At 44.5% G+C, this 144,179-nt stretch overlaps 2 protein-coding genes across 4 annotated transcripts; both read left to right on the top strand.

The window, feature by feature from the left end:
- Nucleotides 1-32,483: 32,483 nt before the first annotated feature.
- On the top strand, nucleotides 32,484-83,650 carry S1PR2 (sphingosine-1-phosphate receptor 2). 3 transcript variants are annotated; one of them, XM_066593566.1, is made up of 3 exons: nucleotides 32,484-32,996; nucleotides 65,184-65,293; nucleotides 76,222-83,650. In XM_066593566.1, exon 3 carries the CDS (start codon nucleotides 76,344-76,346, stop codon nucleotides 77,385-77,387), a length of 1,044 nt encoding a protein of 347 aa, XP_066449663.1. In that variant the 5' UTR covers nucleotides 32,484-32,996; nucleotides 65,184-65,293; nucleotides 76,222-76,343; the 3' UTR covers nucleotides 77,388-83,650. The 3 variants fall into 3 exon arrangements, with proteins under 3 accessions (XP_066449663.1, XP_066449661.1, XP_066449662.1); XM_066593564.1 differs by lacking the exon at nucleotides 65,184-65,293; XM_066593565.1 differs by lacking the exons at nucleotides 32,484-32,996; nucleotides 65,184-65,293 and adding an exon at nucleotides 34,591-35,056.
- A 40,457-nt stretch (nucleotides 83,651-124,107) lies between these two features.
- Nucleotides 124,108-143,562, top strand: DNMT1 (DNA methyltransferase 1). The gene is made up of 34 exons (XM_066593563.1): nucleotides 124,108-124,443; nucleotides 126,743-126,785; nucleotides 128,515-128,622; nucleotides 129,651-129,852; nucleotides 130,498-130,567; nucleotides 130,891-130,972; nucleotides 131,713-131,759; nucleotides 131,862-131,904; nucleotides 131,988-132,071; nucleotides 132,341-132,450; nucleotides 132,537-132,655; nucleotides 133,173-133,265; nucleotides 133,727-133,878; nucleotides 133,954-134,141; nucleotides 134,376-134,553; nucleotides 134,647-134,744; nucleotides 134,815-134,965; nucleotides 135,421-135,536; nucleotides 135,705-135,906; nucleotides 136,000-136,133; nucleotides 136,218-136,391; nucleotides 137,694-137,918; nucleotides 138,038-138,230; nucleotides 139,106-139,196; nucleotides 139,277-139,402; nucleotides 139,487-139,769; nucleotides 140,150-140,291; nucleotides 141,020-141,186; nucleotides 141,269-141,446; nucleotides 141,827-142,022; nucleotides 142,095-142,258; nucleotides 142,474-142,590; nucleotides 142,670-142,760; nucleotides 143,254-143,562. Exons 1-34 carry the CDS (start codon nucleotides 124,394-124,396, stop codon nucleotides 143,286-143,288), a joined length of 4,452 nt encoding a protein of 1,483 aa, XP_066449660.1. The 5' UTR covers nucleotides 124,108-124,393; the 3' UTR covers nucleotides 143,289-143,562.
- The last annotated feature ends 617 nt before the right edge of the window (nucleotides 143,563-144,179 follow it).

Raw genomic sequence — 144,179 nt, 5'->3', positions numbered from 1 at the left:
TTTTCCACGCCCAAGGCCAGAAGTAGGGAAGGCAAGCGAGAGCAGACGGCCTCTAAAATTAAATTTATCAGTCCCCTAGTGTCTCCCCTTCATAAACCCCACCTGATCATTGTGAATTAAATCGGGTAGTACCACTAGAAGTTTTTGTGCCAACAGTCTAGAATAGATTTTAGTATCATAGTTGAGCAGGGATATTGGTCTGAAGTTAGCTGGGGAGTCTAATGATTTACCTGGCTTGGGATTGTAACTACGGTTCAGGGAGCATTTCTTACAGTAGACGACCCCCAGAAATTGCTTTATTAAAGGGGTTCTGACATGAATAATGTTTTTATGCTTTACCAGCCATTGTTCCCTGGTCTGCCTAATGGACACAGGGAACCCACGATTTAATGGCTGTTAAAGCATAAAAACATGATACTTACCTTGTCTCCTGTTGTTGTTGACATCGGGGGGGGGGGGGGGGGTCATCTCCCGGCAGGCGCTGTTCTTCTGCTTCTTCCTCCACGAGCCGCGCCGTTCCGGGATCGCGCGCATGCGCAGTGGAGAGGTGCCCTCTGACAGGAGTCAGGACGGGCCGCGTCTCCACTGCGCACACGCAGAATCTCGGAGTTCAGCCAGGACGGACGGGCCGCCCACAGCAAGCACTGCTTGTGACATGCTTGCTGTGGGCAGCCCGTCCGTTCACCTCGGAAGTGGCTAACGGATGGAGCAGAGCAGGAAGCGGTCATTTTGACTGCTCCTGCTCTGCCTCTACAAGCCACAGAAGAAGATGCCGGCTGGAAGGGACATGCCTGGCGATCGGTACTGGCCAGGCAAGGTGAGTACAATTTTTTTTGTGTGTGTCAGAACCCCTTTAAGAGTTTTAGCTAGATGTGGGGAAATGATAGGATCAAATGATTTAGAATAGTTGTTAGTGAATCCATCTGGACGGGGGGGGGGGGGGGGGGTGAAATTTCAAAGAACTAATTATCTTTGAAACTTCTGAGGTGAGGATCAGCTGTGTCAGGCAATCTGAGGAGATAGTAGGGAGACAGAATTTTTGGAAGAATTTGTTAATCAGAGAATGTTGGGGAGTAGCAAGGTCATCAAGTTACACAGTTTGGAGGAGAAGTCGCTAAATTCATCTGCAATATGTTGGGGATGAGTAATCTTAATACTTGAACTCTCGCCTTTGTAATGAAATTGAACTTTTGCTTTAGGTTGTCTATGTTTGACTGTGATCACCATTCATTTTGAGGGTACAAGGCCCGGAAGAATTTTAAACCTTTCTCATAGTCTTCTAAAAGTAACTTTCTAAGTTCGTTACTAGAGATAAGCGAGTATACTCGCTAAGGCACATTACTCGAGCGAGTAGTGCCTTAACCGAGTATCTCCCCACTCGTCTCTAAAGATTCGGGGGCCGGCGCGGGTGACAGGTGAGTTGCGGCGGGGAGCGGGGGGGAGAGAGGGAGAAATCTCCCCTCCGTTCCTCCCTGCCCCCCGCTGGCCCCCGAATATTTAGAAACGAGCGGGGAGATACTCGGCGAAGGCACTACTCGCTCGAGTAATGTGCCTTAGCGAGTATACTCGCTCATCTCTAGTTATCAATAGCGGATCAGCTGAGGTCCGTCACTTGGGAGTAGCTGAGCGGACGCATGCTGTCAGCGCCGCAAATACACACAGGCCAGAGCTGAAGCAGCGGAAGTCCCCACGCCAACCTCTGTGTAGTGGCCGATGCTTGTAACTGCAGGCACAGCTCTCATTGAAATCAACCCGAGCTGTGCCTGCAGTTACAAGCGCCGGTCACTACACGGAGGTCGGCGCGGAGGCTCCCGCTCTGACCTCTGTGTACTTGCAGCGCGCTACCAACATGTGCCCGCTCAGCTGATAGGTTGGAGTACCAAGCAACGGACCCCAGATGATCAGCTATTGATGAACTATCCTAAAGATTGATCATCAATAGTATTCTCCCTGGAAAATCCCTGTAAGCCCTTTCATATTAAGTGAAAGAATTTCATGTGACATTTAACAAAAATATCAAGAAGCCCATGAGAAGGGACCGTGGAAGCATATAAGTTGCTAGGCATGAAATGAACCAACAAAAATAACCATAAACAGACTCATAGAACCCTAACTCAAGCATCATCTCTAAAATGAGGGTAACTAGAACAAATAAAAACACAACAATAGAAATATTGCTTTTTGGGGGGGCGTGGGGGAAAAGTTCGCCTGGAAGGAAAATTCTCTTCTTTGAGTGGATGAGAGTCCTAACCTCAGCGGCAGAGGCTTTCTGAGACCATTCTTGTGGTGCTTTGACGTGTCTTCTGGGTGGATTGTTGATCTGTAAGATGTATACCTCATGAGGATAGGACTCTGTTGCTATCTTCAGGTTTGTTCATGACGTGTGTAGAGCCGTCCTTTTGAATCACAAGCTTTGTGAGGAAACCCCATCTGTAGGGAATCTTAGATTTCTGGAAAAGGATCTCCTGGTCTGGATCATTGCAGCAGAAAGATCAGAGAAAAGGAGAATGTCTGTGAAGGGAGTAGGAAGACTGGAGGCTGATTGCGCCGCCATCATTAAAACTTCTCTTATGTGAAAGAAATGTATTCGGGTAATAATATCACGAGGTACATTGTCTGAAAGATGTCTAGGCTTCGGCAGTCTGTGAGTCCTAACAATCGTAAAGTCATGGAGTGAACTTGCAAGCAGTAAAACCTTCATCAGTTGAAGCAGGACGTGCTTAAGTTCCCCTAAATTTCAGGTTGTTCCTCTTGCTATGATCCTCAAGGTCTGCAAGTTGACGCTTGAGCAGCTCAACCTCGTCATTTAAGGAGTAATGAGACTGGGTCAATTCACTCATTTTGTTCTCGAAGTGACTAACTCTTTCCCAAAACAGTCATGGAGGTGCTAAGAGAGGTGGAAAGCTTATGCAACTGACTTTGGATCGACCCTTTCGATGCCAGGATCATTTCCCTTTATAAAAGATTCTGATGTGGGCTGATTAAGTGAAGGCATATTAACTTGAGGTTCAGTAGCTTCAAGAGCTAGGCTTTGAGCTGGTATAGAATCCTCCAGTCTAGGTCTCTGCTTTACAGGGCTATCTGGGGGTTCAGGAACTGAAGTCCCCTGTGAGGCCTGTGCCATGTGCTTGGGTGCCATCTTAGCCAGCCCCGTAGGACTACAAAAAGAGGAGAGACCCTTGGTTCACTCACCAGGTCTGGAGTAGCTGGAGAGCTGTATTATTGAGCAGGCTTTGAAGGAGAGCTTCGAGAGCTTCAAGCTCTCCATCTTGTGAGTTGCTGGGTGAGGAGGCCTCAGCTTCAGAGTTCCAACAGGAACTTTGAGTGGTGAAAAATTTGGTGAGGCGCTTGGCTTGCGTCTTGGAAGTTTTGTGGTGAATCACCTCGAAGTTCCCTGGGTGATGGTTCAGGCAAGTAAAAAGTTTGTAGGTAAGCTTAGATATCGCTAAGAAAGGAGAGAGCCCAGACGAAAGCCGCCATCTTGGTCTGCATCCAGGCCACGTCTCCGTCATCAGGATGATTCTTAACATACTCCTCTGACCCCTTTTTGTTGACAAGTTGTTACACAGAATCCCCTTTTCACTGGATGTTTTGCATTGATCACGCCATTCTTAGAATACTCTTCACACTGCTACATGAAAACCCCCCATGAAATTGGCAGTGAAATCCCGGCCCTGGCTAGTCCATTACTGGTGACCGGACCTCATTGGAATCACTCAGATCGCTGGATTTTCCCATCTAAAGTGGATTCCCATTGAAACTGATCTACGGAAAGCTTGTTGCGTGCTTTCATGCTGTACTTTGGGGTCACGGTGAGAATTCCCATTTAGGGAAGCTCTAATAGTAAGAGGGCTGGTGCCTCTAATATAGTAGTCAATCAGTGTATTACAACTCTGACAACCTGAACATTATAAAGAGCCATAAAGTGGCCCATCCCCATTACCATGTAGGTAAAACTTTAGCGGTGGACGTCTCCACACCAGATAAAAAGTGTATTTTTGGCTCTGTCCAATAAAACATGCCAGAATGAATATAAAACCACACAGCATGCCTTCAGAAGTCTATGGGCCTTTGTATTAGGGACTAGTTGTACAGAGCCGTAATACACCTTTGTGCATGAAACCTCAGATTTGATCTCACAGTGACGAGTGTGCCAACACAAATAAAGCTCTATCACATCGTCCAACACTTAATACCACCTCCTTTCACTTTAATTCCAGGCTATCAGCTAATTCCAGACTGAAATCTCTTTTTTAGCCTGTTGCTTTCCAAAGTCATTGTACAAAATCTGATTTCTATTAAAGGATAATTCAGTATTTTATAATGTAGTATCTGCCAAGGATGTGTGTGTGTGATTTTTACTACGACCCCGGTATGAACCATTGGGAGTCCCAGAAGCCGCGCTCCCACTGTGTATTGCAATGAAATAAAGTCCTACAAGACAATGAAGTAGTATTAATATCAAGTAGTCCCAAAGGTTGTTCCTAAAATAACCTAAGATGTGGAAGCATAGAAAGCACAGGGACTTGCGGCCAACAGAAGAAGAACATTTAAGGGGGTGTCTGGTCTGCAAAACCCATTTTCTAACCCGCTATTATGACATTATAAGTTAATAAAGGGGGTTCAGTATTTTGGGTTATTCATCTATTAGGGTGTATTTGCACAGGCAATGTAAGTTGTGTCCAAGATTCTCGAGACACTCCGTCCATGTGGTGTTCAATGTGTAGGACATCGTTTATAACATGCCCTTAGCCAGAGAGAGAGAGAGGAGAGTGACTCAGGAGGACCTAAGGATGCATTCACATGGGCGAGCGCGATATTGGTCTAAAAAACTCACATTCCAAGTTTAGTCATATAAGTAGACAAATATTAGTATGGCTGGTTAGTAAACACCGACTCTTTCAGTCAAATGTGACCTTTATGGGGTGTAGTTAAAGGCTCATGGGCTTGGGTGCAAAAGTTTATCTTGGGGCCTCCCAACTTCTCTTAACCCCTTAACACAAAGACATAACTTGAAGCTCCTGGGACCCAATGCAAAACCTGTAACAGGGCCCCCAACTATAATGCTTTATTCATAGTACTGGGCTCTCTATATGAAGAAGAAAGACCTTGTGGGCACCCTAAAGCTCATGGGCCCGGGTGCAATTGCATCCTCTGCATCCCCTATAGTTACGCCAGTGCTTTATCAACAATATATCTAGTCAGTCATTGGATATGCTTGAAGTGAGCCAAAGCCATAACTGATTGAGATGTCTTCCTGCTGCACCTCAACAGTACCAAATGGTGTGCAGAACATATCTTCTGTTCCCTTAAATATACCGCAAGACTGCAGGGGGCAAAGAAACGCAAAAAGTGTATCACTGAGCAGTGGAAAAACATTGCCTGGTCAGGTGGATCCAGATTTCTGTTGTACCATGCTGATGGGAGGATAAGAATTTCACACAAGCACCATGCATCGATGACCCTTCCTGCCAGATATCAGCAGTTCAAGCCCGTGGAGGTAGAGTAATGGTATGGGAAATGTGTGTATTTTGGAACACCCTGGGTCCTCTGATACCTGTGGATGGACTCCATGACAAACAGCTGCAGTTCTGAAGATCAAAGAAGGTCCAACGTCCTACTAGATGGGTGCTCTAATAAAGGGCCCATTCAGTGTACATGTAGCTTGTGGTAATTAATGTACCAATGAGCTGGTGTTTAAAGGACAACTTCCCAGTGATGGGTATCTACAGATGTTGAGCTGGGAGTTTGGTTCCTAGAATTAACCAATTAAGAAGATGTTTCAGAAGCTTCTCAGGTAGGCACTGTCCTTTCCAAGAAACTATTTTCCACAGGTGGATATCTAGAACTAGAAATCCAGTTTCCAAGTGGGAAGATTTGCTGTCCAAGAAAAAACTGTCCATCGAGGGTGTTCATAGAAGTAGAACTAGGAGTTGGATTCCTTGGTGAGATAATCAAGAGGGGTGGATGAGACAACAAAGTGGGAAAGTCTGTTTCCCAATCTAGCCATGTAGATATCATATTGTCTAGAGGACAGCTTAGAATAGTCCATAGAACTAGAGCTGGGAGTTCGGTTCCTAGATGAAATATACAAAGTGGGGAAAATACATCTGAAATACCAAGACAGTCTTCGTGTACCTTATGTAGATGTCTTACCACACAAACAGATAGGCGCCACTCATCAGAAGATCCCCCTAAAAGTGATCTGCTCAGTGTCAGTCAGCTGAGCATAAAGCACCTTCGCATCCAATACTAGTGAGCAACTTGTAACAAATACAAATAGTAATGAGTAAGTAGATTTGCCGGTTATAAATCCACATAGTATGGTGCATATATGGTGAAGCACAAAAACTAAATCCCATCTAAAATGCAAAACTACCGGAAAAAAGAATTTAACAAACTTATACCCAAAAAGAAAAAAATATAAAAAGGAATTGTGTGCAAAAGAAAATGTGTTCTCCTTCCCTAGAAATCCAATAGGCATAATTATGGGAACTGGGGCATTGTCAGGACATGTTACTTCCACATGATGAACCTCAACCATAAGGGAGGGAGGGGGGATATCACACAGGATGGAGGTAAGTAACTGGGCTGCTTTCCGATAATCTCTTAAGTGCTGCATTTACCATATGCCATACTGCAATATAAAGAGGAAGGTGGGGTAATTATACACGACACCGAGACACATATCAGATCACTCAAACAAAATATTACATCGCGCTAATGGAGCTATAGTAACATGTTATTAGGAAAAAGTTATATGCAGTAATACAAGGAGATATAGGGGAGGCTATATAGAGTAATAGGAGGAGATATAGGGAGAGGATATATGGAGTAATAGGAGGAGGATATATGGAGTAATAGGAGGAGATATAGGGGAGGTTATATGGAGTAATAGGAGAAGATGTAGGGGAGGTTATGTGGAGTAATAGGAGGAGATATAGGAGGAGGATATATGGAGTAATAGGAGGAGATATAGGGAGAGGATATATGGAGTAATAGGAGGAGGATATATGGAGTAATAGGAGGAGATATAGGGGAGGTTATATGCAGTAATAGAAGGAGATATAGAGAAGGTTATATGTAGTAATAGGAGGAGATATAGGGGAGGTTATATGGAGTAATAGGAGGAGATATAGGGGAGGTTATATGGAGTAATAGGAGGAGATATAGGGGAGGTTATATGGAGTAATAGGAGAAGATATAGGGGAGGTTATATGTAGTAATAGGAGGAGATATAGGGGGTTATATGAAGATATAGGAGAGGTTATATGGAGTAATAGGAGGAGATATAGGGGAGGTCATATGGAGTAATAGGAGGAGATATAGGGGAGGTTATATGGAGTAATAGGAGGAGATATAGGGAGAGGATATATGGAGTAATAGGAGGAGATATAGGGGGAGAAAATATGGAGTAATAGGATGAGATATAGGAAGAGGATATATGGATTAATAGGAGGAGATATAGGGGAGGTTATATGGAGTAATAGGAGGAGATATAGGGAGAGGTTATATAGAGTAATAGGAGGAGATATAGGGGAGGTTATATGGAGTAATAGGAGGAGATATAGGGAGAGGTTATATAGAGTAATAGGAGGAGATATAGGGTGTTATATGGGGTAATTGGAGGAGATATAGGGGGAGGTTATATGGAGTAATAGGAGGAGATATAGGGAGAGGTTATATGGAGTAATAGGAGGAGATATAGGGGGAGGTTATATGGAGTAATAGGAGGAGATATAGGGGAGGTTATATGGAGTAATAGGAGGAGATATAGGGTAGGTTATATGGAGTAATAGGAGGAGATATAGGGAGAGGATATATGGAGTAATAGGAGGAGATATAGGGGAGGTTATATGGATTAATAGGAGGAGATATAGGGGAGGTTATATGGAGTAATAGGCTGAGATATAGGGGAGGTTATATGGCGTAATAGGAGGAAATGTAGGGGAGGTCATATGGAGTAATAGGAGGAGATATAGGGGAGGTTATCTGGAGTAATAGGAGGAGATATAGGGAAGGTCATATGGAGTAATAGGAAGTGATACAGGGGAGGTTATATGGAATAATAGGAGGAGATATAGGAGGGGTTATATGCAGTAATAGGAGGAGCATGATGACGGACAGCTTTCTGCCTTTTATAGGGGAGAGAGCTGTCTGTCAATATGTTGCAGGTGGGGGTAGTCTGGCACAAAGCTCCATTCCAACTCAAATCTAAAAGTAATAATTCTGAAATGTTGCAGCGTTTCATTGTAACATATACATGTGGACTAACATGTTTTATGTTTGTCTCGTGCGATTGTATTGTCAGTGTCTTCTATGTAGTATGCATTTGTGATGTGTATTGCACCTTTGCAGCACTGAATGAATTAATGTCTGGGTTATGTCTGGGTTATATCTAAGAAATGTATCTTGTTGTATGTCATGTGACTGTGTAATCTATATGTGTTTGCAAGGTGGAGGCAAGTGTGTGTAGTCTAGTCTGTAGCAGTCTGCAGTCAATGGAGTTTGCAAGAGTGAGTCTGAAAAATACAAGCAAGAGAGAAATCTGCAACTGAGCCACACAGGCACTTCAGAGATTGGCCTGTGTGTGGAGAGAATAGAAGAAGCTGAGCGATTCCCTTCAGGCCTGAGCCTACTCTACCCAGGATGTGCCGGTGGTACCACTAAAGCACCAAGAGAGAGAGAAGGAAAGCACCTAAAGTTTGAGTGTTGACCGGTAGAGAGTAAGAGAGAGAGAGAGTCGCAGAGAGCAGGATCACACAGATAACTGAGACTGTGGATTGTCCGGATTACCCCGAGAATCCTCCCTGTCACACCACTTTCTAGAAGTGTACTTTGTGCTGAGCTACTGTTATCCTGTTGAAGTTAAGTAAATGGACATTACCGACCATTCCTGGTTTTGTTCAGAAAGTTATCTCTGTGTGTGGACCATTTATTACACCTTCAGAATTCACCGAAGAGAATGGAACAGTGGCGTCATGTGTGACAACGAACTTTAAAGGGGTTGTCCCGCGCCGAAACGGGTTTTTTTTTTTTTCAACCCCCCCCCACCCCCCCGGTCGGCGCGAGACAACCCCGATGCAGGGAGGTAAAGGAAGCTTACCGGAGCGCTTACCTTAATCCCCGCGCTCCGGTGACTTCAATACTTACCGCTGAAGATGGCCGCCGGGATCCTCTGTCTTCGTGGACCGCAGCTCTTCTGTGCGGTCCATTGCCGATTCCAGCCTCCTGATTGGCTGGAATCGGCACGTGACGGGGCGGAGCTACACGGAGCCTGCATTCTGCACGAGCGGCTCCATAGAAGATTGCAGAAGACCCGGACTGCGCAAGCGCGGCTAATTTGGCCATCGGAGGGCGAAAATTAGTCGGCACCATGGAGACGAGGACGCCAGCAACGGAGCAGGTAAGTAAAAAACTTTTTATAACTTCTGTATGGCTCATAATTAATGCACAATGTATATTACAAAGTGCATTAATATGGCCATACAGAAGTGTATAGACCCACTTGCTGCCGCGGGACAACCCCTTTAAGGTAACCGCTTGTTACCCTTTTCCTGTGACCTCCCCCAGCAGTAACTTGGATGGGTCTTGAGCTACCCCCAGGGGAGGAGATGGTAGAGCCACCGTGACAGAAATCCTTATCCACTCCGCCATCTCATTGGGTGTAGGCCTGCTCCTCGGACACTGCAGTGCTATGCCTCTCTTGGGTTGATTCTGATCATGCTTGGAGCAGCATGAACCCAGTCAGGGGCGTAGCTAAAGGCTCAGGGGCCCTGATGCAAAACCTATATGGAGAAGAGAAGCCTTATGGGCCCCCTAAGGCTCCTGGGCCCGGGTGCAACTGTATCCTCTGCACCCTCTATAGTTACGCCCCTGAGCCCAGTGACAGGTTCCCTTTAGGAGTGCAGAGGGTCAAATTGAAGATTTCATGCAGTGTTCATCTGACAGCTGCAATAGCCGACATAAGAATACATATGTTAATAAGTAATAAGCCTATAATAAAGACCATTTGAAGAACAGCTGTGGAAGCATCATATTATGTCAGCCTTATCCTCAAGGCCAGGCAGGCGCAAGAACAGAAGCTCCAGAAAGGATATGGTTTATTTTCTTTAAAGTACCTGTCAAACATTAAGACATACCTGTCATTTCAGACTTTTCAGAATAAGCTGCTGTGTGTGTACATGAGGAATCACACTATTTATGGCCATTATTTGACTTATATTTATTACCAGATTTTCCCTCTGCAGGCTCCATAACTAATTGTCATTTTTCCTTGAGCTGGTGGGTGTGGACGAGCTGCTATGATGTTTCCCATACACTGCAAACATAGGGAGGAGGAATTCTTTCTCCCCTTCTCCTAACTAATCTCATACATGGATAAATAGCAGTGACAGCAAGGACATTATACTGCAGTGCTGAACAGTGTAGATTTGATCTCAGTAGCTATAAGACAGTAAAACGCTTACTATTAACTGCAGCATTTTCTCAGTATAGGTCTATCAGCTTCTCTTTCATTCGGCTCCTCCCAGCTCTCCTCTCCATAAGCTGCTATGGGCTGCATGTAATCTGTTCTGTCAGTGAGCTGTTAATCCTTGTCTACTGCGTATAGCAGTTTTTCAGACTGACTGAACAGTAAGGGCTCGGTCACACGAACGTTTTTTTGTCCAATCTGCAGACGAGCTTGCGATCTGCAGATATATAGACCCAATGCATCCCAATAGGAGCAGGCACATGTCCGTTTTTTATGCGGATGTGCGATAAATTATAGGACACAACGATTCGCAGAACGCGCCTATCTGCGTTCTGCGAATTGTTGTATTCTATATATGCGCTCAATGGGGCTATTGAATGACAGCTGAGAGCTGCCTCTGATTGGTCCCTGCGCTCAGCCAATCAGAGGCAGCACTCACTCACCCATTCATGAATTCATGAATGGGTGAGTGAGAGCTGCCTCTGATTGGCTGAGGGCTGTGACCACTCGGAGGCAGCCCATTCAGCAGGCGGGGATTTTAAATCCCCGCCTGCTGAATACTACAGAGAGCAGTTCAGGAGAACTGCCGGCCGGACGCAGCTGAACTCAGGCTGCAGAAAAAAGGTGAGTATACTTTTTTTTTTACACATTTGCAGGATGGTTTTCAGGGAAGGGCTTATATTTTAAGCCCTTCCCCGAAAATTCATACAGTGCTTGCCGGCAGCCCATTGCTTTCAATGGAGCCGGCTGTATTGCCGGCTCCATTGAATTCAATGGGCGAACATCGTTCTCCTCTGCCACAGCTGTAACAGCTGTGGCAGAGGATAGCTGGCAGCACTCCTTTGATCGGGCCCTTTTGCTGAAAACGCTGCTAGGTGCAGATTTTTCAGCAAATCGTCGGCCCCGGTCACGCGATTTGCGGATGCGCATCCGTTATGCGATCCGCAAATCGCAGGAAAAAACGTCCGTGTGACCGAGGCCTAAAGAAGCAATTTTCTCTAATGAGATACAATACAAATTTATTTTTTCTGTACTTTTGATTTATGCAAAATTATTGAAACCACCCCACAAATCCATCATTATGCATTGTATTATAGTAATTCTGGAATCCATACGTGGCGGGACGGGCAGTTCTATCTGTTAATCCACTAATAATGGAGCATTCAAAGCATCTTTAGCCCTCCTCTTGTTTTTTTATATAAACACCTTGAGCGTCACTAGGCATTCATGATGTGATCCAGCGTTAAAGGACAGATGTGGCGATGTTTACGGGAAACAGTAGTCCTGGTTTTCTAATCTTATACAACTAGAACCACTTTAAAAACTTAAAACAAACCTTTGCTGAGGGCCAAAGGCCTTTTAATGTGACATCATGCACTGTGATCTCATGACAAGGAGGTCACTTTGTTCTGCAAGTGACCCATAGTCATAAGATTTTACTAGGGGAAGTCTTGAAATATTAAGTTGCCCAATTTGCATACAAGTGCACGTTTCTTCCTAAATTAAATAAAAACCATGCACACAACCAGTCATTGGCGCTCTATATGAACCTGCTCATCCCTTCATTCCATGCCATAAACATAAATGTGAACATGGGAAAGTGCCAAATGGATACTGTCCTGTCCTAGAAGACTCTTAGAAATGGATATGACTCACCTGGCACCGAGCGGGGACCCGCCAATGAGGAGGGACTGACTGCTTGGCACCTGAAGTCCACGTCTGCTTATCAAATATCGAATTTATCTCCCAGGTCCTCTTTGTCCAGTGGTCCAGGGCAGCAGCAGAGAACAATCCCCAATACCCCAAGGTAAAGGGTGTAAGTCCAAAGGAAGAAAAAATTCTCTTGCGCTCCAAGAAAGTTTTAATATTCTCAATATTTAATATCCCCATGTCAGGGAACTGGGGTCCGGGTACTGGAAGTCCCTAAAAGCTACCCGCAACCCCTGTCCCTATCTACTTGCCCCCCTGGGCTAGGCCCCAGGGCGACAACTGGGCGATGGTCCCTATACTCACTAGGGAAGCGGGGCAGGGGGTCAGACTTACAAACAAATACAGAAACAAACAGACACAGAGGCATGTCAGGAAGTCCGGGTCGGCAACAGGAGAATACGCGGTACAAGGGATCAGGCGAAATCAAAGTCAGGTTCCGAAGCAGAGGGTGACAACGGGAAATCAGATGAGAACAATGCGGGTGTAGCCTGGAGACAAACATACACTGGCAATGCTGGAGAGAAACAGGCATGTTTAAATGCTGTCAGAACTCCCGCCCCAGCAACTGATTGGGGCGGGGAGCCTGCCAGCAGCCAGACCCAGGCAAAAGGCAGCGAGTGCAGATCCCAGACATCCCGCAGCAAGTGCAGATGCTGCTAGTCAGGATGTCATGGCAACGGGGACGGCATCGCCGCATCTCCAGCAACTGACCACCCAGGTGCCACCCCCTGAGCACAGGAGCACGCGCCCGGAGCCAGTGTTCGGGACCCCGATGGCCAGGGGAGGTCACCAAGATCGGAACTCCCCTGCGCCGCACCCGATCAGCTAAGGCAATAGGACCGGTGGTGCGGACGCGGAGACCCCGAGAGCTGCCGGTCCTAACACCCCACAATGGGGGTTTCAAAAAAGAAAAAAACAACAATGAATAAATGGCAACCAGCAGTTGCAGATATGTAACCTGCAACGCGTTTCTGCGCCTAAAGCGCCTTTTTCAAGCCATTGTGGGGATATTATATATTGAGAATATTCAAACTTTCTTATTTCTTCCTTTGGACCTTCATTCCATGCCAGTTATTGTGGAGTCTCCAAGTGTGACGTCTACATTCTGGTCTCTTTTCTGATAGCCTGAACCTATTTGGGTTCTTATTCTCTGTACATTTATTCTGTCTTTGTACCTGAATTCTGACCTCCGCTCACCTGCCTGACTTCCTGTTATCCTGCCATCTTTTAGTCATCCAGGTTCTGATCCTGCTTTTTACCTGACTCTCATTCTTGTAAAACTTTTAGCTCTGATGTTTCTCTCTGACTTCCCAGAACTTCCCCTGGTTTGTTTAATTTCTGTTGCCTGTTCGCTCTACAAACCAGCTGCTAAGTTGGGGATGCATCCTGTAGCAGCAAAGGCTATATCCCTAAAAAAGTGGTTAAAGGGTGAAAACCTGTGGTCCCTAGAAGCTTCTAACCAGAGTAGCCAGTTATGGACATGTGCTTACTGGACAAGATACGTCTTTAACTGACACAATACAGTAATGTGCATGATTATGTGAAGAAGGATAAAACTGCTGTATGAGTTCCCCAGAATTGTTAACTGTGCCATGCATCATAATTATCAGACATCATCATCCAAATGTTGTCTTTTGTAAAAAGTGTAATTGGGCATTACTTGTGTTGGAGTACTCCTTTAAATCTAGAATCGGCAATAAGGCTACTGAGATCTGAGTTATCTAATGCATCATAACTAGTTAATGATCACTAGAGAAAGAACAAGAGACATCAACTATGTGAAGTCACCACTGTGCTCTTTCTGAGGGGCCAGCCCAGTGTTAACTTTATTGATAGCACAAAGTAGAACAAAGAAAGGTATAGTGTCCAATCATGGTGGACAACTCCCTAGAAATAACAAATCATTACAAAGTCTTAGCGCTGATGAATGCATTAATAATGCAGAGACAATGACTAAATATGGTCTCCAGAAAATGCTCAAAACCCCACCACCACCACCCTTACCAAGGACAGCTCAGTCAGGGTTTACGCTGCTTTAAGACCTTCAGACTAAATTGTATTAACCCTGTATAACAAGTGTAACTGAGATCATCGTAATACTTGCACATCTTCCCCCCTTTTGATTACACTTTTAACCCCAAACTAGGTATATCCTATGGGCTAGTCCCACAGGGAAAACTTCAGTGCTTCACCTTCCTTGGGCTAGCCTCTAGGGGGTACTTGTCTTCTTTCTATTCCCCTATTTGAGAACTCCTCTGGGGTAAAGAAAGCTTGAGCGCTGGATGAGGCAGATTATAGTTATCACAGGTAAGCATCTTCACACGGGCGTTCCCTAGGGCGTACAAGTTTGGTAACTGATTTAATTAGTTTCTTACACATTGTAAGCAAATCAGGTATACAAAGCATTAGGCGCTTTCACACTTGTTATTTAAGAAAGTAGGTAGAGAATATTGTCCTACAAAAATAATGCATGTGTGACAGCTAAGGCCCAATGTCCACGTGCGGATTTGATTTGCGGTACCTGAGCGGGAGATCCGCAAAGCAAGCCGCCTAAAGGGATGCATTAGCATCTGCAAAAGAATTTAAAGCATGTCAATTCTTTCCCGGGGTGCAGATCGCATGCGCGGGAGAAAATCGCAGCATGCTCCATTTTTCTGCGGATCCCATACGTCCGAATTCCATTGAAGTCAATGGAGGCCATACGATCCGCGGCACACCTACAGCTGACACTGCAGATGTGCCGCAGACCCCGCGGCAAAACAGGAGATCTGTGCTGGATCCGGAGAGGTGAGAAAATATCCCATAACTGCGGTTGCGCACGGATTCTGTGTGGGATTCCGCACTTAGAATCCGCACATGCCATGGACATGAGGCCTTAGGACTGTGCCTGGTATATGACCAGAGCCATACGGCTATTTGTTAATATTAGACAATTCTTTTTGTAACTTTAGCCTACATAATGCCACAATATAGTGCTACCGGTAGGTTAATACCGCCATATATAGCCCTCATGATATCATTACAGTGCCCAAATATGTAGTATCCAAATAATACTCCCTTAAAGGAACTTCTAAAGCCCCATAAGCAAAGTAATGAGCTCATAGGAGACACAGTGCTGAGCCCGGGGATGCCTCACCTATACTTACCTTCCTCATCGTTCCCTCACTGTCTGCCTACAAAGTCGCTGCCCGGACCCCTTAGGCAAAGAATGAGAGAACCTGTGCTCTTATTATGAGGGTGCACCTAAGTAGTCCATGGCATGGATAAAGCATCGGCTTTGTAGGCGGATAGCAATGGGATGGCCAGATATGAGAGTGACATCCGCGGACTCAGTGCTGTAGTACGGGCTCATAGGAGATGACCGAGTCTCTTCAAACACCCACATAATACTGCCATATAGTTCCCACATAATGCTACAATTACATTCCCCATAATGCCAACACATAATACAAAATAACACGGTATGACTTTAATTTGCTCCCGTTCTCTGGTAAACAGGGTCTAGTTTTCCACCACAGCCGTCATGTATTAGAGACATTTGTGATACATCTTGGGACATTTTAACGGAAATGCCGCAGACACTGCTCCCATTAATGAGTTTTCTTATAGTGCCAAGACTCCTTCCACTAACATCCTCGATACAGAAGCCTCCATGCAGAAAACAGACTTGAAAGGATGTTTGGAAAGGTCAATTAGGAAACTGAATGTGACAATTTGGCATGGCACTATCGTCGCACTCCATCTTTGTACAAGATGAGCGCTGTGAGCGAGATTCCTAATCCAGTCCTTGCAATGCTAATATTTAGACATAGCGTCATCTACCTACTGACCGGCTGTCATCTGCTGCTCGCTTGTACGCAGGACACTTACTCATTGTCTTATGCAACTAAAAATCCCCAAATTTCCGTTCCTGTGAAATCCTAAGTCTACAGAGTATCAGATCGGGTGCTTTCCATCAGACACACACGCTTTGGTCTCATGTGTAGGTGGGATTTATCGTTGCGCTCAAGTTTCTTTCCCTCCTGTAAACACATGCTAGGGTCTGCTCCAGTCCTATAAAGTGAGTCTAAGAGCCCTTCTAAATAAATAAAATCTTGTTATTTTTATAGCGCCAACTTATTCTGCAGCCCTTTTGAGCAATTTAATATTACCCCCCATAAAGCTGAGTACTTATTTTACTGACCTCGGAAGGATGGAAGGCTGAGTTAACCTTGAGCCAGCTACCTGAACCATGCAGGGATTGAACCCACAACCTTCAGGTCGTGAGCGACAGCTTAGGACTGCATTTTTGATGCCTTAGCACAGTGTTCCCCAACTCCAGACCTCAGGGCCCCCAACAGGTCATGTTTTCAGGATCTCCTCAGTGTTGCACAGGTGATGTAATTATTGTCGGTGCCTCAGACATTGCCACAGGTGTTCTTACCATAGGAGATCCTGAAAACATGACCTGTTGGTGGTCCTTGAGGACTGGAGTTGGGGACCCTTGCCTTAGCAGATACCCAACAGTCGTCCCAGTGACATCATTTCTGTGCTGTTACACAGCAACAATCATCGCTCAATGAGTGGATGCGGAGCAGACAGGGATCGTTTCGGCCCGCCTCGATTCACAGTAAACAGGCAGTTGTACATAAGTGATAACTGCCTGTTCACACATGCCGATCTGTCAATCAGTTTTCTGCCTGCAGAAACTGAATGGCGAACAAGAAGCTTTTACACAAATGGTTTTGGCTCGTTCTGCAGCCATCAAAATCACGGACGCAAAGCGGGACGAAATGAAACTATTGATTTCAATGGTTTCGTTTTCACTAGCGGTATTCTCACCGGTTAAAACTCTGTGTGGGAAAGATTGGACAGGACTAGAGATGAGCGAGCGTACTCGGTTCGGGTGTTTTTGCACTTGAGCACCACTTTTTCTGAGTAACTGACTACTCGGACGAAAAGATTCGGGGTGAGTGGGGGGTTGCAGAGGGGAGTGGGAGGGAGGAGAGAGCTCCCCCTGTTCCCCACTGCTACCCCCTGCTCCACCACGCCGCCCCCCGGCGCCCCCCCGAATCTTTTCGTCCGAGTAGTCAGTTACTCGGAAAAAGTGGTGCTCGAGTGCAAAAACACCCGAACCGAGTCCGCTCGCTCATCTCTAGACAGGACCTATCTTCCCGCTTTGCTTTTCAAACTCGCACGCTATAGCTCGGAGTTTGAATGGCCCGGGGGGAAAAAAGCCAGTTTATGTGCAACTACCCTCCATAGCGGCAAGCGTAGTTGCGCATACACCCATCTGTTAAAGCCCTTACACTGAATGATAGTTCAGATTCCCACGGCATACAGGACTCCGGACTTTACCGGCCAGTGTAAAAGGGGGCAAAAACACATGGGCGCATGTGCAACTACAGTTTGTTCTTGTTTTTTTTCAAGGGCTGTTCAAACTCTGTGCCATAGCATGAGTTTAAAAAAACCTGCGGGAAGATATGGCTGATTTAATGGAGGGAGGCAACAAGGTAAAAATTCCTGTGGTCCTTACATAAAACTCACTTGGTCCTCAAAGGGTTAATTCGCTTAGGATAGCATTACACACGCAAGCATATTCCCTAAGGCAAGAGATCATAGTGATAGCTGGAAGTGGAAAATGGATCAGATCTGCATGACCTTTTCTTCTATAGATGGCATTCATAAGATGCTGGTTTATATTAAGCCAAAGCTGGGGATACTTCCAAAAAGAGGAGAAAGCAGAAACTTTTAGTCAAAGCAGTATTCCCATTTCAGCTTTTCATAGTTGCGAGGGAATACCTCTGCTATGGGCTACCCGGCAGGAACCTACCGATTCTTTCTGACTGGAGCTTCTGGGTTTTCCCATCTTGGCCATGAAAAGCTGATATGAGAATAATCCTTTAACCTTCTTCACTCTGTAACCTGTTCTCACATAGAAGGAGTGAGTTTCCATGTAGCAATCCTATTCTTATGGAGATGTCATCGATCGCTCGCGATCAAGAGCAGAAGGGCAGTTTCAAACTAAAGCCATGCTGCTGTTTAATGGCAAAGATCAGAGAAAGCTCCCATCTCCGGTCTGCTCCTTAGTGGCATACTGGAAGGAATCGTCATTGAGTCCAGGATCCATATAAGGACGCTATATCTGCCTCTTAGCATATCCGTTACTAAAGGGAAGCTGCCTTCCAATAGATGGCGCTGAAGAGGCATTAAACCATCTCCCATTTACATACCAAATTTCCCAGAGGAGCATTGTATGGCTTATGAGGATGAGTTCACATACAGGGGAATTGCTGCGGAATGTGTGCTGGAATTCTGCAACAATGTACAGCACAATGTAAGCGGATGGGGTTTCTCTGACCGCTAGAAATGCACAACAGCAAATATTGCAGCAAAAAGACATCTAACTGATAAAGGTACTACTCCTCAAGTACTGACAATTAAAAGTCAGAGTTGGTTCCTTTTTATTAAAGGAATCAAATAAAACTACGAGTTTCAACCCCAGCCTGAGGAACCTGAAGAAGATCCCATTCTGGGGTTGAAACGTGTAGTTTTATGGGATTTTCTTGTTTATGCTAATATTTTTTTTTAAATTGGAAACAACTCTGATATTTTAATTGTCACTACTTGTACTTTAATTGTCTCTAGTTTCCTAACTGAGACTTGCAACTTCCCTTTCTGTCAGACCATCACATTTGTGGCTTTGAGATGTTCGTATGTAGTTGTGAAACGAAAAAAAAAAAAAAGGTTTAGTATGGTGTTAGCCAGTAGAGCCATGTGTGATTGTTCTCAGGGAGAGAAAGCAAGTAATCTTGGATGTATGATACCTCTTAATGGCTAACAAAAATACATGATGTTACAGCAAGCTTTCGGGGATATCTCGCCCCTCCGTCAGACTGTGAATAAAGCTGGTTTGGATGGCACATAATTATAACATACAGATGCAGAGGGGAGGAGAACACATTCCTCTTGATCTAAATAAATGTTCACACACAGAAATTTGAGACTGTTTTGCACTCAAAACTTAAAACAACAGACAAACTAAGCTGCGACATACATCGTAAATCAGTCCACTGAGCTCAGGACAGTTTTATAATGTGTCTTATCTCTCCTTCAACCTGCACATGGAAGGAGATGCAACACTACCTTGTGGATGGTAACATTATTACAAGTCAAGTTCAGAATTTTTATGAAGTTTTAAAGAAAGAAAGAAAAAGAATTATGATTGGGAAGAGGACATCCCTCTTGACCTGCTTCAGACCTTTCATATTTTCCACTTATGCAAGAAGCCTGGGCTGAGGTTCATTCCATTCCTGAGGGTATCAAACATGACCATAAATTTGTACTCCCAAATTCTTCTGTGACACTGCAACTTGAAATTGCCCTTCAGTATAATAACTCTCATCTGCTCTATACTGTGTCCCTGACCACAAAAATGTTTTGCCACAGGTAGTTATGCACATTCTGGCACAACTTTGTCATCTGAGTGCATTGACTATTACACTTTACACCGTTTTGTTTCTGAACTTGCTGCTCCAGGGCACGCTTGTTCCTCCCTTCCCTTTTTGTAGTGCTTTTTGCCAAGTTTCTTTGATAGGGGAAAATAATCCAAATCTGTAGCATACTCTACATACACTGGACCCCCTATCAGTAGAATTTATCATTTCTTCTTAGCATATCGTAAGGCATGCCACCTTGAGGTCGCAGCCATAGTATGTGACAGGAACTGCACCCTAGTGGATATAAGGTGTCAACAATCGAACTCGGGGCCTCCTGTACTCCTGCCATTTGGTCTCCCTGTAGAGCTATCTAGTCCTCTGCATGACTCCTTGATCCCAGTTATCCAGATCCTGACTCCTAGTCCTGACTCTGCCCCTGTCTCTGATTAGGCTTGCTATATAAACCTGGCCCTGACACTCCTTGCTTGCATGATTATTCTGCTCCACAGCATTTAGTCAGGCTCCACTTCTGCCTGCTCCTCTACTATTGTTACAAGACCTCACATTAATGACTTCTGTCTTCCCTTCTGACTACACTACCTGCCTCATCCATTTGTGCTGCAAACCGAGACTTCATGTTGCTGACTCCTGGCTCTTCCCTGACTACTCTCCAGACCTGCGGCTGCTACACCTGAGGCTCCATCCTATTGCCTGAACCACTACATATAGGTTATGCTGCTGCACACAAGCCATCCATCATGAAGCACAATGTATGGTCCGGCTACAGTGGTGGAAGGAACATCGTTATTGGATAGTTGAGCAATGGAAGAAAATTTTATGGAGTGACGAATCACGCTCCATCTTCAAATCAGATGAGGTACCTGGGTATGGAGGACACCCAGGAACTTCTTCAGCTTGAGTGTGTTGTGCCAACAAGTTAAATACGGCGGTGGGTCTGTTAATGGTCTGGGGAAGTTTTATGTGGCATGGTCTCAGTCCGTTGGTTGTAGTGACAAGAACTATTAACACTGAGGTGTACCCTGACCTTCTAGACAATAATGTGCATCCGACAATGTGGCAATACTCTGGGAATGGTCAGCTATCTGTAGATGGGTACCTTTAACTTATGGAGAAGATTCTGGTTTGGATTATATCCTTAGTCATGTTGTAAGGCCTGTTAAAATGTTGGCTATTGACTTGTAAGGAAGCCATCTTCCAATAGGTGGCACTGCAGAGACATTACACCATCTCCTATTTGCATACCTTATTTCCCAGAGGAGCCTTGCATGGCCTAGAAGTCTCATAAAACCAACTTGGTGCTCTCCACAATGAGCTACAGTACCCCTCCTGATAAAGTATATTTTCTTTTTATACAAATATGATTTATTAAATATTATCTGGAAGACAACACTGATGGCAGTCGGTGAACGAAAAGAAAAAAAATTTTCAGGGCCTGAAGGACAAAACTAGTTTGGTCGTGTAGGGGTTAAGATTTAATGGAAAAACTGCAGCAAGCAAACTGTAGCCCAGTACTGGTAAAGGTTTTATACACGAAACCATTTAGTTTTGTGATTTACTGACACTATGACAGCGCTCCGGGGGCTTCTTTGTGAATTGTTCCCATTCTGGCACACTGCTGGCAGCACCGATGAAGCCAACGCTGACAAATGAATAGAATTCCTCTGTTGCATAGCGTAATGTAAAGCTTTTAAGCAGCCGCCTGGCTCTGGGGGTATTCATTCAGGGAGGCCGAAGGCACGGAATTGTCTTGTTGGTATTCAGCTGTGAGTGGTCTATGTTTACAGATGGAGCCGGCTAGGTCATGACTGGCAAACACGCCGTGGACTGGTAATGGTCATGTGGCATTCCTTGTGCCGGTGATGTGCTCGGAGGAGATTCATCACACTTCTGTATTGTTGTTGTGAGCTTTATGACACATGTTGTTGTTCACTTCCTTCTGTGAGTTTTGTTTTTAGGATTTCTCAGTAGGGGCGGGATTTTAGTTTTTTTGATTATTTCTGGGGCAAATCTACCGCTGAACATGTAACAGGGCCGCGTATTACGGTAGGTTGTTACCGTGTTTCCCCGAAAATAAGACAGTGTCTTATATTAATTTTTGTTCAAAAAGGTTTAACTTTTTCACATGTATAGCTGCCCGGACACTATTTAAATTGACTTTTTTAATTAACTGTTAGCAGGGCTTAATTTTGGAGTAGGGCTTATATTTCAAGCATCCTCAAAAAGCCTGAACAATCATTTTGCATCCTCAAAAATTCTGGAAAATCATGCTATGTCTTATTTTCAGGGTATGTCTTATTTTCAGGGAAACAGGGTATTAGTGTAGCAATAGAGGGAGGGGACTTTTTCTTCTCCTTCACACGGGCGTATTTGTGCGCGCAATACGCAGAGAATAGAGCCCATTGGTATTGATGGGTCCACTCTCATTTCCATTTTTTGCACACATGCAAACAAAATAGGTCCTACTCTATTTTGTGTGCACTTGCGCACCAAAGGTCCCCATAGAAGTCTATAGGAGGTGCACAAATGCACACGCGATGCAAACATAAATGCGCAATACACTGTGCATTTTCTTGAAAAATGAACACATCTGGACCTCATTATGCTAAATAGTAATTTAAATCAGGCCCTGCATGTGCACAAAGTACAGTACAAAGCACAGACGCCTGCATATCAATCGCATTCATAGCGCAATATATGTATAGTATATGCGCCTACGCTCATGTGAAGGAACCCTATAGATGACGCTTTACAGAAATCACTAGAACAAGCTTTATGCAGACACTGAAAATGCAGGGAGTGCTGAGAGATTGTACCTCTGCAGAATTATGGATGCAGCTCTGAAGCATTATGCAAGCTGTAACTCGGGATCAGTACAAGATAAGTGATGTAACGTGTGTACAAAGTCCCTCGACGTTCATGTAGATTAATTCTCTATGTAAAGTGTTAATTTTGGCATCTGCAGAGTGTAAGGTGGGGCAAATATTTAATTTCAAGTGACAGCTTTATTGCTGTGTTCTTTTGCCCTGCACACAGGGGCAGATATACTGCCTGAGCAGCTGATTTGGCTACACAGGGTGGAAGGGAGCACCGGGTTGCCAGATTCAGCATGGCAGCTGGGCCCCACCTCCATGTGCAGTGGTCCCCGCTGACTTCTGGGTAGCACAGTTCAAGCACACATGATCGATGCAGCCAGTCCACTATCGCACCAATGCGGAGTCTGGGTATTGCCTGCAGTAATCACGCACACTTGTCCGTGATGGCAGTAGCCGGAAGTCAGCGGGGGACTGCAGCAGTGAGGTGGTGAGTATAGGTGTTTTTTATATAAGGGGCATTACTACTGAAGAGGAACATAAAGGGCATTATTACAGACTGATAGTAGTACTGTAGTAGTATGTTAGGCTGAAGGAAGACAATGTCCATCTAGTTCAGCCTGTTTCCAACCCCCCTTGTTGATCCAGAGGAAGGCAAAAAATCCCAATGAGGCTGAAGCCAATTAGTCGATTTGGCAGTCAGAATAATCCCTCGATCAACTCCAAGACCGGATGACATTAGTCACTGAGTGGGGGCAAAAGGGGGCATTATTACTGAGTGGGGGCACTAAAGGTAGCACTTACAGGGAGCATAAAAAGGGGATACAATTACTGTGTGGGCTTCCTCAGATGGCATCATTACTATCTGGGGCACTATGGATAAGGGGGGCCTGTGTAGAGATATGGGAAGGAGAGGTATCTTGCTGAGGAGTCAAAGATGTCTGTGTGTAAAATTCTACAGCGACAGTTCTCCTACAGGACATTTAGATTCACAAAACCCTGTAAGGATCAAGAGTACATGGGAGGCAAATAGAGGCCCTTTTGAGGAATCACAATTTTGCAGATGACTCCCAAACCATCTTTTGGGTGAGTCACAGATTGTCACAGTTATATTTACTGCTTAGAGTAAGGAACACTTCTCTTTGTATGTGTTGTAAAACTTAAACCGCAGGGGCTAATACATGGGAAGTGGTGTTGCCCAAAGTTAAATAGATACTGGACCAAGGATCACTCTTTAACCCCTTAACGCCACAGAACACAAGTTTATGTCCTAGCTGAGAGGCACTTAACGCAACAGGACATAAACTTACATCCAAACGTGAGCCCGCGCCATCCTGCAGCTGGAGCCAGCTATCAGTCAGCATTGATCCCCACTCTTGATTCCTTACATGCTGCAGTCAATGAACATCATGGCATGTAAAGAGTTCACACAGGGAGTGCTCTCCCTCTGTGATGTCATCAGCACTCCATGATGTAATCACAGAAGGCCAATGGGTTGTCATTGCCTGTGATCGCTATTGGGAGAGATAATACATTGTAGTCCAGAAGTACTACAATACATTATCATAGTGATCATAGCTTTTCTGGTTCAAGCCCCCTACACGGACATTAAACATGTAAAGAAAAAATAAAAATAGTGTAAAAAAATCCATTCTTTGTGCACTTTCCCCTGTTTTTATAAAAAAAATGTAAAGATTTTTTAAAATCCCACATATATCATATTGGTATAATTGTATCCATAGCAACCTGTATAGTTAATTGAACACACGTCAAAAAATGTAAAAAAAACACCTATAAAACTGGATGCAAAATGCTTATTTTGTTCATTTTGCCTCCCAAAAAACCGCAATAAAAGTGATCAAAAAAGGCTTATGTACCCAAAAAAACTACAGCTCGTTATGCAAAAAACAAGCCCTCACAGAGCTCCGTCAATGGAAAAAAAGTAATAATTTTGGTATTGTCGTAATTGTACCGGCCCGCAGAAAAAAATGATCATGTGATTTATGTAAAAAAAAAGAATGGCAGAATTACAGAGTTTATTTTTTTCTTGTTTAAAAATGATAAAAATCTTAATAAAAATCATGTAATCTAAAAATAAAATTCTACAGAGACAAGTTGTGTCCTGGAGAAGTTGTCATAATGGTCTGGGCTGGATGGAAAAGACAGGAAAGCTGAAAGACTCTAGACAAAAGGGACGTCACCTGTTATCACTGGAAGTAGCAGTACTGCAATCACTTATACAGTCTGCAGAGTGCCTATATATAATTGAGATCTACTGTTATATGGGCACTATATGAGGGTAATACTGGTCTTTGAATAGTGGGTTTTTCAGTAACATTATGGTGATATTATGTGTTTACCGTCTGGGGATATTATATGGCCCCCATGAAGCAGGTGGGTGGTATGTGGGATGGTGTAGTGGTGAGAGACGGAGGCGGGAATGAACTATAGCGAAAGAAGGTTATCTGATTTCACTCCATAGGAGGGCACTGGCACTGGCACTACTTAAAAGTTCCATCAAACTTCACACAGTGTTACAGTCTTATCTTGTTGGTGGGAGGTACGACCTTGACTGACTAGCTGCCAGGGCCAGAAAGCATCACCGTTGACCACTTGTGCTGCTTCTCGTCACAGGTTCAATTCAGCTTTCTACTCTAGACATCTCCACTGCACTCTGAGTCCCTCTGGTTGGTATTCCATCTTCGGGCCCTGGGCATAAAGGCCCTTTTGATCCTCCTGGCTGCTCATGGGGACACAGACACTCACGCTGCCCTCTGACCACCGGCCTGCACCACTTCACCAGCTCTGCTTTCTGGGTCTCTTGTCTGCTGTTGCTGTTTCACTGGCTGATGCATCCCTCTCCAGTCGGTGCTGCGTCACACACAGTTGTGACGCAGCTCACGCTTCTTTATAAGCTGTTTGAGGCACCTTGAACATACTTGGAGGTTTGGGAGGAGGAGGAGGCTTAGTCCTGTCCACTATGCCTATCATGAAGCAGGATCTTTCCATAGGTGACATATTAGCCGCATTATCGCTAACATTAGGGGGAGACGAAGCCTCCTTTATAGCACTTCACAGCGCTTATAATATTCAGCACAGTGCTGTAAGCACTTTATTACCCTTCTGCTCCCTTCTGCCTCACTACCAGGGAAGCGGGGGCTCTTCATTGTTCTCCCTGTCCCTCTCCCGTCCTCATCTGGGACTGGAGTGGGCGGGGCTTAAGTCTGGCAACGCATGGAGTACCCTGACAAAGCGGCACAGCTGGTGCAAACTGTAAGGGGGACTATGGGGCAGCGCTTCCCCCTTACACTCATATAGTGTTATTATAGGTAATTTTGATCTTTATAGTGGTTTTTATCCAGCAACAGTATGGCAATATTATTCCATCACTTTATGGTGGTCATATGTGATCATGGTGTGATGGTACAGTATTATATGGCCCTTATATAGTGTTATCTTTGCTAGTATTAGTCTTGGTATAGTGGTTTTTGTTCAGTGATGTATGGAGGTAATATGAGTGGTGATAATATTTGTACCTTTGTATACATCATGTGATGTAATTTTGGGGTCAGTTCCTGTCTAATAGGATGAAGTACCAGCATAGACCCAGGAAGATTCTGATGCAGGTATGTGCATCGTGATGCTAGAACGCTGAGCCAAAACTCTGATAGAACGGACATAAAGGTTGTGATTTAGAGCCGAGGGGCTGCAGGCGGATACTTTGTATGAGCTCCCTGACAAACTTGTGGTTTGACTATGTAGCGTAATTGTTAAGCCTGGGCTTACTCATCGGGGGACTGTCAATGAGCTGGAGGGGCTTGTCCATCATGGAGAGTGTTGGTGGGCTGGGAAAAGTATGATGAGAAGCCTATGGAAACGCGGTATGGGGGTCACCTAGTATGCTGTTAAGAGATCCATAGGTGAGAGGTGACATCATGGAGTCATCTAGTAAGCATGGATGACATCACTGAGGAGCAGACAGTGAACTGATGGAGAGAATTGTTGCGGCTGTAGAATAGTTGGCTAAATTTGTCCTCGGCCGTGGGAAGGGACAGCTTGTGACATTCTGAGCGTGCTGCCAGCCTTGGGAGGAATCAGGTCGGGGGAGAGACGTGGAGAGGTGGCCAAGCATGTCTGCAGCTCTGTCTGTTATAGTCTATGGGAGTTGGGAAATGCTGAAGAGCGGAGAAGGGAAACCCAATTTTCTTAATAAGTGGTAGTCCTGGAAGAGAAGCCCGCGCCTATCAGATATTTATAGTATCTACTTTGGGAGCAATATATCTAATCTGACAATGTGGTGCTTGGAGCAGGAAAAGTTGTGCACCCCCACTGTAGGCCAATATACTTCAACCTCTGGCTTTCGAGCTGTGGTGAAACTCCAACTGTTGTCTCCAGCCAGTGGTTCATTATCTGCAGTGAAACCAGCAACACAGGTAACCTTTCCTTCACCTGGGAACAAGGGTGTATGTACCATAGAGGCAGATCCTGCAGCTGCTATTAGGCGTTTGGAGGGGGGAGGTCTGATTGCACCTTCTTTTTGCCTCTCAGGTACCCTGGCTAAGGTGTGAGGCTTGTTTGCGCCCCCAAAACTCTTACTACTGGAGAAAACTACAAGAGATCATCCTCCACGTCTAGATGAAAGAAAGTTTCTACACCAACATAGAAGGGGTTCTTTACTGTAAAAGCAATGAGACTATGGAACTGCAGCTACTACATGCAGAGTCCAGAAGTTGTAGTAGCCCTTGTTTCTTGGTCTTTGAAGGGACTCTTAAAGGACTGTCACATAAAAGCAGGTGAGATTTAAGGGACCCTTGTGCAGGCTTTGCATAGAAGGGAGGGCAGGAACTGATGAAAATACACTACCACAGTTAAGGCCCTTTTACACAGGACAACCCATTGGGCAAAGATACCCAACAAGTCATCCCAGAGATAATTGTTCCTGTACTTTTACTGGAGGTGCAGCGGGTTGGGGATCGTTCCAGCCCACCCCCTTCCATTCACAGTAAACAGGCAGTGGTCCAGTGATAAATGACTGCCTGTATACGTGGGCCGATCCATCGCTCAGTTTTTTGCATGCAGAAACTGAATGACGAACAAGAAAGAAGTGAATGAATCCTCGTTTGACATTCCGCCAGGGCATTTGCACAAAACGATTTATTGGCCCGGGGTAAAAGTGACTTTTAGTTTTGGCTAGTACACAGAGCTAATGACCCTTTACCTTGTACCCTTGTCACTGTCAGCAGCTTAGCTTGTGGTGCGGTTTACTCTTACATGATCTCATGCAGCTTCAAATTGTCCTTCCACAAAGCTAAGGCGAGAGGCTTGTTGGTGCCCCCTAAATACTACTGGAGAAAAACTACTAGGAAGCATCCTCCATGTCTAGAGGAAAGAAAGTTTCTACACGGACACAGAAGGAGGTTCTGTACTGTAAGAGCAGTGAGACTATGGAACTCTCTGCCTGAGGACGTGGTGATGGTGAACTCAATAAAATAGTACAAGAGAAGCCTGGACGCCTTTCTTGAGCATTATGTAGTGGCCAAAAGTCTACATATCTGGCCCCTCCATAATAGTCATACATGTCATGTCTTCAGTGTGGATGCACTGTGCAAATTGTCTCGTCTCTACTTATGTGTATTCCACAGCTGCAGCATGTAAGAGGTTAATGTCTGTGATTGTCTGGGATATGTCTGGAAAATGTAATAAACTGTCTTGTCACGTGATGTTGCCCTATATATGTATTTGCAAGAGGTGTACAAAGGGCTTCTGTTCTTGCTGTCAGTTCTTCTGGGTTCCTTGAAAGAGAGTGCCGGCCACATTGGGGTACCTTCAACCCTCATATGGTGAATAATGGAAGCAGAGGAGAAGTATCCTGATGTCTCCATCCCAGGACCCCTACCTTGAGAGCGAGTAAAAGAAGGAGCCGCCATGCAGTGTTCAAGCTACTAACCGCAAGTGAGTGTCAGTGGAGTGTTGTGTCCACCTCTGGTGTGTGCGTGTGTCCAGGAATGGATTCATACAGATAACATAGACTGTAGGCCCGGTTTCATCCTGTGTCCCGGATTGTGTGTGTCCAGGAGCGGAGTCATATATATAACTAGGACTGTAGGCCCGGTGTCATCCTGTGTCCCGGAGTGTGTGTGTCCAGGAGTGGAGTCATACAGATAACTTAGACTGTAGGCCCGGTGTCATCCTGTGTCCCGGAGCGTGTGTGTCTAGGAGTGGAGTCATACAGATAACCTAGACTGTAGGCCCGGTGTCATCCTGTGTCCCGGAGCGTGTGTGTCCAGGAGCGGAGTCATACAGATAACCTAGACTGTAGGCCCGTTGTCACCCTGTGTCCTAAAGCGTGTGTGTCCAGGAGCGGAGTCATACAGATAACTAGGACTTTAGGCCCATTGTCATCCTGTGTTCTCCTCCCTGACCTTTTCTGAACTGTTCTTCATGCACTGGTGTATGAAGTTTACATTGGAGAAGTAAAGTTCCAGTCACTGCCCGTTCTCAGTGATTGAGGTATTCAAATAAAACTGTGTGTGGACTCTATTATTTTTCCCGCCGGACAACAAACGGTTTGAAGGAACGGTGGTGTCACGAGTGACAACTTCTCAAGTCCACTACACTACTATACAGGTAACCGCTGTCCCAGTGTTGCCTTGAAGAGGCCTAACGGTGCCTTGGCTGAGGTTACACACGTCCCTCTGGGGAGGGGTTTGGTAGAGCCACCGTGACAATTGCCATCTCTACCCCTGCCATCTCCTCAGTGTGGGCCATGTGTCTTGGTTGCTGCAGGACACTACAATTACAATATTACATGTTAGATTACTACAGAAGGGTCGGTGATCCGGGGATTTTTCTGACTGCCAGATTGGATTCGGTAAGGATTTTTTTCCATAAATGAGGAAAATTAGCTTCTACCTCATTGGTGGTATTTTGCTTTCCTCTGGATCAACCATGGTAGGAGAAGGAATAGACTGAACTTAATGGATAGATGTCTATTTTAAGCGTGAAAATTGTTACAACTCACAGCATGCACAAAAACTATTATAATTCGGGTCATGATTGCCCAAGGGTGATTTGGTTATTTGCCTCCCTCTAGTCTAGGCTAATGGTTTCACACCTGAGGATCTCCAGCTGCTGAGAACTGTAGTCTCCCCCCAGAGGGAATGCTGTAGGTTAGAGATGACTGCCCTAGGATAAGGCATATAGTTATATCGAATACGGGAGAATCTTCAGAGCATTTGTCGTTCTCTCAACCTGATTAACTATGAAAACAGAACAACCACATGAGAACTCTGTGCCCGAGGCGTCCGATGTAGACTGAATACAGGACTACAACCAGTCATGTGATGAACTATCTCAACAGGCGCCTTACAGGTCAACAGAACTTCCTGAGACGTCTCCTCTGTCATCATGTGGTAACAATAAGATGAGAAACAACGCCAAGGTTACTATGAAGAGCAGTACATATCATATCACTATCTGCAGAACGGAAAATGAAATAGACTTCTATCTATCTATCTTTCTATCCATCTATCTATCTATCTCCTATCTATCTCATATCTATCTATCTATCTCATATCTATCTATCTATCTATCTATCTCATATCTATCTATCTACCTATTTATCTATCTCATATCTATCTATCTACCTATCTATCTATCTATCTATCTATCTATCTCATATCTATCTATCTATCTCATATCTATCTATCTATCTACCTATTTATCTATCTCATATCTATCTATCTATCTACCTATCTATCTATCTATCTGTCTATCTCCTATCTATCTATCTCATATCTATCTATCTATCTACCTATCTATCTATCTATCTCATATCTATCTATCTATCTATTTCATATCTATCTATCTACCTATTTATCTATCTCATATCTATCTATCTATCTCATATCAATCTATCTATTTATGTATCTAACTATCTCATATCTATCTATCTATCCAATATCTATCTCTCTCTCATGTCTACCTATTCATCTCCTATCTATCTATTTATCATCTATCTATCTCATATCTTTCTATCTATCCATCTCACATCTATCAGTCTTATATCTATCTCTCATATTTATTTATCTATATATCTATCTTATATCTAGCTATCGCTCTCTCATATCTATCTATTAATCTATCTATGTATCTCATATCTATCTATTTATCTATCTCATATCTATCTTCTATCTATCTATCTATCTATCTATCTATCTATCTATCTATCTATCTCATATCTATCTATCTATCTCCTATCTATCTATATATCTATCTATCAATCATCTATCTATCTCATATCTATCTATCTATCTATTATCTATCTATCTATCAATCATCTATCTATCTATCTCATATCTATCTATCTATCAATCATCTATCTATATATCTATCTATCTCATATCTATCTATCTATCAATCATCTATCTATATATCTATCTATCTCATATCTATCTATCTATCTATCTATCTATCTCATATCTATCTATCTATCTATCTCATATCTATCTATCTATCTATCTATCTCATATCTATCTATCTATCTATCTATCTATCTATCTATCTATCTATCTCATATCTATCTATCTATCTCTCTCTCTCATATCTATCTATCTATCTCATATCTATCTATCTATCTATCTATCTCCTATCTATCTATCTATCTATCTATCTATCTATCTATCTCATATCTATCTATCTATCTATCTATCTATCTATCTATCTATCTATCTATCTATCTATCTCATATCTATCTATCTATCTCTCTCATATCTATCTATCTATCTCATATCTATCTATCTCTCTCTCTCATAACTCATATCTATCTGTTACTGGGGTACACATGTAGGGGCACTATTACTGAGGGACATATACGAAGGCACATGTGAGGTCACTGTTTCTGAGGGGCACATGTTAGGGCGCTATTACTGAGGGGCACATGTGGGGGCACTATCACCAAGTGGGGGCATACAGGGGTATTATTATTATGGAGGGAGGACATGCAGCAACATCATTACTAAGGGGTTCTATTACTATGAGACGGACACTGAGAGGCACCATTACTATAATGTGACACAAAGAACATGGCTTAGCAAAAAAAGGGGTGTATCCCATTGGAAAAGCGCATAGTGTGCTGCAAAGATTGTCCCTCTTTTCATTGTTCAAAACGTGGAAGGCATGCCCCTCAGGTGCAGCTACTGTATACCGAGTCCAGAAGTGGCAGTAGCCCTTGTTTCGTGGTCCTTGAAAGGACTCTTAAAGGACTGTCACATAATAGCAGGTGAGATTTAAGGGACCCTTGTGCAGACTTTGTATGGAAGGGGGGGCAGGAACTGCCGAAAATACACTACCACAGTTAAGGTCCTTTTACACGGGACGACCGGTTGGGCGCAGATACCCAACAAGTCATCCCAGAGATAATTGTTCCTGTACTTCTGCTAGTGACTGGAGGTGCAGCGGGTCGGGGATCGTTCCGGCTCACCTCCATTCACAGTCAGCAGACAGTCGTCCAGCGATGAATGACTGCCTGTATACGCGGGCCGATCCGTCGCTCAGTTTTCTGCGTGCAGAAACTGAACGACGAACGAGAAAGAAGCGAACAATCCCCGTTTGGCGTTCCGTCGGTGCATGCATTTACATGGAACGATTTATTGGCCCGCGTAGAAGGCCCTTTAGCTTTGGCTAATACACAGAGCTGATGACCCTTTACCTTGTACTCTTGTCACTGTCAGCAGGTTACCTTGTGGTGCGGTTTACCCTTACATGATCTCATGCAGCTTCAAATTCTCCTTCCTCAATGCAAGGGAAAAACTTGCTTAGAACAGATCCAAGAAAAGAAAAAAAAATCAGCGGGACCCTCCCCCATATAGCAGCTGCCTTGTCGAAATTGCAGTTTCCATAATTAGTTAGATAGTAAAGAATAGTCACTGTGTGCCTACAAAGAGTGGGGGGAGGCAAGCGGTGAATGAGAGCGAGGGAGGAGACAGTCAGAAAGAGGGAGTTCTAGAACTCAATAGTCTCTGTCCTCTGCTATCTTCTGACCAAAACGACACTTTTTGCTATATGGCATTGCTAGTTTATTCTTTCCCCAATTCCCACTCCCTCCTTTATTAAGTTCTGCCCGCCTTCCTCACTTTACCCCCCTTCTTGTTCGCAGAAAATCCCAGAGCCAAAGTAGAGGAAAACATCTGGATTTTGTTTTTCAAGGAGAAGAGGGGGAAGGAGTGAGAAAGCGAGTGAGAAGAGAGAATACGGGACAGAATCATGGGTGTAGTGAGCACACCCCGAAAACCCCCCACTTTGGCGAGTTGCAAGTGGGAGAGGGAAAGTTGACAACTTTCTAAGATGCTAACTTGGAGCAGACTAGGATATATTAGACAGCCCAGGAGATCAGTCGACCTGTTCAGATTCACAGCATCATGTCATCGGGCTGAAGATCCCTTCTTTGGATGCACTTATTTCTTTCTGTGGATTTAACAAGTTCTGAAGATTTGGGTTGTGGTTCTGCACATCCGAAACTTTATCAACTGTTGAATGTCAACCAAGGAAGAAAACCTAAAAAAGGTAAGGAGTCAGTGAGGGAGCTACAACAGGTGTAAACTATACTATTACATTGTATTACTGCTGCTGAATCGACCTAGGTACTGCAGAGTCAAGATATGCAGGGATAGACACAGATGCAAAGAGCATTCGGTCAATGGAACAAAGGTGGTAGGTGGTATATCACATATGCTATGCTGTGGAGAGATTAATAATGAAAGATTAGTCATGTCAGTATGTATAAAAAAGACTGTCAACCCATTGTATATAGTTTCATGCATGTTATAAATAGGGGGTTGTCTATTCGGGACATAGAGGGGCTCTAGCTCTGATGGACTCTGGTGATAACCATAGTTTTCAAGTAATACTTAAGTTATTGCTGAGTAAATTACTTAGGACCTTCCATGATCTCCTCATCATTGGAAGGACCCTTGCTTGACCACTCGGGACAAAGAGTCTTTTGAGCTCATGGACACTTCCCGTTCATACAGACAACTCATTGGTTTCAGTGCCATATAATATATTATTTTCTGCTAGCTAAATTAGTTTTTAGAACCCCCAGTGACCACCTTTCTTTGGAGGACCCCTTACTTTTCCATTTGGGACAGAGAATTTTTCTATACGATGGACTTTTCTCGTCTTTGTGCCATAGAAACGGCACATTGATTTTGTTGGGTGCTATGTAATACTCATTTTATGCTAGGTCAATTATTATTTAGGACCCCTAGTGACCACGGTTTCATTGGAGGACGCCTTACTTGTAAATTTGGGATGAAGAAAGTCTTTTGATCTGATGGACTCTGATGCTCGTTCATGTGTTATACAGACAACTAATTAATTTGCTGGGTGCGATATAATATTTGCTGCTAGGTCAATTATTTTTTGAGACCTCTGTTGACTGCTTCATAATTGGAGGACCTCTTCTCCATTTTGACTCTGGTGGTCTTCCATGTATGACACAGCCAGCTTGTAGATATTGGTAGGTGTGATTCTTACTATTCTGCTGGGAAAATGATGACTTAGAACCTCCAAGGATCACTTTATTGTTGGAGAACCCCTTACTTGGAGAGGCTTTCACTCTGGTGGATCCAACATACCCATGCATTACACAGGCAGCTCATTGATTTGGTTGGGTGCCATATAATACTTCATTTGCTGCTGAGGTCAATTATTTTTTAAGACCTCAGGTGACCTCCAGATCATTGGAGGACCTCTTGCTTTTCCATTTGGACTCTTGTAGTCCTGACTTTTCCTTGTGTGACACATCCAACTTGTAGATTCCAGTGGGTGTTATGTAATATGTAACATTCTGCTGGAAAAATTATGACTTAGGACCTCCAATGATAACTTTATCGTTGGAGGATGCCTTACTTGGAGAGGCTTTCACTCTGCTGGAACTGAGCTGTCCATGTATTACACGTGCAACTCATTGATTTTGGTGGGTGCCATATAATACTTTGATTTCTGCTCAGTAAATCATTATTTAGGACCTCCCATGATTGCCTTCGAGGAACCCCTTACTTGAAAAGCAGTTGTCCAAAGTGGAAAACCCCTTTTAATGGGGTTAGTGAACGCAATATTCTCAAGTGTCTACAGCCATGCCGAGTTTCCACAGACAGCTGTAAAGTCTAAGAGAGGAAGGTCTCTAACCCAGGACTCTTGAACAGTGGGAACGAGATACTTGAGATGACAGGAACCTAGCTCTTGGGGTTAAGCAACTCTCATGAGCGAGGTATACAGTAGTGTAACCATGCACGGCAGGGATTTAGGTGTGTGTATACACTAGGTGAGAGGTGGAGACAAATCTGTACAGGACAAGTAAACTTGGAAGACAGACACAGACTTGTCTCTCGTGCTACCTGGCTGGCAGAGACCGGATCACTATATAATTTTGATATTATGCCCTGGAATATAAGACGCAGGAATTCAGAGATGAATGAGAGGGTTTCATGCCTGCTAAGGAATACGGGGGCGAAGAGATCAAAGGAAAGTAACAAAGAACAGAGATGAAGTGCGTGAGAGACGGAGCATGGTGTTACACGATGCAAGAAAACCGAGGAGAGAAATGCAATAAGGACCCTCAAGTAAGTGGCGCGTCTCAAGACTATACTAAATAGGTCACCATGAATTAGACTGTTCTGTAACTGTAGGGTCAGGGCTGGACCAGTGCAGGAGGGGAAACAATGGACTTGTGTGGGAAGCTGCAGGAACTCCATAGTTAGTGAGGGTGACAATGAAAGGACTTGGGATTTCTATGTAGTTATATGGAGGTTGCAAGGAGCAACTGCAGGAGTTTATGTTAATAGTTTATTTATGCCAGTCAACAAAATGCAAAGTGACTGAACAAAAGAGAAATCTAAATCTCGTCAATATTTGGTGTGACCGTCCTTTACCTTCAGCGTCAGTTCTTTTAGGTGCACTTGCACACAGTTTTTGAAGGAACTGGGCAGGGAGGTTGTTCCAGACATCTTGCAGAACTAAGATCTGTGGATGCGTCTCGCTTCAATCCTTCTGTCTCCTCATGTAATCCCAGACAGACTGGATGATGATGAGATCCGGGCTCTGTGGGGGACACATCATCACTTCCAGGACTCCTTGTTCTTCTTTTCGCTGCAGATAGTTCTTAATGACATTGGTGGATATTTGGGGTCGTGATCCTGCTGCAGAATACATTTATAGTCAATCAGACGCCTTCTATCCGCCTACCTGCAGATTTTGATGCGAAATTGAAAATGGCTTAAATCTGCCTGCAACTCTTCACCAAAATCGGCAGTTTTGGTGTGACATTCTGCAACTGCGGATTTGGGTGCGCCGTGCGGGCTAATGCCGGGCCGAGTGTAAGTTCTCTTAATTTCTCCAACATTGTTTAATACTGAGCTGGGAGGGGTATTGGCGAAATACCGTACCCATTAAAAATAACTCCAGCGGCTCTAGGGAAGCACAGTCATGTTTGGCACCAAGCAGGGACGGGAACAGGATAGCAACTGCAGGCTGGCAGCTCGGGGTCCATGACAGTGACAAGCTTGGTGCTGGACATGTACTAGGCAGCTGCCGGTACCAGGAGCCAGTCATGGAGGACCGCAGCATAAGAGGGGGTGGGATACCAGGATCAAGTTACTCCAGGGGACAGCGCTGTACCTGTAAGTTGGATCCCCATTGTCTATGTGAGTGCGTAATGTGGCTAATAATAATACCAGTGTCTATGTGAGTGTGAAACCCTGTCTGTCTTTATAGATAATGGGCGATTTGGTGGCTATTGGTCCCTATGGAGTAATAGGAGGAGTTATATAGGGAGGACATATGGAGTAATAGGAGATTTAGGGGAGGTTATATGGAGTAATAGGAGGGGATATATGAGAGGTTATATGGAGTAATAGGAGGAGATATAGGGGAGGTTATATGGAGAAATAGAAGAAGATATAGGGGAGGTTATATGGAGTAATAGGAGGAGATATAGGGGAGGATATATGGAGTAATAGGAGGAGATATAGGGGAGGTTATATGGAGTAATAGGAGGAGATATAGGGGAGGATATATGGAGTAATAGGAGGAGATATAGGGGAGGTTATATGGAGTAATAGGAGGAGATATAGGAGAGGTTATATGGAGTAATAGGAGGAGATATAGAGGAGGTTACATGGGGTAATAGGAGGACATATAGGGGAGGATATATGGAGTAATAGGAGAAGATATAGGGGAGGATATATGGTGTAATAGGAGGAGATATAGGGGAGGTTATATGGAGTAATAGGAGGAGATATAGGAGAGGTTATATGGAGTAATAGGAGGAAATATAGAGGAGGTTATATGGAGTAACAGGAGGAGATATAGGGAGAGGTTATATGGAGTAATAGAAGGAGATATAGGGGAGGTTACATGGAGTAATAGGAGGAGATATAGGGGAGGTTACATGGAGTAATAGGAGGAGATATAGGGGAGGTTATATGGGGTAATAGGAGGAGATATAGGGGAGGTTATATGGAGTAATAGGAGGAGATATAGGGGAGGTTATATGGGGTAATAGGAGGGTATATAGGGAGGTTATATGGAGTAATAGAAGGAGATATAGGAGAGGTTATATGGAGTAATAGAAGGAGATATATATAGGAGAGGATATATGGAGTAATATGAGGAGATATAGGGGAGGTTATATGCAGTAATAGGAGGAGATATAGGGGAGGTTATATGGAGTAATAGAGGAGATATAGGGGAGGTTATATGGAGTTATAGGAGGAGATATAGGGGAGGTCATATGGAGTAATAGAAGGAGATATAGGGGGTCTTATATGGAGTAATAGGAGGAGATATAGGGGAGGATATATGGAGTAATAGGAGGAGATATAGGGGAGGATATATGGAGTAATAGGAGGAGATATAGGGGAGGTTATATGGAGTAATAGGAGGAGATATAGGAGAGGTTATATGGAGTAATAGAAGGAGATATAGAGGAGGTTACATGGAGTAATAGGAGGAGATATAGGGGAGGTTATATGGGGTAATAGGAGGGTATATAGGGAGGTTATATGGAGTAATAGAAGGAGATATAGGAGAGGTTATATGGGGTAATAGGAGGAGATATAGGAGAGGTTATATGGAGTAATAGAAGGAGATATATATAGGAGAGGATATATGGAGTAATATGAGGAGATATAGGGGAGGTTATATGCAGTAATAGGAGGAGATATAGGGGAGGTTATATGGAGTAATAGAGGAGATATAGGGGAGGTTATATGGAGTTATAGGAGGAGATATAGGGGAGGATATATGGAGTAATAGGAGGAGATATAGGGGAGGTTATATGGAGTAATAGGAGATATAGGGGAGGTTATATGGGGTAATAGGAGGAGATATAGGAGAGGTTATATGGAGTAATAGGAGGAGATATAGGAGAGGTTATATGGAGTAGTAGGAGGAGATATAGGGGAGGATATATAGAGTAATAGGAGGAGATATAGGAGATGATATATGGAGAAGATATATGGGGAGATAGTATGGAGTAATAGAAGGAGATATAGGGGAGGTTATATGGAGTAATAGGAGGAGATATAGGGGAGGTTATATGTGGTAATAATCGGGGATATAGGGGAGGTTATATGGATGTACATCTAAGTTATGAAGATATATATAAACCCCCCCCCCCCCCTATATATAGTTAGTACTCATACTATTCGGTATTCTCCGGGACCCAATGGCTGCTTCAGGTCTGGTTTTATGAACTGCAGGCATTGTGGAGAGGTGTGGCGGAGAGTTACAAGAATGTCGCTCAGCTGGCTTATGTCTTCTTGTGTCACCGCTGGCATGGATTACCTTCAGTTTATAGACAGACGCCTGAGCCGCGGCGCAGCACAATGTATGCATCAGTAATGCAGAGCGATGCGTCCCGCTGACAGCGTTTGTCACCGGTGTATTGCGTGCACAGGCATATTTGTGCGCACAATACGCAGAGAATAGAACCCATTGATTTCAATGGGTTTGTTCACACTTCCACATTTTGCACGCATTTCGGTCATTCAAAAAAAATACAACGTGCTTTATTCTTCTGCATATTTGTGCACCAAAGGTCCCCATAGATGGCAATGGGGGGTGCACAAATGCCCATGCAATACGCAAGGAGAACACATCTGGGACTCATTAGACGAATTAGCCATTTCAATCAGTGCATCTTTATTTGCCACGTGCAAAAAGTACAGTAAAATACGCCGTTGTGCGCACAGAAAAGCATCGCTCATCCCGCAAATACACATACGATCGTATGAAGCCGGCCTGAAGCTCTATCCTGTGGGGAGAGGAGAAATGTCTTTAATGGGAAAATCCCTTTAAGGCACCATGATGGTGTAGGCACAGTACTTATACTGAAAGACTATATTAAAGATATACACAATGAGAAGCAATAAATTAGAGCCTATACAGCAGGAATATAATATGAGACTTGATTGACAATGAGCGCTGCAGACCGCCCACTTGACACATTTACAGCATCGGGAAGAGCCCCTATAGGGGAAAGGGAATGGGTATAAGCAAGACATTGTTGGAGTCAGAGTGGCCGTAGCTGCAAAACTTTGCAGACGCCCCCGTTGACATGAGAAGTCCCCTTTAAGTTGAGTGCATCAGTCAGAGTGGTTCAAGGAGGGGGGGGGGGGGTACTTGTGAGAACTTCTAATGACAAGGACTGCATTTTGCTAAGATGAAAGCAATGGATGTGAAGGGGCTTCATACAAGGATGTCGCCATGAGCTATTAATGCCGCTTATCTACTTTCTGCTAGCTGATTTAAGCTGGGTATAAATAATGTACTTCTACTGCTGCCTATCTTTGGAAAGTGTTGACAAGATGGTGACAGACATGCCCCTAAGAGCTTCACCGAGAAGGAGGGGGGACAGATTACTGTACAGAGCCCGGTGTATTATGCTGTTACTGCGGAGAATCACCAGAATAATTCCTGTACAGTAACTGAGCCAGAAAGGAAATTCTGGGACATTTCAGCTCTGCAGAATTATGAATGCAGCTGTGGAGTATAATACAGACCGTAACTAAGGATCAGTAAAAAATAAGTAATTACAAAGATCCCCATTACATAGAAACACAGCATGCCTCCTCATCTAATACAGCTGACCTGCAGTGGGACATGCATGATACGACATCCTATCATATGGCAACAGTATGGTCCAGGGCATGTCTGTAATAGCTTCCATCGGGGGTTACGGTATATGGAATGGCAAAAATAATGTAGCCTGACAGCAGAGACATAACTTGACGCTTCTGGACCCCGGTGCAAAACCTGTAACAGGGCCCCCAACTATAATGCTTTATTCATAGTACTGGGTTCCCTATATGGAGAAGAGAGGCCTTATGGGCCCCCTAAGGCTCCTGGGCCTGGGTGCAACCTCATCCCCTGCACCCCCTATAGTTACGCCCTTGCCTGACAGACTCTGTTATAGGTCAATGAAAGCTATCAGGACTTGCAGGGATTCTTCATAACTACAGAGGCCATGAAACAGAGCCTTATAAACAGAATGACCACTTTATTAGACCCCCGTCCCTCTCATGATTGGAGCTTCCCTATATGGAGATTCTCCCGTGACCCCGGAGTGCAGCATAAAATCACGTGACAAGTTTTCCGTGGATCCGTTTCAGTGTGAATCCACATTAGACAGGAAAATCCAGCGATCGGAGTGACTTCCAGCGAGGCCGGTCATCGTGCTGGACTAGTGGAGACCGGGATTTCACACAAAGCGGCAACGGTGCGGATTTTCCATAGTGGAAAATCTGCACTAAAATCCACATCGAATCGCAACGAAATCCATATTTTGTGTGGTTTTTGTTGCAGATCCACAACACATTTCACCCTTTCAGGTCTGCTGTGGATCCGCGTCAAAATCTGCATCATAATTGTTGGTGTGGATTTTGGTGCAGATTTTCTGCTGTGGTATATCCGCGCCATTTCTGCTACGTGTGAATCTACCCTCATGGTGTTTTCTCATTTAGCAGTATGGAGAGTATACAGAAAATAGTGTGACTGAGGGAAACATCAAGTTAAAGGGGATTGTTTGGATGGAAACAACTTGTCGACAAAAGGGGTCAGCAGAGGATGTCAGGAATCGTTGTGCACAGTCCAGCAAACTGGAGCCCAATATACTGTTGGCACTCCAAGAAAACATGTCGGGATGCACAACTCGTTGTTCCTTAGCACGGATGGACTATAAAAGCAGACGACCAGTTCCAGAGCAGTTCTTGTCTAAGGAAAACAGAAAGGCAGTTGGCAAAAGAGTACAAAAATTGTATCACTGAGCGGTGCAAAAACATCTCCAGATCAGATGGATCCAGATTCCTGTTGCCCTGTGCTGATGGGAGATCAGAATTTGGAGCAAGCAGCATGAATTGATGACCCCTTCCTGTCAGCTGATCAGAACATGTCAGTAACTCCACCTAATAGGAAGCTTCCTGTCCACATGGGCCGATATACTAGCAGGTTGATTGTAGCACCCATTGGCGTCTACGCCACAAGGAATTGCTGCGGTTCTGAATACCAAAGGAGGTCCAACACATTACTAGATGGGGGTCCCTAATGAAGTAGCCACAATTGCCACAATTTAACTGAAGAAAAAAAACAAAGTTACAATTTATAAAAAAAATAAAAAAGTTTAAAAAAAAAAAAAACTGCGACAAAACTTTTTGTTACAAAGTTTTCCAGTTCCCTGTTTCTATCATTGGAGATCATCTATCATGGCCGGTCATACATCCTCTATATTTAGTTCTTCCACTCGGCAGACTATTTATCCTCGAGCCCCTTGACACTCTGTTTACCCTCCAGCCCTGGAATTCAGACGCCTTGCCCTTCCACCCTTGGGTTGTGTATTCTCCCAGCCCTAAAACTGGCTTAGGGTCCAGTGAATAACATAGGAGTGAATGGAAGAGGGGACATTTCAGCCCACATGTTTCATCTCCTGAGTCTGCATAGCATTTCAGAACAGATGTTCTCCATCAGAAGGGTCGGCAGAAAGGTTTTCGGGCTTTTCTCACACACCAACTTGTAGGAGCTTTAACTCTTTCCAAGTCCTGAAGGGATCGGCTGAGTGATTGGGGATATAGTGTAACTGCAGTTGGCCATATATGAGAATTGACTTGTCTGGAAATGATCCCACTGCAGATTTTCATAGCCTGATGGGGGCTGGGGTGAAGGAGGTGGGCCAACGGCCACTGAGAACTACTGGATTGGGGTTGGTAGCCGCTTCTGGGTACCATCTTGCTACAAATGTATCCAGTCTAGGTGATACATTAGCAGCCCTGAGGGTTTGCTACAATGTATCGCTCTGTAGTCTAGGCTGTTTAGTTCAGATTGTAAAGACTGGATACAATTGTAACAAACCCTCAGGCCGGATTTACTCCCCAAAAATACGCAACACAGATACGCCCATGTGAGGGAGTCCTAATTGCTTATTTCAATGAATGGGACAACGTTGCACATTTTTACGCACGCAGACATGCAACGTGCTTTGCACATCTACGCAGCACAAACGCGTGCATGAATGCACTTACGCCCGTGTGACACCAGCCTCGGCTCTGAGAAGTACCAGGTCTCAGAAGTTTGCAGCTTGTTCCTATTCAATGACAGCAAACATGGATGTGAAAATGTTGAGGCATTACAGTTCAGCCTTACTTAATTGAATAGAGCTGAGCTGCAATACCATATACAACCTGTGGGTCATGGTGGCGCTGTCTCTGTGAAAAAGAAACAGACTCTTTTTGATGCGCTACAACCCTTTAAAAGCGATTGGGCCAAATTATAAAGTTATCCCTCATCCACAGCATAGGGGATAACTTTATGATTGGTGGGGGTCCGATCACTGATCTCCCGAACGGGGGTCCTGACAGTCCCACATGAATGAAGCAGCAGTCACGAACATGCGCCGTGGCTCCATTCACTTCAACAACACTGCTGGAGATCAGTGGGGTAACAGAGGTTAGACCCCTATCAATCCTAAAACTTGCCCCTATCATATGCATAGGGGAGAACCTTCTAACCTGGCACAACCCTAATACCTGACCCCCAGATTACTCCACTGTTTGCTGGGCCATAGGGATGATCCTGCAGATAGAGTGCTCCCATTACTGGAGCGCGGGGAGGTTAGGATGAAGTCACAGTGAGGGGGTTGTCTTCATCAGTAAAGCGCTCTATGCTTGCAGTATATAACCACACAGAGGCCATTGTTACCCTCGCATGATGGATCTCCACTGCAGCAGATGCCTGAAACTTCCCTATTGTGGATGCAAAATGCTCACTTCATGTTATTGCGGAACTGATCTTCTCCAACCTAAATGTTTCTAAGCAACCATTCCACACTGCACCTATACTCACTGTCCGTTCAGTGGACAACTGACACTTCTGGAAGACCAGACATATTACAATAGTAGAGCAATATGTAAACACAGATATCTGTGTACACTACATTGGTAAAAAATGACTTACCCCCAGTAAGACCTATGGTCCTGAACTCACAATTCTGCTGGTGTAGATGCTGTACGTCACTCTGCACTGCACCCTGTACATACATTACTTATGCTGTACTGACCCTGAGTTACATCCTGTATTATACTTCAGAGCTGCACTCACTATTCTGCTGGTGGAGCCACTGTGTACATACATTACTTATCCTGTACTGATCCGGAGTTACATCCAGTATTATACTCCAGAGCTGCACTCACTATTCTGCTGGTGGAGTCACTGTGTACATACATTACTTATCCTGTACTGATCCTGAGTTACATCCTGTATTATCCTCCAGAGCTGCACTCACTATTCTGCTGGTGGAGTCACTGTGTACATACATTACTTATCCTGTACTGATCCTGAGTTACATCCTGTATACTCCAGAGCTGCATACACTATTCTGCTGGAGGAGTCACTGTGTACATACATTACTTATCCTGTACTGATCCTGAGTTACATCTTGTATTATACCCCAGAGCTGCACTCACTATTCTGCTGGTGGAGTCACTGTGTACATACATTACTTATCCTGTACTGATCCCGAGTTATATCCTGTGTTGTACTCCAGAGCTGCACTCACTATTCTGCTGGTGGAATTACTGTGTAAATACATTACTTATCCTGTACTGATCCTGAGTTACATCTTGTATTATACCCCAGAGCTGCACTCACTATTCTGCTGCTGGTGTCACTGTGTACATACATTACTTATGCTGTACTGACCATGAGTTACATCCTGTATTATACTCCAGAGCTGCACTCACTATTCTGCTGGTGGAGTCACTGTGTACATACATTACTTTTCCTGTACTGATCCTGAGTTACATCCTGTATTATACTCCAGAGCTGCACTCACTATTCTGCTGGTGGAGTCATTGTGTACATACATTACTTATCCTGTACTGATCCTGAGTTACATCCTGTATTATACTCCAGAGCTGCACTCACTATTCTGCTGGTGGAGTCACTGTGTACATATATTACTTATCCTGTACTGATCCTGAGTTACATCCTGTATTATACCCCAGAGCTGCACTCACTATTCTGCTGGTGGAGTCACTGTGTACATACATTACTTATCCTGTACTGATCCTGAGTTACATCCAGTACTACACTCCAGGGCTGCACTCACTATTCTGCTGGTTATTAGTGGAAATACCCAACAGCCTTATTGACAGACACACCCCTAAGACGTTATCTGAGCTCTTTGGACTTTCCCTTTTTCATGTGCTCTTGCCACCTGTTTCTTGTTGCATTTGCATGACTAATGGCCCTTCTACATGGGATGATTATCACACAAAATTTGTCCAAACAAATGAAAATGCGCGATAATCACCATGTCTTATACAAAGCAGCGGGCGCTGTTAGTTTACCTTTCGTTTGTCGCTCACTTTCAACCAGCATAAAAGTCCTCGCTGGTTCTCTCACTTCTCGCTGCGTCTAAACGCTCCCTGCTCAGCGCTGCATATAGAATGTGAAGCGCTGAGCGAGCAGTGAGCGATACTCAGCAGTGATCTGCCTGTCTAAACACTCTGCACGACGCAAACAACTTGCAGGGAGGATTAGCTGACAGTCGTCCGCTGTAAACGGGACAAAGAGCAGAGGAGAAAACAAAGTTATTATTTACCAGCGGGGTTTTATGGACGTCCAGTGATTACGTTCCTGTTCCGATGAACAGGCTTCTGCAACTCCTGGGTATTAGATTTAAAGGGGTTGTCTCTGGCAATATCATTGAAGTGAGTGGAGCGGTGCAAAACCTGTCACAAGACAACCCCTTTAAAGGGGTTGCCCAGTTGCTGACCATTGATGAGCCTATTTGCAGATAGCCATCAAAAGCAGATCAGTGAGGGTCCACTGCCTGGAATCCCTTCCAGTCAGTTGTCTCCTTGTGTGATAAGCCAGGTTTGGAATTGCAGGCCAAGTTGCCATTGATGTGAATAGGAATTGTAATACCAAGTCTGGCCACTGCAGTGGAAATGGAGCCGTCTGCTTCCTGCAAAAATCAAGTCAGTGTATGAGCACACCTGCTCAGAAAACAGCTGATTTGGGAGGTCCTCGGCAGTGGAGTCCCACCAATCTACTACTGATGATAACCTATCCTGCAGATAGGCCCTTCAACATTTTAAAAACTGGACAACCCCTTTAATTGGTGGGACCTGACAGTGATACACTTTCTCTTTATGAGGCTTGGGGAAATAGCGGTCAAACTAAAAAATGTCAACCCTAGTGACCATGGCTGACTTGTGGTCTAGCAAGTAAAACCTCCTTTCCAAATTCAGCCCACCGTTGCTGATCAGATGCTCGTCAGGGTCTGACTTTTGTATCCCCCTTCTCCATAGCATTAGGGAAAATGTAGTATCACAAAAGAGCCCATTGAAAATAGAGGTCATCCGTCTATGGCATCTATATGCCCATAGGACATATGCACAGAGGTCGAGTCGTGTTGAGTAGATAAACCCTTCAATGCCCATTAACCCATAGCAGTTCTTTACTGCAGGGCACAACGCACCAGTCACACAGATTTATGTCTTACCTTAAAAAGGGGAATTGGCATTTCCTTTTTGTCAATGGTCCACATTTACATACTTTTTTTGTGGTTACGGCGATGACAGAGGCAGCTTGTCTATTTTGGTCTCACTTGCCATGAGGTGTCACTTAGAAAAAGCTTGTTGACACGAAGTGTGGAAGAATAGAGATACACGCGAAAAGCCTCAAACCAAAACTTATTGCCACAGCACAGAGGACGTCAGCAAAACTTTTGTATAGAGGTCCTTTCTGGTGTTGGGTGGTTCTAAGCTAGTGTTGTGGTAGTCGTATTCCAGTGTATCACTTTTGGACTTTTGACTATGACTTTCTACTCTTTCCTTTGGTACTGACTGTATTCTCTCTTGGACGCTGACCTCCAACTTGGTTTTCGGCCACTCTGTCTTCTCCCTTTGGTACTGTGTTTTGGTCTTTTTCCACTAAATCCTTTGGTATTCCCTCTCTCATCTAATACACCAAAGGATGTTTAGGGAATCTAGTTAGGCTCCGATCATAGGGTCGCCCTTTTCAAGGCGGGTGCTTTTCTTTTCTGTCAAATGCAGTTGGGGAGGATCCAGGGCAAGGTTCCATTTTTTCCCCCCTGTACCTATCTCTGGTATGTCTAGTACCCAGTAATCTCCCGTGTTTCTATACATCGTTCAGCCTTCTGTCTTCTTGTCTGAAGTTTGGCTACACCAACAAATCTGAACAGACGTGACACATAGAAGATCACAAACCCAGATATCTGGTCAGTTTGCCCCAAAGGCTATACTAACAGGTCAAAGGGAAGACCAAAACACTCACATATCATTCAACTGACCACCTAGCTAACTGATCTCAGACTAAAACCAGCCTGACTTTCTATAGCTGATGGTCTAAAGATTATGTAACATGTGGAGGCTTGAGAACATGTCCCCTTCCAAGACCACATGTCTGGGGAGAAATAAGGTAGAACAATAAGATTCCATATTTTCACCCTGATTTTCACATATGTTTAAACTTGTCAGTGCAACCATAGATGATTAATTCCAGAGCTAATCACAGGAACAGACCGGGCAACAGACTAACAGGACATCTAAGAGAAAACGTATGAAACTTCGATAAAACACTGTAGTAATGGTGAGAAGGTACCACCAAAACCAGACCTGCAACACAAGTGGAGCAGCCACCCTGAAAAGGGCGATCCCGCTGCAGGAAAGAAACCAAATTGTAAGTCAGAGAGAAACAAGCAACTCTGACCACTGAATGCCAAACCATAGAACAATAGAGAACTAACTATGGAATGCATAAAACAGAGCACAGAACCACTGAGCAATGAAACAATAAAACATTTCAGCTGGTCCTCGTTGCTGCTTCTTGGGCACTACTTATTAAAGTGCAGGAAGTAATACAAACCTTTTGCCATAGGGTGCTCAGAATAGCTTTATCTCTATCTGTTTTTAGAATATAAAGTTTCTATGGGTCTAGAAAGTTTCTTCTTGAACTGAAGGGGTTAATAAAGTGCAGACAGCCCTCCAATCCACTGATAAGACCTCTGCGTGACAGGAAGCAATACAGAACGAAAACATAACACATAGGGGCAAAGGGCATACAACACATGCGGGATATGTGTGTATACGCTGGTCTGCTTGCACTCACAGTTGTGAATGCACACTTATCAGTGACTGACAATGGGGCATTGTGGGAGATGTCATTTTTTGTACTTCTCAGTGTCCATTTTAAATAAAAGTGTGGAAATCTGAAGCAGACTGGAAAGCTGTGGTGGCGCAGGTTGGCATGAAAGGTACTGGGGCTCAGTTTGATGATTTAGATGGATGTTTGAAATAATGGCCATAAGTGGAAATTTTGAACATTTCTCTAGTCTCTGGAATACCCCTTTAAGTACCGCGGAGGTTCCATTATGGTCTGGAGATGTCTTACTTGGCATGGTCTTAGCCCGTTGGTTGTGGTGACAAGAGCCATGAACACAGAGGTGTACCCTGACATTCTGCCTGAACCCTACTGAGTATCTTTGGGGTGATCTGGAATGTCAGGTTAGAAAATTTAAATAGTTACAGGCAGGGGCATAACTAAAGGCTCGGGGCCTGGGTGCAAAAGTTTAGCTGGGGCCACCCCCCCCCCCCCCCCCCCATCTGTACCCATACCCAGAGGTATAACTTAAAGATTCGGGGCCCCAATGCAAAATCTGTAACAGGGCCCCCCAACTATAATGCTTTATTCATACTACTAGGCTCCCTGTATGGAGATGATAGGCCTTATGGGTCATCAAAGGGTGCTGGGCCCGGGTGCAACCGCATCCCTTGCATCCCCTATAGTTATGCCCTTACAGGCATGGCTTGACAACCAATCTGTAATGGCAGCCCTGGGTGCTTTCAGGAGGCCCCTGGCTGCCATGGCAACCAAATAGTGAGGGGGGCCATTCAGGACCCCCAAACTCTATTGGGGCATTTAGATGATGGCAAATTTAAAGGGTTAACAGCTGAGATCATTATGAGTGCTGATCGCGGCTGTTGCCGGAGGGTGTCATCTGTTATCGGGTCCCGATCCTCCACCATACACACCCCGTACGCCCAGGACATAACTGTACATCTTGGAGTGTTAGTAGGTTGAAGGGAACCTGTCAGGCAGTTTATGCTGTGCTCACTGAGGGCAGCACATTAGAGTGACAGGCATGCTGATTCCAGCGGTCTGTCACTTATAGGGTAATGTGCAAGGATTTTGGAGAACGTACAACTAGTTTCTGTATGTTTCTACAGCTCTCAGCAAGAGTTGGGTTCAGCTTATTCATGAGGACCCAGTAAGCCCATCTAAGAGTCCTAATAGTTGGTGGCATCTGTCTAGATAGGTTCATGCAGCTCCAAGTTATTCTCTTTGCTGTATGGAGAGGTTCAAGATGTCTCCGTAAACTACTTGTTCTGGATCAGTCAACAGCTCTTACTAAGTGGACATGCACCATTGCAGGTTGCAACACCATACAACATAAGAGCATAGAGCCAATGAGTTTGTCAACAAAGACAATAAAATTGTCTATGGAACCCAAAGACTGGGTATATATTTAGACTTTGCACAAGGTAGAGCCCACCATTGGGGCACAGAGGGCTCATGTTTGGCTTGGCAGGAAAGGGCACCTAGTCCTCAGGAACGGGGCTAGTTTATATAGTAGTTCATGCACTGGTTGAGAGTTGGTGGAGTCTTTTGCCCACTGGAGTCTCGTCTTTCTTTTTTTCTTAGACATCAATGGTGCTGGAACTGGTCGACTGCTGTTATAGCCCATCTGTGCTAAGGAACTAAGAGTTGAGCATTTGGAGACGTTAGTTGGAGCACCGTTGTATTCGACTGTAGTTTGCTTGACTGTGCAGCTCCTGTTCATCTGTATGATTCTGGTCACCCCTTTGGATGTCAAGTTGTTTCCGTCCAACAGATGCCCATTCACTGGATGTTTTTCCCTCGATTACACCATTCTCGGTATATACATCGCTGCATGATAAAACCCCAACGCGGTTGGCAGTGAAATCCTGGCCCCGACTAGTCTAGCACCGATGACCGGCCTCGTTGGAATCACTCCGATCGCTGGAATTTCCCATCTAATGTGGATCCACATGAAACTGATTTACATAGAACTTATCACATGATTTCATGCTGCTCTCCAGGATCACGGGGAGAAGTTCTATAAAGCGAAGCTCCAATCGTGAAAGTGGTCATTTAGTGTATGTATGGGTAGGGTTTCAAACCTCCAATAAGGAAGGAGTTCCTAAAATTTGGTGGTCCTACGTTTGCTGGACCATTTATGGAATTTTATGATACACATTTTTTAAATTTCCAAAAGCAATTGGTTCACATTTGGCAAATTGAACTAGTACAAAATCTTAGACAAATGTTCCACAAAGTAGATCCACAAAACCCAGACACATTTTTACCGATCCCAGTATATATACGGTAAAGAAGTCGGCGGGTGATCACTCAGTGGTGCTGATCTGTATATTTCGCAGCTTCTAAGGGGTTTTTTTGTTGGTCTTCCCTCAGCAGTAGACAAATCACTATTAATACGCTCTGTCTGAACCGTTCTACATGGTCAGACAACAATAGCTATTAGGGTCAGTTCTCAACAGGAGACCAAACCCTTCTCATCCACCGCTGTGTTTGTTGATGCAGAGCTGAACAATACCGAGTCCTACAGAGCTCAGGAACTTGCAGTGGCGCCTTGGACACATGCCGGCCCTGACATTATCACTAATGGACTATCTCTGATGACATCTGTGATGGTGAAAATACTGCAATTTCTGTAGATGGGACCCTGCAGGAGATTTTTTTTGTTATTTTTTAGGTGGTGTGAGGGCGGGGGGGCATTGTCTTACTACTTGACTGTTACTAAATATCATCACCGGTAATGTCGGTCTGTTTGCCAATTCATCCTGAACAGTTAGAAATAACTGTCACTTGCCTCTAACTTCCCCGTTTCTTCATCGTTTCTTCTTTCTTTATTCCCCCAGGTGAAATGAGGGCTGTGTTATATCAAAGGCAAGGAAGGAGGGGGCAGGAGGAATAGGATGCATTGTATATAAATGCTGTTAAATGACTAAGAGTGAGATCATGCAGAAAAACGCTAAGGGAAAGAAATGGGATTAGCGGAGGCGGACAAGGAGGGAGTGGAAGTATGGGAAGCCACTTGGGCCCCCTGAAGTTTCTTTTGTAAGTGAATGCTAGCCACTGCCCAACAGAGACTTTGACTTAAAGGTCATGCTTGATGTACCTAAAGGGTATGAACACTTTTGCAGCCACTTTCTTTGTTGCTCCAAAGCATCTTAAAAGGGTTTTCTAAGGCAAATACCATTGATAAGCTATCCTCAGGATAATTCATTAATAGTTAATCACCAGGAACTCGCCGCTTGGGATCCCCAGCAATCAAGTGATCGCCCAGTCCGCTGTCAGTGCAGCAGAATCAGACATCATCATTGGATGTCGGAGCAGGAAGCTTCATAGAGAGCTTCCATACCATTAAAATTAAGGGGAGCGCTGCTTCCTATTACACTTCCATGTCTGACTTAGGTGTCAGAAGTGTAATAGGAGGCTTCAGGTCCCATTGATTTAATTGGAAGTGAAACTCTCTACGATGCTTCTTGTTCCAACTCCGATGATGACGTCCGGCTTCAGCACAGATTGGCAGTACAGAAAAAAGCCATGGACAGGTACACAGCATTGCCAGGCCATGGGCAGGGTTGGATTCTGCTGTGGACTCCCGCATCGGAATCCGACCTGCCCATGGACATGAGGCCTTAGTCTTGTCTTTTAGCAGTTTGAGCTTACTTTTTCACCGTATTATTTTGAGATCTCTGGCCATTGCACAGGGCTCCTCCGGCTGTCAACTGCAGATGTCCCTCCTATGCTCAGCTTATAAAGTGATAGCATATCCACTTACAGTGCGGGCAGCTGGAACTTAAAGTGATATTCTTAACCTTTAGCATAATGACATATCACTAGAAAATGCCATTACTTTATGATCAATGGGGGTCTAACCTCTCTGTCTTCCCCCAATCTTGAGAATAAAGGGTACTGTAATGGTCAGCAGGGATTTTCCTTTTGTTTCATCATCTCTGGGCTTTTAGTTGTTGAAAATGCTTCCGGTGATCCATTAGAGTGGGTCAGCTGACAACACTGCTGCAGCTCTGCTCCTTTGAGGAGGAGGAGGCATTTCTGAATGTTAGCTTTTCTTTAAATATCCTTGGCTTCTGCAGTTTGTTGCTGGTCATAGCATAAGCTATGTGCGTTTAAATCCCGTGTCTTGTTCCTAGTTTAACTTTTGCTTCTTGTCAAAGTACTTGTGTTCTTGTGGTTGTTTTTTGCTCAGTCCTTGCTTTTTAGGCATGTCGTTTGCTTGCTTATTCTCAGTTTGTATCTGCCTATTTGTTTACAGATCAGTTTGGTTTTCTTGCCTCTGGGTCCTCTCATTATTTCTTAGGGGTAATGCCCACGGCCGGATTTCTGCTGCGTGAAATGCGGCGGAAATCTGCGGCATTATGCCGCAGTTGTTAGGTTCTATTGAACCTAATAGCTCAATGTTCATGCTGCAGAATTCTACCGCAAAATTCCACAGCGTGAAAGAAACCATGGTATCTTCTAATTGCCGCGGAAAAACGTGCAGCCAGCTTCCATTGTAGTCAATGGAAGCTGTCCGTCATGCTATGCTTTCGCTGTGAGCACAGCAGAAGTATCGCGGGATTACGCGTCATCCCCCACTGCCGACGCATCATGTGCTGTACTGCACATGCGTGCCTGCTCGCCGGGCGGGATTCAAGCTGCCGATCCGGGGAGGTGAGTAGGGGGTCTTTGGGGGGCGCCTTTACAGACTCCGCTGTGATATTCCGCTGGCGGAGTCCATCACGGCCGTGGGCAGTATTTCAGATAGAGTTTACCATTAGGGATATCTGAAGGTCACTTAGGGACAGTGCTGTCTAGTGTTAGGGTCAGTGTCAGTGATAAATCAGGGAGAGACTTAGGGAAAGCTAGCATTAGAGTTAGATATTATCAGGTTGTTGTTTCTGTTTCCACCAACCCCCCGCTCTACTATCTGATTCTCATCATTATCATCATCACCATTTTTCCTATCTATTGGTGACTCCCTGATCTTATATTTATGTTTCATATTTGCATTAATACGTGCCTAATATTTTTGTTCTTGCGACTGCCTAGTTGTTAGACTATTTGAGTATATTGTAAGTCCTGGGGGTTTCTGAGTTCTGGAAAACACCATTAGAAGCTAGAGAAAGTGACTAATATAGGTAAAGTCAAGTTCTGCTGTCTAGTATGCATCCAGTTTCATTACATGCATGCCGTGTGCATATATTGTATTTCAGCCGCACTTCAATAGCGGTAGGCGATTCCAGCGACCTCATTGGTTGCTGGGTACACACACCCCTTTGGAGATCTGCACGAGTACTAGTTCATGAGACCCACAGGGGTAAGGTTTAGGGTTAGGCTTAGGGTTAGGGGTTAGGGTTAGGCTTAGGGTTTAGGGTTAAGGTTTAGGGTTAGGGGTTAGGGTTGAGGTTTAGGGTTGGAGTTAGGGGTTAGGGTTAGTTGCTGACCCTCCTACGGCCCTGCTGCTTATTTAACGGGCCGCCCACTTGTGTACATCTCCAAAGAGGTGTGTGTACCCAACAACCAATCAGGTCACTGGAATCGCTCACCGCTACTGAAGTGCGGCTGAAATACAAAATATGCATGTCGTGCTGGTGTAGTACTGTGTCTCCTTCACTGACTATGCCCTGCACAGTTACACTCTGGTCACTTGCTGTACAAGTCAATGGGTCCATGCTGCAGTTCCCTGACCTGCCGAGTAACTGGGAGTGACGCCGTCCAAGGAAAAAATTAAACTAGCGCTGCACCTCCTTCATTCTCGGAATTGCTGGAAGTTTCAAGATATGGACTCCAGCCATCATAAAGCGATGGCATATCCTAATGATACTTTGTAAGATAGGAATATACTTTGAAGTCCTAGTTGGAAGCACTAAGAATGGAAATGCCGAATCCTAAAATATCGGGATTGTCCCTGCAAATTAAACAATGGTCGGAAAGTCTCACACTAGGGTTGCTTCACGTCGTATGTCATGTTTATACCTTGACTCGTCTTCAGAGCAAGCCTTGCTCGTACAATATGTAAATTTTAAACTCCTTTCCACAATGAATTTGCAAAACTGTGTCAACTAGCCTTGAACGGATAATTATAGTGGAGGATACTGTATAACAAAGGCGGACGAGGTAGGGATTAGTGTTAACAGATTTTGCTGTCTTTGCCTGGAAGGCAATCTTCACTCCCTCCAAGTTCTCCTTGGCTGACTGAGCACACCCACATAATGTGGGATTTCTTCAACTTCCCTACGGTTTGGAATATCGCAGAACTTGTGGTCTCAGGAAACAGGTCCACTCTGTTTTCACATACTGAAGTCAGAGGCCGACAGAGCACAAACTCTATTGTTTTAGAAAGGGGATGTAGGACAATGTCAACCTTTGTTTTCCGTTTAATGACGTCTTTTAGCTCCTGTTCGCCCTGTCCACCCCTCCTCTCTCCCTGATCTTCTATTTTTCACTTCCAGCAGATCTTTTAAAGATTTCCTAAACCCTTGTCAACCTCATGTTAAAGGAATGGCAGTCAAGTGGTATCCCTTTAACCTTCCCAAGGGTCAGTCTGAATGGTTATTTAGGACCACACAGACTGCTGTAGCACCAACCACCCACATTATCCTTCTCCAAGTCTGCAGTGATCTGACAACATAAGCAAAGGGAGAATAAGTAGACTTAAGTGCATTACCAGTGCCAAAGGGACTGCAGCGGTAGCAACGGCAATCATACCACATGACTCCAAAGACTAAGGCCTCATGTCCACGGGGTTAGAATCCGGAGCGTTTCTCCCGCACGCGGATCCGCGCGCCCATGGGGATGCATTGGACACCCACGGGTAGTTAAATACCTGCGGATGTCATTTTTTCCTTCAGGCGTGGATCCGCGTGCGGGAAAAAATCCGGACATGCTCCATTTTAGTGCGGGTCTCCCGTGGGGACGGCTCCCGCAGGCTTCTATTGCAGCCTATGGAAGCCGTCCAGATCCGCGGAACACCCGTACCTGAATTAAAACTCACCTGTCCTGGACGCTGCAGGTCTCCCTTCCTTCCCGGACGGATCTTCTTTCTTCGGCCCGGCGCAGAATATGTTATTTATTGGTGGTCAGCTGCCCTAATCAGATACAGCTTTTGCATCAGGGCCCAAGACATTCAACAATCTCCACCTTAACCATTATTCGAAGACTCAAGTCTGCAGCAAACGTAGTCAATGACAAAAAATACACTTAATAGGATGAAAAATCTTAAGTCATAAAACAACCCAGTACTTCCTTCCTGGTAATTTAGATCTATCAGGATAAGAAACAAATAAGACATTTATGAACAACCAATGAAATGTCAAGTAAATAGTAAAGTTCAACCATTCGGACTGTAGCTAGCAGTTTTGGGTGTAGTGTAAGGGGCTAGGAGGAACTTTTAGTTCTTAAAGGATTTCCCAGGCTCCTCGACTATCTAGTGGCTAAAAAGAGTGCCTTTGCACTGGAGGACCCCACACATCTACTTATCATGTGGACAGCCCACCGATTTTAATGAGAATGGTGTAATACCTTATTTCCCCTGTGGCGGCGCTGTACGGGAACTGAATATTTGTTTAAAGAGGTATTCTGATAAGATTAAGCTATTCCCTATCACATAGCTAATCATTGGGGGTTCCCCACCGATCCTGATAACATGGTTCTGGCCAGTCCCCAAATGAAGAGCAGAGGTCACGCAGGAACCCTATGACTCCATTCATTTCAATGACAGCGCAAAAATTGTCGATTTGAAGTGCCCGGCAATCTACAGTGCTGTCATTTAAATGAATGGAGCAGTTGCGTGCCTGTGTGACTTCCACTCTTCCTTCAGAATCCAACAGACCCTAGAAGATCTTGGTCTCCAATGCAAAATCTATAGCAGGGCCCCCTACCATGTACTGTTTATAATACTAGTGTCTTCCAATGTGATGAAGGGGCCTTTGGGCCCCCTAAAGCTCTAGAGCCCGGTAACAGCTGCAACCTCCGCACCCCCTAAAGCTACGCCCCTGATAGAGGACCCTTATAACAAAATGGATTGTCCAAAGCAGACACATTTTAAGATTCCTCTAAACCCTCTTCTGATTTAGAGTTTTTTTCGATATGCTGGCCATGGTAAAAAATAGGAACACAAGCAGCTAACGGTAATGTGTAGAAACATCAGTCTATGAGGCAATGGGAGGGATGATATACCATCTGGGCCAAAGCAACTGCCAAACTCAGGCCAGCAAGCCACGAAGAGATGGTTATGGGTTGCATCACCTTGTAGTACTCTATTGCATCGGGACGTTGGGCATGTGAGCTCAGCGATGCAATCTACGGAGGTTACAAAAACTGTGCTTTACCCAACAGCAACTGAAGAGGGCCGTAGAATCTACAATCACATTCATCAGTTATGGAATGTAGAGCGAAGAATTATAGAGGGTGAGTTAGGAAATGGCCCGTAGATGTACACGAAGGCCTCATGTCCACGGGCTTAAAATCCGCAGCGTTTCTCCCGCATGCGGATCCACGCCCCATAGGGATGCATTGGACACCCGCAGGTAGTTAAATACCTGTGGATGTCATTTTTCCCGTCAGGCGCGGATCCGCGTGCGGGAAAAAAAAATCCGGACATGCTCCATTTTTGTGCGGGTCTCCCTTGGGGACGGCTCCCGCAGGCTTCTATTGAGGCCTATGGAAGCCGTCTGGAATCGCAGGAGACCCGTACCAGAATTAAACTCACCTGCTCCGGACGATGCGGTTCTTCCCTTCTTCGCGGCCGGATCATCTTTCTTCGGCCCGGCGGATGTGCCCGGCGCATGCGTGCGGTATGCTGCTGCCGTTCCGAGCACATCCGCTGGGCCGAAGAAAGAAGATCCGGCCCGGAAGGAAGGAAGATCCGCAGCGTCCGGAGCAGGTGAGTTTATTCTGATTTTTAGGCCTCATGTCCGCGGGGCAGGAGGGACCCGCTACGGATTCTACATGAAGAATCCGCAGCGGGCCTGATTTCCCCCCGTGGACATGAGGCCTAAGGGCTTGAACAGATGGGCGTTAGCGCAACTCCACTCCCCGAACGGAGCGTAGATGTGCATGAGCCAGGAATTGTTCTTCTTCCCAGACTTTTCAAACTGGCGCTCACCTGGTCCTGCCCCATCTTTACCACACGTAATATTAACTCCATGCAAGAAAGACAGGGCAAGTCCTATCTTTTCTCACCCGTACTATTAACCCGGCGAGAATACCGCACGTGAAAACGAAATCACGGAAATCAATGGTTTTGTCTCGTCCCGTGACGCAGCCATGATTATGAACATCACTTAGGCCGGATTCACACCATGTACATTTTGGTTGTGCAATACGTTCTACTTTTCGGCGCATTTGTGCATCAAAGGTCCCCATAGATGTCAATGGAAGTGCACAAATGTGCGCGCAATATGCAAGGAAATGCGTAATACACTGCGTAATTCTGCTGGAAAAAGAAGACATCTTGAACGAATTAGACAAATTAGCCATTTCATTTGGTGCGTCTTTGTTTGCCACACACAAATGAACATGCCTTGCGGGCGCAAAAAGTACAATTAAATGCGCTGATGCCCGTGCAAAAAAAAAAAAGCACAGTTCGTTCTGTAAAAACACTACACTCATGCACACGCAGATACATACGCTTGTGTGACTCTGGCCTGAGGGTTCATTCACATGGGCATATATCGCCTACGTATTTTTCATGTGTGTAATATACGCTCATTGATTTCTATTGGGCCACTCAAAACTACGTTTTTTTCTTGTGCGTATTACAGGTAAGGCTCACATATCCGTATGATGCTCATTGCGTAATACACAGTGGGTATCTCCCATACACTTTTATTATGTTGCTCACAAGAGCGGCCCAAAATATGTGCGCCAAAAAATAAAGTATGGATTCTGGCTTGGTTTTCAATTCCCAATCATTTTTACAAAGACCTGTATAAAGGGTTAGACATTAGAGATGAGCGAACGTACTCGGTAAGGGCGATTTCACAATCGAGCACCGCGATTTTCGAGTACTTCAGTACTCGGGTGAAAAGCACTCGGGTGCACCGGGGGGCAGGGGGGGGCGCGGCGGAGCGGGGGGTAGCAGCGGGGAACAGGGGGGAGCCCTCTCTCTCTCCCTCTCCCCCCCACTCCCCGCTGCAACCCCCCGCTCACCCCCGGCGCACCTGAGTACTTTTCACCCGAGTAGTGAAGTATTCGAAAATCGCGGTGCTCGATTGCGAAATCGGCCTTACCGAGTACGTTCGCTCATCTCTATTAGACATTGATGTGCAGGAATTCTGCCTTCCAATAGTTGGCGCTGCAAAGGTATTGTTCCATCTTCCTTATTTGCATATATTTCCCAGAGGAGCATGCATGGCCTTATAAGTCTCCTCACTCACCTTCTAAGTGCTCTCCTTAAGGAGTGATGATACCCCTCCCGAATAAATAATAGTGGTATGTTCTATCTTGGCGCGTATTACATGCGCAAAAATGCCAAAATAGTGTATGGGGATTGGCGGCTGATCAGACTGGTTTGACAAGGCTGACTCCTCATAAACGCATGCTGATAGAGAGATATACAGTTCTTTTCCTTGAGGTACTCCTGGATGGCATCTCTTAGAAACCCTTCAAACATTTTACCGGCCTGTAGTTTCCCCTTTTTGAATATCAGCACCAAATTGGCTATGCGCAAATTCAGTAGAGCAGACCCCGCCACTATAGAGCCTTTAAATACAGTGTTTTGCCGAAAATAAGACCCTGTCTTATATTATTTTGTGCCGCTATAGAGGAACTAGGTCTTATTTTTAGAGGTGTCTTCTTTATACTTACTTAGCAGGCTCAGTCTACGTCCCTCCCACTGCCCTCGGCCGCCCACAGAAGTTCACTTCCTGGTTACGGGATTCATAAATCCCGCCTCCAGGAACCCATGGGTCTGATTAGCTCTTGAGCGCCGCTCAGGCAGTCAATGTAGCACTTGATGAACCAATGCGATGGCCGAGGATTGCAGAAGGCCTGCCGGAGCTCCTGGGTGCAGTGGTACGGACGTGCCTACTAGGTAATGTACTGCTTTTTTAATGCAATGTAGCCAGGGCTTATTTTCAGGGTAGGGCTTATATTTCAAGCCTCTACAAAAATCCCGACAAATCAGGGTAGGGCTGATTTTTGGGGTAGGTCTTATTTTCAGGGGAAAGGGCTTTGTTTTGGGGCCAAAACATAGCCTACCTTTCTTAGATCATGGGAAAATAAAGATTTGATTATTCTTATGATATCCGTGTATGCTGCCACCATCCTTTCATATGCTTATTTTCGGGGAAACGGGGTATAAGAAACAAGGGTCTGCGTATCACATTATTTATTTTCCCTTAGAACCCGGGGGTATATGCCATCAGGTCTTATTTTAATCTTTTAAAAACGGCTCTGCACTTCCTCCTGGGTTAGACTGATGACATTTAGTAGAGAGTTTACTTTATTATCACTCTTCATCTCATCTGACATTTCATTTTCCTCTGTGATTACACTGTAGAAAAAGCTTCTTCATAGTTTTGTTTTATCTTCATCACCCTGTTAAATTTCTCGTACATCATTTATTAAAGGGCCAGCACTTTCAGGATTCATCTTTTTACTATTTATATAGGTAAAGAACAGTTTAGGGTTAGTTTTACTCTCTTTGGAAATAAGTCTCCCTGTCTCCATTTTTACTGCTTTTATCGTCTTTTCACATAAATTATTTTTTTCCTTATAGGTTTTTAGTGCTTCTTCGCTGCCCTCTTGTTTTAGACCTTTAAACGCCTCATTTTTGCTATTTTTTTCCCCTCTTTACATTTTTATTGATCCACATTGGTTTTCTACTATTACTAAGTCTTTTATTCCTGTAATGTTTGAACCTCTCAGAGTAAGTAATTAGGCTGTTTTTAAACTTTTCCCATTTATTGTCTGCACTCTTATTTTTGAGGATATTGTCGCAGTCAATAAGGTGAAGGGTATCACTAAGGTGATCCAATTTGGCCTTCCTAAAGTTTAGTATTTTTGTAGCTTCCCTCTCTCTTGAAGGAGAAGTTGAAATGTATTATATTATGGTCACTATTTTCAGGTGCCCTCCGGCCTGCACCCCTATTATTCTGTCAGGTCTGTTGGTTAATATTAAGTCTAAATGGCCGTCCCTCTAGTTGAGTCCTGTACAAGTTGGGTAAGGTAATTATTCTTAGTTATTGACAGAAACTTATTACCTTTATGAGATCCGCAGGTTTCGGCTTCCCAGCTTATATCCGGATAGTTAAAGTCCCCCCATAATAATTACCTCATTGCGATTTGCCGCTTCAACTATTTGCCTCAGTAATACATTTTCGGTGGGCCCTGTTATATTTGGTGGTCTATAGAAAACCCCTATGAAGATTTTATTGTTTTTCCCTTCCACCCATAGAGACTGCACTATATGTCATCATCATGCATAACCGTGTGAGAGAGCTGTTCTTACTCTATACCATCATCATCCAGGACTTTGCGCCTGCACTGTATTCCCTTTGTAGCATCAACATCCAGAACTATAGTCCACGAACTATATTTTTGCACTTTATGACATCACCATCCGGGACTATGTGACTGTGCTTTGCTCATTTGATAACATCATTATCTATGGCTGTTCTGTGCGTCCTCTGTGACATCACTATCCCGAACTGCAAGACTGTGTTGTTTTGACTTTTGTGACATCACCATCCATAACTCTTCTGTGCTACTTGTGTGACATCATCAGTGACTGCACTGTTACCTCTGTATGTACTGGCATGGAATCTGAGTGCAATCCATATGGCATATGCCTTACTATGCTCATCGCTATGGAGCATAGTGGCACATGAAATTTTTTTTTAATCTTGTCGGGCTTTTCAAACTCTTTGCCATTGCGCAGTAATTTGAAAATACCAGCGGGAAGATAGGTCCTGCCCTACGAGCGGGTAAGATAGAGCAAGTCCTATCTTTTCTTGCCCGTACTATTAATGGGCGAGAATCCCAACAGTGAAAGTGAAACTATTGAAATTAATGTTTTCGTTTTTCCCGGTATGCGGCCGTGATTTTCACAACCGCATAACGGGTCTAAAACACGGTTGTCTGTTTAAGCCTTGATTCTTGAACAAGAATTGCGCAAAAATAGGACATACGGCGATTTTTCAAACTCGGACTATCAATTAGAGTAAAAAAAAAAATTATTTTTCTGTGCTAGTTCTGTCCATCTCAGAATCAGGGCTTAAGCAGATGGGCGTCTTTTAACCCCATCATGCGGCCGTGAAAATCACGACCGCATACCGGGACAAAACGAAACCATTCATTTCAATGGTTTTGAGTCCACTATCGTGCGTTAATGCTACGCATAAAAAAAGATATGACATGCCCTATATTTTTCGCACGTAGAAGATCGGACAGGGCCTATCTACCAAGAAAAAACGATCCATGCATGAGCATATACTGTATGTGTTTTTGCCCTTGAACTCCTACAGCGGTACGTGTCACTCATAGGCTCCCATGTTAATTAAAAAAAACGTACATACCGGTAATTATATCATTAATCCTCCATCAAGTATGACCTGTCTGGTTGTCTGCACTAGCCATCATACTAACTCTATAGCATGACCCTATAGTGATAGACGACCATCTGCTCGCTCTCATTCGGACCTGCTGTATAATCTGTACAGAGGACCTGCTGTATAATCTGTATGGAGGACCTGCTGTATAATCTGTATGGAGGACCTGCTGTATAATTTGTATGGAGGACCTGCTGTATAATCTGTATGGAGGACCTGCTGTATAATTTGTATGGAGGACCTGCTGTATAATCTGTATGAAGGACCTGCTGTATAATCTGTATGGAGGACCTGCTGTATAATCTGTATGGAGGACCTGCTGTATAATCTGTATGGAGGACCTGCTGTATAATTTGTATGGAGGACCTGCTGTATAATTTGTATGGAGGACCTGCTGTATAATCTGTATGAAGGACCTGCTGTATAATCTGTATGGAGGACCTGCTGTATAATCTGTACGGAGGACCTGCTGCATAATCTGTATGGAGGACCTGCTGTATAATCTGTACGGAGGACCTGCTGCATAATCTGTATGGAGGACCTGCTGTATAATTTATATGGAGGACCTGCTGTATAATCTGTATGGAGGACCTGCTGTATAATTTATATGGAGGACCTGCTGTATAATTTATATGGAGGACCTGCTGTATAATCTGTACGGAGGACCTGCTGCATAATCTGTATGGAGGACCTGCTGTATAATCTGTATGGAGGACCTGCTGTATAATTTATATGGAGGACCTGCTGTATAATCTGTATGGAGGACCTGCTGTATAATCTGTAGGAGGACCTGCTGTATAATCTGTACGGAGGACCTGCTGCATAATCTGTATGGAGGACCTGCTGTATAATCTGTATGGAGGACCTGCTGTATAATTTATATGGAGGACCTGCTGTATAATCTGTATGGAGGACCTGCTGTATAATCTGTATGAAGGACCTGCATGCGGACATTGCACACCACACAATCACAGCTGTCCGCCACATATACAAAATGCATTGAAACAGTTAAAATAAATAAAAAATAGATAATAAAGAAACTGATACTACAAGGTTTAAGATGAGTCTCGGAAGGCAAATATGAGTCATCAGTATGTTGGTTTGCTGCAGCCATACAGTCCATATACTGATGAGATTAACATGTGAGATTAGCCACAAGAGCTCACACTGAGCGGAGCACATTCTGGTTTCAGCACCTGAACCAAAGCTCATAATATCATCAGATGAAGATTATAATATAGTCAACTATATCTTCACTACAGGGAAAAGTTATATCTACACAGCTCTAATAGATCTGGGGAACACTTAAAGGGATTGTCCGGAGTTTAAAAAAAAACATGGCTGCTTGCTTCCAAACATAGCACAACCTTTACCCATAGGTTTGTGTGTAGTAATGCAGCTCAACTCCATTGAAGTGAAGGGGAGCTGAGCTGCAATACCAGACACAACCCATGGACACGGGTGGCGCTGTGTTTGGAAGAAAGCAGCTATATTTTACTAACCCTGGGCAACCCCCTTAAGCATCTCAGTATGACCCCAAGTCACTTACACTTCAGGGACATCAATCTCTTCAGTTAGGAAGCAAAAGTGATTGGGAATCCATTTCACCTACCTTGGTGCAAATGAAGGTGACAAGACGAGAGAAAATAGCAAGATACCTCAAAAAGGTACAGGAGACAACTCCTCTCTCCTTCTCGACTGATTCTTCTCAGGTACTGCATGTTGCTGGTGTCCTTTCACTACTGAGGTGAAGAACAATTGGGTTGTACAGGTATTCCCACTCCTCCAGGATGGTACATCCGTATGCGTCGTCTCAAGGGCATGGAGCAGATACCAGGAAATGGGCCATTATATGAGGAGAGCTAGACAGGGCTGTAGAAGGCCATCAACCTAGCAGCAGAAGAGGTAGAGAAATGCTGTAAACCTACCAATTGACCTCCAGTGCCTACCGGTCTTCATGTTTCTGACCAAACTGTCATACAGACTCCATGATGGTGGCATGAGGGCCTGACGTCCTGTAGTGGGACCTCCTGTACTCACAGCCCAGCACCACGCAGCTTGATTGGCATTCGCCTGAGAACGCCAGAATTGGCAAGTCTACAGCAACTGTAGGGAAACGTGAATGTATATGAAGTATGCTTCAGAGCTGTATTCACAATTTTGCAGCTTCCAAAGCTAAAATTTTCCTGCATGCTAGTTAGCAAGTCTAGTGAGCATGCTGGGAGTCCTAGGCTAATCCACAGCTGGAGAGACACAATTTTAGGACCACTACTATAGAGGTTTTTTACCATGAAAGATTTTATGGGCTGGGATTGTCCAGATGGGAACCCCTCCAAATAAACAAGACCTGGTGTACACAGGCTAAGAAGCTTAGGGAAAACCGCCAGCCTGACAAAACTATCCGAGATAAAGGTCGTCAGCCTGAAGACAATATAAACTAGTGCAAGGGAATTGTGGAGGTGTAAAGGGAATTTTACACAGCCCAACAATTGGGCAGGAACGTTCATAGAAATGCTCCATTGCCTGATTGATGGCCAGTTCGTTGGCTAATCGCATCCTTTGTGGAGCTCCAAAAATCATCACTATTGGCTACACATCTCTCCGTGTGGTACAGCAATGATTTTCTGCGGGAAGTCAAAGATCTCATAAACAGTTATTCGGCCCATATAAGGTTTGAATCAGCCTGGGTAAAGGTCAGGTAGACAAGTGCCAATGTCGTTCATTGGCGCTTGTCGTAGCAACTACTCAGATTCTAGCCATCATCTAAAGGGCGTATGTACCATAGTAGCAGCCCATATGGGTGCTATGGTCCTTGGGACATTGAGTATCAGACAAAATGTTGGGTGTTGAGAACCAATGTGGTTGATTGGCTCTTGTCTATCGGAGCAAATAACTCCATGCAAAATAGCCTTAACTTGTAGCAACTACTTAGATTCTAGCCATCATCTACAGGGCGTATGTACCATAGTAGTAATCCATACGGGAGCTACAGTCATTGAATGCCAGCCAAAATGTTGGGTGTTGAGAACTTTTTTGCACTACAACGTTGGCAAACAAGGATAGGGGATCAGCATAAGAGTAATGGAAATAAGTTGGAGAGGGCCAAAAAGTTGTCACTACCTACTATCATAAGAGGAGGGGGCATTTTGATCCACACCATGGTCACTCTCTCCTATATTCATGTCCCCGGTTGCTAAAAACAAAAACTTCAAATAAGCTCTGGACTGTGGTTCAAAGTGTGAACTTGAGCTTTTCATAACATGCTGAATACAGCAGAAGATAATTCAGAAGACGTTCAGCACGACTCCTTCCTGTTTTAAAACCTCAACCACCAAAGGAGAACATAAGAAACAAAACTCAAGCGTCAAGAACTGGCGGCAGCCAAATCATAGGGGAATAAAAAAAACACCTGACGGTGAGTCAGGTCGCCGTCTGCTTTGTATAGACACCATGACGACAGGGAAACATGTGTAGGTGATGCGCTCAAGTACACATCTTATCATTACCGGAAGAAATAGTACAGCTGTATGCAGAAGGGAAACCACATGTAATAACCCGCAGCTGATAGTATTACAGTAAATCCCCCATTTTTGCATAAGGTCATTTTTGGATCACCCATACTGCGCCGATTAATTGCTTAATATATCCTTATATCCGTAGACGCTCCGTTTTGACAGAGCTCCAAATTCCCTGCATAAACATAAAGGTTAAAGGGATTTTCTGGGACTTTACAAAAATATTACAGGCTTAAAATGTTGTAAAATAAAGGAAAAAATACAAACTCACCTGCTCCACCGACTTGCCATACTGCGCTGGAGCCCTGGTGCTCTCCACTGGGAACCCAGAAGCAGAGTCAGGCGGTCACATGTCACACACAAGACCATTCAGACAATCATAGGTTTCAGCGGCCATGGAAGAATCACCGCCGAAGCCTGTGACCGGCTGAGTGGTCACGTACACAACGAATGGTATGTGGCCACCTGCTACTTCTTCTGGGTTCCAAATGGTGGGCATGAAAAAAAAATCACCAGATTGGTTCTTAAAAAAAAAAAATGACAGGCTTAAAATGGTGTAAAATAGAGAAAAAAATGTATACTCACCTACTCCAACGGCTCCCTGTCTAGCGCTGGAGCCCCATTAGCCACCGCTTGGAACCTGGAAGAAGTTGGCAGGCAAGCACTTGCTGTACATTGTATACAAGATCGCTCAGCCAATCACAAGCTTCAGCTGTGATTATTCTACGGCCACTGAAGCATGTGATTGGCTGGTTATGGAAGAATGACCATTGAAGCCTGTCATTGGCTGATCAGTCACATGTGCAGTGTAGGGCATCCATTGTCCATTGCTTCTTCCGGGTTCCGAGTGACAGGTACCGGAGCTCCAGCACTGGGCGGTGGGCTGCTGGTGTGGGTGTGTATCCATTTCTACTTTATTTTGAAACATTTAAGGCTGAAATTTTTTCTAAGTAACTTTTTTATAAAACCTTTTAACTTTTTTTCAAAATTTAAAGCAAACTCTCAGCTGTGACAAATATCAGATCTGTAAGGCCGGGCTCACAATTACAGAATCCGCGATTGGCGTCTGTGCAGACGATCCGCGGCAAAACGTGGGCATTGAAAGGTATGTACTTTCGCTTTTTTGTTCACACTCGCGGATACGAATTGCATATTCCGCAAGCAGAAGAAAAATCCCAGCATGCTCTGTTTTGCTGCTGACTCTGTGTGGATGGCCTCCATTGAAGTCATCCGCAGCCTGTACGCAGTCAACATTGTGTATAAGCAGCAGGTGCCCGCATCATCGCTTAGCATGGGAAATACAGATAAGTCAATAAGCTGTACTGCGCATGACCGCCGATCAGTGGAAACAGGTACGCAGGGTCGCCGGCCGGGCTCACAGCCAGAATCCGCTGTAGGCCTCCCACATGCGGAATCCAATCTGCCTGTGTGAGCCCGGCCTAAAGGTTTTCACCCTCTAGATGTAAACAAGACAGCAAATATAGATTTTGGAAATGTAGAGGAATTGGAACCATATATATATTCTCACACCTTCAAAATAAATACAGCAGGTATTCCTCCCCGAGGCGGCCAAACGGTTCAGACCTCCTAGGAGATCCATGCGAGCTGTCTGTCACCCACATATACTGTTCTTACTGTATTATCTGGCCTTCCATTGTGGGAGACCTATTGATGGAGAATAATCAAAAACTAATGCAAAATGGAGCAGTTGTCAATCAATCAGGACTCTGCTTTAATTTCCCAAAAGACCTTGAGAAATAAGAGCTGGAACATGATTGGCTGTTATGGGTAACCCCTCCATTTTTCCTTTGCACCAGTTTTGTCTTTCGTGTCAAACTGCAGACCTATAACCCACCTCTTTATATAAAGCCTATATCCCCAAATGTCCCCCAACTCATACTGACTGCTACATCTCAAAAAACACATAACAGGTCCAGCCAAAGTGCCCACGTAGAGGTGCCAACCAAAGTGATCATAAAATAGTACCAACCACAGTGACCCCTATAAAGGTGGCAACCACAATGCATCCTGAAATGGTGCCTTCTAGAGTACCTCTTAAGATAGCGCCAGCTACAAAGCCTCCCATATTGGTGTCCTCCTTTTAGAGTATACAGACCTCTCTCTACCAGCCAGACCCGCCTTATCCATTCATTGTCTGCCATGAAATACTATATTTCCACTGCAAAGGCAGCAGCAGCGTAAGGCTTTATTCACACGAGCGTTTTTACACAGCTATGTAGCCACATTTTCATGCCAGCCAAATATCGCGACCAACTGAGGCATTGGATTCCAATCCATTCGTTCACATGGGCGATTTTGCGCCAGGAACAATCGCCCGACATGGTAAAATAGCACATATGCGGCCAATTCCGGTGGGCACTTTTACACATGGCCAGAAAAGATAGTTATGGTTCTATCTTTCTACCTATATACACTGGCGACTCCCATAGACTCTATGGGAGCTGGAAAAATTGGGAGGGGGAGGCAGTTTAGCAGCGACCAATGCAGGGAAAAGCTTATATGTGCTTCTATTTAGGCATTTGAAGTCATTCTGAGGATTCATGCAGAGCGAGGGATTTCCGGGTGGCAGCGTATTCTTTTACTAATACTTCACACCCGGCCGTATGAATGGACGAGAAAATACTAATTAAGCTCGGGACTTGATTGCATCATTCCCTCATTCACACAATTTAACGGTGCATATGCTTGTGTGAAGGAAAAAGAATCTTTTCTAGCTCTAAGGCCCAATGTCCACAGGCAAATTCGAATTGGGCACCTGCATGGACGATCCGCAGTTCAAGCCGCCCATAGAAAAACATGGGCATCCACAGCTGAATAAAAGCATGCAGATTTGTTTTGGGGACCTTTTAGTGAAGACCCAGACAAGTAAGCACTGTCCTCGGCCACGGGAAGGGTAGGACTACGGAATCTGACCCGCCCGTGAACATGAGGCCTTAGACACTGTTATACACCAGTTTTGGAGGCACTGGTGAAGTTCTGGCTTGGTTCGAACTAATTGGGACCGAAACAAACTTTTTGCCGAAATTTTTCAAAAGTTCCTTTATCACTACTTGTTACTCAAAGGAAAAGCCAGAGGAATCAATACGAGTTATGTAGAATTAACTTTTTAATATGGTGACGCTTTTGGGTACTTTCTAGATGTTAACCTGTTATAATTTACCCGAAGTGATAATAGCATGTAAGAGGCTAAAGTGTATTGATAAGTAGTGAATTTATCTTGAGTCAACTAGTTTGAGACATAATTGGGCCTCACCTGCTAAAGCAAGCTGCTGTTCTATTACTTGCTAATATTTATATAGATGATTGGCTAACCATTGTAAAATCCTTATGTCAGCAGAAATATAAATTGTGTCAGTGTGATAGTATTGTTAGTTCTGACCTACTGTGATTAGAGATCTAGGGCTACAAATAGACCTTCTGCTATTGATTGAAAATTTATTGACAAAAGGAAAACAAAATTCACAACTTCAAGCCTAAAGAAGGACTTTGTCCAAACTATTGCTTCAATTGCCACCTGTTATGATCAGCAGGAGATTCCTTCTGCGTGGTTATCTCCTGCTCTCTAAGTTGTTGTTGGGGCAGTTGCTATGACCCGTTTGAGGTGGCCAGCAGACCACACTGCTCAGCCTTCTTACAGACAAGAGTCTCTGGTTTGCTTCTCTAGAAATACTTTTGGTTTCTGCAGCGTGGTGCGGTTGATAGCTGTGGTAACATGTGTTCTATCCAGTATTCCTTGTTCTAGTTCCGTGTATATAATTCTATTCCAGCCTCATCTAGTCTGCCCAGTCAGTGTGTATTTCTCCTTGGTTTTCTAGTCCAGTCTGTGTTTCCTATTTTGTGTTTTGTCTAGTATTTCCTTGTTTGATTCTGTCTGCCTTGGGTCATTCCAGCATTAGTCTCTTTGGCCTCTAGTCTGGGTCCTACCGTGTTTCCCCCAAAATAGGACCTCCACCAAAAATAAGCCATACCCTGATTTTTCAGGATTTTTGGGGATGCTGGAAATATAAGTCCTACTCCGTGAATAAGCCCCGGCTAAAATGCATTTAAAAAAGCAATACATTACCTAACAGTCACGGTCCGGGTCCTCCCGCTTGTCTGCGGGCCTGCGATGCACTTCCTTCAGTCCTTGGATGCCGACAGAAGATCGCTTCCCGGTTACGGGATTCATAAATCCCGCCTCCAGTAAGAGATGGCTCTGATTGGTTCTCAAGCGCTGCTCAGCCAATCAGTGCAGTGCTCGATGAACTAATGTGGTGGTTGTGATGGTGCGTTGCATTGATTGACTAAGCAGAGCTTGAGAACCAAACACAGCCATCACATCTTGGAGGCAGGCCAATCAATGCTGTGGCTCAGCCAATTCATAAATCCTGCCTTCACAACGCGATTGCTGTGATTGGATCTTCAACCACTACATTGATTGGCCGAGCAAGGCTCAAAGAACCAATCCAGGCATTGTGTTGTGGAGGTGGGATTTCAGAATTGGCTGAGCCATGGCATTGATTGGCCAATTCATAAATCCTGCCTCCACAACGCGATGGCTGTGATAGTTTCTCGAGCTCTGCTCAGCCAATCAATGCAGCGCTCGAAGAACCCATCACAGCCATCTCATTGGTTCATCAAGCACTGTATTGATTGGCTGAGCAGTGCTCAAGAACCAATCAGAGCCTTCGCTTCCTGGAGGCAGGATTCTAAAGATATTTTTGACGTGCAGATAACTTGAATGTACAAGTGATTGAATATAGGGAGCAAAGGAAAGATCGAGTCAAATATAACCCCAATATCACTAAAAATATCTTCATATTCCGCAGAAGATCAAAGTGTGATTGTTCTCAGTGTGATTGTTCTCAGTGAGAGAAATCAAGTCATCTTGTAGATATGATACCTTTTAATAGCTAACAAAAATACATGATGTTACAGCGAGCTTTCGGGGATATCTCGCCCCCTTCTGTATTTGAGTAACTTAATGTCAGGTTTATGGTGGAGTGAAATACATTGAATCTCTGATGGAATTTTGTTAGTTCTTGTTCACTGTTGGTCCAGATGATTATGATGTCATCAGTGTAGCGGACATAGGTCAATGGTTTGTTGGGGCAGGAGGCCAGAAAGTCACATATTGCGGTGCCATTTTACTGCCCATGGCGGTTCCAGTAAGTTGCAGGAATATCTCTTTGTCAAAGGAGAAATAATTGTGTGTGAGTATGAATCTTGTGAGAAGATCAGGAATGGGCAGAATATGACCCACCAGGTACAAGAAGTATCTGCTGCCAACATACATTTCTCAGAAAGGAAAACAGCTTGAAAAGCCACAAGGAAATGGTTTTGGGAAACAAAGGATATCGTAGAAGGACAGAAATAGATTGTTCCCCTAAGCGGAAGTTCAGAACACAAGAGCAGATGTGACCTAACGCCTTTCTCTCCCAGGCAGGGACCCTTCCCACTGGGGATGTGTCTGCTCTTTTACCCCCTTCCTTCATCTGGACAATTCACAGACTCAAGCTAGGGATCCGGCCGGTGGCGGAAATGTCCCCTCGTGCCCTCTGTATCCGCACTGAATTGTTTTATTGTATTTTAACCACTCACAGTGACAGCCTGGAGAGAGCAGCGGCTCAGGGGAAGAGCACTGTAATGTCACATCATGGACTTCATCCTATAATGTCACAGCATAGGGAAGAGCTGTAAATGGCACCTACCGCCAATATGGCACCACCAGCCTCGGGAGCGTTCTGCAAAACAAAACAGAAGCAGCTCAATAAATGTTGTTTCCTTTAGCCTAATGGGGGGGGGGGGCATGTATTCTGTCAACTAACATGTATACAATAGTATCTGCATGCATAATATATGTAACCTCTGTGTTGGTTGTTAAAGGGATATTCCCATCTCAGTAAGTTATTCCCTTTCTAGAGGATAGGGGATAACTTGCCAATGGATGGAGGTCCAACCACTGGGATCCTCACTGATCCGGAGAAATTGCCCCTGGCACATCCCTGAAAATACATGATGTTACAGCAAGCTTTCCAACCTACTTCGGGTTATTCCTAAGGTTTAAATGGAATAGATCTGAAGAAGCATGCGTTTACATATACATACATAAGAAAAGGCACAGACATGGATTAATTTGCACTTTAAAAATACCAGAACAGGAAAGTAGAGAAAGCAAATACTTAAATAGTCCCCTGATAAGGATGTGAAAGTAATGGCTGCACATGCATGGCATCATGCCATCCACTTTAATGGGAAATGCCAGTGGTAGCTGAGTTCAAGCGCTCCACAATCTCTGGCAGTTCCCATTGAAGTGAATGGTGACATGGCGCTCACACCCAACTGCTGTTGTCAAAATTTCAGGACACGCTGGGCGGATTGGCAAGTTATCTCCTATCCACAGGATAGGGGATAACCTACTGAAATGGGAGTACCCCTTTAATATTAAAGTTCTAAGTAACAGGGACAGCTGCAGTGCAACCTTAAAAACGAGAACAAATTCTCCGGTTTAGCCACTTTCCCCATAATTATCCAATAGGTACAAGTCAAATTGTCCACATAAATGTCAGCCACATTGATAGGTCATACAGAGCTATAAGTGTAATACTACTCTACAGAGGCGTAACTGTCATTTAGCACTAGACACTGAGGCATTAGCACAGAGGCGTAACTTGAAGCTCCTGGGTCCCAATGCAAAACCTGGAACGGGGCCCCCAACTATAATGCTTTATTCATAGTACTGGGCTTCCTATATGGAGAAGAGAGGCCTTATGGGCCCCCAAGGCTCCTGGGCCCGGGTGCAACCACATCCCCTGCATCCTCTATAGTTACGCCCCTGCTGCCCTATATAGCATGGCAGCCTAGAATTACGATCATCTGTAATCTGTGGGAAAACTTGGCAGTAAGTGTTCAATTTCCCTGCAACGCCACCACAGGTGAAATCGAGTATTACACAGTGTCCATTCAAATCAATGGGTTGTCTGTGTAATGCAGGACAGGCTAGGTCCTCCAAAGTGAGAGACACTCTTCATGTTCGCTTTCCACTATGGCCAACAGATGAGGACTTTCCCTCTATCAACTCCGTAATAAGGTGTCAGAAAATGGGTTTTCTAAGCCAGACAAGACTTTAAGAATAAGGACATAAGTTTGGGTATAACATGTCAGCTATACGAGGCTTAAGTTGAAGTTCCAGAACTGTAATGCAAAATCTACAACAGGGTCCCCAGTTATCACATCATTTATAGGGAGAGTAGAGAAACCTTTGGGACCCCCACAGGCTACAGAACCAACTGCAACTGCTGGACTAAAGATTAGTTGCACCTTTGCAGGGTACTGCTATGGGGCCCAAATGAAAAGCTCGACTCGAATAACGCGGACCCGAGCATTTGGGTGCTCGCTCATCTCTAGATATGATATATCACTTCTTATATAAGGTTGGGTCCACACAGGGGATGATTTGCACCGGACAGCCTGCCTCCATGACCGCGCCATTTGGTGCAGATTTTGAAGCGAGTTTTATCGCGTATTTCTGTGCGGAATTCACCCCCTCATTGAGAAGAGTTGAATTCTGCAACGGAAATGGCAATAAAATGGACATGCCACGGAACTGAATTCCGCGCCGCATGTCAATTTCCACACCGGTTTTTGCGCTGATTATATCCGCCGCGTGTGGACAAGATTTTCAAAATCTCAGCCAGTTTGCTGCGACTGTAAATGCCGTGGAATGTCCGTGTGGAGGAGCTGCAAGACAATTCTGTGGCAAATCAGCCCCTTCCGGATCCCTCCTTTGACTGACGGTTGCACATTCCACTTTTGACTGATGTTCCTGCTGATACAATCTCCAAAACCTTACTGACAGACAACCAGAGTTAGACAACTCCTTCACACGGGCGTGTGATGACAGTGTATTATAGAGCATGCCGCAATTTGTTTGCTGCGCGAGATTTTGCGCGGCCAAATCGCGGCCGTCTGCATAGGATTGCGTTTGTTAACGTAATCCTATGGCAGCTTCCAGGGGTGGAAATTCCGCGGGAAATCCCGCCACGAAATTTCCACCTGTCTGCAGGCGGCCATGGACTCCCATGTTGCGGCTCACACATATTGTGCGAAATACGTGTACAAAAAAAGATTGCAGCATGTTCTATTTTGGCGTGTTTTACGCATGCATACATGCCAAGATAGTGCATGGCGATTGGCGGCACACAGTGAACTATTCCAGTGTGAAGCCGGCCCTAACAGCACACCAGAGTCATAATCTGCACTGCATTTTATGACCGTATCAGAGGACAGCAATTTCCCAGTAATCTCCGACTCTGGAAATGACGTCTCATAGATAAAAGAGGACAGACGTATAATCATCATCCACTCCCAATAATTAGTTTGCAATAATAGTCAATAGACTGCAGAGAGAAAGGGGATGCAACTGCTTGTTCTACTTCTCTTTTGTGACTGCGTGCTGTGGGAGGGGGTAGCTGGGGAAAGATATCTGATTGGCTCAGAGCACATAGCACATAAGTGACATCACACCCGGATTTGTGTGAAATCATCATGGACAATATCTTCAGTCTACCTAAAAATGTTGACTCTTATTTCTCCTTAGTTGCAACCTATTATAGAGTCCATAACTTCATCTCCCAGCATGCACTGCTAGCTCAGTGTCTAACCAGAACTTGGTCTAGTGATTTGCATTCTGAGAAGGCTTGTCTTGACATCTGATGTAGCAAAAAGTAACTTCTCCCTGCAGTATAAGAACTCAGCTAATGGGCGGGTCTGTCGACAAGCATGTGACAACAGGCAGAATTGTAAATGGAGTTGTATCAACAAGAAAAGTTTAAAGGGTACCTAAACTTTTTTTAAAATTCGGACATATCATAGTGATAAGTCAGAAGTAGTAATTGGCGGGGTCCGGGGGCTAAGACCCCCACTGCCTACTAAAATGAATGGGCAGAATCATATTAATGGCCAAACCTAAAAGCCAGACAGTGTAAGACTAAAAAACCTCAAGACACCCACAGATTATTCTGTCTCGTAGCCTGACTACTGCAAAATCACAGCAAAAATTTTGAGATTTTGCCACGATTTGCGAAAATCTGAGAAATTTCCAGTGGTCAGAAAAAAATACAACATGCACCCTTTTACATGGGCCGACAAATCATAAAATTATCATTCAGTGTAAATGTATACCCCTGACTCAATGACAAATGAAAATTTGTTTGCTACTAGTTCATCATTCAGTTTCTGCATGCAAGAAGACTGAACGACAGATCAGCCCGTGTGAACCGGTAGTTGTTCATCTATGGACAACTGGCTGTCCACTGTGAATGGAGGCGAGTGGGCAAGAGCGATGTGAAAAAGCACTGGAAGGATAATTGCTGGGATGACCTGTCGGGCAGCTGCGCCCGACAGGATGTCCCATACAAAAGGGTCCTATGACCGCTACCTCTGAATATACTTTAAACAGAAATAACCTCATTAAGTAACAGAGAAAGTAGAATAACTGGTAAGAAGTGGATCTGAACAAACAGGAAACCACGAGGAAGCTAAGGGTTAACAGCGATGCATACAATTCCTCTGCCGCATCCTTAAATACCACCATGACGCGACAGATGCCCAGATAGTGTAGATCTTGTCATATCTTCTGCAGCATGTACCCGCGGCGTCATCATGCCACACGTGGCATCTGATAAAGGAGAAGTGAGTGAGAAATCCTCACGAATATCTATAAACGTAGGAAGTCCCCGAATGTCTGATGTCTTGATGATGTAGTGTGTATTTCCAGTTTATTCACATAGCGGGGGCTGACGACTCTTACACCCACATATACAAAACAGCCAGCAAGACAACACTAAGCAGTCACATCACACCTTGGAGGCAGCCAGGTATGTCACTAGAATGATAAGATGCCTAGTATCTCTAGTAGTAACGTACTCCTGTGACTCTATGCTATTATTTCCACATATAACTCCTCCTATTTCTACTACTTATAGCTCCTCCTATTATTTCTACTTATAGCTCCTCCTATTACTACTCCATATAACTCCTATTACTCCATATAACTCCTCCTATTACTCCATATAACTCCTCCTATTACTCCATATAACTATTAGTACTCTATATAACTTCTCCTATTACTACTCTATATAACTTCTCCTATTACTACTACATATAGCTCCTCCTATTACTACTCCATATAACTCCTCCTATTACTCCATATAGCTCCTCCTATTACTACTCCATATAACTCCTCCTATTACTCCATATAACTATTAGTACTACATATAACTCCTCCTATTATTACTCTATATAACTTCTCCTATTACTACTACATATCGCTCCTGCTAGTTGGCGCTCGATGAACCAATCACAGCCATTCATTGAATGACATCATTGAATGGCTGTAATTGGTCCATCGAGCGCTGGCTTTGATTGGCTGAGGTGTTGCTCCTTAACCAATCAGAGCAATCACTTGCTGGAGGTGGGTATTCAAGCCCCGTCACCAGCAAGAGATGCTCCGTCGGTGTTGAGGAGGACATGTAAGCCTGCCGGAGTGCAGCGGGAGGGATTCAAACGACGCCTCCTAGGTGAGTATAAGACACCGCCTGAAAATAAGAACCTGTGCCTCTTTTGAGACAAAAATGAATATAATAGAGGGTCTTATTTTCGGTGAAACACGGTACATATGACTCCTCCTATTACTACTACATATAACTTCTAATATTACATCTACATAATAACTCCTCCTATTACTCCATATCATGAGTACCATCACCTAGCGGTGCTTTTTTGCCAGGTTCCAAGTATCTGTCTCTCCTGCAATTAGGCATTGAAGGGGTTTTCCATAACGTTTACCCCTTGTACTATTAAAGACCTACCCTTAGCATAGGACATCAATAGTTGATCTGCTGAGTTCTGCTGCTTGGGGCCCCCAGCGATTGGGCTGTTCTTAGCTCCCGCACTCACTACAGTCGAGACAGATATTGATAACATTGTCTTCATTGCAGTCAGAGCAGAAAGTGTAATAGAAGCATAGTGGGGAGTCATTTTACTAGCAGGGGAGGAGGTGAACTGTGACCATCAGCTACTGTGAATACTGCAGCCAATGTTATCTATGTAGAGGTGTCACTTTTCATTGTAATCCTGCCTGAGATGATAATTAGATGACTGCAGAAAAGTTTACTCAACAGTATAGGAAGTAACATACTATCATTAGGCTTTAGGTACCTTTGCGTGGAGCGATTATTGCTCAAATAATCAGTGGAAACAGCGACTTTTGGCAATAGCCGACCCATGTACACACAACCGCCAACAGGGCACTGAGTGAGAATTACTTACTTCTCGGAGTCACTTGGTTTTTAAAACATCTAGAAACCAAGCACCGGTTGGGCCATGTAAACAGGCAGTCATTCATCTATGAACAACTGCCTGTTTGCAGTGAATCGAGGTGGGAAACCGGATACGGTCTCCCTACTATCACTCCTGTGTGAAAACAAAGGAGGAAAAGTCATTGAGACAACTGCCCTGTGTAAGGGTAAGTGGGCGGAGTGACAACTGCAGAAATTTAGGATTTTTTTGACACATACATTGTGAAATCAAAAATGTAAAAAAAGATGATAAAGATTATCCGTTCAGTCGCCTCCGATCTTCAGTCAAACCATGGATCAATGTTCTCCACGCTTTCACGGCTTCTTTCAGTTCCGCCATTGACATGTTGGTGGTGGCCTGGATTGTATCTAGCCATCTTGTTCTTTTTTTTTTTTGTTCTTGGCAAAAGAACAAAAAAAAGAAATTGCCAACAATTCTTAAACAATATATTTGACATAAAAAAACGTGTTTTATACGATATATCATTTTCTAATGACACATTCCCTTTCACAATGTTTCTTAGAGTCAGGCTGCTTGGTCGAAAGGGTCCAACTATGTAAATTTTTAGGCCTCTTGCTAAGTCAGCTCGGCATTGCCCTATACAGTATATAACATGTCACTGCTGTGTTATATCTATTTGATGCTCATTATTGTATTTTATATATATTTTAGATCACACCAGAGAAGATATCTCTAAGAAAAGCAGAGAATGGACTAAACAGTATTCATCCGCTGCTCCACCATTGATCCTTTGTTGAACTATTGACCAATTTTAGGTCACCTAAACAGCCAGGATGAGCATCTACAAGCAGTACCTGAATGTGTCCAAGATCTGTGAACACTATAACTTTACTAAAAGAATCAAAAGAGACAGCCATTCTCGAGATGTCATCTCCGTGATCTTCATCATCATTTGCTGTATCATTATCCTGGAGAACATCCTCGTCCTTATTTCAGTTTGGCGCAACAAGAAGTTCCACTCTGCCATGTTTTTCTTCATCGGGAATTTGGCATTTTCTGATCTTCTCACCGGATGTGCCTACATTGCTAATATCTTGCTATCTGGTAAAACGACCTTCACGCTAACTCCTGTGGCCTGGTTTATTCGTGAGGGCACAGCTTTCACAACTCTGGCTGCCTCCGTCTTTAGTCTGTTGGCTATAGCCATCGAAAGACACGTCGCTATCATTAAAGTCAAAGTCTACAGCAGCGACAGGAACTGTAGGATGATCATCTTGATAGGAGCTTGTTGGGTTATTTCAATGGTCATCGGAGGTTTACCTATCATTGGCTGGAACTGTATCGGAAACTTGGACAAATGTTCCACCGTCTTCCCGCTCTATGCCAAAAACTACAATTTGTTCGTAGTTACTATCTTCACTATTATTCTCATTTCCATTGTGATTTTATATGTCCGCATATATTGTATTGTCAAGTCAAGCCATGCGGAGATAGCTGCACCACAGACTCTTGCCCTTCTGAAGACAGTTACAATAGTCCTTGGAGTTTTTATTCTCTGCTGGCTTCCAGCTTTCACTATTCTCCTTATGGACGTGGCTTGTGACGTGAACTCTTGCCACATTCTCTACAAAGCTGACTACTTCTTTGGGGTGGCCACCTTGAATTCGGCATTGAACCCTATTATCTATACAATGAGGAGTAAAGACATGAGAAGGGAATTTTTAAGGGTGCTTTGTTGCTGGAACAAGGCCCAAAAGGACAGAAATGCTGAGAAATGCATGCTCCATTTACGTAGTTCCAGTTCTTTAGAACGTTGCACACAAAAACACGATTATCCCACGTCACCAGTCATAAAGGACTGCAATACGTTTGTGTGATTAGGAGCGTTATAAGGTTTCAATGCTTTCTGGACAAGAAGGACCGTACTATCATGAAGTTCAATTGGAAGTTATTAGGTGCAATTCGAGTAAGATTTCGGCAGGTATATCGGTGATATCTTACATTTTGGGCCTGAAGCTCTTCTTTCTGCCAGGTTTCAGGACCTTAGTCCTTACAATGAAAAGCTCTTGAGATAACTTAGCACTCTCATTTATGTTTGCAGTTGAAGTAAAACAATAAGTCTGGCCGAATGGAATGTGAAGAACATATAAGTAGACCTGGGCAAGAAGAGTAATGTGATGGGAGGGACTTGACACTCCAAAAATAAGTACAAAAAGAGACAAGCAAGTCCTATTTAACGAATGGTGTTACCAAGTAGGGAATCTCATTGCTTTTGAGATGATTACTGATAGTTAAGAAGCACATTTTCACATTTTTAACTACATAATTAAAAAGGAAAAGAACCCAGAACCCCCGCTGCACACTAATATCAGTAAATGACCTTCACTACCCCTAAGCTTTTAGACAGGAATTTCCTTTAAGCGATTACTATCTCAACATATTTGACCTTTCAGACATTTATCATATATCTTAGCTCTTTAATTATAATTTATATTGCACTTAAAGCTGATACAAAAATTGCTGTTGCCACAATAGATGGTCAACATTTTTCGTATAAATATGCCCGTTTTCTCCACCATAAAAAAAAATGTTTACTCAAGTCAGTATTTTTGATGATGGGAAAGAACCACTAGTTGGCATGATTTCGGCAATGTACAGTATTGTTACAGGTTATAGGAAGAATAGCTCTCGCACCAATCACTAGCATTGACAAGAGTGTATGCGGCTTTATTTAATGCATACAGGCTTATTTTTTTTAAATTGTATCAATTTAGGAATTTTGGTAATTACTTCAGAGGCTCATTTTATATTTCCTCCCTTGAGAATGGAAATTTGCCCCGTCTTCTAGACCATAGCTAGCATCCTGTTGTAATGTGTTAAAGGTTGTGAAACTTATATTCGTATAAAAATACAACTCCTTTCATCAAAGTCTTTCTGATGTCAGTGACTTCTATCATCTAAAAATAGTTCCGATTAGTTACTGTGTAAGGAAGTCCTTATTACGACTATTTCACTAGAAATTAAAATAAGGACCAAAGCTTTTTTAAAATATTGAATATATTGTAATTGATTTTATTGGAGCTTTTAGAGTTTGCTTTATTTTTTCTGCAAACAGCGCCACCCTTGTCTATAGGCTATGTCTGGTACTGCAGCTCATATTTAAAGTCATTATAGACCTTCAACAACTCACAGCTGCTTCTGACTCTTCCATACACATGTATGTTCAGCATAGCCAAATGTTTATGTGTATAGGAAGGAAAGCGGCAATCCGCCGGTGGGTTTTCTTTAGGGGAATAAGAGGACCAGGCAGTGAAATTTCCTGATCCTATGATGTTGGAGGAAAATTGATTCGCCCCCATATACATTTGGAAATAGTCTGGCTCGGCACCAGACGACTAAATTCTATATATATGTGGGTCTTTATTAATGTGAATAGAGATGAGCTGCAATATCACACACAGCCTCTGGCCAAGAGTGGCGCTGTTTCAGGGGAAGGAGGAAGCAGACCCTTTTTGCTTAGCTCATAAAACCCACTTTTATATAAAAAGAAGCCAACAAAAGCGATTTCTCATCTTGACAATATTTGTTCATTCTCAGTCCAGCCACACCAATAAAATGGCTCTGTTTGTTATGGATAGACATAAAACAGAGCCACGCTCGTAAACTTCCTGTGGGAACTTTTTCATCCCAGCAGGAAATGGAAGTGAAAAAAAAGTCTTCATGTCAACAAATATCAAATGACAGAATTATGATCTGAACCACGGAGACTAGGTCACAAAAATTAGCAGCCATCTTCATCCAGGGACTGTATCTCCAGGGCTTTAGGGTACTGCTCAGCCAAATCTGTAGTACAGTCCGAGTCCAAGGCTACAGCTCTTAGAAAGGAGCCTAGGTTTCAAGCTGCAGCAGGCTGAAAGGCTAAGGCTACACAGTGTCAGGCAGCTGCTTGCAAGTAGCAGGAGAATCATAGGTTTACAGCAACAAGGTCTCAATGTATTCCTATGGAAAAAGAGTTGCAAGGGACTTGGTGACTTTTTGTTTCCATGTAGCCGTAGTGTAATTGGAAGCATGTTCCATCAGGAATATCAGTCCATTGTTCAATTGGTCCTGCCATTCTAAAGACTAGCATCTGTATAGTCAAAAATACCAAACTGGGGGAAAGTTGACCTGTGTATAAGTAGCGAGGCTGGTCCCAGGTATGTATATGTGGGCTGTTGGATGACAGTCATAGTAGACTTCATGAATACACCACATGCAGGTCTACAATCTTAGAGCATAGACCCCCCCCCCCCCCCAAGCCTAGTGTACCATTGCCAGTCCTGATATAGTATGACATGCACTTGGGCCTATATTGCTATTACTGCTTTTTCCCAGAGTATGAGTCCAGTATTAGAAGTACTTTCCACAGGTGAGAATGTGTTTTCCATGGCTATGTGCGTCATGCAATGCAAAAGCCTACGGCTGGGTTCACACGGGGTGGAATTGCCGTGGACTTTACGCATGGAAATTCCGCCTGCAATCTTAAGCCTGAGACTAAGCAGCAAAGTGGACAAGATTTGCAAAAGTCTCGTCCACACGCTGTGGACAGTCCGCTGCGGCCAAGCCACGCTGAGACTGACATGCCGCGCAGAATTCAAAGCCGCAACATGTCACTTGTATCATCTATTCCGCTGCGGGCTCTCTATGGGGAGGGATGGCCGCAGCTGAATAAGCCGCTTTCAAAACCCACGTCAAACGTCTCGGGACTTCAGCTACGGAAAGCTCACAGACTTTTTGTGCGGTCCCGCTGCAGACATTCTGCGAGGTTTCCGCGTGTGAACCCAGCCTAAACGTTCTTTGTTCAGGTAATCTAAAATCAAAAATATTATTTTTAATTGTTCCAAAACAGCAACTATATACAAAATGAAACAACTTTACAAAAAAAATTCTATTGTTTCGTGTATGCAGTTCCAATACGTTTCTATGGTTACAGACTACGAACAACCCCTGTGTAGTCTGGTCTTGCTGTGATGGGTTACTCCACTATTGTGGCACGCCGACGACAATCAGGAAGTGGAGCCGGTGTATTTGCACCTTGCATGAACATAACATCCACCTCTCATCCTTTCTCTTGCTAACCTACAGACCATAAGGAGGGCAAAGAGATTGGAGTAACGTATAACTGACTACAAAGGGGTTGTTTGTAGTCTGTAACCATAGAGACGCAAAGATCTGCCTTGTAGCTGTATACACAAAATAGCAGAATATTTTAATCATTTTTGCAAAGTTACTTCATGTTTTAATCTTAGATGCATTGGTGCATTGGATGTGGTTACAAAGATGGACGGGCCCTTTAAGTTCGGTCAGAAACTATTCAACTCTGACTACAGAAAGATTAGTTAAAAAATACACACATCATATATTATGTATAATCAATGTTTTAACGTCCGAGCTATAGGCTGCTGTGCAATAGAAATGCTAATTATATACTATGTATATGAGTTATTAAACACTTTACCAAGTACTGTAACGGAAATTTAATCATAGGATAAAAAGGGTTAATATAGGTTTTCAACAAAGTGAAATAATTGGAATCCAAATTCGCCGTAGAGGTGGGGACCGCACCAAGGCATTGCTCAACTCTGTATTTAGAAATTCCATTATTTATTTAACGTGACCCTCCGGATTTAGATCAGAATCTTGTCTCGGGACCCGAGGGGGCAGTTATACTACCCGCTGTTGGTCTTCAGTGCTGTGACTGGTTCCAGGTCTGTTTTCGGCTGTCCAAGATGGCTGACGCAATTTTCAGACTATTTAATCCCCACAATATGTAATGTTAGACTACCAATACACCATATCTGTTCTCTGATTGACCAATATCGCTCACATGATCAACACTGGCCAATCAGAGAGCAGTGCACAGTGTGCATTAGGTAGCTAGAAAATTGCGGTGGTCATCTTGGATGGCCAAAAACGGGGTCCCGAATGTGCTTATTGGAGGAACACTGACAGGGAAGAACAGCAGCAGGTAATATTACCCCTCTTGTCTGGGGACAGAATTTTCTCCCTGGACCAGAGGGTTACTATAAGCCAGTGGCTCGGGATCCACATATGACTATTTGGGCTCCTGTAAGCTACAGATACTATCATGCATCAATACCATCATAGATCCCATGGTGCCAGTGTCAGAACCAAACCGACAGTTGACACCAGGCTGAACACTATACACTGGGTCAGTGTTACCAGTATGACCAAGACTTTGGACCAGCGCAATCATACTTGTAAAGTTCTCTGCTTCATCATTGCTTTTTTATTTATTAGTAATTAGAAGTTGCATGAGATTAGATAAGAAGCCTACATTTTTTCCGAAAATAGTGCCACTTTTGATCATATGGCTGTGTCTGGTATTGTAGCTCAAGTGAATAGAATTGAGCTGCAATACCTTAAACAGCCCAAGAAGGGCAATATTTCATTTCGCTTATCTCATAAACCCCTTTTTTAATAAACATTTACATTTTTTAAGGTGGCATGTGGATCTCGAGCTGTTGGGAACACGTTGGGGACTCTTGCTTTATAGGCCACAACAGTTCCAACTATATGTTGTACTTAAAAAAAAACCACCCCTCTCCCTAGTTTTCATGACATTGCTTCTTCCACCTAATGTCTAATCCCTAGCCGACAGCTGGGCCTACGCACAAGGCACTGCAGTTGTCCAATCAGTCCCATGGACAATGCTCGAAAGCTTCTCAGAAACCCCCACCAGTTGTCAGCCAGAGAGAACTAATGGCAGGTGGTGTTATGTGGCCTGTGCTCTGACCCCCAAACATGTTCCATGAAATAAAAACAGCGGGGAATGGGTAAAATAATTCGACCCTTATGCTTGACCAAGTAGAATTGCTCCATCATAACCAGATGAGACGTTGAGGGTTTTTTTTTCTGGAAGGTAAATCTCTTCTCATTCACCATCCAGTCCCATTTGCTTCATAAAATTGGGAACAAATGACAGTAGAGGGAAGAAAAGATCAAATACAACAATGTACAGCCCCCTAGGAACCACGGGGTCGCAACAGCGAGGTGTTCACACAGTTGCTGAAGCGAACACCTCCCTGCTTTGGCTGGTCGTTGAAAGACAAAGAATTACCTGTTTACACCAGACAATAATGAATCAACCAACCAGCGACTATTTTTAGGTGAGCTGAAATCAAGGGGTTAGTGACTAATGAACAAAATTCTCACGCGTCACCCCGTTGGTGGTTGTGTTTAAACTGGGTTCCGGTTTCCTGCTCCGTTCGGGAAGCAGGAAATGAGAATTCCCTCGTCCATACGTCTCAGCCTCAAGACGGAACCAAACAATGCCGAATGGACCCCACTTGGTTTCCGCTCAGCTGCCCGGCTTTTGGCTGGAAGAAAAAGCGCTACATGCAGTGCTTCATCTTCCAGTCTTTTGAGCCGGATCTGCAGCGGAACGCAGATGTGAAATCGGCCTTACCTTAGTAAGTGGATGGGTTATTATTAGCGTTATTTGGAGAACTTTTTAAAAACTTGACAACCACTTTTAAGGACCTAAGGGGGCGGAGCATAAAAGGAGGATGCTAAGAACACCATAAGAGAATTCTTGTATTGTGCCCCACCTATCAGGCCCTGCACTAGGCATAACATAAATGTATCAGCTTTGCCCGGAGTGTTCCTTCAAGACGCGAATAAAATATGGTGGTAGACACAATGCCGCTTTCCATTTTGTCCCCTACACCGTTTACTCCATATACCACTATTTAAGTCCGCTAATTCATTTTGCTTTTGCGTATATGTGTTTGTATATATGTACATTAATATATAAGTTTATGTGTCAGCATTAGGAACGGTACAAACATTTCCAGTATTTTGTGTCTTCTTTCATGAACGGTACTAGAGCGTTCCGTCTTTCGGGTACATCCGGCTTGTCAGCCAGGCGGTGTGACCGTAACGCCATCGCTCATCCGTCTGGACGGCTGTGTCACACATTCTGACTTCCAGCGTTTATGAACTGTTCACGTTGCCCTTCTCCACTTATAGACACTACACGTTTTTGTATAAATGTAATATCTTTCTCATGGTGCAATTTTTGCTGATGTATGTTTGTTACAATATTTGGAATGTATATTAAAACTTTGTGCTTTTTTAAGGCTGTTTTTTGTAGTGTTTTTATTGCCTTAAAGAGTCTAAAATGGACAAATTTAGTTTTTTCATTGCATAATTGAACATTTCAAATTTTTTTAAACACTTTCCAAATCCAATCATCGGACATTTCAAGATCTTTGCTTACAATCACTGAATGAGAAGTGTCCTTGTTTACTTCCAGGGGATGAGAAGTCGGTATTGGTTTATTTCCTATAACAGGAAAATCCCCTTGAGTCCTTGCTGACCTATGACATAGTTATACACCATAAATCAGGGGAGGGCAGGTATGCAGTTGGCTTGGGATATAGCTGCTAGCTAGCTATGATCACATCCGCCTAACCACTTAGATGTTGCGGTCAATGCTTTTAGTCAAGGGACCTCCTTCAACACCCCATCAGCTCCTCTGCAATATGGCAGACTCACAGCACTGCTGAAACCCATGATTGGCTGAGTGGTCATGTGAACGGCACACAACCACTGCAGCAACTTTCTGGTTACAGAGCAGTGGGGATGCGTGTGGCTCAGACAGACCTGGAGGACATCTGACTGGTTAGTACAGTATGCCATAGCTTGTTATTTTGTGTCCTCCTCAGACTTCACCCACTTTTTTTCTAAATGTAAACCCCTTTAAAAGAGGAGGTACTCCGTTTACAACCCAAATAGCCAGAGTGGGAAGCAGCTACAAAGAATGTCTCTCCCTTTAGAGGATCGAACATGTCCATGCATTACATGAACAGCCTGTAGAAGTCAAAGGTTCAAGTAGTTTGCACAACTGGAGGTGACAAGCTACTGAGAAATAGATGGGATTGAACCAGTAACCAACAATATGAGTCTTTTCAAACTACTGAGGATAAAGTAGTGTGAAGTACAGGAAGCAATATGAACAAATGCACCAGGCCTGCTTGTACCTTACTGGTTCGTCAAGTGGAGTACCTGCTCCAAAAAGGCAACCCTACTATGGGAGAAAGACCAGGCACCGATCTGAGACTAACTGGTAACAACTACGCTGAACACTAAACCTAGGTAAGATGAGGGAATAACCTGGCTGAAACTCGAATAATTAATACTGGAACCTCATAGTACTTAAACACTAAATACTCCGGCACAGCAAGTGACCAGAATACATACAGTATAAATCGATGTCCTTAGGCCTAAAGGACTGGCTTATATACCCTACAACTATAATAGACTGACGGGGTAAAATGGCAATCCAGTCAGCCTATCAGCGATGGCAGCAGAGGGATATATTAGTTCCTTGGTGTTCAGTAGAGATGAGCGAGCACCAAAATGCTCCGGTGCTCGTTACTCGAGCCGAGCTTTTTGTAATGCTCGAGAGCTGATTTCGAGTAACGAACCCCATTGAAGTCAATGGGAGCCTTGAGCATTTTTCAATGGAGCCACGGCTGCTGCCGGCGGCTCCATTGAAAACAATGGTCTGCCGATACCCCTGAATTGTTTTTCATGGAAGGGCTTTACATATAAGGCAGATCTTTCTTCATTCCCGCTAATAAAAAGAATTCCCTGCTGCTACATCTGCCACATCTGTGACAGATGCAGCAGAGGAATTCTTCAATTCCCTACCGCAGCTGTCACACCTTTACATATAAAAACCCACTTACATGTAAAGGCCTTCCATGAAAAACAATTCATGGCAGCAGTCGCGGCTCCATTGAAAACAATTTAATGTGTGTCCTGTCCAGAGGCGTAACTTAAAGCTCCTGGGCCCCAATGCAAAATGTGTAACAGGGCCCCTAATTATAATGTTTTATTTATAGTATTAGGCTCCCTATATGGAGAAGAGAGGCCTTATGGGCCCCCTAAAGCTCCTGGGCCCGAGTGCGACTGCGTCCCCTGCACCTACTATAGTTACGCCCCTGGTCCTGTCCATCCGCACTATATAACAAGACTGTACTCATTTTGCATATACTTTAGCAAAAAATAAACATGTGGGGAGGAGAGTGTGAAAAATTCTCCAGCACGGGAGCACTGCGTGGTGCTCGCTCGAGTAACGAGTACTTTCGAGTATGCTAATGCTCGAACAAGCATGCTTGCTCATCTCTAGTGTTCAGTGCTGAATGGCCCGCCGTGTCGTATGGTCTGGATTGACGCACTGATTTTGTCACCCCAGATCGAAGAGAACCTGGAAGTCACAGCGCAGCTGGTTCCGTGACAAATGGCAGTTATGCAATGCTTCATTTCCCCTGTGGTGGCGCTGTAAGGATATTGAACACTTGCTCTCAGGTTTCCCTCACAGTTCATAGTTGATCTATAAGGATTTCAGTAGCAGAACACCCTGTGACCCATTTATTGTAAGGAGAGCCTTCTAACGAAAAGCAAATGTCCAAAGGGGACAACCCCTCTAAGGTTAAAAAACTGAAGCACTACTGGTTCCAAATTGGTACTGTCAGGCTGCCTGTCCACGGGTGCTTTTGCATTGCATTCCCCGCAGCGATAATCCGCCAAACCCAATTTGCTATGGTAAGCGCAGACCCCCTGTCCAGGAGCGGAGAATCACAGCGATTCTCCATTCGCGGCCGGCAATTCGCAGGATGCTGCGAATTGCTGCGATTCTCCGCAGTGAGCCTGTCAGATAGGCTCACCGCAGAGATCTGTCTGCTGGCTCCTGCTCCCGGGCGGCGGAGATCTACCACGAGATACCAGAAATCCCGTGGACAGGCAGTCTTAGTAAGTTCTATTAATGCAAGGATCAAAATAAGGCAAAATGCCAGCAGGGTAGGAAATTCTAAAATATTTTAAAAAATTCTAAACAGCTTTAAAAAAATACTGCCACGTTCTTGTTGGGAAGTTTTGAAATGTCCTCGGTCGTACAAGGGTGAAGGTTCAACCAAATTACATCACACAAAAAACCTACTCACGCGTTTCAAGGTAAATGTTCTTAGTCACAGCAATGTAAAAGAGGCTTTCGGCTTTTATTATACTGATGTCACTATTTTTTATAGATGTTTTTGATAACAGCTTATGTCAACATCTAGTGGTGATGCCCAGAGACTCAGGTGTCCCACTGGGCTCTGATACATGACCCTGTTAGCTAAGGTCTCTGTCACAAGGGCGACAGCGATATCGCCACTACAAAATCGCAGCTTTTTCCACACTATTTTGTAGCAACACTGATGTGTTTTCCTGCGGAAGATCACGCTTCGCATTGCTGCTTCCTGTGATAAACTCGCGTGATTTTATTGCAAGGTTGGGTCCAGTTCCTCCCGCTGCTCTCCGGAGCTCTGCCGGGTATCTTGCAGTCCTTGTTTGTCCACAGAAGATCACTTCCTGGTTGTGCGATTCATAAATCCCACCCCCAGGAAGCGATGGCTCTGATTGGTTAATCCAGCATTACTCAGCCAATCAATGCAGCGCTCGATGAACCAATGTGAGGGCTGTGATTGGTTCATCCAGCTCTGCATTGATTGGCTAAGCAGAGTTTGAAGAACCAAATCACGTTGTGGAGGCGGAATTTATGAATTGGCTGAGCTACGGCATTCATTGGCCAATTCCTAAATCCCGTCGTCACCAATCAGAGCCATCGCTTTCTGAAGGTGGGATGAACCAATCAGAGCCATCTCTTCCTGGAGGCAGGGGGGCAAGGAATGCAGCTAGGGCTTGTTTAAGGGCTAGGGAAATGTATCGCATCCCACGAAAATCGCTAGTTCGTGAAATGCGATGCAATAAACAAGGAGGCTCCATAGGGAAACATGGGCTACAAAACATACCAAATCACTCAAATATTCAGCATGCCACAATTTTTCGCAACATAGTATCAGAGAAAACATTGCAAATGTGAAGGAACCCATTGGAAAGCATGGGCTTCGCATACACGCGATTTGTAGCTCCGTCATATCACAAGAAAAATCGCACGATTTCGTATCCCATGTGAAAGCAGCCTAATTTTGCCATCTCCTAAATTAATGACCTCCGGGACCTGAACTGAAACGGCTACAGTGCTCCCTCTATGAACCCTTTGCATGCCACGATATACATTAATCGAGATATGTAAGGGGTTAATAGCAAGGATCGGTGCCTGCATCTGAGCCTGCGCCATCCACAGGTTAGTAAGTTTACATCTTGTTGCATCAAATGCCACCCTGCTAGGACATAAACTTACATCTTGTGGTTAAAAATGTGATCATGTTACAATGTATGTTACAAAAAGGGGCAAATAAATTCTAGTACTAATGCATACCAGCAAGTAATAGAGATCACAATGTCACCTGGACTAACAGAGAAATGAAAAAGAAGGAATAGTTTTTTGTTAGAAGACCCGCCCACTACAAATAAGCTGACCATTAACTGTGGAGAAACCTGGCAGTAAGTGTTTATTTCCCCTGCAGCACCACCGCAGGAGAGATAAAGTATTACACAGTTCCCATTGAAATCAATGAGCTGTTTGAAGGACCCAACATTTCCATGCATTACTCAGAGGAGTCTTTCTGCTTTAGGCAATAGATGAGAATCCTGAACATAGGACCCCTCTCTATTAAAGGGATATTCCCAAGATAGACTTATCCATAGGATAGGTGATAAAAGTCTAATCAGTAGGGGTCTTACCACTAAGTACCCCATCAATCCTGAGAATGGAGGTCCCATGTCCTCCTCACTGCAGGATCACATCTCCCTCTCGCAATGATGCCAGACTGACTGCAGCTGTTACTTCTTTCATTTCATTGGGGCTCACGGAAATAGCTGAGCGCTTGTATTCGTCTATCTCCAGCAGTCCCGTTGAAAATTAATGAATAAATCTTGTTGCTATTGTATAGCGCCAACTTATTCCGCAGCGCTTTCAGGTAATTTTTTTTATTACCCCCCACCAAGCTGAGTACTTATTTTACTGACCTCGGAAGGATGGAAGGCTGAGTCGACCTTGAGCCGCCTACCTGAACCACAGGGGATTGAACTTGCAACCTTCAGGTTATGAGCGAGAGCTTACACTCTGCACCACACGAGGCAAAGTGACCACTCTTCCATTCAATCTCCACCTCGCTGCAGTGGGTGTAGTAAGCCCTCAGTGAGGAGACCCGGGACCCTCGATCTTGGGACTGGTGGAGGTCTCGGCGATGAGACGGCAACCAATCAGAGTTTAATCTTCTATCCTATAGAGGACAGCGATTTGTTATAGCGATCATATGAGCGATGAACGTGACGTCATTGCTTCCTCTTTTAGCAAAGCCCGGGTCAACAGGGTCGGAGGCTCAGTGAAAGGGTAAGCAAGGGTTATTTTATTTTTTTGCATCATTACTTACCTTGGGGCATTTTTTCTGTCAGACAACCCCTTTAAGAGTAATTTTTTCTACATTATTTATGTGGTTCCTCTGTGATCTGCAGCTTTATAGTATATGACCATCCTTAGTAATATCTGACACTGCATTCCACGTCTTATCTCCGAGGTTACAGATGTTGTTTTGGAGCAGCTGTTGTTCCACCAGTTTTTTATAAACTCTTGCTATTTTCGGGAATTTTCTTCGAAAGTTTTGTTGCATGCAGGAAAGAAGATAAACAATTGCTTTAATTGCTATTTCATGGAAGGCCAAAACATGTAGAGTTTTTCGTTATGGAGGCCGCATGCTCATGGATATATTCTGGATCCATGTCACACGGATCTCAAACATGATGCCCATAGAAATCTATAGCTCAATACTGTATCTCCATGTGCCTCGATTATACATGGAAGCACACGGAGGTTTCTTCTTAAAGGTTCGGTGAGAATCCAACACATATACTCGGGACGTATTCTTCCCAGGAATCTTTGCTTCTAGTGAACAGTAACATTCTTCAGGATGGCATCATATGTCGGCACACACAGCCTATGCCCTCAACTATCTATGGCGTTTCATACAGTTGAATGGAGCAGCAGTGTGCATGCTCGGCTTCCATTCCATTCAAGTGCCTCTTCACTTTTTTGGAGGTTGAGGGGGGGCAGAGATGAGGAGAGGGGGACACAGGACGCCTTTTATGGAGATCTGTGGTAAGACCTGAACTGATCACTTTCTCTGATCTGGGATTCCGTGTCCCCCACTTCTCATCATTGCAGGGGTTATGCATCCACTTGTATTGACGTGGAGATTGAATGAATTCATGGTCATGTATGCATTGCCGCTACTCTATTCATTTTAATGGGGCTAATGGAAATAGCAGAGTACATGGGCTCAGCTATCTCTGGCAGCATCATTGAAGATCAATGGTGTGATACTGCACTCATACTCGACCACCGCTCCATTCAGTCTCATGTTCTTGGGATCAGTGGGGGTCCCAGCGGTGATAAAAGTCAATCTTTGGTAAACCCCTTTAAGATGGTGGTGTGAATCCCAAACTTAGGACCCTCCTCTCTTAAAAGAAACAAAACAGTCAGCGGCTGCAAAGAACATTTCAACTCTACAGGATTTATGTATGCATGATGCAGACAGCCTATTGAATTTAATGGGCATCATGTAGTACTTCATTGCCCCTGTGGTGGCACTGCAAATGAATCGAGCCCCTGCTGGCAATTTCTTTACAGGTTGAGGCTTCTTTCCCACGAGTGTATATCGGCTGGCTGTTTTCATGGCCGGACGATATGCGCTGTGATCTGATGCATTGGATTCCAATGCATCAGATCACATGGGTGTATTTGTGAGACATAAAAATGCCCGGCCAAGCCAATATAGCGCCGGGCGTTTTTACGTTGGACCCAAAACACAGTCCTGGAACTATGTTTTGGGCCGTAATAAGTCGGCCTCTACATGGGCTCCTATGGGAGCCCATGGCAGTGGCCGAAGGTGGAAGGGAGTTTAGCAGCGTGGCTGTTGAACTCCCTCCCTCTATTCTCCTCCCCTTTCCCGTACAGGCTCACCTCTCTTACTCCCAGCTCGTTCTGAGCCTGCGATAGGGAGAGAGGGGATATGGGAGATGGCCTGGGGAGGTCGGCGTAATAGCACCGGCCTCACCAGGCCATATGAATGGGCGCACAAGCATTTGATTTGTGCACCCGTTTACCAGTTTTTTCGCCCCCAAAGTAGCATACATGCGCTCGTGTGAAAGAAGCCTGAAGCTGTTCACTGGGGTCCCAACTGTGATCGGTTAATCATCAGTTCTAACTATAAGTAATGGGGGAGCATGGTGCCTCAGTGGTTAGTACTGTCTTCATGCAGTGCAGGGTCCTGGTGTTACTTCCAGTATTCGACCCAGTGGTCACGTGACTGCCAGGTGCCCTCTGCCAAGGCAGAGCTGTAGGGTCCTTGCAGACCCAAATTAGCTCTGTTAGTGAGTACTCTCACTACAGGGGGATTTTTCCCCCTGTAACTGGGGCTCCTATGGATGCCCCAGTTGCAGTGGAAAAGTGAGAAATTTACAAAAAGATAATGTGAATGACCCCCAGTGGTCTTATATGACGTCTTGTCATGGGAAACATAGATGTAAAAAGAAATAGTTACAAAAATAAATGTAAAAATTTGTAGAATAAACTAAAAATATGTATATAAAAAAGAAAAATGACCCACTGCCGACGCCAACCTAAACCGTCGCCATATGCAACCTGTAATCCAAAACCATACATATTATATATCAAAATGTCCGAAGCAAAATGAAGATTCCTGTACTTTATTTTGGCATAAATATACAAAAATAAAAATAGACAACTATACATTAAATATCACGGGGGAAAAAACACAGCAAAATATAATTTTGATAGCTGAAGAAAAAAAAAAGGGCAGTAAAACCACCACATGGGTAAAATCCCTAAAACGCGTCTGGTCCTTTAGGTACAAAACAGCCTGGTCCTTAAAGGGGTTAAGAAAAGATGCCAATCTTGTGGCTTCATAGATGGCTATGACATGAACTGTGAACAAAAAATAAATAAATCAGACTTGATTAAGCTGTCCCCAGCAAGCCTTATCTTATTTTCCACAGTTAATTAGTAACTCAACTTCCTAATCTGATTCTCTGAATCCCTAATTCCCAGAAATGCCTCGACCACAAGCCAATCCGGTCTCTAACGCTCAGCAGATTTTTTTTATTTTAATTACCTACGGAACAATGATGATTAATCACTCAGAACTGTAAGTAGCATCAATACCGCGATGGCACATATATTACATGGATGGTCATTCATAGGAATGGCAGCCGGCTAATACTACAGTACAGTGGCTGCTGCAGAGGACACGCTCGGCTGGCTATGGTTGTCTTAAGAACGATCAAACGGAATATAAGAGGTTGAAGGGCGTGTTCCGGGCAAAGGCCAAAAAAGACAGGGAGCAGTACTATAATGCTCTGGCTGATGAAGCTGAGGAGGGTCTGAAGTCAAAGAATCTAAGAGCAGCATACAAAGCAGTCGTCAGAATACGAGGGTCCTCAGGGACCAGCCGGCCTATGCCAATCCACAAATCTGATGGCAGCCCTTGTACCAACCATGACGAGAAACTCCAATGCTGGCATGAACATTTCTCACCCGCCCTAAACCATCCACCGGATAATCCGTGTCATGACCTAGCATCCGTTGCCGTGGATGACTATTCTGTGCCTATGGATGCTCCGTCACGGGAAGAGGTCCATTCTGCTATTCAGAAACTGAGACAGGGTCTCAAGACCGGCAAGGTCTTCGTGCACGTTCTACTCTCAGGGGTACAACCACTCCTGACCTCCAAGCGGAGAACCAAGCAGTCAGGCTTAATGGCAGGCCACTCCACCATGGATGCCATATTCGCTGCTAGGCTCCTCTCAGAGATACATAGGAAACTTAACAGACCGCTCCTTGTCACGTAGGTCGATCCCAAGGCTGCGTTCGACTCGGTCCACAGAGAAGCCCTATGGAAGGCCTTACACTAAACCGACTTAAAAACATGCCTCAGGGAACATCCGCCAAAGTCCATATCAACAGTTCAACATCTGCTAGTTTTGAGACCTCGTCTCAGGAATGGCAGCCGGCTAATACTACAGTACAGTGGCTGCTGCAGAGGACACGCTCGGCTGGCTATGGTTGTCTTAAGAACGATCAAACGGAATATAAGAGGTTGAAGGGCGTGTTCCGGGCAAAGGCCAAAAAAGACAGGGAGCAGTACTATAATGCTCTGGCTGATGAAGCTGAGGAGGGTCTGAAGTCAAAGAATCTAAGAGCAGCATACAAAGCAGTCGTCAGAATACGAGGGTCCTCAGGGACCAGCCGGCCTATGCCAATCCACAAATCTGATGGCAGCCCTTGTACCAACCATGACGAGAAACTCCAATGCTGGCGTGAACATTTCTTACCCGCCCTAAACCATCCACCGGATAATCCGTGTCATGACCTAGCATCCGTTGCCGTGGATGACTATTCTGTGCCTACGGATGCTCCGTCACGGGAAGAGGTCCATTCTGCTATTCAGAAACTGAGACACGGATGCGCTGCTGGCTCCGATGGCATTCCACCCAAACTGCTGAAATGCACTATTGAGCCGATAAGCACTGCTTTACATCAACTATTTCTGCAAGTCTGGTCCTGTGGGAAAGTCCCTGTCGAATGGAAGGAGAGCATCATCCTCGCCCTGTACAAGGAGAAGAGCCCAAAAACAACATGCACTAGCTACAGGCTGATAACGCTCCTTTCAGTTCCCGGCAAGGTCTTCGTGCACGTTCTACTCTCAGGGGTACAACCACTCTTGACCTCCAAGCGGAGAACCAAGCAGTCAGGCTTAATGGCAGGCCACTCCACCATGGATGCCATACTCGCTGCTAGGCTCCTCTCAGAGATACATAGGGAACTTAACAGACGGCTCCTTGTCACGTAGGTCGATCCCAAGGCTGCGTTCGACTCGGTCCACAGAGAAGCCCTATGGAAGGCCGTACACTAAACCGACTTAAAAACATGCCTCAGGGAACATCCGCCAAAGTCCATATCAACAGTTCAACATCTGCTAGTTTTGAGACCTCGTCTGGTGTTCGACAAGGTTGCGTCTTGGCTCCTGCACTCTTCTGCAGGGCCATGGACTGGATCCTTCAGCGTATTGTTCAATGTAATGGGGTCACTCTTCCGGAGTACAATTTCACCGACCTGGACTACGCCGACAGGTTGCACTCCTGGACTTTGCATCTAATAACCTGAGACACTCATTGGAACAGTTTGATTCTGAGGCGTCCTGTCTTTGGCTCCACATCTCCTAGCAAAAAAACAAGCTTCAGAATTTAGGAGCCGGCGCAATCCCTCCGGACCTAGATGTAAACGGCCAGAGAGTCTACGCTGTCAGTGAGTTCGCGTACCTCGACAGCGTTCAGCACACAGATGGGAGGGCACTTCCGGACATCCTGCGGAGAACAGTGCTGGCAGCCTCGGCGATGAGGTCCCTGGATATACTCTGGGGGAGGCAGAACATAACACTTAGGACTAAGATTTGATTTTACCGGACCTGTGTAATGCCAATATTATTGTATGGCTTGGAAACCTGGACTTTACTGTTGCAAACCGTCTGGAGTTCTTTCACATGCGATGCCAACACCAGATTCTCCGTGTCCGTTGGTTCTACTTCACCAAAAACAGCAAAATACAGGCTTGCACGGAGCTTGAGTCAATCACAAAAACAATAACAAGGAGACAACTCGCATCTTTGATCATGTTACATGCTTGTCAGAAGCTGTCCCGATTATGCTGATTTATGCTGATTAATCATCTTATATATCTTTAAAGTGTTAAGAGCGCCATTTTATTGATGTGGAGCTCCAAAGGTGCAGCATAAGCATGGAGTTAAATAATATTCAGGCTGCCTGCAGTATGGCTGGCCTTAGCTATGTGAAACCCATGTAGTCGCGCACGGTACTAGCCATCAGATTGTAAGGTGGTTAGAAGACAGATGTAGGATGGGGACAATCATCCCCCTTAGTTCTGCCTAGCCAGATGTTGTGATCTTGGCTCCAATATTGTATCTATGATTTGTGCTGTATCTATGTACGGAGTTTGGTTCTTGTGCCATATACAGTGATACCTCGGGTTGCGAGCGCCTCAGCTTGCGAGCTTCTTGACTTGCGAGCAGGCTCTCTCCTGAATTTTTGCTCTGATTTAAGAGCAAAAACTCGGGTTACGAGCCTGCTCGCAAGTCAAGAAGCTCAAAAGCTGGCTTGAGAGCGGGGCGGGGGGGCTAATACTCACCTACCACCGTCGTTCGGGTCCCTCGTGATGGTCTGGGGCGCTGCTGCAGGCTGTCGCGTCCTCCTCCACGCTGACAGAGCATTTCTTTCTGGAAGTGGAACTTGAATGCCCAGCCTCCAGCAAGCTAATGCTTTGATTGGTTAATCCAGTGACGCATCAGCCAATGAAAGCTGGCGCTGGGTTAACCAATCACAGCCATTCATTAATGGCGTTTCAATTCATTTCAATGGGGAAAAGTGATTTGACATACAAGTGTTTTGGCTTAAGAGCTCTGTCACGGAACAGATTAAACTCGTAAGCCAAGACACCACTCTATATGTTATTATGAACTTAGTTCTGGGGCTATACTTATGGTATGAGCTTACTTCTGGTTTTGTAGTGAGAAGCTTGATACTGGTGCTGTATTTATGTACTGAGCTTGGTTCCAATGCTGTATTTATGCTATGAACTTTGTTCTAGTACTGTATTTATGTAGAAAAACTGAAACCAGCTCTCCCACACCAGACTATCCTGGAATCAAAGAAGTGTGGTGCAGGGAAGGAAGGCACCCCAGAACACAAGATTTCTTCCAGCACTCCTATAAAGTTAAAAACAAAACTTTTATGATAGAATGCTTGAAAACATCCTCACAGAAGCATATTGGAAAAAAGGGGAACGATTTTCGAGCTTTGTTCTGTTGCTGTATTTACCATATGCTATGAACTTGATTTTGGTGCTGTATTTATGTACTGAACTTGGTTCTGGTGCTGTATTTATGTTATGAACTTTATTCTGGTGCTGTATTTATGTACTGAACTTGGTTCTGGTGCTGTATTTACCATATGTTATGAACAGGATTTTGGTGCTGTATTTATATTTTGAGCTTGGTTCTGGTACAGTATTCAGTCACTGAATTTTTCTGGTGTGGTTATGCTGCCATCTTGCTGCTTTCTGCACAAGCAGAGTAGAGGCAGATTAATTATCTATTAGTGCAATATAAATATATTTTTTTGGTTATGATGGGAGGCGCTAAATAAGATTCCACACAGAGTACGTCTAACCTAAAGCCGGCACTGGCCTACAGTCACTATTGTAAGGGTCTTTTTAATAGAGCAATTTGCTCCAGTAGATGAGCGCCAATCAACACGATTGGTTATTGTCTTCCAGGCCTTTACACAGGCAATTAGGACTCTATAAGGCTCTATAAGGAGACAAACAATCATTCATACAGCAGTCATTGGTCGGCTGTACATATCTATTTTGGAGGGGAAGAAATACAGCTAACCAGCAAGCATTTTTATGCTTGCCATAACAAACTAATGAACCAACTAATGAATGTTTCAGGAAGCGGACACGGATCCACCTTGCCACACACTGATTTGACTTTATGCCATCAATGGAAGCAGTGCAACGTGCCACAAGCGGGAAGAGGCCTACACTCTCTGAGGTGGCTGTGGAGCCATGTCATGATGGAAAACTCCTCAGCACCTTCTTCTCAGGGAACTCACGTCAGCTCAGCTGTGATTAGCTCTGCCCCTCGACCAATCATGTGACTTGAGTTACGTGATCTATGACATTATCACAAGTCCTTCAGCAACTGCATTACAGTGAAATTACTAAGTTACATTAACTATTTAGTTCCCTATTCTGACTCCATCTTCTTATTAAATAAAATCCAGCATCACTACCCTTTTCTAAATGAGCTGCAGTGAAAACAGTTGCTCTTGACTTGCGGTTAAAGTACTTTTATACTTTAGTGCCACACTTCCAGGTCACTAGAGCAGCAGTTGGCTAACCTGTTTCCACCCTTGACTCCTCCAGATGAGGTTTGGTCTTCACTTCAGGGTCCAAGCAGTTACTTGTGCAGCTGCTGATTCTACATAGGGCCGAAGCGTGGTACCTGATGATGTGAACTGAGATTTGTCTGCACAACTAGCAGTGGTCAGGGCTGGCAGCACAACTTCCAGTGGTCAGGGCTGGCAGGGCTGGCAGAAACGATATCCAGGCAAAGGTCAGGGCAGGAAGCTGGCAAATTGTGAAGCTTAAAAACATAGCTGAGCTTGGGAGCAGAGAGGTCAGGATAGTCAGGAAACAAGCAGAGGTTAGAGTCTGAGAACAACATAAACTGGGGCTTTGTCACAAAGGGTATAGAACCAATTGCTTAGGCATCTGCTATGGAGGGAGGATGCCTAATAAAGCTTGAGCTGATAGGTTTAGGGAGCACATGGGAGCCTGATGGGGGACACTAGAGAGCCTGCAGAGGAATGAATATGGCGTTCAGTGTGAGAATGGGAGTGTGGCCCCACCGCATCCCTAGCAGCAGGTGAGCAGGGTTGGTAGCAGCAGTGTGTCATGACAGAATGTTTGCTAGTTCAATGGCTAATCATTAGTACATTTACATCATCTGGTCATCAGGCAAAAAAAATGTTTGGTGAATGTTCTTGCCTAAGTGTGAAGAGCTCTTAAAGACTATGGAGACTTTTATTTGTAAATTTCTCAATTTTTTTTATAAATCAATGTATTTTTGGATATAGAGCATTTCTCTACTAGGTTTTCATTGAAAATTTTCAACCATTTCCTTGCTAGGCTTAAGGCCCTTTTACACGCAAAGATGATCCTTCAAATGACTGAAAGATTGAAAACTTTTGCAATCTATTTGCATAAAACATATGTCCAGCTGTGTAAACATCTGCTGACACATTCCTTTGTTCTCCTTGTGGCTGTCCGCAGATTGCATTTTTCTCCTTGCGGCTAGTGTAAACATGCTGCGGACAGAACATCCTGCAGTCTTTTGAAGGATGAGCGAAATACATTCAAATGGAATGTATTTGCTCAGTCTTCCAGTGGTTGAACGATGGATTTTAGGTTCAACTAAAATCCATTGTTCAAATGAAAAGTGCACAATGCCCATGTTAATATGTAATGGTTATCGCTCATTTTCTGCAGTTTGGACGAATATTGTGGTATAATTGTTGCGCGTAAAAGGGCCTTTACACTATCTTGTGAACACACTGATACTGTCAGCTGGAGGACCGAGTCTTCTAAAATCCTTTAGGCAGGCTGACTGATGGTCTGTTCAGCACTGAATGTAATAACAGGAGGTGGGCTGGGGGAGTTGTGAAAGATGAAGTTTATTACAGAGGAAAGAGGAGAAATTAACAGTTTATGTTACAGCAGGGTGAAGAAGGAAATGAATGATTACTTTATTGCCAGGGGGAGAAGTTTAGCCTGCAGTCATCGCACGCAATGTCAGCTGTCTGTAGCCGGGAGGGAAGGCAGACAGTGTGATGTTTCAATCCTACAGAGCAAAGCAGATTGAGTGTACAGATTTTTCTGTGTCGATCGGCTCTGTATACCGTACAAGCATAATAAGGAAACGGTTGAACTTTTTTACCAATTACACATTTTTTTTAAATACAAAAATACATTTATTTAGTTTTAAAAAATCCAAACAAAAGGTGTCCATAATTATGAAACTTATCAGCACAGTACTCAGGACCTAACATGACAGTGAAAAATGGTGGACAGTCACTTTAAAGGCCCATTTAGACACAGCGATCATCGCTCAAAATTCATCCAAACGATGGCTTTTGAGCAATAATCGTTGCGTCTAAATCCTACCATCGTTTGCTTTTCTGCTGAATGATGGATTTCACATGAGCATGAAATCCATGGTTTGTGATAGCGGGGACTGCAGGCTGAGTTCTCAGAAGACAGTGCTGATAACATTGTTATTAGCCAACAGCCCATGGCAGAACAAAGGACATGTATTTAAAGAACACACCACCTGCTGTTCTGTAAATACATCTCCAGGCGGCTCATTAACATGCAAATGATGTTAATTAGCTGCTAATGGACATTAGTGCCTAATAGTAGCTATGCAAAATGATTGCTCAAAACTATCACTCAAACTGTCTTTTGCATGTAAATAGGGCGTTAGAGTAAACAGATTGCAGATCTTTACCAGGTTTATTACAAGGCAGAATGGGCTGTTCAGTACAACTAATTGGTGAAGGCTCCATAGTCTCCAAGCCATCAATAGCTGATATGAAAGCAGACAAATTGCAAAGGAAAAAAGTCCACATAGCAGGAAGCATTGACTTTTTTGGTTGGAGGACAGATGGGTTCAAGGCAAGCACTTACTAAATCAATCAAACAAACCAAAAGTCAAAATTTTTCCCATGTTTGTTAGAAATACTGGGAAAAAAAGGATCAAGGCGCAGGCTTATGGCTCTTTCCCTTTATAAGCAATGGGATGCGGGCAACCCCCGCAGTGATTTTCAGGGAAGAGCTTGAAATATAAGCCCTTCCCTGAAAATCAACCCTAGCTAGTGTAACATATATAAAAAATATATACTCAGCTCTCCGCCACTGTCGGGTCTCAGGCGCCTCTTGTCCCTGGCTTCCCCAGCAGTGTTCTGAAGCTCTTTCAGCTATTTCAAGCCCTTCCCGAAAATCACTGCAGGGGTTGTCTTCAGCCCATTGCTGTGGCAGGGGATACCTTCATCCCCACAGGGAGTCCCCTTGTCACTGAACACCGACAGTGCTGTCACAGTGTTCAGTGATGAGGGGACTCCACGTGGGGATATTTTACGCACAGCATGGATCTTGCCGCTGCATGGATGTCCTATCTTTTGCAGGTGCAAAGATTTTGCGCCTGTAGAAGACGGACATGTGAACACACCAAAGAGAACCAATGGTTCTATCAGACGCACTTTTTTTTTTGCGCTCGTCTGACTTCGTCCCTAAAGGGAATGTGCCATCAGAAAATAACCCATTATATAAATCACATTATTTGTATGAAACATTTTTTAAGAATTTTTCACATTGATCACAGAGCTTAAAGGGGTTGTCCCGCGCCGAAACGGTTTTTTTTTTTTTTCAAACCCCCCCCCCCCCCCCCCCGTTCGGCGCGAGACAACCCCGATGCAGGGACGTACAGAAAGCTTACCGGAGCGCTTACCTTAATCCCCGCGCTCCGGTGACTTCTATACTTACCTGTGAAGATGGCCGCCGGAATCCTCTTCCTCCGTGGACCGCAGCTCTTCTGTGCGGTCCATTGCCGATTCCAGCCTCCTGATTGGCTGGAATCGGCACGTGACGGGGCGGAGCTACACGGAGCCTGCATTCTGCACGAGCGGCTCCATTGAAGAGAGCAGAAGACCAGGACTGCGCAAGCGCGGCTAATTTGGCCATCGGAGAGCGAAAATTAGTCGGCACCATGGAGACGAGGACGCCAGCAACGGAGCAGGTAAGTAAAAAACTTTTTATAACTTCTGTATGGCTCATAATTAATGCACAATGTACATTACAAAGTGCATTAATATGGCCATACAGAAGTGTATAGACCCACTTGCTGCCGCGGGACAACCCCTTTAATAATAGGCCGACACTTCCTGATCTGCAGAGAAAGCTTTGCATCCGTCATCTCACTGACATCACAGGCAGGATTACCCTGAGAGGTGTCACCTATATGTAGATAACAGAGGAGCCGCCATTCACAATAGATATAAGATGTGACTATCTACTCCCCTTCCTGCAGAATGACCCTGCACAGGTCACAGAACATGTCTAGATGTGACTATCTACTCCCCTCCCTGCAGAATGACCCTGCACAGGTCACAGAACATGTCTAGAACAATCTCCCATACAAGTCAATGGGTCAGCTCAGGGGCGTAACTAAAGGCTCAGGGGCCCTGATGCAAAATGTGAGCTGGGCCCCCCCTCTATCTGTATCTGTACCTGTACCCATACAAAACCATGCTGCACAGAGACATAACTTGAAGCTTCTGGGCCCCAATGTAAAACCTGTAACAGGGCCACCAACTATAATGCTTTATTCATAGTACTGGGCTCCCTATATGGAGAAGAGAGGTCTTATGGGCCCCCTAAGGCTCCAGAGCCCACGTGCAACCGCATCCCCTGCATCCTCTATAGTTACGCCCCTGGGTCAGCTCCTGTCCATTGTGTGAATGGCCTATGAGGCTGCTGTAAAGCAGATCCCTAAATGCTGTTAAATGTAACCCAGGGATGATGGCTTCCCCCTTGGTCGTGTAGAGACAACAGAATAAAAAAATTCTACAATCATAAAATAAAAACTTTTTGGAAAAAAATATGTTTCTCTAGCTGCCTTGAATTAATAACTAAAAACTATTGGTGTAACTCTAAATGTAGAGATCAGGAGGACTGTTTGTCCAAGAGACATTGAGATGTGGGAACTGGTGCGGTAATGTAACGAGGAGTCAATAAACATGTTACCCAACTCATTACATCATTAGCAGCTGGGAAGTTATCTGGCGGGGACAGCGCACTGGTACTTGTATTGGGTTACAGATAAAGTGATTGACGTAGTTCTAGGGTCTCCATAGTCAGACGTGGCCAGAGGCTGGAAACACAGGATGTTTAATTCATTTAGAAGAGGGATTTTGCAAGGCTTTGTTTACAGTGCTAAGTACTCCTCTGTCCTTTTACCTCATGTTACTGAACAGGAACGCCACTGCTCTAAGTTGCAGCATGCCGGGAATAATGTGGTAACGATTCACTCAATTAGTGGTCAAAGCTCTCTGGGTCAAGGCTGGAAATGTCACTGAACTAATAGAACAAGGCTGTGAGGCAAAACAAGAATAAACCCAGACTAAATTTGGAATATACGGCTGCAGCAAACGTTAACTTGACTTTTCCTACATACTTTGTTGTGTTGTCAATTTAAAGCTTGCTACGTCTGTACCCACCATATAAATTTAGTTATGTTCCCTGTGTCCGTTCCTTAGATCTCCAGTTTCCTGGGTCTACAATACAATGTAGCAATGTGACTTCCACTGTAGCCAAATGTGCCACAATGTCGTGACCACTTTAGTATGCTGTTGTTGTCAACTTTTTTTTTAATCACTAGAACTGGTAAAACAAAAGAGTTGTGCCACTTCGGCTCTAATAATACTTCTAAGGGAGAATATCCTGCTAATATGGCACTCTATGAATGCATCATAGAGAGTGTTTAAAGCATACCTGAGTTTTAAACAAGTTTTCTAAAACACCCCAAGTTCTTCTTACCCTCATTTGCTGCTCTTTGCATCCTATTACGTGTCTGTAGGTTTTGATTTCCAGATGGTCATCCCCATTTTTCTGCTGTTTGCAATCCTCTATCAGTTAGGGTGTGTTTGAGAAATCTGCCGTTCTGCCAGTACTTCACTGTCCTGACTTTCTTGCCCTTACTTCCCATGCTGCATTGCACTGGCTCTGGTCCAGCCAGCAGGGAGACAGTATCTGAATGGCTGGCCCTATGTTTTACCAGGATGAGCAAGCATTTACAAATATTTTGGCCAAATGTTTAGTAAACTCACACAGTTTGTAGTTTAGCTCACCAAGGATTGTCTAGACTATATACAACTATAGCTGTCAGAGACTGCAGCCACAACCTATGATTTACCTCTCCTGGCAGCTGAGGCTCGTATGCTGCTCCTCTCAGTGGCAGATGCCCAGTTCCAGCATCTGCTCACACTGACAGTGGCCAGAAGAGTGAGCGCACTCACAGCTGTCCTCTTAAAGGGCCAGTGCACACCAAACATTATGCTACTGCCAATTCCATATCATCTACTAGAGTACTAGGACCAATTCCTGAGCAATGGCCTGGGAAGCAATCAGCAAAGCCCACAATCCGAGCAGTGGGTTTAAAGGGTGAAGAATGGGATACCTCAGGTGTCACCTCAGGGTTTGGCCCAAAGCCAACTAGTCTATGGCTTTGTGGATCCATGTCCATTGTTCCTAACAGTATGCATAAATGGACAACTGGGAGTTACTATTCTCCTTGTCAATTGTTATGTGTTGCTACACAGTGACACTGTTTAATCATGGCTAATATTGTCAGATTGTGTACATGTCGAGGAGAATAGTAATGCCCAGTTGTCAGTTTCATCCTATATTTCCAGGAGGAGTAACAGGAATAGCGCAATATACGGAGTTATAAGAAAAGGTGATCTAGAAATGCTATTTTATGTGGCATGCAAATATTTACGAAAACAGAGGCCCCATTTACTGGACCACAGAGGAGCGCTGACAGGTCCTCTTTAAAGCATTTAGTAAGTTGTAAGAGGCAGAAACATTCACAGGGTGCTGAAACGCTAGGTTTTTGCATTATGACCAAGACACTGTAGCATTTTGCTGGTGCAGCATTAAATATTAGCAGTGAGTCAGCATTGTTGTAACCAATCTGCCTGTCTGGAAGCCATTTCTTTACTCCTACACATGAAGCCCTGAAGGAAAAAAGAGAAACAAAGAGCTTTCAATCTGCAGGAGTGACTCACAGTCAAGTCTAAACATACTGCACACATCGTGGCTGCTCATCCTGTAGCCAGGCACGTTGAATATTGTCCAATATGGTATTACTTGTGTAGAGAGGTAAATGAAGTTGATGGTCAGATACGAGTTATCTTTCAATTTATACTTAGAAATTGGAATTTCCTATGTGTTTAATAAAGAATAGGGCCACATAGTGCCCCCTGTGGTTTGCTTTTTGACCCCTTTTTGAATATCAGTACTATATTTGCTATGTGCCAATCCAGTGAAACCGGCCCCATCACAGTAGAATCCTTAAATATAAGAAACAACAGTCCGTCTATCACATTACTTAATTCCCTTAAAACCCGGGGGTGTATGCCATCGAGACCCTGCAATTTGTCCATTTTAATCTTTTTAAAGGCAGCTCTGCACTTCTTCCTGGGGTTAGACTGGTGAAATCTAATGGAGAGTTTAGTTTATCACCTTACATTTCACCTGACATTTCATTTATCCCTGTGAATATCCTGGATAAAAAAAAAAACTATTTAATAGATTTGCTTTCTCCTCATCACCCTCTACAATTGTTCCCTCATTACTTCTTAAAGGGCCAACGCTTTCAGTTTTAATCTTTTTACTATTCATGTAGTTTAAGAATAGTTTAGGGTTAGTTTTACTCTTTTTAGCAAGGAGTCTCTCTGTCTCCATTTTTGCTGCTTTTATCTGATTTTTTTTGAGTCCACCAATACCATTTTATTACTTATGTCCCGCCTTTAAATCCACTGAAGTTCTGATATGTCCATCTAGAGTACAGGTAGCCAAAATGGTGCATAATATTCCATGTTTGGCCTGGCGATCTCATGAATGAGATGGAGACTCTAGCTCAAGAACATGTCTTATTATATTCTTGACCTTTTTAAAGAGAGTACAGACTCAATGTAATATTAACCAGCAAATTTAACTTTTTATATCCCTTAACCCCTCAAAATGAGTTAGCAGTATGAATTATAAAAAGCCTTCACTCCTAAAATTAAACGTTAATCCCAAATAAATCTAAAGGCCCTTTTACACGGGACGTTTATCGTTCTGGTCGTTCAGGTTCCTGCACTCCCACAGAGTTTTGAACAATAATCGTCCCATGTAAAAGCATGCAAAAAATTGAATGACTGGATGAGAATTGTCCTGAACAGCCAATGCTTACAGTAAATGGAGAGGGGCAGGGGAGAGCGGGCAGCGCTGTTAGCGATTCAACAATACTCGCTCCTGTGTAACAGCGTGGGAGCGAGTATATACGGGGACAAGTGTCGGGCATCATTTGCCCAACACTCATTATGTGCATAAGGGCCTGAAGTGCTTGAGTCCACACACTTCATTAGTTATCTGTCTGTAGGTTAAGAGATTCTGTACTGATCATAGATGCTACCTCATCTCCTATGTTAATTGCCCTTTGTGGATGTCTCATCATACAGTGTGAGGACAAAAACAGTCCTTGATTTCTATTCTATATTTGTGGGAAATCAAGTACTGATTGTGCTCAGACTTACATGTGTCAGGAGGGGTACTGTTTCTACTTGTAGAGAGCTCCAAGTAGGCTACGGGTGACTTCATGGCCACGCAATGCTCCTTGGGAAATTTCATATGCAAATGGGATATGATATAATGCTTCCTCAGCACCACACATTGGAAGGCAGCTACCCTAGAAGTAAAAGTCGGACCTTATAACAGGCCTCACAACATGACTAAGGATATAAGCCAGACCAGAATCTTCTCCATAAGGAAAAGCTACCCAGCTACAGACAGCCGTTTCAGGGTCTTTGCCTTTCATCAGTGCCAGTAGGGTTCTGATTAGCTATGTGAGAGGCCTGTGATATGGGTCAGACACGGTTTCTGTCTGCAAGATAATATAAGGATGTTACCTTTCAATATCTAGTGCTGCAGAGGCATTATGCTATATTGTATTTGCATACAGAATTTCCCAGGGAGCATTGCTTGCCCTACAAATCTCCCTACACTAACTTGGTGCTTTCCACAAGAAGAAACTGTACCCCCGTCTTGACCCACATTATAAGTCTTTCACCCAGCCAACCAGTACCCTGCTTAACACTGATGAGCAGCAAAAACCCTGAAACAGCTGTCTGTGCAAAGTTTTCTTTTCTTCATGGTCACGATTCTGGTTTGTCTTATATCCTTAGTCACAGAGCACGAACTGTTGGAAGGTTGGACATTGACTTATAGACAAGTTATCTGCCAATGCGGCAGAGGTATTGCACCACCTCCCATTAATCATACATGATCATGCCACTAATCCTGCCTGCATTATAACATGGGGAGAAGGGCACTTGCACTAGCGCTTCCACCATTAGGGCTGGAACCATCCAGTCCTCAACAGGCATGGCCCAATTCTTGGTGAGACAACTAGAATATTTATGACACCAACAATAGTATTTTAGACAGAGAGTAACTTTGTATGATGCTAATATGCACTGGATGAGAGTACTATGTGAGCACCATATGGTGGTTTTATTTAGGCAACATAATTATAGAGTGAAATGAGAGTGAAGCTACACACAACCTTTTTCCAGGGACCTCCAAAGATCTTGATTAAGCCCTGTTCATGGCTTATGAAAAATGAGGTCCTGAAGAAATCAGAACCCAAAAAGTGCAGGAAAACATCAAAAGATGTTTAAGATACATTGACGATATGATTTTTTTTTAAATTTGCAATGACTTTGGGCTGTCAAGGCAGCACCTGGGGAATACCAGTCTTCACCTTTGATCCCTCCAAGTGGAATAGGTCTTTGCTATGGGGTCTCCAATCAGTTATACCAAGTATACCAGGATGGTGGTTGATGGGGGAATTGTTAGTGGTGCACACAATGGCCCTTTAAGAAGGACAGGAGCGTGTGCATGCCTTAAGGGCAAACAGGACAGATGCAGCAGTGGACCAGCGTACAGCGTGTGGAAGATGATGGCGCCAGATCACAGGCATAGGAGCAGGTGAGTCACGCGAACGGCAGCAGTGTGCCATGACAGCAACAATAACTTTCCAGTCCGAAATATAATAAAATAATCTGTACTCCAGGTGCCAATATCAAGTGCCCTAGGGGTTCCCACTTTTCACCATGCACTAGTGAACATAGCGGTAGGTTCTTCTAGCACAGGCAATAGACTTCCCCAGATTCTGAGAAGTATTTTTGTCAAATCACTTCACTTGAAGGGTACGTACATGCTTTGTAAGTCACCGAAGATTTATACAAATAGGTGGGGTCAGGTGAAAGGTGGAATATAGTCAGCTATAGTAAGCATAACGATTCATATTAGAGCCTCGTGTGCCGCAGAGTGTAAGCTCTTGCCTACGACCTGAAGGTTGCAAGTTCAATCCCCGCATGACACAGGTAGCCGGCTCAAGGTTGACTCAGCCTTCCATCCTTCCGAGGTCGGTGAAATGAGTACCCAGCTTGGTGGGGGTAATAAATAATATAATTACCTGAAAGCGCTGCGGAATAAGTTGGCGCTATACAAATACCAAGATTTATTATTTATATCGGAAAGGTTGCTGTAGTTTTGGGAATGTTTTTCATTCTTCCCTCCTCGCGGAGGGAACAGCACATAGAGCTTCACCTGGTCCTAACTTGCCACGACATGAAACTGACATATTTCTCGTAGCTGCTGGAAGAATTCTCATTATCTATTATATTAGTTGGAATGATTGGAAATGAAATTGCTGGTCCGTGGCCAAACCATATGCAGAGATAAACACAGATTTGGCGTTCAGCATGTCAAAACATTTAAAGTCTCCTCCGTTCCTTCCCTCAAGCCTTACATTAATATGATTTAACAGATTCATTGAGTTTAATGATTTGTGTAATAAATGTTATTAGTGGTCGAAGCTCTGTCGCCCTTTTCCCCTTTACATATAATCTAATCTTGGCAGGCGAGGATCCCCACAATGGGGACTTTTTCATATTTAGTCCCCACAATAAGAGGCTCCAACACATTCTACAAAATACTAGGTGTAAATACAGAAAGACTTAAAAAACAGGGTAAAAAAAGGAGAATGCGCCACGAAACGCGTTACTATTCATTGGCAATAATAAAAAGAGAAGTCAAGTTGAAGCCACAACTCAGCCATGTTGTTCGCTACAAAACCTGCGCGCCAAATCCAGGTTCTCTCTTCCTACTCCATACTCTTTGGATAACTTTTGACCGAATGCTCATTTGCTCCCACGCAGAGGTCCTTTGTGGTTGGCTGTGGTGCATAAACACATGTTTACCGTGAAGTGCGTGGAGAGATGATTTCCACTACAGCAAAGACAACATTTTGGGCTAATTCTACCTCCAATTTGAGCAGAATGGTAACGCTTTTCTACACAATCTGTAGTTTAGAGGTGGAATTGATTAAAGGGGATGTCTGGTTACCGACAAATCCCCTTCCATAGGGGTGGATGTGGCAAAATAACAAAAAGCATTACTTGCCCCTCCGCAGCCAATGGGATCCAACGCTGCAGCCCTGCTGTGGTCCCAGTGTTTGGTGTGACGTCTCTGTAAATCAGGTGACCGTTGCAACCAAACAGAGGCTGCGGCGTCACTACTCGTCCTCATATCTTGAGCGCCATTATGCCAGGAGTTCGGGAACGTGATGCTGCTGTCGTCACCTGACTTCCGGTAAGGCAAGTTGTCACAACAAACGCCAGGACCACAGTGCTGGACCCTGGTGGAGGCAGAGGGGTAAGTCATACTCTGTCACTTTACTACATCCAGCCATAAGAAGGGGATGAAGGTCTGGTAACCCCTCTAACCTCTTAAGGAGGCGGCCCCTTATTCCTTTACGTTTTTGATTTTTCCTTCCCACTTTCAAAAAAGTAAGTGCACTGATTTAAATGGCTGATTAGTTCCCGATGTGTTCTTTTCCCAGCAGAATTATGCAGTGTTTTTCCTTGCATATTGGGCGCCCCCCCCCCCCACCCCCCCCCATTGACTTCTATGGGGACCTTTGATGCTCAAATATACAGAAAGATAGAGAATGTTCTATTTTTTTTTTATGCAACCTCAAATGCCTTGCGCAAAATAGCGAAATGTGAAGGAATCCATTGAAATCAATTAATTTCCGTACTCTACGTATTTTTGTACATTTTGCTGCACGTTATATTTGTGACTTTTACTTTCTCTAACTGCTTTTGAAAAGTGTCAAGAAAAGAGCTTGGCCTCTGAGGACTGACAAATGTGCTACAATTTACACCAGAATAAGGCATAAATTATAGATGAAGCCTAAGCCTGCTCATGCACAGACAAGCAGAGCTGTGCCAAACTCATTAGGAGGCGTGCGCCTCTTAATAACTTTGGCGCGTCTTACTCCAGCGCACTTGGGTTTATTGTCAGTTCTGCAGTTCTGCACAGACCGGTCCTCGCACGTTCTAGACAAACCACAAAGGAAGCAGAGTGTCGCTCAGCCAGCAATATACAGACCACTTACAGGGTTTTACAACCTCAAACCAAGCAGGTGATAAAGTAACATCTCCAAGTCTGCAAGAAGATGACAGCGCATGAAAGATGGCGACACGAGTCCAACCAGTTTTACTGCATTGCACCAAGGTCTGGAAGTCAGAGGGTGAGATTCGGTTTCCTAACCCTGCCATGAGGGTGTAGCTATAGAGCCATACATTACACTGGAGCATGGTGGCAGATCCCGGGGCTGCAGCTCACACAAACTCTCAAAGTACTTGTCCAGCCTAACATGACTAACATCAGGGAAAGCAATCCTACTTTATCTCACCTGCAAGATCTCTGCTTGCTGCTGGCACGAAATATGCCAAAATAAGCACAGAAAGGAACTAAAGCTTGTCTTGCTTTTTGCTTCGTCAGCAATGACACTGGTTATCTGCTGTTTGTTATAGCCCACCCGTGCTCAGGAACGATGAGTTCTGCATTTGGACCCATTAATTGGAATGCAATTTGCTTGACTGGGCAGTGCCTGTTTGTCACAACGATTCTTGACATCCTCTTCTGACCCCTTTCGGTGACCAGGTGTTTAGGTTCACAGGATCCCCCTTCATTGGATGTTTTCCTCAATCACACTGTTCTCTTCACACTGCTGCACGAGAACACCCCACAAGGTTGGCAGTGAAATCCTGACCCCGGCTAGTCTAGCACTGGACTTCCCAGTCCATTTTAATGTGGATTCACTGAAAACGATCCATGGAAAACTTTTCACGTGATTTTATGCTGCACTCCGGAGTCATGGCTCTAATTTCCATGTAGGGAAGCTCAAATTATGAAAGAGCTGGGGACTCTAAAATAAAGTGGTCGTTCAGTGTATGTATGCATAGCTGCAGCCTCTGAGATCTCAGTTCAGGGGTTGGGTAATAACATGATATGCACTATATTAGAAATTTGCAAGAAATTTATTTTTAAGCAAGGCTGTTTCTAGAGAAAATGTGTATCTAGGCTAAAACATAGCAGACTAATACACCTACTTGTCTGTTATATTTTCATACTGTAGTTCTAGTCCAGAAACATTGGGGCACAAGTCCCCCAAAACAGACATCTGACTCTAAACTTCCAGGTAGTTAGAGAAAGGCTCCCAAAAAGTAACCTTAGGGCCAGAGGCATAACTTGAAGCTGCTTGGCTCCAGTGCTAAATCTACAACTGGGCCCTCAGCTATAAAGCTGCATTGATAGTATTGGTTTGCAATATGAAGAAGAAAGACTTTATGGCCCCTCTAGGGCTCCTGGGCTCAGGTGTGACCGCAACCTCTGCACCCCCTATAATTACGCCAGTGCTTGAGGAAGAGTCCTTACTCACTGAGTTAAGCCGCAGTATAACACAACGTCCTCTCTGATCGGTGCAGCAGGCTCACAGGGTATGGACAGGCAGGCTGGAACAGACTGGGCTCTGCAGGATGGTACTACTGGGATGTACAATCACGCTGAGCCCTGGCAAGCAGCGCTGTACTGTAGGAAAGGCTCAGCGGTAGAAGCAATCTGGGGAGTGCACACCGAAGGTTACGGGGTCTGCAGTAACCGCCACAGCGCTCAGTCTGCATGCGCCCAATCTCGCAGTGTAGAACCAAGATAGTGGGTGTGCTCCTCGTACCCAGCGGCAGACCGCATGTGAGTCTGCAATGGACCAGAACGTCTTTCGGGCATAGCACAGGGACCTCCAATCTAGAAGAGTCTTTTCTGCATCCAGACCTTTCGGGCCACGTACTTGACGTGGTAGGCTGGATTAGGGCCACAGGCTTTGTGTTTGACACATGTGCTCCACACTCTGATGTTGCTACTGCATAAGGAAATATAGGCCTTGAGTCCCGATATTGGACCGGCCCTAACACTAACCTAAAGGGACTGTCTCGCAAAGAATAGGTTTTCTTAATTAAGAACTGTCCGATGATCCGCTGATGGTTGCAGGACTGAGCCCTCTAGCTCCGGGTGATCAATTATGTTTGAGGGAAGCCATGACTGGCATTATGATACCCTTAGTGCATGGATGAGCAGCTCTCCTTTCCGAAGTGATGACATGTTACAAAGGTGAACACATCATAACCGATTGTTATAAACAGAGAGATTCTACAAATAGTACATGAATACACTTTGTGGGTGTTTGAGATAAAGACGTAAATGCGGGTCTGGGGGAAGGGGAGATATTGGCTTACACACAGCAGACTTCAGATCCCACTGAAGCACAAAGCAGGCGGCCGCCTCGGTTTAGATGACATGTCTACCAAACTAATGGTTGGTACGCAACTACACGGCTGATAGCTCGTACTGTACCGAGTGCGCTACTTAGGAACGTCTGCCTAAATAGCTTCACATACAGTTGACCCCTCAGCAGATCTACACTGACACGTCCATGGTGGTGAGCTGCACGAAGTCCACAGGATGCCGATTAACACACGAACCGCAATGCAGTTCTCAGGAACACAGAACTTATTTATCAGAGATGGGAAATTATCCAGAAGACATCTTGAAAATGCAGTAGATAAGTTGAAAGCACAAAATTATATGAACAAGAAAAAAAAACGGGGATAGCTTTAGTGGCATAGTACATATATATCAAATAACCATCGGGATGTGGAGTTAAATTGGAATGGAATGTTTCTGTGACAGCCAGGTCTGACTCAATGGATTGAAGATGGTTGTGTTAGAGTCATAGTCCAAGTCAAAGTTGGACTTTGAATTCATTCTGAAGTAAGGTCTGATTTAAGGCCTCCTATAGATGTTGGGGGGAAATGTGTTCATTTATATGGGAAAATGTTGTAACCAAGGGTCCCACCAGGAGAGAAGTGCGGAGAGTCTACCTTGTTTAGTTAAAAATAGACATTCGTAGAGGCAATGTTCGGAAAACCATTTCTGTTAAAGTTTTATTAGACAGAGAAGTGGCAGATTTCCAATTCCTTCGTATCACCAATAGGGCTGAGGTAAAAATATGCCCTATGAGGAACGGTTAAAGGATCTGGGAATGTTTAGCTTGCAGAAGAGAAGGCTGAGAGGAGACTTAATAGCTGTCTACAAATATCTGAAGGGCTGTCACAGTGCAGAGGGATCAGCCCTATTCTCATCTGCACAAAGAATGGGATGAAACTGAAAGGGAGGAGACACAGATTAGATATTAGACAATGAGGGTGATGAATGAGTGGAACAGGTTACCACGGGAGGTGGTGAGTTCTCCTTCAATGGAAGTGCTCAAACAGAGGCTGGACAAATATCTGTCTGGGATGATTTAGTGAATCTTGCACTGAGCAGGGGGTTGGACCCGATGACCCTGGAGATCCCTTCCAACTTTACCATTCTATGGCAGGAAAGCCTTCTAGTGTTGGGGGTGGGGAGGCTTCTATTCCTAATGCCAGTAAGGCCAGGGCTGGATTAGGTAATATATTAATACCAAAGATTTGTGTAAGGAGATTGAATATATTTCTCCACCAAGGAGTAATGATAGGACAGTCCTAAAAGATGTGAATAGTGCCAATGCGCCCGCAAATCCTCCAGCGGAGACTGAAAGTGCCAGGAAATAAGTGAGCTAACTTGGAGGGTTAATATTATCACCGCAGAAACAATTTGGGATATATTACTTGGATATTAGCACACAATGAGGCCTTTAGAGCCCATTCTAAGGCGGGGAATCACTGTACCATAGAATAGGTAGTTCCAGGATCTTTTCCCCAATTAATTATGTGCATTTTTGGCTTTCCCAATGCACATAATGGCTCCGCTTGTCTTCTGCATCCAGCTGTTCCCTGCTCAGAGCGCCCGGCTGTTATACAGCTGAGTGGAGAATGCAGAAGACAAGCGGAGTGGCCCTGCTTGTCTGCTGCATTCAGCTGTTCTCTGCTTGGAATGCCCGGCTGTTATACAGCCGAGCTCCCCAAGCGGAGAGTGCAGAAGACGCTGTTCTCTGCTCGGAGCACCCGGCTGTTATACAGCTGAGCGCTCCAAGCGGGGTATGAAGAACACAGCTAGACCGCTCAGTTCTTCATACCCCGTCTGTCATCAGGGAGCGGGATACAGCTGAAACAATAGTATTAGCTGTATACCGCTGTGAATCCCTGATAAGGCTCATTTTTGTCTTTCATCATGTTGAAAGATCAGCAATCAGCGGCAGCATAACGAAAACTGCACAATGTCAGTGCAGTTAGACACAACGATTATCGCTCAAAAGACGGCTTTGAGCGATTTTTGAGCGAAAATCGTTGTGTCTAAATCAACCTTAAGACTTGGTATCACTGACTGACCTTTTAGTCCACTACAAAATACTGCAAGTCCATTTATCTTGTGTCCAGGAGAGCGGTGATTTCTTCCTTCGTTTCCTTCCTTTCGGTGACCCTTTTGCCACTTCTTTCATTTTTATTGTTACCTCCAGGCAAAAAACTGTTTACAAAAATTCATCGCTCGTGGTCACAGGGTGATTGCCTGGTGGTCCAGACACGCCCAGTTGTCAGTTAACATATCTCACCTTTACATTTGTTCTCCTGGTAACAACTGCTTGCTCTTTACGACACTACATTTGCTTACAATTCTGGACTGATCCTACAGAACCGCACTCCTATTCTGGGTCACAGATGAAGGGCCCTGATGTGGGACCTACTAGGGCCCATGAACAAGGGCTGCATTCTCAGCACAACCTCTTCAATCATGCAGGATTAAATAAGAGTAGAAACATTCTAATTTGTTTCTGTAATATTTGAAAATAAAAAAGTACAAATCGCACAGAGCATTAATATCATCTAACACGGCCGGAGGCCTTTAAATCTGAGCAGTGACACTTCTCAAACCTATCATCATTCTTAGTGTATTAATATCCTTTGTTACAAGGCAATCATATTAGTATTTAGTTAGTGATCTTTGCTGCTTCCTGAATGCCTGCTAATCTAATAAAGTTCTACAGATAATGATATTTCCATACTATAGTACAGAAACCGATATCAACTCTTGTGCATGAGCGCCCCCTGGTGCATGAGGTCTTAAATGACAAGATCCTGGTATTCACAGTGTAAAGCTGGCCATATAATTTAGCTGTTGGCCAAACGCATTATAGTAGTTATATTCTTGTACATAGGGGGCAGTATTATAGTAGTTATATTCTTGTACATAGGGGGCAGTATTATAGTAGTTATATTCTTGTACATAGGGGGCAGTATTATAGTAGTTATATTCTTGTACATACGGGGCAGTATTATAGTAGTTATATTCTTGTACATAGGGGGCAGTATTATAGTAGTTATATTCTTCTACATAGGGGGCAGTATTATAGTAGTTATATTCTTCTACATAGAGGGCAGTATTATAGTAGTTATATTATTGTACATAGGGGACAGTATTATAGTAGTTATATTATTGTACATAGGGGGCAGTATTATAGTAGTTATATTCTTGTACATAGAGGGCAGTATCATAGTAGATATATTCTTGTACATAGGGGGCATTATTATAGTAGTTATATTCTTGTACATAGGAGGCAGTATTATAGTAGTTATATTTTTGTACATAGGAGGCAGTATTATAGTAGTTATATTCTTGTACATAGGGGGCAGTATTATAGTAGTTATATTCTTGTACATAGGAGGCAGTATTATAGTAGTTATATTCTTGTACACCAGAGGCAGTATTATAGTAGTTATATTCTTGTACATAGAGGGCAGTATTATAGTAGTTATATTCTTGTACATAGGGGGCAGTATTATAGTAGTTATATTCTTGTACATAGGGGGCAGTATTATAGTAGTTATATTCTTGTACATAGGAGGCAGTATTATAGTAGTTATATTCTTGTACACCAGAGGCAGTATTATAGTAGTTATATTCTTGTACATAGGGGGCAGTATTATAGTAGTTATATTCTTGTACATAGGGGGCAGTATTATAGTAGTTATATTCTTGTACATAGGGGGCAGTATTATAGTAGTTATATTCTTGTACATACGGGGCAGTATTATAGTAGTTATATTCTTGTACATAGGGGGCAGTATTATAGTAGTTATATTCTTCTACATAGGGGGCAGTATTATAGTAGTTATATTCTTCTACATAGAGGGCAGTATTATAGTAGTTATATTATTGTACATAGGGGACAGTATTATAGTAGTTATATTATTGTACATAGGGGGCAGTATTATAGTAGTTATATTCTTGTACATAGAGGGCAGTATCATAGTAGATATATTCTTGTACATAGGGGGCATTATTATAGTAGTTATATTCTTGTACATAGGAGGCAGTATTATAGTAGTTATATTTTTGTACATAGGAGGCAGTATTATAGTAGTTATATTCTTGTACATAGGGGGCAGTATTATAGTAGTTATATTCTTGTACATAGGAGGCAGTATTATAGTAGTTATATTCTTGTACACCAGAGGCAGTATTATAGTAGTTATATTCTTGTACATAGAGGGCAGTATTATAGTAGTTATATTCTTGTACATAGGGGGCAGTATTATAGTAGTTATATTCTTGTACAATAGGGGGCAGTATTATAGTAGTTATATTCTTGTACATAGGAGGCAGTATTATAGTAGTTATATTTTTGTACATAGGAGGCAGTATTATAGTAGTTATATTCTTGTACATAGGGGGCAGTATTATAGTAGTTATATTCTTGTACATATGGGGCAGTATTATAGTAGTTATATTCTTGTACATACGGGGCAGTATTATAGTAGTTATATTCTTGTACATAGGGGGCAGTATTATAGTAGTTATATTCTTCTACATAGGGGGCAGTATTATATTAGTTATATTCTTCTACATAGAGGGCAGTATTATAGTAGTTATATTATTGTACATAGGGGACAGTATTATAGTAGTTATATTATTGTACATAGGGGGCAGTATTATAGTAGTTATATTCTTGTACATAGAGGGCAGTATCATAGTAGATATATTCTTGTACATAGGGGGCATTATTATAGTAGTTATATTCTTGTACATAGGAGGCAGTATTATAGTAGTTATATTTTTGTACATAGGAGGCAGTATTATAGTAGTTATATTCTTGTACATAGGGGGCAGTATTATAGTAGTTATATTCTTGTACATAGGAGGCAGTATTATAGTAGTTATATTCTTGTACACCAGAGGCAGTATTATAGTAGTTATATTCTTGTACATAGAGGACAGTATTATAGTAGTTATATTCTTGTACATAGGAGGCAGTATTATAGTAGTTATATTTTTGTACATAGGAGGCAGTATTATAGTAGTTATATTCTTGTACATAGGGGGCAGTATTATAGTAGTTATATTCTTGTACATAGAAGGCAGTATTATAGTAGTTATATTCTTGTACATAGGAGGCAGTATTATAGTAGTTATATTCTTGTACACCAGAGGCAGTATTATAGTAGTTATATTCTTGTACATAGAGGGCAGTATTATAGTAGTTATATTCTTGTACATAGGGGGGCAGTATTATAGTAGTTATATTCTTGTACATAAGGGGCAGTATTATAGTAGTTATATTCTTGTACATAGGGGGGCAGTATTATAGTAGTTATATTCTTGTACATAGGGGTCAGTATTATAGTAGTTATATTCTTGTACACCAGAGGCAGTATTATAGTAGTTATATTCTTGTACATTCGGGGACAGTATTAGGCCTTAGTCAGACAGGCGTTTTTTCGCGCGATTTGCGCATGCGCATGCGTCCGACGATTTTTTAAAACCATTGCTTTGCAATGGTATTGGACACATGAGCGCTTTTTATGCACTCGTCCGATAAATTATAGAACAGAAATCGCAGATCGCACCTATCTGCGATCTGCGATTCCTGTTCTCTTCTCTATATGCGCTCAATGGGGCCGGCGGCAGCAGCGCTGACCCCATTGAGAACATATAGAAGACAAATCATTCTTCTCTGTCACAGCTGTAACAGCGCTGAGCCAATCAGGGGGCAGGTCTGACTCACACCCCCTTCACACCCACAGCAGGCCGGCCGCGCGGAACTCCGTCTGCCGGGACAAGGTGAGTATATATATATTTTTTATTTTTACACATTTCTGGATGAATTGCAGGGAAGGGCTAATATATATTTAAGCCCTTCCCGACAATTCATCCCGCGCTCGCCCGCAGCGCATTGCTTTCAATGGAGCCGACTCTATTGCCGGCTCCATTGAATTCAATGCGCTGGACAGCTCCGGCCCGTTTCTAATGAAACGCGGCTAGGAGCAGATTTTTCGGGCGGTTTTTTGGCCCCGGTCACGCGATTTGCGGATGCGCATGCGTCATGCGATTCGCAAATCGTGCGAAAAAACGCCCGTGTGACTAAGGCCTTATAGTAGTTATATTCTTCTACATAGGAGGCAATGTTATAGTAGTTATATTCTTGTACATAGGAGCAGTATTATAGTAGTTATATTCTTGTACATAGGGGGGCAGTATTATAGTGGTTATATTCTTGTACATAGGGGGATAGTATTATAGTAGTTATATTCTTGTGCATAGGGGGCACTATTATAGTAGTTCTATTCTTGTACATGGGAGGCAGTATAATAGTAGTTATATTCTTGTACATAGGAGGCAGTATTATAGTAGTTATATTCTTGTACATAGGAGGCAGTATTATAGTGGTTATATTCTTGTACATAGGGGGCAGTATTATAGTAGTTATATTCTTGTACATAGGGGGATAGTATTATAGTAGTTATATTCTTGTGCATAGGGGGCACTATTATAGTAGTTCTATTCTTGTACATGGGAGGCAGTATTATAGTAGTTATATTCTGGTACATAGGGGACAGTATTATAGTAGTTTTAGTCTTGTACATAGGAGCAGTATTATAGTAGTTATATTCTGGTACATAGGGGACAGTATTATAGTAGTTTTAGTCTTGTATATAGGGGCAGTAGTATAGTAGTTATATTCTTGTACATAGGAGGCAGTATTATAGTAGTTATATTCTTGTACATAGGCGGCAGTATTATAGTAGTTATATTCTTGTACATAGGAGGCAATGTTATAGTAGTTATATTCTTGTACATAGGGGGCAGTATTAGAGTAGTTATATTCTTGTACATAGGAGGTAGTATTATAGTGGTTATATTCTTGTACATAGGGGGATAGTATTATAGTAGTTATATTCTTGTGCATAGGGGGCACTATTATAGTAGTTCTATTCTTGTACATGGGAGGCAATGTTATAGTAGTTATATTCTTGTACATAGGGGGCAGTATTAGAGTAGTTATATTCTTGTACATAGGAGGTAGTATTATAGTGGTTATATTCTTGTACATAGGGGATAGTATTATAGTAGTTATATTCTTGTGCATAGGGGGCACTATTATAGTAGTTCTATTCTTGTACATGGGCAGCAGTATTATAGTAGTTATATTCTTGTACATAGGGTGCAGTATTATAGTTGTTATATTCTTGTACATAGGAGGCAGTATTATAGTAGTTATATTCTTGTGCATAGGGGGCAGTATTATAGTAGTTCTATTCTTGTACATGGGAGGCAGTATTATAGTAGTTATATTCTTGTCCGTAGGCGGCAGTATTATAGTAGTTATATTCTTGTACATGGGGAGCAGTATTATAGTAGTTATATTCTTGTACATAGGGTGCAGTATTATAGTAGTTATATTCTTGTACAAAGGGAGCAGTATTATAGTAGTTATATTCTTGTACATAGGGGGCAGTATTATAGTAGTTATATTCTTGTACATGGGGGGCAGTATTATAGTAGTTATATTCTTGTACATAGGGGGCAGTATTATAGTACTTATATTCTTGTACATAGGAGGCAGTATTATAGTACTTATATTCTTGTACATAGGTGGCAGTATTATAGTAGTTATATTCTTGTACATAGGGGGCAGTATTATAGTAGTTATATTCTTGTACATAGGAGGCAGTATTATAGTAGTTATATTCTTGTACATAGCGGGCAGTATTATAGTAGTTATATTCTTGTACATAGGGGGCAGTATTATAGTAGTTATATTCTTGTACATAGGAGGCCGTATTATAGTACTTATATTCTTGTACATAGGGGGCAGTATTATAGTAGTAATATTCTTGCACATAGGGCAGTGTTATAGTAATTGCTCTCAAAGAGAGAAACCAAGTAATCTTGTAGATATAATACATTTTTATGGCTAAGAAAAATACATGATGTTACAGAAAGCTTTTGGGAATATCTCGCCCCCTTCGTCAGGCTAGTGAATGAAACTAATTTGGATGGTATGTAATTATAACATACAGATGCAGAGGGAAGGAGAACACATTCCTCTTGATCTAAATAAATGTTCACACACAGAAATTTGAGAGTGTTTTGCACTCAAAACAACAGACAAACTGAGCTGAGGCATAAATCATAAATCAGTCCACTGAGCTCAGGACAGTTTTATGATGTGATTTACCTCTCCTTCAACCTGCACATGGAAGGAGATGCAGCACCACCTATTGGATGGCAACATTAATACAAGTCAAGTTCAAAATTTTTATGAAGTTTTAAAGAAAGTAAAAAAAAATATGATTGGGAAGAGGACATCCCTCTTGACCTCCTTCAGACCTTTCATATTTTCCACTTATGCAAGATTCCGGGGCTGAGGTTCATTCCATTCTTGAGGGTATCAAACTGGAAACCGGAGGCAGTCCTGAGCAGAGATCACAGGCAGAGAATGGACAAACAAACAAAACCCAGCAGCAAGCACACAGGAAGCTGGGAACACACCAAGACACAGTGTAAACTGGTTTACGAAACACAACAAACTGAATACTGTTACCATGCGGTGGTTGCGGCTCCTCCCGAGTTGGCGGTGTGCTGGGTCCTGCGGTCAGGGTGCGTCCCCCCAACTTGTGATCCGGCTGCCATGGGCGCTGGTGCCGCGCCGGCGTGGTGCTGGTGGTTTGCGGAGCCGCGCGAGCTCGGTAGTCCTGGTGGTGCCGTGCGCGCGCGCACCTGGGAATGCAGCTGCCGTGCACGAGCTCTCTTTTGATTTGCTATGGGGAGTTGGCTGTCTCCCTCTCTCCGCCTCTGGGCGGAGGCTTCTGTTTAAAAGTCTGGCAGTGACTGCAATCACTGCCAGTTATTGGTTTCCCTCAGTGTGCTAGCTAGTCTGCATCTTTAGGTCTCCTGCCTCTGTCAGCTTGTCTGCTATTTTGTTACCATCTGCCAGCTTGTTCCATCTGCCTCGGTACTGTGATAGACATGATGATTAGTCAGTGTAAAATGTCTATTGATTTGTATAAACCAAATGTATTATGCTATTGTAATGACTTCAGCCTAATGTGGAACTCTGCTGCATAAGGAAAGAGTTAAAGGTCATAGTATTACATACTGAGTGTTTTCCTAGCCCTCTCCCACCCCCCACACAGACACTGTTTAAACAATGGCTTGTCACGCACACAGAAATTCCTTCAGCTAGGACAAAGTCCAAGCTACATCAAGACTTGAGGAAGGGTGGGCAGAGAGGCAGGAGATTCTATATGATCCGACAAATAAGAATCCTATATGTTACTGATGTAATCTGTTGCACGCCCATTAAAGGGCAGGTGTTATGCTTTACAATAAAAGCGGCTGTCTGGGTGTTTCTGCCCAGAGAGCCATTTTGGATATGAGACTGATAGCTTGTGTCTGATCTGGTCGATGATGTGTGCACACTATACAATTTGGAAGCTACATAATACCCCGAAGCCTGCTGGAGGAAAATATGATCCAGCTCAGTACTATCAGTATTGTTTCGTGTTGTTTTTTTTCATCTGCCTGTCCTGTCGGTACTCTACCCATTTCATCTAGGTACGCCAGCGCTCCTTCTCGGTCCCTAGATAGCGTAGGGACTGCCGCTCAGTTGCCCGCCTGGGGTTAGCCAGGAGTGGAGGCAAATAGGCAGGGACAAGGTTTGCGGGTAAGATCCAGGGCAACCCAGGCTAGCGTATCTAGGGTAGATTACTGTAACAAATACAAACTAAAAGGCTGCACCAGCAGCTTGCATGCATGCAGTCATACAGGAAATGACAACACCAGAGCACCCTGGGAAAGGTCCAAGGGGTTTAAATAGGAGGATGATTGTAAATCACCTCCAGCTGGGTGGAGAAGCCAGACACAGTAACCCTGCGGATGCTGGAACAAAGTGAAGCAGCTTCAGGAGGCAGGATGATGCCCACGTCTGCCAGACCTGGCAGGTTTCTTCAGTGTCCAACTTTCACAGCCACAAGTTGTGATTGGGAAGCTGATTGTGTTGGCTATCCGGCATTTTGTTGCAATGCTTAGGCATGTCTTTGATTTTCCTGATCTTATCCGTACTTAACATGTCGCTGTGACTAGTGCGACTTATTGCTTTATGTCAGGTCCCGGTTCTCCATTGTGGTCAATTTTAGATCCGAAGAAGATGAAGTCTTGAACTGCTTCGATTTCTTTATTGTTGATTGTGATTTTTCTGTACCGTTTCTGGCTGTCGTCATGATCTTAGTGTTCTTGACATTCAAGTATAGGTCACAATTTCAACTTTTAGTGTCAGTTGTTCAAGATCTTCCGGACTTTCTGCCAGCAAGGTTGTATCATCTGCGTATCTGAGATTGTTGAGGTTTCTTCCACCAATCTTGGCTCCAATGATGGATTCGTCTAGATTGCATTGCCACAAGATCGCCTCTGCACACAGGTTGAACAATGCAGCGGATAAGATGCCGCCTTGGCGCACACGCATTTACACCTAGCAATTATCATGCAAACCGCTCAATCTAACGATTATTCACAAAATAATTGTTCCGTGTAAAGGGGCCTTAAGACGGGTTTACAAACGGGGAGGAACGTGACAGGCTGAATTCACACTAGCGGTTTTGCAGCAGATCCTGTTTCCAAAAAGAATGGAACTGTACAAAATGAATGAAAAACGATTGCTTTCCGTTTTTTTTAGTCTCCCATTGACTGCAATGTAAAAGAAGAGGCCATTTTTAATCCATTTTTGGAACTGGAAACAGGGACGCAGCAATCTGCGCTTTTGTTCCAGTGTAAAAAATGGAATGCGAACGAAAGATTGAGAAACGCACTGAAACTAAAAGTCTTCCGTTTCAATACATTTCTATGGGCTGGAAACAGCGAGTGTGAACTGACTGTTAACCTTCTTGCGCCAGAATTCTGGCTGAAAAAGTCACAATTTTGACATAAGTGCCAAGTTTATGACTTTTTGAAGGTTTAACCCCTTCAGTGTCAGGTTTATTATGACCATGTCAGCGCAGCAAGCCCCGGAGATTTTCCTGAGGAAATCTGAAATGGCAAACGTGTGCAGAGGCACAATAACTGTGTGTCCTGGCCAGCTTTTCAGCACTAGACCTGTCCACGGAAATCTTCCATGGTTAAACTGCATGGCCAGTGCAGCAAGCCCCGGAGATTTTCCAGGCCAGACATTAAAGGGGTTAAGCCAGACGCAGACACTTTGTTTGTGGCTACTCATGGCCCACCAGATTTATTACAATTTACCCCAAATTTACCCCCCCTTTTAAAAAAATCATAACTTTCTTATTTATCCATCCTTGTCGCTGTCTGGGGGCTTGTTGTTTTTTGTGGGATGAGTTGAATTTTTCACTGTACTGAAAAACTTTTTAAAAATCTAAGTGGAGTTAAATGGAAAAAATGAAATTCCGCCATCTTGTGGGGGTTGGACTTGTTTTTACGGTGTATACACTGCAACAAAAATGACATGACAACTTTATTCTACAGGTCGGTATGATTACTTCCATACCAAATCTATGTAGTTTTTTGTTTTTTGCCGTACTACTTTTATATTTTCCAAAGATATTTTAATGTTCTGACAGCCGTACCTTTTTTTATTTTTCCGTCGACCTACCGTAGATGTGCGAGGGCTCGTTTTTTTGCTGTTGTTTTCTGTTGGTAGAATTTTGGAGTACATATCACTTTTTATTAAAATTTTTTCTTGAAAATGGGGTGGCCAAACAGCGCAATTCTGTCAGTTTTTTTCTAACGTCGTTCATAATAACGCATTACTTTGATAGATCGGACTTTTATGGACGCAGCGATACCAAACAGGTTTTGGGGGTTCATTATGTAGATATTATAAATTAAATTGTTTTTACTTTTCTTAGCTTTTTTTTTAGCTTTAATTTTTTTAAACAAAATGTAACATTTAAAAAAAAATCCCTATAGGGGACGAGAACTCGTGGTAGTTTGATCGCTCCTGCACTATGATGTTATGCCATAGCATTACCTTATACCGCGATCTGACAGGCAATCTTTCAGAAGGCCCCTGCTGCCATGGCAAAGCAAACGGCAGTGTGGGACCCCTGAACATCAATCGGGGGCATTTAAATGCTGTCAGAATTGACAGCGGCATTTAAAGGGTTAACAGCTGCGATGAGCGCACTGCTTATCGGAGCTGTTGTGGGCGGCTGGCGGCTGTAAGAAATAGCCAGCACCCGCCTTATATGGACATGCGAGACCTGGAGGCGTCACTCAGCAAGAAAAGGGGCGGTTTTTAACATAAAAGGCAGGAAGAAAGTTGGACCGCTGAGGCGGGAACACGGATTTGGACGGTGCGGGGCTCATTAGCATACGGCGTGGAAGAACGGTCTTGTCCGATATCTTCTTATAGGAGACACTGCGGAAGAAGATAGCGGTAACGCCCGGCTCCCAGACAGCGGGTACAGGACGATAGGGTGAATAGGCCAGGCTCAGGCGACAGACTGCCTTTAGGCCGGCCTCACACGGACATATTCGTGCGCGCAATATACGGAGAATAGAACGCAATGACTTCAGTAGCAGCGCTCACATGCGCAAGTATTTCAGTTGCAAAACAATAAGTAGCGTCCTGTGTGTTCTGCACATTTGCGCACCAAAAGTCCCATAGAAGTCATCAGGGGACGCACAAAGTACGTTCCACAAAAATGCTGCGCTCATGTTTACGCAAATACACATACGCTCATGTGAATCTGTCCTTAAGGCTGGTATCACACGGGCGGGTGCCATATCGAGCCGTGAAACTCGGCCCGACATCACGTTCGCCAACGCGTGATACTCCTGCGGATGCCGTTAGCCGCGGCGGAGGATCGCGGGGTATTTCCAGTTGTTTTTAATGGGAGACCTCGCATCGCACTCGTTAAAAACACTGGGCGATGCAATGCGTTGCGAGCGCCCAAAGATAGGGCATGCTGCGATTTTTTTTCTACACGGCCATGTGGGAATTTTTTTTAAATTGCTCATGTGTACGACCGCATACAAAAGAATAGGATTCATAGTTGTGCGAAATTTTCATGTCCGTCCGAAAGCGGCCCAAGGATGGAATTAATGGCGTTTTTTGGGTGGGTTTGTGCGAATTGCAAAATGTTTTAGGTCTGGTGTTTTGGGCAGGTTTTTTTTCAAGCGTTTTCGCAATAATTTTTTTATAGGAAAAACTGAATAAAAAAGGTCTTAAAAACCACATAAACGCCTAATAACAAAAGCCTCTTCCAATAAAACAAGCCAGCCGCCGTGTGCGCAGCCGCAGTCTCTACTTCACGGCTTCCCGCCCCGCGCTGCTCAGGACTTCATCACTATGGTAACCCGCTCGTGACGTCAGCCACAGAGGCCCAGCCGTCCGCTCCCCTACTGCGCATGCGTCCTCTTCCCGCCACATTGACCTTTAAACCTGACGTCACGGCCGGGTTTCGCGCGTAAACACAAAGCGCGGGAGAGTGCAAAGGGGGCGGGGTCACGTGATCCCGGGGCCATTTGAAAAGCTGGAAAGCTCTCGTGCTGCTGGGTGTTCTCTGTGTTCCGGGTTTCTCCGGTATTCGGTCCGCTAATTCCTAGGTTGCCGGTGACTCGCAGCGCTCGCCAACCATCCGCCGTGTCCATCTCATCTCTGTTGGCGGTAAAGGCGGCTGTTCCCGCTCTTATTTTACCTGCTACTCTTTTTTTTGGTTTTATCTACCTAATTCCCCTTCGGGGTCTTCTCCGTGTGCCCCCCGGACTATGCCGGCCCAGGCCTCTTCTCCCGCCCTGCCTGCTGACGTCAGGAAGCGGTAAGTGGCGCGTGACGTCACGTGTCGGAGTGTATGACGTCACTGGGTGTTTGATGGAGGGACTAGGGGTACTGCAAGTCCCAGCAGATAACAATCCAGCTGTAGGGCTTATATAGGTAGGAGTGCTGGCCATGGGGAGACTACTGCTCCTTTATATGAGGGCATGCTGGGAGTTGTAGTTCCTCCGCAGCTTGTAATGAAGCAAGTCCTGCAGTGTAGGTGGTGATGGATGTAATTGGGTACTACAAGTCCCAGCATGCACGCTGCCAGGGATACACCTGCCTGTAGTGACAACACAATTGTATCGCTGCTGTGGTGGACTACAAGTCCCAGCATGCCCACACGTTACTACAAGGACCCCTTCACATGACTGAGTATAGGCAGTGTAGCCAGAATCTGCCGTATGTATTGCGTACTCTATGTGAGTTTCTCGATGGCACAAAAACGTGCGCCAAAAATAAAAAAATGCCTGCGGCTCTCCTGCGTTTCTAGTACGGATCTAGAAGGGTTTCCTGCGTCTCCCCGTTAACCAATGGGCTGTCAGGGATTGGCGCACGTGCTGAAATAAGACCTGCGGCGCCATTTATTTGTCTTCATAGCAGGGGGGAAGCGCAGCTGAGAATGAAGCGTCTGACATGCGTGTATAGAGCCGTGTGACTGAGCCCTTGAGAATGGATTGGAGTACTACAAGTCCCAGCTGTTGCGCCTGGGGTTATGTCCGCAGCGCTTGCTGTTTGTGACTGGAAACCACCTTATCTCCTGAGACGAGCAGCACCTGGTCTTGCTGGGACTTGTAGTGTCACGGAGACTGTAGAACCTACCTTAGGAGGGAGTGAAGCGCGCCGATCTCGTACAGGATGCCTCACAGCGCCATTGTCTCTGCGATGTCGGTCTGCAGCCTCCTCGCCCGCCAGGCCTGAGAGGATGTCTTGTCGGTGAAGATGTATGGCGCAGCGAGGCCGCTCTCACCAGCGTTGTGTGAGCGTTTGCGTGTTTTGTGCGGTAAGGCCTCCCTCGCACACGAACGCACCAAACGCTCACAAATAGAACAGATGTCTCTTGAAAGCGCCGCCATTGAGCGGCTGTGAGGATCCACTGAAAATGCGAAATATCCAACTGTGCGTATTATGCGCCAATGACAGCTGCGGGAACTTAATCTGCAGCAAGTACGGATGGAAATGCAAACTTGATGTATACGGCGTGTGGAATACGCGGGACGCCAAACTGGTGTCCTATTCAGCGCTCGGTGTGGATTGCGACGCGGATCTGTGGAGGGGCGATCTGTGCGCTTCTGGCGTGAACTTGCTGCGGTTGAGAATCTGCACGTGTGGGCGCTGAAGCTTCGGGCGTCTGCTGGTGTGGAGCCGATGACTCACGCTTGCATGGAAGGAACAATCGGCGCATGAACGGCCGCCCGTCGCTTGTTCGCCCTTAATGCTTAGCATTCAAATTCGAGAACTCCGGCGAGCTTGTTTTGGCTTTAATCTTGCGCACACCCATGTGACCCGCGGTGAAAGTATATGGGTTTTCATTGACCCGTTAATATTGGCATATGTAAGTTGCGTGTGAAGATGGCGGCGTGCACTTCCACCATGTATTGCGCAGCGAGAGCCCTAGACTCTCCTATGGACAACATTATATACGCAAGCTCGCGCCGTGAGACGGAGCGGGGAATTAAATAAAATAAAGACCCACCGCGCTCGTGTGAGATGCGCTGCATTCGCCATAGCTGGCTCACAGGCCAGTAAAACGCTGCAAGATCCACACCGTGGTTTGTGCAAATGAGCCCTTAGATTACCAGATAGTGTACATGAGGTAGTCAGGAGTGGGGCGGCCATCTTTTGTCCTGGGCCGGAGGGTTGCTTTAACCCTTTGTGAACCAAGGGTCATGTTTGTTTATCTCGTAGAATTGAATCAATTAGTCCTGAAGGGGTTAACGGAGCCAGGCTCACACGCCGCAGAAGCCGTACGGCGGTTTACACTTGCGGTCATGTGAGCCCGGTTGGCTAACATGAAGGTGTTTACCTACAGGCCGCACGCGCGTGCCGCCAATCCCCGTACACTAGCTTTAGTGAGCAGGCTAATACGCACAAAGATGGGGCAAGCCATGTGTGCATGAACATAAACACACACGGGTGGCCCAGATAAATGAATAGGTTATTGGCGTCGCATGTTGCACGCATGGCGCTATGCCCGTGTGAGCTGGTACTAATCCAACGCTAGTACTTGCTGGTGTGCCGCCATCTTGTGAGGCGTCGTCTACAATGTATCAGAACTAATGTTTCTCTCTCCGCTCCAGGTTGAAGGCTCTGGATGAAGAGCAGGACGGGCTTTCTGAGAAGGTACGGATGTCACACGGAGCTTGCTTCCAGTCCTGGTTCGCGCTACGGCTTGTGCCCCTACTGCCATGCACAGTGCGCCTCGGGGGCGAGGGGAGACACTTTCAAAGCTGGAAGTACACTTGGGGTGTTGTGGATGTCAGGAAGCCCCTCACCCCTCCTAGAATGGGATAACATTAGGAACTTGCTGGGGTTATCGAGGGACTATAACCTCACCAGGAGCCGTGGAGTCACAAAGGCCACTTCTGGCTGCGTTTGCGTGGTATTGTGGCCCGTCGATGACGTCATCGCTGAGGGACTGGCTGTCCACTTATTATAACTAAGCCTAGATCCGTGTCAGCGGTGATGGGACAGAGCTGGCTTGGGTAGGGCGGTTTCACACGGGCGTATTTGCGCATGCAATACACAGATTATAGAACCCATTGAGTTCAGTTCTGTATTTTGCGCGCTCACTTCAGTCCCGTAAAATAAATTAGAACCTGCTCTACTCTACATATTTGTGCACCAAATGTCCCTATAGAAGTCGAGGGAAATGTGCGCACGATGTGCAGAGATGCGTGGAACGCTAAATTACGCTACCAAAAGAACTCGTTAAGACTAATTGGCCACTTCAGTCAGTGCGTCTGTTTGCCACGCATAAAATATAACTAGAGGTGCAAAAAACATTGTTCATTCCGCAAAAATTGCATTGCTCGGACTTGCACACATGAGACGGCCCATGTGAAGATGGCCTTATAGTGAGCGAACGGCCAGTCCCTCAGGGATACCAACACCAAAGGGCTGCAGAATCTCATGACTTCTCACCGGAAGCGGCCGTTCTGACTTCACTGCCTCGGGTGAGTCTTTACAGTCCCTGGATGACCCTTGAACCATCTTTACAAAATCTGATGTATGAAGCAGGCTGGAGGGCCAAGCCTACTCCTTACATGGGGGTGGCGGTCTGACCTTGGCTGTCTAACCACTTAGATGTTGCGGCCAGTCTGGACAGCGGCACACTACCTTTGTTCTCTGAACTGCCTCCATAATGATTGCAGAGTGGTAATTACCATGGCATCGCGGGGGTCTTATTGGATATTGCAGTACATGAGATCAGATGATCACTAGTCAGAACACCAAAAAATGTAACTTGCTAAAATCCTATTTATCCCACATGAGGAATAGTCAGATCTATATACAGCGGCAGACTTGGGCTTCATCTTGTCAGTCCATCTCCACAAATTGAATAAAAGTCAGTCACATGTACCCCAAAAGTTACCAATAAGCTACAACTTGCCCCACAATAAGCATGCCTTCACATAAATGATTTTTCCATCGATGGTGTTAATTGGCTCTGAATATGCTGCAAGTATGGATTTTGTACCCCTTAATGCCACAGAACACTAAGTGCTACACTGGCAGGTAATGGCCTTATGCAGATGTAAAGGCCCATTTACACTGGAGGCATGTCGGGCAAACTATGCACACTCGTCTCCGCATGTACTCTCGTCCTTGTGTTACGCAGGGGGCTGAGCGTCTGGAGGACATGTCACTGCTCACTCTCCATTCACTGTAAGCAGCAGCCGTTCAGTACTTTCATCCAGTGTAAATGGGCCTTGAGCTATGCCCACCAGCTTACAGAAAGTGGCACACATGGCATCTCTGCGGAGCAACCCTTTACTTCTCTCAGGTCTAGGTTCTGTATATAAGTTTTTGGCCCCAAGTCTTCTCTAGTAACTTCTGGCCCCCCATGTAGGAGTGTGTGGAGCAGAAGCTGAGTCTGGTGCTGGAGTACCTGGAGGCGGAGGTGAAGGACAAGCTGACTGACCTGGAGACGAGGATGAACAAGGAGGAGCTGTCTGAGGTACGTAGTCGCGTTGTGTACAGGTCTTGTTGGCCCCTTGGTCTGCCTATGGCTGTCTTGTATAGAGGTGGAGTCTGTGCCAGTGTGCATCAGCTAGAACTTGCCAGAGTCGGCGGTGTCAGATCTGCTTTCATCTATTTGCTCCCTGCAGCTAGATGGCGTATAAACTGTAAAAAGCCGCAGCCCGATGACAGACGAGGCGCCGCAGGAATGGGTTCATCCTAGTTTTTACAGACTTAAACAAAACCTTGCCGGCAGCCCTGATGCTGTAAGCAGACCCCACGGTAGACGCTACAGGCTGCTGTCGGGTCTACAGGTCTTTACAGAACATGCCCTCAGGGTGTAATGAACCCCTGCATGTTTCAGCGGAGGTGCTTTTAGACAGAACGATTATCCAAAAAATCGTATAAATGATATTCCTCTCGTTGGCTTGTGTGTAGACCATTCATCTTCTGCAGGCATAAAACAATTGTTGGCTCGTTCGCTTATTCGGTTGTCCGTCACATTCGCTGGATAAGTGACAACTGAACGATTCTCGTGTGAGCGAGCCAACAATGTATCTGCCTGCATAAACGGGCTCATGAAACTGTCATTGCTCATTCAAGCACTAATCGGCTACACTTACAAGTAAGGCTGCTTTCGTATCTGCGTTCCGGTTTTCTGCTCCGTTATGGGGTGGAGGAAAGGGGAATCGCAGAACGGCTCCATCTTATGACAGCGCTGAACAGACCCACTAAAGCTCAACTGTTCAGCATATCACCGAAAGGATACTGTATTCAAATGGCTGCTTGTAGTGCCACACTTTCCCAGTAGTGGCCACTGCAGGGAAATGAGCAACCTATCATAACTTCCTGTTGCAGTGAGACAGTCTGTAGATGGCGCCTCCTATGGCTTTCTCTGGCCACATCGTGTAACGGTATTATTGGGTGTAAGTCAAATGACTTGTCTTAACCTACACTTTTCTCCTATACAAGCATAGAAATATTTATGAACTGTTAAGTTAACCCCCTCCCCATTTCCCCATCCAGGAGAAATATCTAAAAAAGGTGAAGGCCCTGCTTGTGAAAGAACTGGGCATCGAAAATGGCGCTGTGAATGGCGATACGAATGGCTGCTCTCCCAATGGCACTTGTGGCAGTGATGAGGAGGACGTTGAGATGGAGGAAACGACTACACCGGGGACTAAAGGTCGTCGGGGGAGGAAGAGCAAGACCAATGGAGAGAACAAAAGTAACTTGCTGACTGGCAGTTGGACCCCCTTCCACACACACACACTAAGAGCTGCTTTGTAATTCATGCTAAGGGCTTGGTCATGTAGTAGAGCCTGTTCATGGGAGTTTGGGATTGGAGACCCACAGTCAGGCCAGGACATAGTTTGGTAGTCCATATGTGGAACGGATGTAGCGCAAGCTGGTGAGACGGGCCCTTATATAGTAACATATACCATATGTCCATCTAGTTCAGCCTATTAATCCCATGGTCCCTTTTTAACTCATCCTGACCACATGAGGAGTTCCATAGTCTCTTGCTCTTACAGTAAAGAACCCCCTTCTACGTTGTGTAGAATCTGGCTTTTCTCTAGACACAAAGAACACCCTGTAGCCACAGAAGGGATAGATCTGTGCCCCGTGTGAGGATCAAACTCGTGACGTACTAACAAGGCAGCTTGCATCACCCATTCACTTGACTAGAAGCCATATAGCTCATTTCTTGCAATATGGGGAACGTTGGGCCAACTGGCTAGTTGGGCTTCCAGAAGCATCAGTAGCTGCAGTGTTAATGGTCAGCCCTTCATGTAATGACTGGCACATGATATAAAGACCTGGCTGTATCTCCAGTGTAACATATGTTCATGTCTGCCTTCTTTACCTGCAGAATCTGGCCGTGGACGACCTCCGAAGAACGGAAGCAAACAACCAACCATCATGTCCATGTTCTCTAAATGGTTGGTATATGGGGACATCTGTGCTGTAGAGGGAAGGGGGACATTGTAGTGGCTCCAGCCTAACCCTAGTACTTTGGGCTAATTCACATTGGGAAACCGGTCCTGTGTCCATCCTCCCTGTTGTGCTGGAGCCTGGCCACAAAGATGGACTCTGCACTCCATTCTAGATGGAGAAGATCTGTGGGATCAACCAGCTCATGCGCTCATTTTAGATTGTGCTGTAGGTCTCATTAGAGGACAAGGCACCCTCGGCCTACAAACCCAATTTATATCGTAATGCTTGGTGGCCATTCCGTTGTATCACCATGTACTTCTCTCCACAGTCCAGGCAAGCGCAAGTCACATGATGTCAATGGGGAAGTGAAACTGGAAAATGACGTGGCCCAAGAAGAACAAGCAGAAGAAGTGAGTAGGGATTTAGGAGTATTTGGAAAAGCTTGCCTCTGTAAGGGTACATTCATATGTGGCGGAACTGCTGCAGATCTTCTGCAGCGGTAAACCTCCCACTAGTGCAAAACTTTGATGTGGGTTTTGACTTGGATCTGCAGCAGACTTCACCCTTTAATAGAAAGTGTGAATTTGCACTAAACTTTGCTATGCATAAAACATGCCCTAAGGAGAAGAGGGGTTACATGTGCATTAGCAGCCACTAACCTCCATGCTTTGCCAGGGCTTAAAACGGCACCAGAGTGTAGCCAAATAGTTCAAGTAAACTGCAATTGGTCCTTACCCTAAGGATGCTATATGCATATGTCCGCATGGGATGGACATGCTGCAGAGGAGACTTAAAACCAATCTTATCTACCTGGTACAGAAAACCCCCTGCAGGAAATGTGGTGCAGACTGTAAACTCATAGCCTGGCGTCTTGTGCTGTATTTTCAGTGCAATTTCCACCTCTTCATACCAGGAGTTAAATTCACATAATCTGGTGCAGATTTTTTTTTTTCCAACCTTGAAATCTACTGCATGTGGTGGTACAGTTAAGCATTTAGATCCCCGGTGGCTCCAGACTCTCTCCTATACTGTACAGCTATTGCTTCCTTGTGTCAGCCATAGTATAAAAGCAAATCTGCTTACTCTAGTTATACTTCCCTACAACTCTTCACTGCAGACATCTTGGGTTGAGTCTGTTCTTTCTCTTTAGGAACAAGTAGAGAAGAAGATAAAAGTAGAAGCAAAGGAGGAAGAAAAGTAAGGATGGCTAATGTGTCCTGGCTTATCTTGGTGTGGTTTGTAGCACTTGTTATAACTTTTTTTTTTTTTTTCTTCTCTCCCCTCTTTCCCCCTCCTTAGACCTGTCAAACAGGAAACCCCAAAGCCTGTTCAGATCCCAAAGGTAAGACCTTATCTCACATATAACATGGTGTGATACGAAGATCTGGATTTGTGCCTTCATTGCAGAACCTCTTCTCTTTCCAGACGCCCCCTCCAAAGTGCGTTGACTGCAGGCAGTATCTAGATGACCCTGATCTCAAGTATTTCCAGGGTGACCCGGATGATGCAGTAAGTACAAGGATATATGGCTTGGCACTACTTCTGGTCTTAATGAAGGCTTCTGTATGTAGTGCATGGAAGGCTGCTTGTGTACCAGGCACAGCACCATACACTATAGTGGATCTGGCTAATACTACAGCTCAGTCCCAGCTGTCAGACACCCGGGTGCAACCAGATGAAGAGAATGAAAATGCCAAAGAGGTGGCGGGAAGGGGATAAACTAAGAGGGAGCATAATAAAACCTCTGGCTTTCTGTAATGGTACAATGTCTTCCACAGCTGGAGGAACCAGAAATGTTAACGGATGAGCGCCTGTCGCTGTTTGATTCCAACGAAGATGGGTTTGAGAGCTACGAGGATCTTCCACAGCACAAAGTGACGTGGTTCAGGTCTGTAGTCGGATGCTTCATAGGTTCCTACAGTTTAATACTTTCTATAGATGATGGCAGTCTAAATCCTCTGAACTCCCCTTTAGTGTCTATGACAAGAAGGGACATCTCTGTCCATTTGACTCCGGCTTGATTGAGAAGAATGTTGAACTGTACTTCAGTGGTGTTGTGAAGCCGATCTATGATGACAACCCCTCTCTGGATGGTGAGTGATCACAACAACTCACTTTATCTTCCTTGGGTATCATGGCAGACTGCCTACCTGCACAAGGTGTGCTCTTGGTAACCTGACTTTAGGCTAGAAATGGTAATGGGCTGAATGTAACTTTACCTTTTAAAGGTGATTATACCAAGATCTAATTGGGCTTACACTGCTGGAAGCCACCACTAATCCAGAGAACATGGGGCCCTGCAAGAGTAGAGTAGGGGTCATGCATCTGTGCCACTCTGCCATTTATCATTTCTGGAACCATCATGGAATTGAAGTGGCAGCTCGCTTGATCCAGGAGCAATCGGGACCCCACTTTCAAGATTGTTGGGGGGTTCCCTATGTAGATGTGATGTGTGCTCCCTCTAGTGAGTGCTGCAGGAATTAGAGCTGTAGATCAGAAATGGATCTGACCTATACGTTAGTATATCTGTAGCTTTTTTTTTTTTTTTTTTCCCCCTCCCTCCTCTTCCCTACTCTGGTGAAATCTAATTTTCTTCCTTTTCGCTTATAGGTGGAGTAAGAGCAAAAAAGCTAGGACCCATTAATGCTTGGTGGATAACTGGCTTTGATGGAGGAGAAAGAGCTTTGATTGGGTTTACAACTGGTAAGTATTCACTTAAAGGGGTTCTGTCTGGGGAAAAAAAAACCTACTCATCTGTGCCATATGGGGCCAGTCACGGGAGGCTGCTGCTCCTTTCCCTCCGCCAGCTGTGCGGTCGCAGGGCAGAACCTGGCAAACTTCCAGCTTCTGCCCCTGCTCCGACCATGCCAGGCGGAAAGCACTGCCGCCAGGGTTAGTGGTCAACGTGTCACCCACTGATTAGCCTGGCTGCATCGAATCTCTAACGTCCTCAGAGTTGACAGTGCACATGTGTCCCCCTTGGCACACATGCACACTCGCCGTCAACTCTCTGAACGGCAGAGGTTAGCTGCAACCCGGATGGTGGCAGTTGTTGGACTCCTGCCAAACTTTCCTTTAATGACCTACCTACAGAGTAGGTCATCAATGGCATGGTTGTGGCAAACTCCTTTTAAACTGAATACCTATAAACGTCTCTTCTGCAGCATTTGCTGATTACTTCCTTATGGACCCCAGTGAGGAGTACGGCTCCATCTTTGCCTTGATGCAAGAGAAGATCTATATGAGCAAAATAGTGGTAGAATTTCTCCAGAACAACCCGGACGTCGCTTATGAAGACTTGCTGAACAAGATTGAGGTGAGGCAGAATAAAACTTTTTTTGCATGTTCTTCATCCAGCAGGACAGGGTGTCAATGTCTCCTCTCATTTCAGACAACCGTCCCGCCTGCAGGGCTGAACTTCAACCGCTTCACTGAAGACTCTCTTCTGAGGCATGCGCAGTTTGTGGTGGAGCAGGTCGAGAGCTACGATGATGCTGCGGACAGCGACGAGCAGCCGGTCATTATTACCCCTTGCATGAGGGACCTGATCAAACTCGCTGGCGTCACACTGGGAAAGAGGTGGGTGACGGGTCTTGTGAATGTGACATTGGAGGGTAACAGACATGTAGAGGCAGCCATTACAAACTAACAAACATGACTGCTTTAATTCCACTTTGTAGTCAGTTCTTTGCACAGCGGTTCCCAAGCGATCTGTGGCATTAGTGGCTTCACACTGTGTGGTTCCCCACCCGCAAGTACAAAGCTGAGACTTTTTAAAGCTTATCAGACTAAGTTTTATCTTTTTCTGTGCAGGCGGGCTGCGAGGAGACAAGCGATAAGACATCCCACAAAGATTGTGAAGGATAAGGGACCCACTAAGGCCACCACCACCAGACTGGTGTACCAAATCTTTGATACGTTCTTCTCTGAACAGATTGAGAACGATGATGAGAAGGAGAACACAAAGCGCAGGCGTTGTGGCGTTTGTGAGGTAGGAGCAAAACCTAGTGTAAAGAAGCCATAAGACTCCAGTTCCCTAGCAAATGAGTCCTTAATCATCTAATTCGGATGTTTCTATACCCAGGTATGCCAACAGCCCGACTGTGGCAAATGTAAAGCTTGCCAAGACATGCTGAAGTTTGGAGGAAGTGGCCGCAATAAGCAGGCCTGTCTGCAAAGGAGGTAAAAAGTGCTATACTTGGCCCGTAAATCTGAGACTCTACAACACAACCTGACACTGACTCTTTATTAGGTGTCCAAACTTGGCAGTTAAAGAGGCAGATGAAGATGAGGAGCTGGATGACAACATCCCTGAAATGCCTTCTCCTAAGAAGATCCTCCAGGGCCGTAAGAAGAAACAAGAGAAAAAGAATCGTATTTCTTGGCGTGGAGAGCCTGTCAAGGTAACGTGTCAGACTTGTGCAGTACCTGTCTGGCATTGTATGCTATTGATTGCCTGTATGTAGGAAAGGACATCTAGATCAGTCATTGGGGATCCCCACTGATCAGCTATTCTCTAGGCCAGCATGCTGCAGAAAAACTGCTGTTCCCACTCAGTGGCCCAGCTTGGTACTACAGGCAAAGTTCCCATACCAATCAAGGCCAGAGTGGAAACTGCTTTCTGCAGAAACTGGCTCTCTGAAGGGGCATGCTGGGTGAGAACAGCTGATTAGTGGGGATCCCTGGCGACAAACTATTTGGGCTGGCCAGCAGATTATACCACTTAATGGCCAGCAAAGCTGATCAGAGATCCAAGATGGTGGACCCCCACCAATCTACTATTGATGGCCTAGCCTTAGAGGTAGGTAATCAGTTTACAACAGGACAACCTCTTCAATGTAATGCTTGTATCTTTAAGGTTGAAGGCAAGAAGGAATATTATCTTAAAGTGTCTATTGATGATGAAATCCTTGAAGTTGGTGACTGCGTATCTGTGAGCCCTGATAATCCCACAGAGCCTTTGTATCTGGCAAGGTTTGTATGGTGCTGTTTATATATTGGTGGTTTTGGATATAGTTGAACTAGCTGGTGCTCTACTAAACAGCATTTTTGCAAGCTATCATAAACTATCCTATACATGTGTATTCAGTTTTGTGATGTCATACCTTGTGTTCATGTATGTCCAACTGATTTACATTTTAGGATTACATCCATGTGGGAAGATGCCAATGGCCCCATGTTCCATGCCCACTGGTTCTGCCTGGGTAACGACACTGTCCTGGGAGCCACGTCTGATCCTCTGGAACTGTTCCTGGTGGATGAATGTGAAGACATGCAGTTGTCCTACATTCATGGGAAGGTTAAAGTAATCTACAAAGCCCCCTCGGAAAACTGGTTTATGGAGGTGAGCGAGCAGCAGATCACCATGTGACAAAAGAGAAACCTTGCCTCATATCCTCCCTCGGTTCTTACTTGTGTTCTTGTGCCTAAACCTCAGGGTGGTGTGGACCAGGACAATGCTGTAGTGGACGATGATGGAAAGTCCTACTTCTACCAGTTGTGGTATGATCCGGAGTACGCAAGATTTGAGACTCCACCAAAGATGCAACCAGCAGAGGACAATAAACACAAGTACGTCACGGTTTAATGTATCTTGCATGAAGGGCATTGCTGAAGCAAGCTTGTAATGTTGGAAAACTTCTGTGCATCTCCTAGGTTCTGTACCAGCTGTGCCAGGCTAGCAGAAATAAGACAGAGGGAAATGCCCAGAGTGTCCGACGTGACTGAAGACTTTGAGGGAAGAGTCTGCTACGGCATGGCCACAAAGAACGACGTCCAATACAAGATCGGTGATGGGGTCTTGCTGCTGCCTGAAGCTTACAACTTTAGGTATGAGATTTAACAAGAAAGACCTGAGCCATATTGACTACACCCCATCGTCCCTGTTATAATCCACCATTGATGATGCTTTGCATGGAGTCCTTATGGATCAATAATACAGACAGGCATTAACTTACACTAGTTCCCTCTTCCAATACACCTTTGGGAGCCAAGGCCTTCACCCCTTAGTGACAGACCTTTTTTTTTTTTATTTTTATTTTACATCCTTGCTCAGGGACGTAAAAGTATGTATCCCCTAAGGATTAAAGCCATGTGGGCTGAGGACGTGACAGCGACATGGAAAATGTCTGTTCTAAAAAGCCTCTGGCTGCTCCTCTCAGTTTGGCCCCGTTGTGCATACAGACATCAGATTAGGGTCACGATGGGTATGTCTGAGCACAGGACAAACGGGTATCCATTTTGGGTTGTAAATCCTCATTTCCGTGTGCATTATAAGAAGGGGGAAGAAATTATTTTCTCCCCTAAATTGCACTAGCTCCTGGAAAAACAAAACTGGCAAAAATGCTTCCGCCTCCCCTCTCAGTGAATACATTAAGGGGTGTAGCTCTTCAAATGGGGTCACCTCTGGGGATATCTATCATTCTGACACCTATGGGCCTTTGCAGGCTTGGTGCAGGAAAACAAAGTGTTCCTCAATGTTAACTTTGTACATCTCCTAAATGGTTAACCAAAAGTTTTTCCCAGTGTGTCAAGAATAAAGTTAATATAACATATGAAAAGTTTCTAAATGTTCCCAATTTTGGCTTAAAATTTGTGTATAGTAAATCAGTCTATTACCGCCCAAATGAAGTACAATGTGGTGAAAACTGGCAATCGCTGGGATACGCAAAGCCTTTAAGGAGGTTTTTATGTTAAAGTGACACTTATCAGATTTCTAAAATTTGGTTCCGTCACTAAGGCGCAAACGGGCTTCATCACAAATGGGTTGTGCAGAAGTTATAAAGCTATCTATCCAGAGGATAAGTTTGATTGGTAGGGGTCCAATTGCTGGGAGCCCCATCAATCCTGAGGGCAGGGGTCCTGAAGATCTCTGCATGAATGGAGCTGTGATCACACGCTCCCACAGAGGTAGATGGAGGGTTGTCTGTCTGTGGGAACTCTAGATGGGTGTTCTAGCAGTTGGGCCACCACCGATCATGAAGGGGGATAACGTTATAACTTGGTGCTGCTCCTCTCCAGTCTAGGGCATATCCTACAGAAACCTCACTGTTCTAATAGAGAATACCCCTTTAAGAGAATACCCCTTTAAGAGAATACCCCTTTAAGAGTATGCAATTTCATTGCCTGTAGTGTCAAGCTGGGCAGTCCTGGGAAGAGGTCCCACAAGAAAGATGACGTGGATGAAGATCTCTACCCCGAGTATTACCGCAAGTCTTCTGACTACATCAAGGGCAGTAATCTAGATGCCCCAGATCCATACAGACTAGGCCGCATCAAGGAAATCTACTGCAACAAGAGGAGCAACGGAAAACCCAATGAAGCGGATATCAAACTGCGGGTGTACAAGTTCTACAGGTACCGCAGTACGGCACGCATAAGGCTAATGAGAAACCGGCCTCGTTGCATTCACAATAGTCTTATCTTCTCTGAATGTGAGCCTGTAGTGGCTCCATCTAAATGCCTTTGTATTGCAGGCCTGAGAACACCCACAAGGGCGTGAAGGCGAGTTACCATGCTGACATCAACTTGGTGTACTGGAGCGATGAAGAGGCGTCGGTGGACTTTAAAGACGTTCAGGGCCGGTGTACCGTAGAATACGGTGAAGATCTGACTGAGTCCATTCAGGAGTACTCAGCCGGAGGGTCTGACAGGTTCTACTTCCTGGAGGTAAGTGTGTAGTCTCGGTCGGTTTGGGCTTAAAGCAAATACTATGAGAAATATCTCTCCTAGGACTTAAAAATGCAAAGGACAAAAGTGGGGAAGGATTATTGTTTGGGATGAAAATTGATGTCCTATCAGGAAAAATCATCAATGTGTTGCAGAGGGTTCGCAACTCTGTATCAGCTGTCTGAAACAAAACATGCCGTAACTCCGATCACCCTTGTAAATGCCCTGGTATGTAGCAGGGGGCCATCCACCAGGGCCAGTGTCCTAGGAAACTAGTTAAAAGGCTATTTCAGCCTTTTACTACTGACTACCTTCTCCTGGGGTAGGTTCAGTTGCTCTGTGGATCTGCAACTCAGGATCACTGCTTAGCCGTTGACTTCTGGCCTGCTATCAATGCAGCAGAGCTGGATGTCTGGAAGTGGACTGTTTCACTCCCACTTAAATCAATGGAAGTCATAGCAACTATGACATCTAGTCCCGCTGCACTGGCGGTGAGATGGAGGAACAGCTGATTGGTGGGAATCCCCCAGAGGGTGGGGTCTTCAAATGTGAGACCTTAGAATACCCCTTTCTCATCCGTATCATTGGGGAGCACGTCAGACTATAGGTATAGCTACTACCACTAGGAGGCAACACTAAGCAGAAAGGGTTCCTGGCTATACCCCCTCCTGCAGGCAGCATGCTAACCTCCACTTTATATTTTAGTTATGAAGTTATAAAGAACCTGATACAAGTAGTCTTCATGCAAATATAGTCCTTGGTGGTATTCCAACCCAGATCCCAGCCATAGCGGGCAGGAGGCTAACCACAGCACTTACTATGCTGGCTTGTACAAGGACCGACTTTAACACAACTAACTTCTGCTTGTATTACAGGCTTATAACGCAAAAGCCAAGAGCTTTGAAGATCCACCTAACCATGCCCGTAGCTCTATGAACAAAGGGAAGGGGAAGGGCAAAGGGAAAGGTAAGGCCATATAGACTCGTGTGTTATATACTGCAGTCTCTTGCCTTCAGTGAAACCTTTATTTTTTCTCTTCTCTTCAGGAAAAGGAAAAATGTCATCTGCACAGTCTGAAGATGAGAAGCGCCCAGAGGATCACGTCCCTAAACTCCACACTCTGGATGTGTTCTCCGGCTGTGGCGGCCTGTCTGAAGGCTTCCACCAAGCAGGTAAAGGGCAGAGGCACTCGGCAGCATATAGGTCTTTACCGATCTGAAGTCAGTGCTGTGACAATGCTTAACTTGTCATCCCAGGAATATCGGAGACCAAATGGGCCATAGAGATGTGGGACCCGGCCGCACAAGCCTTCCGGCTGAACAATCCTGGGACGACCGTATTTACGGAGGACTGTAATGTGCTGCTGAAGCTCGTCATGGCAGGAGAGAAGACCAACTCTCTGGGCCAGCGGCTGCCTCAGAAGGGGGATGTAGAAATGTTGTGCGGCGGCCCACCCTGCCAAGGCTTCAGTGGGATGAACAGGTTCAACTCCAGAACGTACTCAAAGTTCAAGAACTCCTTGGTAGTTTCTTATCTCAGGTGAGTAGATGGCATGGGGTGTAGATGGCCATGACTTGTGTGACCTGTTAGTGAGTGATTCATCTTTAGGGACTACTGTGTATGGTGCTGTCGTACCCTGTAGCCACTTGGCCTGTTGGGCATGCCCTAGCATACTACACACCCTCTATTAGCAGTAAGCTATAAAACAAGCCTATGCATTTGTGTAGCTTTTTGCATAAATTCCTGCTAAAACCAAATGCAGAAGAGACAGTGTGATATGAAGGCTGCCGTAGACATGCATGCGCAGCAGGTAAAGGTGCGCAACACATGAGGCCAGAAGCAAAACTGGGTCATGGGGCTGATTTTTCTAGTCTCTTCCTATTTTGTGTTAATCTGAGCCTATATGGTTTTCATTTCAGTTACTGTGACTATTACCGGCCCAAGTTCTTCCTGCTGGAAAACGTCAGGAACTTTGTGTCCTTCAAGAGTTCTATGGTGTTGAAACTAACTCTGCGCTGCCTTGTCCGGATGGGATACCAGTGCACCTTTGGAGTGCTGCAGGTAAAATCCACTTCACAATTTTATCTTATTTAGGTGTTCCAGGTGTAAGATATTGGTGGCCTAATTTCAGGATGGGTCATCCCAGATCAGCTGTCTGACATGGCTGCAGTACTTGGGTGAGAAACATGGCCACTTATCCCCACTGATCATGTGATTGAAGTGACAGCGCATTAGTGCTGCTGTCACTCCACTAAATGCCAGGCATTACCTAGTGGCAGTACCTGGTATAGCAGTTCTCTTCACTTGAATAGGATTGAGCTGTTAAACCATGTGACTAGCAAATGATGTAACAGGTCTGAGAAGAGATGGTGACACCTGAGTGCGGTGACCTCTTCAATCGCCACATTGGACAGTTGAGGATAGGGCATCAATATCTTGGGTTTTAAAAACCCCTTTTTAAGACTTTTTGTATCTGGTTGGTTCTACGCTTTTACATCTTTTGCTACCAGAGCAGCTCTTTTGACCCACATAAACCTAAATTATCATGCTTGTCTAATTTCTGAAAAATGCCTAATGCCTTGTGAAAATGCAACCTAGCACTTAAAACATGTGAGCACCTTCATGCAACCTTACAGCAAAGCAAACGCATATATGCACTGCTACAAAATGGGCTCTTGAGATACATTTGTAGGAGGCTTTCTAATTCCTCCCTTGAGCTCAGGCAAACTCTAACCTTGCAGGTATAAGTTTAGGAACTCATGACTTGTACTCTACACACGTCCCTACAGGCTGGTCAGTACGGTGTGGCACAGACTCGGAGAAGAGCCATCGTCCTTGCTGCTGCCCCCGGAGAGAAGTTGCCCATGTTCCCCGAGCCCTTGCATGTGTTTGCACCCCGTGCCTGCCAGTTGAGTGTTGTGGTGGATGAGAAGAAATACGTGAGCAACATTACAAGGTGACTATTATACATATAATTGTACAGCTTTCTTCCGCGCTGCACCTTCACTCCTTCCTGATCTATTACATTTGATGCACAGGACAAACTCCAGCATCTTCAGAACAATCACCGTGCGGGATACAATGTCTGACCTGCCCGAGGTTCGGAATGGAGCGTCTGCCCTTGAAATCTCCTATAACGGCGAGCCTCAGTCATGGTTCCAGAGGCAGATTCGAGGCTCACAGTATCAGCCAATTCTCAGAGATCATATATGCAAGGTGAGTAAAACCTCCTCCATCTAGAGCTTCCAGCACCCCATGTGCTCCACTTCTAAGGGTGGATTCACAATGGCTTCAATATATACCACAAGGAAATCCATATGTCTTGCATGCAGAATTGGAGTGCACTCTATTGCAAAGGGTGGAATTCACAGTAACTTGCCTGACATGGCTTTGTGTGGAGTATCTTGTGCTATATGTGAACCCTTCCAAAATCAGATGTGAAGTATACTTTCTGCGGGGGGGAGGAGGAGGAATTGAGTTGCCTTATGTACTTTGCCTTAGCCAAACTTTGAAATGATCGCTAGTTCTGCATGGGTGTGCACTGCACTACCTGACCCTGCTAGGAGATACTTGATCACAATATCTGGCATTTTCAGGATATGAGCGCCCTGGTAGCTGGCAGAATGAGGCACATACCTCTTGCACCTGGCTCAGACTGGCGAGATCTACCCAACATCGAAGTTCGCCTATCTGATGGCACAATGACCCGCAAGCTACGATACACTCACAGCGACAAGAAGAATGGCCGCAGCAGTACTGTAGCTCTAAGGGGCGTCTGTTCCTGCGCTGAAGGTATTAACAGGTTTTCTTTAGGCCACATGAAGTGGCTCGGACTCATATGAGCTGACATATCTCCTTTTTTAGGTAAACAATGTGATCCTGCGGACCGCCAGTTCAACACGCTCATTCCCTGGTGCCTGCCGCACACCGGGAACCGGCACAATCACTGGGCAGGCTTGTATGGCCGGTTGGAGTGGGATGGCTTCTTCAGCACTACAGTTACTAACCCCGAGCCCATGGGGAAGCAGGTATGTGAAGACTGAGTTGGTCTACAAGAGCCAAGTTTTAGAAATCAGGCTGATCCTCCATGTTTAATCTGTGGATATGCTGTTGGATGACCTGCATGGTGCTGGTCTGCACTTCCTTGCTCACATCTTGCGCTGTCCAAATACTCTAGTATGGAAGTCGTGCCTGAGTTCATTCACTTAGCAGCCTATTGACTTGAGATCTTTAATTCCCTCAGGGCCGTGTCCTTCACCCAGAGCAGCACCGTGTGGTAAGTGTACGAGAGTGTGCCCGATCCCAAGGCTTCCCAGACACCTACAGACTCTTCGGCAATATCTTGGACAAACACAGACAGGTAAGTGTCAGCAAGCAGCGTCTTGTTCTTAATTACATCCCATGCAGATAAATAATCGTCCATCTCCATCTGGTTCCAGGTGGGTAACGCCGTACCACCACCGCTGTCCAAAGCAATCGGCCTGGAGCTCAAAGCCTGCATCGTGGCGAAGCTGAAAGAGAAAGAAACAGGTATGTTAACATCTCAGGCGCCCCGATATAATTTAACTTGGACAAGTGTCTTCTATGCTGGCCTTGATCAGAGCGCACTGGACTAGGATGCCAAACTAGGCTTGCTGGGCACAAAATGAAAGTTCTGAAGATGCTGAAATCTAGGAGTAATGGCCAAATTCAAAGCGGTAATTCCCACCCTAATGTGCCGCTCTGCACCTTTGTCCCATGCAATCGCTGATCTGCTGCTGCAGACTGTTGCCTACAACAGCATGCATAGAGCTTGTTTATGGTCAGTACAGGACCTCCACCCACCGCTCACAAACGTTACCACATAGGGTGGTCTACCATCTGTGTTGGCACTTCCGGTTGGAGGTTTTATCACAGATGCAGTTGAAAATACCAGAAAAAAAAATGGCTTCATGCAGCGTTAGTCTTAAACCTATAGCGATTTAATGATCGCACTGTATATATAATGTACACATGCATTAACCCTTCACATTCTTGGTTCCAGAATCTGTAAAGCAGGAGAAGATGGAGATGGATTAACCCTCATCCGGAATGCTACCTCTACCGCACTTCTAGCTCCATCCTCTATTTTATTTTTTACATCTGTGCACTGCAGACATCCGCTCGGTTCTGCACCTTTTGTGGCCTTATTTGGCTTTTTTTAGCTGAACCGATGTGTTTTTGATAAAAATGTTTTTATTACAAACCTCTTTTATTCACTGTCCTGCGTTTTATCCACTTTGTATGTGTGGAAATCCTAATAAGTAGGTTTTATATGTTGTAATATTTCCAATAAAAAAAAACTTGTACTGAAGTCCTGCTGCTGTCGGAGTGTTTGAGCCACACACCTACTATCATGGTCTTGCTAAACTACAGCTCCCAGCATCCTTCACAGCCGCACTCGATACTGGCAGTGGCAGGGCAGAACTCCTCTTCCAATGTAACCGAATATATTCCTGTAGGGAAGGCATGGTCTCCTCCAGAGATATTAGTATACACGGCTGTAGGTGCGGGTAAGGAAGACCTAGCAGGAATGGTCTCTAATGACAAGGATGAACAGGGAATGCTAAAACCATTGCCTGAAGATGCCTGTAAGCGGTCCTGCAGGCAGGGCACTCCTCTGTATTAGGAGCCCCCACATCTGCCCTGGTCTACAGTAGAGCAGGAGGGACACACTCTGGAGATAATCCATTAAAGGATACTGGAAAGTTGTGCAAGAACACTTTACATTGACGTCTCAGCTGCCGGCTGTAATCAGCAGAGCAATGCGGTTACTGAAGTTTAAATTCCTGCAGGTTTCAGTTCCTTAGTTTACAAGAACTCTGCTTGCTGTCAGTAACAGAACATTTTTTTTTTTTTTTTTTTTTACATCCTAACTTTTACAACTGTCTGTTGGGTCTGCTCCTCGCTGTAGTTGCACACAACTTTCAC

Source organism: Eleutherodactylus coqui, chromosome 2, assembly GCF_035609145.1.
Source record: "Eleutherodactylus coqui strain aEleCoq1 chromosome 2, aEleCoq1.hap1, whole genome shotgun sequence".
Taxonomy (NCBI): Eukaryota; Metazoa; Chordata; class Amphibia; order Anura; family Eleutherodactylidae; genus Eleutherodactylus; species Eleutherodactylus coqui.
The sequence above is the reverse complement of the archived record's forward strand: the minus strand, read 5'-3'. Positions and strand labels throughout refer to the sequence as shown.

Excerpts from the sequence above, each read along its gene's own strand:
- S1PR2 (XM_066593564.1), top strand. The coding sequence starts at position 76,344 with ATGAGCATCTACAAGCAGTACCTGAATGTGTCCAAGATCTGTGAACAC.
- DNMT1 (XM_066593563.1), top strand. The coding sequence starts at position 124,394 with ATGCCGGCCCAGGCCTCTTCTCCCGCCCTGCCTGCTGACGTCAGGAAG. Across the intron at positions 124,444-126,742 it reads CCTGCTGACGTCAGGAAGCG|GTTGAAGGCTCTGGATGAAG; the intron begins GTAAGTGGCGCG and ends TCTCCGCTCCAG. Across the intron at positions 139,403-139,486 it reads TGAAGGCTTCCACCAAGCAG|GAATATCGGAGACCAAATGG; the intron begins GTAAAGGGCAGA and ends TTGTCATCCCAG.